Here is a 112,401-nt window from a genome sequence, read left to right as displayed (position 1 = left end):
AGTTATGTAATTCTTTGAAAGCAAAGTTATAAAACAGTAAGGAAACTAATATCATTAATGTTATGTTAAATACCACTCACCTTGTGCCTATGTAGGGATAGGCCGTCCACTTCAATACAAGTCTTCCACATGATGTTCTACACATATATTTTTGTATATATGTTGAAAAAAAATCTGTGTATGAGTAGACACGCACATTTCAAAGACATGTTATTCAAGGGTGAACTGTACTTTAAAGAAATCACTGTTGCCTTCTGGCTTGCAAATTTTCCGATGACAGGCCTGCTGTGATTCTTATATTTGTTCTTCTCTGTGTAACATTTTTATTTTCTGACTGCCTTCAAGATTTCCTCTTAACTTTCCATTTTCAACAGTTTTACTGTGATGTGTCTTGGTATGTTTATCTTTGTATTTATTCTGCTTGGGATTCTCTGAGCCTCTTGGATTTTTTGGCTGTATACCATTAATTTTAGAAAATTCTCATCCATTATACCATCGAATATTCTTGTGTCCTGTTCTCTCTCTCTCTTCTCCTTCTGGGACTCCAGTTCGATTTATGTTGGACCATTGATATTGTCCCACAGCTCTGTTGGATGCACTCTTGTGTTTTCTTCACTCTCTTTTTCTTTCATGTTTCAGTGTGCATCATTTCTATCGACCTACTTCAGGTTCACTGATTCTCTCTTGTGCTCTGTCCAGTCTACCAATAAGCCTGTCACAGTAATTCGTTGCCTCTTGGTGTGTGTTTACCCCCAGGGCTTCCTTCCATTTAACTCGTTGTATAGTTTCTGTCTCTCTGCTGAAATCCTCTGTTTTCGTGTGCTGTCCACTCATTCCACTAGACCCCTTAGCATGTTAATCACAGTTATTTCAGATGCCTGTTGGATAGTGTCAATAGCTAGGTCATCTCTGGATTTAGTTCTGTTAACTACTTTATCTCTTGACAGTGGATCATTGTCATTTTTTTCTCTTGCTTTTTAATGTGTCATAAGTTTTGATTGAATGTCAGACATTGCATGTAAAGGAACCGTAGAAACGGAGGTAAATAGTATTTATACCTACAGTGGGCACACCTCTCCTTCTCTTGGGCCATTAGTGTGAGGGTACCAAGTAACTCTCAGTAGTAGTTGATCTGGGCTTGGGTTTTATTGTTGATATGGTAACCTTGAATATACCACAGCTTTAAAATTCATCCAGTGGTGAACTGCTGCTACTTTGTGTTTAGTGAGTGGCCTAGAATGCCAGGGAGTTTCTCTCAGTGTCCCTGCTTCACCCTCTTGCTTTCAGCAGACTGCACAACTGTACTACAAGTGGAATCTCTACAAGTCCTGCCCCTCCCTTAGCTCTAGGGATCTGTTGCTTGTTTCTTTGAGCAAGTTTTGTGGTTGGGGCAGGCGGTGTTTGCCCCCCTAGCCTCAGTCTCATGCAGGCCCTGGGCTCTTGAGCTTTATAGGTGCACCTCCTTCTCCTCATGGCAGTCAGACTCTGCATTGTAATGGGGGTGGGGGACGGTTCTTAAATGAAAGTAAGTTTCCTGTCCCTCTCTCACTGGCAGCAGACCTAATGCTTTGCATTAGGGCAGGATCCTGGTCACAGGTGGGTTTCCTACCCCCCTCCAGCATCTGATGCTTTTTCCTTCAACTCCTTCTCTACCACAGCCTTTTCCTGGAACCAGGGAACAGGAAGGTTTTGTACCACTCCACTAGTGGCAAATGGCTCTTTCTTTTTATAAAAGAACATGGGTTTCATGCCTTTACCCCAGTGGCAGATGGTTGTATCTGCATGCCTGTGTCACCAAAGGGTGGCTCTTTCAGTTTTCCTGATCTGCCCCCCATTTTTCTTGTGAACACCCAGTGGAGGCCTGTGGAAAAGAGCTGGCAAGTGAGGGCAGACCCTTCTTGTATCTGTGGCTCCTGGAGATTCTAAGCTGTCACACTGGCCCATACTTTGTCTTTCAGCATTTGTTAAGATTTCGGGTTTTCTCCTCTTACTGTTTTGGCGGCTACTCTTCTTTCTGTACTCTGCCCAAAGAAAGCTAGTTTGTAGGAGCAGAGCTTCTTGTGTTTCTAGATCCTAAGTGGGACTGGAACTCATTGATTGCTTCTTTGTTGTCAAGTTTTTTCTTGACAGCAAATTGCTGTGCAATTTGTTTAATGGGTAAAGAGATGAAACAAAAGAAGCAGGCTTGATAATGATGGAAAACATAAATAGGAACTAAATCCCAAACCAAAAAATATAGTAGCTGAAATTAACTCAGTGGAAGGGTTTTATAACCAATAAGACATGGTTGAAGAGATGATTAAGAATAAATTAGAAGAGTATCTCCAGAAGGAAACCTGGAGAGAAAAAACTTTGTAAATACAAACGGGGGTGGGGTGGGTAAGAGATATAGGGGATATTGTGAGAAGATGTAATATAAGTGTATTTAGAGTCCCTGAAGCAAAGGAGAGAGAAAAATGGAACAGAAACAATTTTTGAAAAGATAATAGCTGAGAATATTCCCAAACTGGTGAAAAACATTGTCACAGTTTAAGAAGCGCAAAAAGGATTTAAAACAAACCCAGAAACCTAGTCACATTCATAGTAAATGAAAACCAAGGAGAAAATCATACATACATACAGTTAGAGAAAAAAGACATTACCTTCATGAGAGCAATAATTAAAATTATTGTTAGTTTCTCAAGAGAAATAATGAAAGCGGGAAGGTAAACGGAGTATTTTCAAAGTGCTGAAAGAAAGTAACTGACAATCTAGAATTCTATGCCCAGCAAAAATGTGTTCTTCAAAATTGAAAGGGGAATAAGGCATATCTGGGCATAAAGTCTGAGAGAATTATCACAAACAAGGCCTGCATTAAAGGGAATACTAAAGATCGTTCTTCAGGCAGAAATATAATGAACTTAGGTGGAAACCCAAAGACACAGAAGGATAAAATAGATAAATAAATCTGAATAATTATTGACTGTATACAACAATAATGCCCTGTGGGATTAACATATATATAATGAAAACACATAACAATGGCATAAAAAAATCAAAAGAGGATTCTTGGAGTTAAAATGTTTTAAGGTCGTTGTATTATGTGGAAAGAAGGTTATTTCTTTAGGCTGTTTCTGTAAGTAAAATTGATTGTCAAGTGGGTACTGGTAAAGAACTTTTTTGTTTTTAAATTGGATTGAAGGTGCATTCTGACTCAGATCCAATTCCACTCCTTTCATGACATCTTTTATGATTTTCTTCTGCTCTTGACTCTTCATATTTAAGGAAGCAGCTTGTCATAAAGGAAAAAATGAGGCCTTTAGAATTAGACCTGGGTTTAAACTCCTGCTTTTTCCCTTCCTTGGACAGGCAATTTACTTCCCCTTCCTTGGACAAATAGGAGGTAATAATACTGGCCTCACAAGATTATTGTGCAAATTATTATTATTTTTTTTTATTTTTTTATTTTTTTGGTGGTACGCGGGCCTCTCACTGCTGTGGCCTCTCCCGTTGCGGAGCACAGGCTCCGGACGCGCAGGCTCAGCGGCCATGGCTCACGGGCCCAGCCGCTCCGCGGCATGTGGGATCTTCCCAGACCGGGGCACGAACCCGTGTCCCCTGCATCGGCAGGCGGACTCTCAACCACTGCGCCACCAGGGAAGCCCTATTGTGCAAATTAAATGAGATTAGGTATATGAAGAGCCTACAGTGCAGTGCCCAGTATCTAGTACTTCATACTGCTCAATTGCACTATGCAATTTGGCACTTGATTAGACACCCTCTCACATTGTTTCCTAGGTTCCTTATGTTTGGGATTATTATCCCGCCTCTCCTGACTAGATTGTAATTCTTTCCAGTTCAGGGACTATATCTCTTTTTCCTCTTGTACCTGTAGTTCAGTGAAGGGTTTTTGGAGTCAGGGTAACACTTGTTTGAAGAAAGCACATGTAAACAAGATAAAATACATTCCTGAACTACACACTGTTTTGTAGCAGGTCCACACAGAAAGATGTTTGAGACCTTGAAGAAAAGTCCTTCAGCTGCCCTTGAAAAGCATAAATGGTGAAAACATAACTATTTAATGAAAAGAGAGAAGTGCTATCTTACCATTCAGGAACCCTCCAGTTTAAGCACTGAAGATTCCAGGCTAGAGCCAGTATCGAGTGTCATGGATTGCTGCCCTTAAAAGTAGCATCTTAAGTTGCATATAATACCTTTTCTGGGCAAGAGTCCCATCTGCTTAATCTCTGCTAAATGAGTGTATATTAGATCTGACTCTTGAAAAATACCAAGTTAAATCGGACAGTTAAAATAAAATCAACATGATAACCATAGCTGGTTTAATTTATCTTTCCTTTCAGTAATCCCACACATTACCTACTTATTTGCTGTAATGAACATGCCATTCAGCTAAAATAAGATTAACTGCTTAAACTGCAGCATTACAGGCAGAGAACGTTAATGCCACTTTGTGTTTCATTGTAAGGTTCAGCAGTTAAGCAATATGGTGTTGTCATTTCTTCCTTTGTAATCAAGATGGTTTCACTTAGGATTAGTGCTCCCCAGCCGATTCTCCTGACGGAACATTTGAAGCAGTAAGTACATTTATATGTCTAGGTTATAGCCTGGCAGCAATAACAATCTTCAGAATCAAACCTGTTGGCCTCATCAGCACTCAAATTACACTGCTCTTTGTGAAGCCCCCCTCTGCTCTAACGGTGATGAAAATCTCGCCTGCCATGCAGACTGTGGAAGGGAAGTTGGAAGGGGACTTGACTATGCATCTGGAAAATAGCACTGTGACTCAGGTGGAATCAGAGTCCAGAAAATTAACCCAAGTTTTCCCCAAGTGAATGCACATTTGTCTGTTCTCTGCATCAAGGTCAAATCCCACTTCAATGGATCTTTCTAGACTGTTTGAGCCCCACTCATCTCTTTTCTTTGGACTCTAATTGCAATTATAGTTCTCCCTACATTACTTAAGACTGATTATTTAGTGATTTATATGATTCATATCATTGTTCTATATATGGGCTAAGACTGTCTCTTCAGTTAGACTGCAAGGTCTCAGAAGTCAGGGACTAACGTCTATATGGTCCTGAACCCAAAAGAAGGGCCCAGTAATTGCTCCTTGACTGAAGGAAATAACCTCTGTGTGATGTGACCCATTATGACTCTGCCTGGATAGTCTGGAGAGGGGACCATTAGCCTCAGCTGAGCCTGCAAGGAGCCCCATCCTCATCATGCCTTCTCTTCCGTGGAGCATATTCCATTTTTGTGGTTCGTCAAAGAGAGTCAGTATGGTGACCAACAGATTTTTTCATCCATTCACTGATTTATTCATTCAATAAAGATTTATTAAGCACCTGCTGTGTGCTAAGTCTTACTTGTCAGCACTCTAAGAACTGAGAAACTTCTTGCTGGCTATTTTAGCTGAAATGGGGGAAATGGTTTAAAAGAGCTAGAAGAAAACTCCTTTCTTCTCAGACACTACCCTTCCACCCCAACTTTTTTTTTTTTTTTTTTTTTTTTTGCGGTACGCGGGCCTCTCACTGTTGTGGCCTCTCCCGTTGCGGAGCACAGGCTCCGGACGCGCCGGCTCAGTGGCCATGGCTCACGGGCCTAGCCGCTCCGCGGCATGTGGGATCTTCCCGGATCGGGGCACAAACCCGTGTCCCCTGCACCGGCAGGCGGACTCTCAACCACTACGCCACCAGAGAAGCCCAACAACCCCAACTTTTGAGCAGGAGCACACTTCTGTAGAGCTTTCTTTCCCCGTGTTTATTCATCACTTCTTCCCATTCTCATCTCTCCTCCTCCTTAAATTGCTGTGATGGATAGGAGTGCTCCTCCCCTGCCTCCCTGGCTGTGACAATAGCAGGCAATTGAATTTTCCTGTGTGAAACTGGTTTGCTCAGGTCTCTGCTGGGCAGGCTGCGCTTGCTATGTTGGATGAGTTCCAGCATGCTCCTCTGTATAGGATCTAATATGGATCAGGATTTCTCAGTGGGCAGGAAGAGGGTGGGGAGGGAAGAAGGCAATTAGGTGGGTTCTGCCCTCTCTGCCCAGGGCGTCTGATGAATTCCTTAATGAATTATAAACAAGGAGCTCAGTCTTGGATATACCTCTACCCCCAGTCTAATAATTGTTGACCAAGTTTTGACCCTTCCAGGGAAAAGCCAGAGCCTCAATTGCCTGGGATGATCTGAGGCTGGTTTGGGGGTATTGGAACAGCTGCCTTCTGAGCTAGACCTCTTGGGAAACCTGAGGTCATGCTCTTGACAGCAGTGAATCCAATAGTGATGCACCCTACTCCCTTGCGTCCTTCATTTTCCTGCTAGAAATAAGAATATACTAGAAGGATCGGCTATTAGAGCCAAGATGGACCTTAATCACCTCTATTCCAGGCCTCCTTATTTTTCAGGTGTAGAAATTACAACTAGTCAAAGTGGTCCACCCAAGCAGATAGAGCCGTAATGGCAGAGCCAGGGCTGTGACCCAGGTCCCCTGACTCCCAGGCTGGAGCGCTGATACTCGGTGTCATCTCTCACTATTCCCTTCTCCATCACTCTGTTCCCATACCTCCTTTTACTGCCTCTCTATCTATTCCTTCTCTCTTGACTGACTCACTGTTTTTCTTCTTACAATTTCAAAAGCAAAAACTACCAGTGTAAGAAGGAAGACAGCAAAAATGAGCAAAACTGACTTCCTCAACATTCTCCTATAACACTTTTGATTTGTCCATAGTATGCTAACGAATATTTCTTAGATACCAACCTGCTTAAGCATTCATCTCGCTGAATTTACTGTGGACTCATAGAAGTTTATTAAGTGTATCTCTAATAGAAAGAGCATGTTGTTTAACTTTTTTTTACTTTTTTTTTTTTTAGTTCAGACTTGTACAAGTGACAGAAATCCACTCAGACTAGCTTAAGCATTAAAGGAGATTTATTGGATTACCTAACTGGGAAGTCCAGAAATTGATCTAGCCTCGGGTTTGACTGGACTGAGGAACTGCAGGGAGGTTGCCACCTGTGCCCTCTACCCATTTGTCTATATTGTCTTCATTCTTTCCTACTGCAGACAGGTGTTCTTCATGTAGTGAAAAAAAATATGGCTGCCGGCAGTCCCCATTGACATACTTCCAAAAAGCAAGACCCCTTCTCCTCCAGCTCCAACCTGGTCTCAGAAAAGGGCTCTAATTGGCCCAGACTGGGGCACATGCCCTCCCCTGGACCAATCACTGTGCCCAGGAGAATGAGGTGCTATGATTGGCTGGACCATCTCTGGTTGGGGAGCTAAGGTCCTGCATGTCGTGTGGCAGGCTGTCTCCACGTCTCAGATATGAAATGTATTCTGTAATTCCAGTTACAGTCAATGCTATATTTATCCAGATTTGTGCTCTGACTGCTTGGTATGTTTGGGCAGTGGCAACAGTCTAAGACAAAGTCTACTGATTGCTCATGTTTGGAAACCAGGCTCTGAGCAGAGTTCAAGGTGGGGCAGAATGAGACGGTACAGCTTTCTGGTTTGTTTTTGTTGTTTTTTCTGGCCTCACCACAGCAGCATGCAGGATCTTAGTTCCTCAACCAGGAATCAAACCCGTGGCCCCTGCAGTTGAAGCGTGGAGTCTTAACCACTGGACCACCAGGGAAATCCCTCTGGTTTTCTTTGAGTTTCACACCATACCTCTTCTGAGAAGCTGAAAACCACTATAAAATGCCCTCTTCTACTGTCAAGATGGCACCGGTTTTTAAAAAAAAAATCTCCTTGCCTTCTTTTCCTATTGACTGTGGTGAGGAAGGAGAGCGGTAGAGAGGAAGACGTCTTTACAGAAGTTGCTTGTTGCCCCCAGTGGTTGCTCTTCATTTCTTCCATAGCTACAGAAGTTTGCACTGGACGCCTGACTTCTCAGGATAAAGATGACATTTCCCAGCCTCCCTGAAGTGGGGGAGAGGAGCGGCATCCAACTGAGGTTAGTGGCCCACGGGCTCACAGCAGGGGTGTTGAATGGCAACTTCTAGGACGCTTGTTTTAAGAGAGAACTGGTGTAGGTGAGTTTCCACGTTCCTCCTTTACTCTCACACTACTACTACACTTCACTTCTAATGCCAGGTGTGTGGGGTTTGACACATCGATCAACTCTCTGGCACCGGCTGGGTGTCCTACAATCTAACTCCACTCTGACACGACCTGGAGGTAGCCTCAGATCCCACCCCCACTTCAGATGTCAATCACAAGTTTCAGCTTGTCACCTACACTTCTGACTGACTGGCTATAATTGGGATTCCCATGACACTCTCCTTGTGAATGGCTCAAAGAACTCAGGGAAACACAGTTACCAGTTTATTATATAATTAAGGATATGGTAGAGGATACGGATGAACAGCCAGATGAAGAGGAGAGGTCCAGAAGGGTCCTGAGTTCAGGAGCTTCTGTCTCTGTGGATTTGGGGTACATCGCCCTCCCCACACGTGGATGTGTTTACCAACCTGGAAATTCTTCAAACCCCCGATACTTTGGGGATTTTTATAAAGGCTTTGTATGATCAATTATTAACTCAATCATCAGCCCCTTTCCAGACCTTCCCGGAGGATAGGGGTGGGATTGAAGTTCCAAGCTTCTAATCATGGATTGGTCTTTCTGGTTACCAGCCCCCATCCTGAAGCTATTCAAGAGCCCACCAAGAGTTGCCTCATTAGAATAACAAAATTCCTATCATCCAAAATTCCAAGGGCTTTAGGAGCTCTGTGTCAGGAACTGGGGTCAAAGGCCAAATATCAGAACAAAAGATGCTCCTAGTGCCCTTATCACTTAGGAAATTACAAGGGTTTTAAGATCTCTGTGCCCAGACCTGGGAGGCAGTGACCAATATATATTTTCTATTATTTCGCAAGGCCCTTTATCTTTCTCCCCTTTCTCCATCCTGCTGCTTAGAAAGTGGCTGTGATGGCTGGAGCTCCATCTTGAAAGAAAAGGACAAGGGCCATGCATAGCAGAGTAACAAGCCTGAGTCCTTGACACCATGGAGCACCCTACCAACTCAGGCCTGCCCACTCAGATTTTATGTGAAGGAGGAATAAACTTCCATGTTGCTTAAGCTACTTTTTTTTTTTTTTTTGTACGCGGGCCTCTCACCTTTGTGGCCTCTCCTGCGGAGCACAGGCTCCGGACGCACAGGCTCAGTGGCCATGGCTCACGGGCCCAGCTGCTCCGCGGCATGTGGGATCCTCCCGGACCGGGGCACGAACCCGTGTCCCCTGCACCGGCAGGCGGACTCTCAACCACTGCGCCACCAGGGAAGCCCCTAGGCCAAGGCCTAGGCCAAGGCCAAGGCTTTTGAACTCCCTTCTTTCTCTGCTATTGGTCCTTAACCTTAAACCAGTGCAAATCCCTTGAGCATTCAACGTCCATATTGGTAAACTAATAATAATGTTTTATAATGTGTTTGGCTTTTAGTTTCACAAGTAAGAAACACTGAACAATTAATAGAGAGAAATTGCAGTATCACAGTTTGAAAATTGAAATATACTTAAATAGTAATAAGAAAGAAGCACTCCAACTTATCGACAGTCTTCTCTTTTTTTTTTTTTGCGGTACGCGGGCCTCTCACTGTTGTGGCCTCTCTCGTTGCGGAGCACAGGCTCCGGACGCGCAGGCTCAGTGGCCATGGCTCACGGGCCCAGCCGCTCCGCGGCATGTGGGATCTTCCCAGACCGGGGCACGAACCCATATCCCCTGCAACGGCAGGCGGACTCCCAACCACTGCGCCACTAGGGAAGCCCAGGCAGTCTTCTCTTTAAAGCGCTGTGCTAGGCTAAGTAATTTATAAACATTATCTCATTTAATCCTAACAACAATTTTATGTGCTAACTGAATTAAATACTGTTTTTAGCTCCATTTTCTGGATGAGATACCTAGAGATACTTAACTGACACTTGGAGAGAAGGATTAAGCATACCTAGAATCACACAGTTAATAACAGATCTGCAAGACCCCAACACCCATACTTCTAAGCAATACTCTGAAGTTGTGAAGAAATATATTCTACAAAAGCGAGATCTCTTTTAACAATTTCATGTTAAAATGAGCGCCAGTTGGTGTAACAGCCAGGTTCCCACAGGAAACAGAATTTATCCCAACAGGTAAGACTGTTAGTGCAATGGGGAGACTGTAATAAAGGGACTGCCTCCAGAGGTGTGGGCGGGGTTAAGGAAATGAACGAAGGATTTTGAGGCACCCAGAGTCTGGCACCCAGAATCTGGCACCAGCAGGAAGCCATTCATTCCCCTAGGGCTGAAGGGGAAGAAAAAGTGGTCTTGGAGCCTGGTGAGAGCTGGAGCTCCCTGAGGGGAGCCATAGGTGTGGAACATCACAGCTATCAACAGAGACACAGCTACTAAGGTGGGAGGGCAAAGAATAAAGCCTGACCGCTCTCTCCTCTTGCCCTCTCATCAGAAGGGGTCCGTCTCCTTGGGCACAGAGCAGGGCTGGGAAGGATGGAGAATGGGTCAGGAAGGCAAGCAGAGGAATTACAGCCAGCACCGTCCATCTCTGAGCTACAACAGCTCTGTAATCCAGCCATCATTCAGACTTTTCTAGAAAACAGACTCTTTGGGCAATTCTTTGAGGGAAAAATCCCACAGGACTGAGAGCAGCTCTCAGAGCTCAGGATCCACTCCCTTTCTTACCCTGCTTTGTAAGGATAACCCTGCTGCAGGGAATCTTCAGGGCAGCATAGGCAGTTCAGCCCTGCAATCCCAGGGTTCTCTTTTCCTCCATGTAGCCTCTCCAGCCATCCTTTAGGACAGTCTCAGCCTTTAGTGCTGTATTCCTTCATGCCACAGGAGGAGAGGCAGCTGTCAGAGTAAAGAAGTGAGTAGATGATGGTCAGACAAAAAGCTGCTTCAATGATTAAGACATATTTTTTACTTGGGCCCAGTCTAGTCATTTATTTTTGGAAAATCCATGGAGATTATATCCACAGGAACCAAAAATTAGTTTCCAACTGCAGTAGACACCTCTTAAATGGTAAGCAATGATGGGCCAAGGCCCGTACCACTATCAGTTGTGTTTACTTCATATTATTTATGAATTTTTTGTTAAAAGGAAGTAAGAGCGGTGCAGGGAATCTGTGAGAAAATATTTGGTGGGAAATGAAGGAGAAATAAATTGATAATCTATTGTCTTTTGACTTCTGAAAAAGGAAAAATTCTAAACTCTGTAGCTTCTCCTCAGAGGATATTTTACACCCATTAACTATGAAACAAAATTGGTATTGCGAAGAAAAGGAAAAGGTAATTTCTGACCACTTAAGCCTCTGGGAAGCATGAGTGAGAAAGTGACACTGCCAGACTACCGTACAATCTTGTTTCAATGAGAAAAAGTCTGAAAAAACTTCAGCAGCCTACACAGTCCAAATCAAGTCTTTTATAAGCAGATGTTGCCACTTTTGGGGCCACTAGAAAATCAAATCAAATCCTTGGGCAAATTATAAAATTGTACCCTTAGGAATTACAGAAATAATGAGTCACTCTACTTTTCAAATACTTGGTAATAAAACCACATTACATCTCTGTTTTTATGGTTGTTTTATTTTTAAAGTATTTTTTAAAGTTATATTTTGGTAAATCATTTTTCTAACTGTGTTCTTTCACAAAGCAGTTTTGTCATATTTTTCTGTTTGTCATGATCACTAAACGGCTATTATATTTATATAAAGTACTAATACCAGTTCTGGCTTCAATAGGCAAAAAAACAAAATTTAGGAGAAAAGAATATTTCTTTCTTGCTGAAAAATATATACTTCTGGTCTTTACATTTTCATTTGGGCTTTTCCATGCCACAAAAAAAGAAAATGAAGCCCTCTGAAAAGTGTTGACATACATGGGGAATTTCTTTTAGCAAAGAGTACTTAAGAGGAAGGTGGAATTACTCACTAAGTCAATATTTTCCCCCCAAAAAAGGCTCTGCAGAATTATAGTCTTCAGAGATGCCTCTCTCTCTCTCTCTCTCTCTCTCTCTCTCTCTCTCTCAGACTCACAATGTACATTAACATATTAAAGGCTCTGAGAATTACTGCAAGAAAGTAATCTGCTTAACATTTGTTTTACTCACCATTATTTTTCCTTCAACAAAACCCTATAATTCCCCATTGAAATTATTAAGAAAAGACAAAAAAATATACTTTGGGGAATGTGGCCTTGAACTGAAGTTCCCCTAACTACAGTATAACTCACTGGAAAGATTTTTGTTGTCAAATTGTTTTGAAATTTTTAAGCCATCCCAGGAAGAGTCTGATTTCAATGAACCAAATCGAATCTTTAAGTAGAACTGGCCTTTAGGTCACATGCCCAAGCACCAGCAAGAATGACATCCAAGACCCTTGCTTTGTTCTTTGCCCTATTCACACCTGAGTTCCTGAGAAGTTCCTGACGTCCTCTGCCTGAACTTTCCCCTTATCTCTTACTTTTGGCCTCATAAAAATCCCCTAGGGAGGGCTTGGGGAGACAAAAACCAAAACACATTTGATAATCCTTTGGTCTTGGCTTCCTTCCTCTGCTCTGATTCACATTTACCCCTTAAATTCTATCTGTCTCCTTCCAGACACTCCAGAAATAATCCAACCATATTCAGCTTATTCTAAAGCCCTGGTGCTGGATTGTGTCCACTCACTCAGTCTTTGAAGGGATATTTCTGGCCCCCTAAGGCGAGGCAGGCAGTATGCCAGGCCCTGGGGCTCCTGCAGTGACCCAGACAGACATGGGCCTGAGCTCACAGAGTTCTTGATCTAATGAGAATGCCAATGTCAGGAATCAGGCAGGCCCTAGGTAAGAAAACCAGGGATTACTAACTATTAAACAGCAGGGAGACTGGAATTTAGTTATAGTAGGCAATTATATTTTATTTAAAATTTAAAATTGTATATCCTTTTCAATAAGTGGTTTTTGTTTCTTTGGCTGTTTTAATTTTATATGAAAAGCAAAGTTGGCTATAAACACATGATGATTTCCCTCTAGATTAACCGATCTTATGGATAATATAAGGATAACCAAGTTTACTTGGTGGCTGCATATTCTAATTTCAGTAAAAGAAGTAGAGACCAGTTAAAATCTTCTTCAGGACTGGTGTTGTAACTCAAAACTTTTAAATGCTAAGTGAATGGTAGGTGTTCACATATGTAGAGACAAAAAATTTTTATGAAGAACATTTTTAGGTACAAATTCTTTTGAACTGATGGTTGTGATTTTTTTAAAGGTGCTCCTCAGGATGGGTTTGGAAGGAACTGCTGGGCTTGGATATTTGGAGAAGAGTGAGGTTTCTGGGAATCGGATCAGAAAACCTGGCTTCAGGCAGACAGTGGTCTCTTTCTCTTCCTTGCTCTCTGTGAATATGAAATTCTACCTATCCCAACTTCTCCTTTTCCAGACACAGAGACTGGCAGCTTTTTGGAAGCTTCAGCTGTTCCCTCCCTCAAGGGTGGTGGGCTTAGGGGCTGGAGGTGAGGTGCTGCTTTTGCGGAGAGGGAATGGTGGTCACTTCCACAACCCATTTCGTGTGAGAGAGATTTTATACAGGCTTTTAGGTCAAGACATAGTCAGGAGCAACTCAGGGAAAATTCTCCACCAAACCTCAGGTTCCTAGCACCAGAACAAAATCTTTTTTTTTTTTTTTTTTTAAAGGAGGGTGTGTGTCTAGACTAGAGGAGGTAGAGGAGGAAGTGCTCACCTCCATAAAATATGGTCATTATGCCCCAAGTACCCTTACCCATAGGCAGAGCAGGTAATCCTTGGTTCAAAAATGACAGCCCATGAATAAGTTCTGGGATGTAATGTACAGCACAGTGACTATAGATAATAGTACTGTATTGCATATTTGACACTTGCTAAGAAAGTAGATCTCAAAAGTGCTCATCAGGGCTTCCCTGGTGGCTCAGTGGTTGAGAGTCCGCCTGCCGATGCAGGGGACACGGGTTCGTGCCCCGGTCCGGGAGGATCCCACATGCCGCGGAATGGCTGGGCCCGTGAGCCATGGCCGCCGAGCCTGCGCATCTGTAGCCTGTGCTCCGCAACGGGAGAGGCCACAACAGTGAGAGGCCCGCGTACTGAAAAAAAAAAAACTTAGAGTAGAAGTTTATTATTAGAGCTCTGATTTGTTTCTCCAGTTCACTAGTTAGCTGCCCAGTAGTTCTTAAGTTCAAAACTCTGATAATGTCCTTCTAATCATACTCTATTGAGCCACGGGGACTCTTAGCCCTAGACTAATGCAAGAGGCTTAGAACTCTCTCACAAGCCTTACATGTTTCTTTACTTTCTTTTCATGGATTTTGTTGACTACTTCCCGGATGTTTGAAAGGTATCTATTCAATGTCTCTTTATTCAGGTGCACCATTAAAAATTCAAGTTGAAACAAAAATAAAATATCAAATAGATTATCCTTAATAAAAATATTCCTAGGGAGGGCTGCTCCCAATTCATTAGGATCTGTGGCTCATGGGGTAGACAAAGACTGACTTAATAATGTTTATAGTATACTGGGGTTTATAGAGATCCAGACTGCCCTCTTGGTAGCCTGCAGAGGAGCCAGTGTACACAAATGGAAAGCATCCTCCAAACAGTCTATGAGAGAATCATGCAGTCAACCCAAACCCCTCACTTTGTTTAGCCTGCATTGTCCTCATGCACTGACCCCACCTGCTTCACCCAGGCACATTGCTGACCACTCTCCCCTTGTTCACCATGCTCCAGCCCAGCTGTTTTCTATTGTGTTCCTCAAATTCCAGCTGCTGTTCCAGAATTCCAGGCCCTGCCCCTGTCCTCACCTGATACCTTGACCTAGAACGCTTTTCCTTCCTAGGACTGGCTCCTCATCCCAAGGGAAGCCTTTCTGAGGCACTGTACCTGAAGCAGGAACCACCTCTATCCACTCAGTCTCCAGGCCATGATCCTATTTATTTCCTTCATAGACCTGCCGTAATCTGAAATTGAGTTAATTTTTTTACCGTTTGTCCTCCTCTCCCCTCCGCCCAGAAAGTAAGTTCTGTAAGAATTTTCTTGTCTTGTTCACCGTACATAGCCCCAGCATCTCTACCTGGCACAGTGTAGATGCTTGGTAAGTATTTGTTGAATATCCGAAGTAACAAAACAAGCTGGAGGATAGTAGATTATGTTCAACTAGCGATGAGCTGTGCAATTATGATGTCAACTGGATTCAGAATTGCCTGCCGGGAATGAAGTCTCCAAGAATATCGCTGTGGACGGGAAAACACAGACTCATCAGCCCAAGGCAATTTCTTTCTTTCTTTTTTTTTTTTTTGGCATTCTTCTATCCAGCCTCATTTATTTATTTTATTAATTTTTATTGGAGTATAGTTGCTTTACAATGTTGTGTTAGTTTCTGCCGTACAGCAAAGTGAATCAGCTATATGTATACATATATCTCCTCTTTTTTGGATTTCCTTCCCATTTAGGTCACCACAGATCACTGAGTAGAGTTCCCTGGGCTATACAGCAGGTTCTCATTAGTTAGCTATTTATGCATAGTAGTGTGTATATGTCAATCCCAATCCGCCAATTCATCCTGCCCCCCACCCCTAAGGCAATTTCTTCTAATTGGAATTTTCCTAAAACTAGGCTGCATTCTAACAGTCCCTTGTAATGTTTCCCAAGACATATCAGTCTGAATTCCTCAATAAGAGAATATCCAAGCAGTATTGGGAGGTTCTAGAGACACAGATATGAGAAAGCCTCCATCCCTTTCCTGAGAGATCTTATACTCTAAGGGGGTAAAGACATAAGGGGCTTTGTCTTTTGTAAATTGCCCAGACCACAGAATTTTCATTAGTACATGAAGCAGTCTCAGGAGTGTTGTTCTACAATATGAGATTTTGAAATAGTTCCTGAATCCTTCACCTTTCAAAGCCTAGGATCCTTTGGACTCCACAAAAATGCCCAGTGTTTCAAAACAAATAATGATTTTTTGAAAAAAAAATGCTACCCATTACTGAGCTCCTGTTATGTGCTAGACCCTACCCTGGGCATTTTTTACATTGTTTTTCTCCCAAGGTAGTTCCAATTATATGAAACTCATTTTTACATATGATGAGACCGAGACTCAGGAAAATTCAGTAACTGGTTCGAGGTTACACAACTAGTAAGTGAAAGCCATGAATCAGATCCCAGTGTTTCTAGTGCCAGAGCCCATGTTCCTTGCACTATACCACAGGCTCTTGTTTCAAACATTCCAGGACCCAGTTCCTCCATTTTTCACCTACAGTGGATCTCTTCCTAACTTCCCTTCTCTATACGTGTTAGAGAACATCTTATACACACCAGGTAAAAGCCCTGTAGATCCAGGCAGTCTTCCTTACAAAGAGGGTGCAGTCCAATGGCACACTGTACTAATGGAACCATTGAATAAGGCTGCAGGAGCTCTAAGGATACGTAGAAGACACGGGGCAAAAATAACACTAAACTATCAATTACAGATGTGACTGATACAAGACCCTTAATCGGCTCAGCTTCTGTTCCCACTTTGGTAACTGCAGAGCCCTTCTGGGTAACAGCATTTATCCCCTAGGTCCATTCAGGTTTCTCTCATGTCTTGTCTTAGCATAGGTATTTTCAGTTCCTAATGGTCACCTAAATAGTATTCATTGATGAAAAGCAGATGTGTCTTCCAACGGGTGTGACTTCCCCAACGATTGGCAACAGCGAGTGCTGTTTTCCCACTGGAGCCAAACTCTTCCTCCATCTCAGGGAAGCAGTTCCATTCCTCCTAGCCCCTGCAGATATGGTTTTTATTTTTTTCTTTCAGATGTTACTACTTGAAAATTGCGGTTTTATTCCAGCTCATTAAGTCTTATAAATATTATGATTTGACATGTCACATCCCCCAGTCAACTTCACCTTCGTAAACTCTGGGTTGTTTGGACAATTGCAGAAATTAGACAGGGAGGGCATAGTTGGCAGGAATGGAGACAATCACCCCCTCCCTTCCTGCACACACTATCCAGCCCATGGCAAGGCACTGCTGGAAAAGTAGACTATGAGGGAGAAAACGCTGTAAAAGTAATTATTACTCTGCTGAGGAAATAACATTGACTTTCCTTCAAACCACTTCTTTGGAGTATCAGGCAAATATCAAATATCTTTCAACCTCTTGAGTTTGAAATGGTTTTGTAGGTACATGTGACAATTGACTTCGAAACAAAGGCTTTTGGAACTAGCTACTCTCCGCTCTAAATATGTTTCATAAGAAGGCATATGCCTATGGGAGGAGTGGGATGAGGAGCTAGGGAACTCATAGAAAATAAAAAGAGGGGGCATGGGGGAAGGGCAGGAGAGAGGAAGAGTCAGAAACAAAGGACACATAGGGTTTAAGTGTTGTGCTTCCTTTTCCTTTTCATTAGCTCAAATGATGGGGCTACCCATGGATTTCAAATCCACTTAAGCTCTTCTTAGGGCCTGAGGCACAGGCCGGCTCTCAGAGGAGAGCTTGGCAGTAACAGAGGCAGAAGTCAGACAGAAAGGCTCTGACATGTGAGCTGTCGGGTGATGTCAACAACAGCTGACCTATCATAAGACCTTAGGAAGTAAACCAATGGGAATCTTGTTTCAGAGCATCCAGTGCCGGCTAGCTCCCCGCTAGGTGCTTGGAAACAGATTGACTAGCATAATGGAGTGATTTTGTAATCTGTCATAATACCATAAGCCACAAATCCACAGACTTTGACCCCTCGCAGGTATAATAAGCTCCTTTGAATAAAGCTGCACATGTTCTCCCTATGGGGAGTGTGGGAGGGGGCCTTTCCTCTAATTACATATCCAAAGCAGATGTTTTGCCTGAGAACAAAGCATTATATTCATTAGCAGCAATCTTATAAACCAGGTTCTTTTTACTAGCGAGTTAACTAATTGACAGTTAAGAATTTGTATTAATAATATACTGCAGCCAGGCATTGCTTAATCTGACAGTTTTTTAAAAAATGTAGGCAAGCTCTGCAAGCCAGCGTGACTGCCAGCCTTTATGTAGGAATCCTGCTTATCCAGGATCTTCAAATCCCAGGTCGAAGTCCAGGAGTCAGCAGAGTTACTCGCCTGGATGATTTTTGTTGTTGTTCCCTTTGTGACACATCTGAACAAGGAGGCGATTTTGTCCCTGTTTTCTTAAAATCTTATTGGCATGATTCACTTGTTCTCCAAATTATCCAGATAGTGAATTATCCTGACTCTTCCTTTCTGCTTTTCTGTGTCCCACACTCTCTTTTCAAAAATTTTATTTTACAGTATAGAAAGAACTACTTCTCAAGTCATTAGCAACTCCATCAAAAGTTGTGTAAGTGGGCTTCCCTGGTGGTGCAGTGGTTGAGAGTCCGCCTGCCGATGCAGGGGACACGGGTTCGTGCCCTGGTCCGGGAGGATCCCACATGCTGCGGAGCGGCTGGGCCCGTAGGCCATGGCTGCTGAGCCTGCGCGTCCGGAGCCTGTGCTCCACAGCAGGAGAGGCCACAACAGTGAGAGGCCCGTGTGCCTCAAAAAAAAAAAAAAAAAAAAAAGTTGTGTAAGTGTTGGTAGAGATGGTGAAATTGAAAATCTATCATCTCACTGCCCTTTCCAGTCTTTGCCTTCAAAATTCTACCCATTTTTTTGAGACCCAGCTTAAAGACTTCCTCTTGCACAACATCTCTAACTTCCTCACTCATGAAAATCAAATATTTCCCTCTTCCACTTTCCCAGCATTTGCACCAAACCTCTCTTGTGCCCATGACTCACCTGATTGTAACCCCCTTGGGACAGAATCTGTCCTATCTATGCCCTCATTCTCCCTCCCAAGATCCCTTGCCTATAGTTAATACTTACGAAATACCTGCTAGGTCACATTGAAATTAGTCTTTATTGTAGCTCTAATCTCAGTCAGTCTGTAAACACACATTTGATCTCTGTTTTTTAATAACTATGTCTAGAATCTAGTCCTCTGTGGCAGGACCTTTAATACCTCTTGTCCATCTCCCCGCTTAAGTCTCAGCCTCCTTGAGAGGGATCTTTCTAAGACACAAATATGGTCACAAGACTCCTCTGCTTAAAATCCTTCCACAGTTCTTCATTCATTTATTCATTCATTCATTCCCCAGATATTTACAGAGCGTGAGCTGTGTGCCTTGCATTGTGTTGGGAGCTGGGAATTCAGCAGTGAACCAAACACTCCAAAATCCTGCACTTGTGGAACTGATATCTATGGGGGAAACAAACAATACATAAACAAGTAAGTATATAGTATGTCAGATGGTGATAAGTACTACAGGGAAAAGAAAACAAGTGAGGGGGATCTGGAGCGAGTGAAGGGAAGGCCAGTGCTATCCTGGCTTGGTCAGGAAAGGCTTCTGGGCGAAAGCCACTGAAGAGGGACTAGGGGAAGTGAGGGAGTGAACCAAGTGGAAACCGGGGCAAGGAAAGCTCCCCAGGTAGAGGGAACACAGAGGAAGGAAGGCACTGCGGTGGAGAGGAGCACACCAGTGTGCTTGGAATCGGAGGCAGAGGTCTGGAGAGATCACGCTGGATTTTCGGGGCATTGTAAGGACTTTGGATTTTACTCTGAGTGAGATGAGCTTTGAATGATTCTCAGCAGAGGAGGGTTTTGATGTAACCTCAGCTTTGAAAAGATGACTCTGGCTATCCTATGTTGAGCAGAATGCTGGGAGGGCCGCATCAGGACGGAAGTAGGGGAACCTGCTCAGAGGCTATTGCCACAGTCCAACACAGATGACAGTCAGCTGGGCCTGGTGGGTCATACAGCTGGTGAAAAGTGGCTGGACTCGCTGTCTTATAGAGGTAGAGCCACCAGGAGGACTTGTTATTAGAATGGATGTAAGGGGGTGGGGGGAAGAGAGAGAGAGAGAGGGGCCTATGGACTTTCCATCGCAGGCTTCTATTCGGCCCGCCGTCCAGTGCTGCCAGCTCCCGCTCGCTTTCCATATTCTATACTCTGTTCACACCCATCTCTTCCAGGTCCCACGCGCACATGCCTTCACCTGCCTGGGTCTTTGCTGATAACAACCCTTCTTACCGGGTGCCAAAATGTGGTCATTTGTTCACCAAGCAAACTCCTCTTCCTTCTTCAAGAGTTCTGGACTGAAACATCCTCTGTGAGGTCTGCTTTCTTTTTTTTTTCTTTTCTTTTTTTTTTTTGCGGTACGCGGGCCTCTCGCTGCCGTGGCCTCTCCCACTGCGGAGCACAGGCTCCGGACGCGCAGTCCCAGCGGCCATGGCTCACGGGCCCAGCCGCTCCGCGGCACGTGGGATCTTCCCGGACCGGGGCACGAACCCGTGTCCCCTGCATGGGCAGGCGGACTCTCAACCACTGTGCCACCAGGGAAGCCCAGGTCTGCTTTCTTTTACACACACACACACACACACACACACACACACACCTGAGCAGGTGCATCCACAACCACCTCTCTTTCCTATAGACTTTTACAAATGCCTCTCCTGCACAAAGCTCACTTATTTGTTCATGTTTCAGGCTTTTGGGGCCTCCTGGAGAAAGTGTGCTCCCTGAGGGTGGGACTATCTTCTTTATCACTCTCGCCCTCCCACAATAAGTGGAACATAGTGGAGCTTCGTTAAGTGTTTATTGAATCAGTGAATGAATGAGAGTCATGGAGGGATGTGCCTCTTCCTCTAACTCCCTCTTCCTCCTCTCCTTTCCCTGCAGAAAAAAGTTTTGTTTTTTTCCCCCTCTCTGTAACCACATAAGCACTCATGCTACCTGGCAGGGCATGTGACAAAAGGACTTGATTGGATAAACACTGACTTAGCTTGGAAACTCAGGAATAAAATTTTATTTGCATCTTAAATATGTTTAAAAATATCAAATGAATTTAAGACTGCTTTAACTATCCACCAAATCAGGCTGTGTTGTAAGGAATAACAGCCTCCAACTTCACTCCCAGCAAAGCTTTCTTAGAGGTCATGGAATAGAAAGGCTCATGGACCAAATTAAATTTCTCAAATAACATTATTTATTGAATCTATTTCAAACACAGAATGGGAAACAGGGGGACATAGATGGGGTGGTGGTGGTTAACATCCTTAGAATGAGGGCAAGCAGCATGGAAGGAAGATCAGTCTTCTCTCTCTGCTTGTGTTGTAGCTAGAAGGACCAGAGTTGAGTTTGGACAAGGTAGGGAGTTCAGTAGAAAGAACGCACCTAGAGCTACCCCATGCTTGCTTTATTGGAAAGACACAGGGCAAGTACACCCGCACAGAGTCAAAGCGTGCCAATTAGTTTACTAAAGCTATGAGTTTCAGCTGCATTTCTGGGGAAGAGCACACATGAGGCCATAAAGGATGATACTGAGATCACTGAAAGGTTACTGATTTAGGGATGACATAACTACCAGCCTAGAGGTAGCATAATCCATAACGTATGACATGTCTTTCTATCCCTTTTTGTCTATGAGTAACACTCTTGTTAATCTTTTTTTTAGCATATAACATATTTTACGAGTTACCAATTACTACCTAATACTTAGCACATCTTATGAATTCTGTGTTTCATAGGCTATTTGCTCACTCATGTATACTTATCAGATCCTGAGTTTTATTTCCCATAAACTACTCATTTACTTTCTATCTATGCTGAATCCTTCTTATGAGTTTTATCCACCTTACGTGTTTTTCTTTCTTCTATAATAGAATTGGATATTCTCAAATAACGCAGCAAGCACAGACACTATAGGCTGGAAAAGAGAGATTCTAAAATGCCAGTTTAAGTGTATCTGTGCCCTAATGCAATGTCTAAGGGAGATAATTACACCCAGCAATTTATGCCTCTCACCACCTGCAGTGCATCCCCATGATTGGCTTATTGAAGAACACGTTTAAAGGCAAAAGAAAGTCATAAAACCTCTGGGATAGTTAATTACATAAACCCATGCTGGCTGGTTAATAATCATAATAGTTCATTGGAAATTTTTGTTTTCACTCATCTTAGTAACTCAGAATCTTTTTATTTTCTTGCTTACTCTCAAGAAGTCCTAATCTATTTCCAAAATGGTATTGCTCAGCTGAAAGAAAGGAATTCCAGGGGCAGTTATTTATTTGTTTATTTGTTTGTTTATTTTGGATTCACTCTCATTTTTTATTGTGCAAATTGCTTTTTAAAAGTAAAGTTTTTTGAGAGGTATATTTTGTATCCAATAAAACACACCCATTTTAAGTGTGCAATTCGATGGGTTTTGACAAATATTTGCACCCATATAAATACCACCACAATCAAGACATAATAGAGCATGTCCATTATTCTCCCAAATTTCTTCATTCCCTAACAGCAGTTTGACACAAAAAGGAAATCTCCGACGTGCCCATTTTTTTTTTTTTTTTTCTGTATGCGGGCCTCTCGCTGTTGTGGCCTCTCCTGTTGCGGAGCACAGGCTCCAGACGTGCAGGCTCAGCGGCCATGGCTCACGGGCCCAGCCGCTCCGCGGCATGTGGGATCCTCCCGGACCGGGGCACGAACCCACGTCCCCTGCATCGGCAGGCGGACTCTCAACCACTGCACCACCAGGGAAGCCTGATGTGCCCATTTTTAAAGGATTTCACTTTGCTTAAAGCCCAATTCGTGCCTTTGTGGGCAAATTGAGATAACTTTGTAAAACATCATTTAGCAATTTGTTTCCAATAGGCGCTGAATAGTGCTTATCCAACACGTTGTTTTTAATTATTGGTGTCAATTAGGAGAACAGGTACTTCTGATAATTGGTGTCAGCCTTGCCTTCTGCCCCTATCTTTTTTTTTTTCTGCCTCTATCTTGAGAAATGTTCCAACCACCTTTCCAGCATTACTTCTTCCCACTTCTGGACCCACAGCCACGGTCAGACAGTATGTGTGATTGCCCTTTACATGTACCACATTCAACATGCAACACAATACAACCTCTGTGCACTTGCTCATGTGACGTTCCAGCCCAGAAAGCCCTTCTCCAGGGACCAGCTCAAGCCCTGCCTCTCTGAGAAGCCTTTCACAACCCACCCAAACTGTTGATCACCTTCTCTCCAGCATGTCCACACTATACACACTCAGCACACATAGTTAGCATCGCCAGTTTAGTGTCTTTTGTGTACCTATCTCCTCCACAACTGGATAGTAGACTCCTCAAGGGCAGGGACCTCCCTTTACCCCAGGGGTGTCCAATGCCCAGTGAATAGTCACTGAATGGGAGTATGAGCCCATGAGACTTTCCCTGACAGGATATATGACATTTGAATAGGTACCCAAACACTGCTTGACTCACAACAGATAATTGGATGTCTAGCCCATGCTCTAGCCAACAATCTCAGAGGGACACAATGGGAGTGTTGGGTCCTGCACTCTAATATAGAAGCCATTCTGCCTTAAGGAAACCTGATATATGACAATCCAAACTTACAGAGTATATAAATCATGTATATTTTTTGGAGAGCAGGAAAGGGGTTGCACAAAGGGGAAGAAAGAGGAGGAAAGAGAGAATATCCATAATGACTTTCCTTACAGATTGTTATTTTACTGTACAGACAGCAGTCATCACAGGGTTCCTGGAGTGCTTGATTCTGTCCTCCTATGTGCTTCTGTATGACTTGCCCCATCATGCATCTTCTCTCTCTCCAATTCCAAACTTCTCCTTTCTACTGGGTCTTAGCCCCCATGCCACGAACAACTCCAGTTTTCTTTCGTTAAAAAGAAAAAAAATGTATCCTACTGAGGTCCTTGATCTCCTCCAGCTGTGCCTGTATCTCCCTCCTTCCCTTCTCATCCAATTTTCTGAGTCCCCTCCATTCATTGTCTTCACTTGCTCTCTGTCTTTTCACTCCTAAACCTGTTCCGGCCTGGCTTCATTCCAGACCACCTAACTGACTTTGCTCTTGCAAAGACCACTGAACTCATAACTACCAAGGCAAATGGTCAATTTTCAGTACTATCTTTGTTTCATTCACAGAGCTGATCATTCTTTTCTCTTCCAGGTTTTCTTCCAATTCTCCCAAAGCTCTTTCTCAGTCTCTTTTTTGTACACCTCTCTCTTTATCTGTTATCCTCCAAAATGTCATTACTCAAGATTCTGCCCTTGACCTACTTTTCTTTTCCTTTATATTTCTCTTCCTAATTACATTTATTCCCAAGCTTGAATGGTCACCTGTACAATGATAACACTGGAATCAGTTTTTCCAGCCCAGCCTGGATCTCTTTTCCCAAGATTGAAGTTATCATCTATCAAAACTTCAATGTCAACATGCCCAGATTCTACTCATGCTATTTTAATAACACGACTACCCCCTCAACACCCAAGTCAGAGACCTGGACATCTTCCTGACTTCTTTCTCTGCTTTCTCTCTGCCCCTCATTCATTCAGGTCCCCCTCCAGGTAAACATTCTCCCCACCCACCCCAGATTTCCCCTGTAATCTGGGCTGGAGTTGCATTTTACTTGGCAGAGTTTGAATCCCAAAGACAGTGAGCACAGTGACAATTGGAAGAGTTAAAATTAACCTGAAAGATTTTTGTTTCAGTCTATGAAGGATTAAATACTACAGGAATTTCCTTTTACCATCAACAGCTGGAAAACCAGACAAGATATTTGAAACAGTTTCCTGACATTGGACAACGGGTTATGAATTGTAATCCCTAAGACAACGGAACGAAACAAGGAATGCCTTATCAGCACTCTAGCTCATTGTCTGGATGCAAGAAGAAGGAATCTAAACAACCTGATAATCTTGCCAAGTTGAAAGACAGAGATCAGAGTTTGGGAATTTGTGGCGTACAGTACCAGAGTGGAGGGAGGTAAACAGAAAGAGAGCTCCAGAGAGCTGCAGGGGAGCCCTTTTGAGTCTTTGGCTGATCTGAACATGTGTAAGAGGAAACCCCCCAAGGCCTGGGAATAACAGCCTTGCAAAAACGGTAGGGATGATCAATGCTCAAAGCCCACACAGGGTTAGGAGTAGTTGTATTTCATCCAGTCAGAATAGAGACCTCAGATAGAGTGCTTGCTCTTGTAGAGGGGCTAAATTAACTCTACAACAATGAGTCCTATGTAGTGCAGTTCTGCTGGTAATGAATTTTTCCAGCTTTTGTCTGTCTGAAAACATTTTTTTTGTGGTTTGCTCAAAGATATTTTTGCTGCATGTAGAATTCTAGGCTGACAGTTTGTTGGGTTTTTTTTTTTTTCGGTACTTTAGTGTTGTTCCATTGTTTAACTGCCAATGAAAAACCTGCTGTCATTTTAATTGTTCCTTTGTATATAATGTATATATTTTTTCCTCTCCTGCTTCTACGATTTTCTCTTTATCACTGATTTTCAGTAATTTGATTATGATATGCCTTGGAGTAGTTTTCTTTATGTTTTTCATGCTTGGGTTTTTTGTTTTTGTTTTGTTTTGCTTTTAGAGCTCCTTGGATCTGTGAGCTTGTAGTTTTCATCAAATTTTGGAAATTATTTCTCCAGATATCTTTCTGTACCCATTCCCTTTCTTTGGAGGCTTTAATTATGTGCATATTAGTCTGCTTGAAGTTGTGCCACAGATCACTGATGCTCTGTTCATTTTTTTTTTTTTTTTTTTTTGCGGTACGCGGGCCTCTCACTGCTGTGGCCTCTCCCGCCGTGGAGCACAGGCTCTGGACACGCAGGCTCCGCGGCCATGGCTCACGGGCCCAGCCGCTCCACGGCATGTGGGATCCTCCCAGACCAGGGCACGAACCCGTGTCCCCTGCATCGGCAGGCGGACTCTCAACCACTGCGCCACCAGGGAAGCCCTCTGTTCATTTTTTAATTTCTTTTTTCTCTCTATATTTCATTTTGAATATTTTCTTCAATCTCACTAATTTGTGATGTCTAATCTGCTACTAATCTCATCCAGTGTATAATTTATCTCAGGTTTAATCTCTAGATTTGGGTCTTTTAAAATACCTTCCATGTCTCTACGTAACTTTTTGAACATACAGAAAATACAGTTTTAATATTTTCTGTTAATTCTAACATTTCCTCTAGTTCTGGATTGGTTTCAATTAATTAATTTTTTTTCTCATCATAATAGAGCATATTTTCTTGTTTCTTTACATACCTGGTAATCTTTGATTGGATGACCAGCATTGGAAATTTTACCTTGTTGGGTGATGGGTATTTTTGAATTTTTATCAATATTCTTCAACATTGTTCTGAAATGCAGTTAAGTTACTTAGAAATCATTTGCTCTTTTGGGGCCTCGCATTTATGATATTTTAGAGTAAACTAGAGCAGTGTTTAGTCCAGGACTAATAATCATTCCCCATTATTGAGGCAAGACCTTCTGAGGACTCTACCAATGCTCCGTGAATTATGAGGTTTTCTGTGCTGGCTGGTGGGAACAGACATTATCCTTAGCCTTGAGCAAGTGCCAGGTAGTATTCTCTCTGATCCTGTTTGATCGTTCTTTCTTCAGCCTTGGATCATTTTTCCACATGCTTGTGCTGATAAATACTCTTTTTTTTTTTTTTTTTGCGGTACGTGGGCCTCTCACTGTTGTGGCCTCTCCCCTTGTGGAGCACAGGCTCCAGACGCGCAGGCTCAGCGGCCATGGCTCACGGGCCTAGCCGCATGTGGGATCTTCCCGGACCGGGGCACGAACCCGTGTCCCCTGCATCGGCAGGTGGACTCTCAACCACTGCGCCACCAGGGAAGCCCTGATAAATACTCTTGAATATTTGAAGGTGATTTTCTGAAAATCTCTGGAGTTCTCTCTTTGTTCAGCTCTCTCTTCTCTGGCACTCTGTCCTGTGAACTTTAGCTGCCTTTATCTCCCCAGACTCTCGGCTCCATCTCCTCAATTCACGAGTCCAACAGGATCCACAGGAGTTTGACTTTTCTATGCTGTGGCCTGGGAACCTTTCAAGGCAGAAAGCTGGGGCAATCATAGGACTCACCTCATTTGTTTCCTATCTCTCAGGGATCACTGTCCTTCATTGCCTGATGACCAATGTTTCATACATTGAATCTGGTTCATTATTGTTGTTTCAAGTGGGAGAGTAAATCCAGTCCCTGTTACTCCATCATGGCTGAAAGCTGAAGTCCTAAAGCCTCCTCTAAATTTGCCCTAAAGAATCTTAAAAGAAAACACTGACAGGATCAAACTCAAATAACTTACCTGCACGTCAGAACAAAGTCCCAAACTCTTTAAGAATACAACAAAATCTAGTGTCCAACAATGTAAAATGCACAATGTCTGGCATCTGATAAAAATTACCAGCCATACAAAGAAGCAGGAAAATATGACCCACACCAAGGAGAAAAATCAACCAGTAGAGACAGATCCAGAAATGACAGAGGTAATGGAATTAGCAGACAAAGAGCTTAAAACATCCATTGTAACTCATACAGGTATATTTGACAATGTAAAGGAAAACATGAGCATGATGAGGAGACATATGAAAGATACTTATTTTAAAAAGAATCAGGTGGGAATTCCCTGGCAGTCCAGTGGTTAGGACTCCATGCTTCCACTGCAGGGGGCCCAGGGTTTGATCCCTGGTGGGGGAACTAAGATCCCACAAGCCTTGCAGTGTGGCCAAAAAACAAACAAACAAACAAAAAACATAAAAAGAATGGGAGACTTGGATTCTAACATTGATGCTTCCACAGGTTGGCTGTATGACCCTAGAGAATGACCTCCCCTCTCTGGGCTAATGACATCCTGCTAATACTCTCTTCCTCTCAATCTCTTTCTTATCCCATAAATTCTCTATCCTAAATATCTACATGTCTCCGTCTCTATTTCCCAATCATCTCTGCCTAGACTATGCAAGTCTCCTATCCTAATCATCACCAATCCTTTTCTCCCACAATTGCTGGAGAGATTTTTCTAAGATGAAAAATGAACCATGTCTCTCTCCTGGCCTTTCACTGCCCTGAGGATAAAGTCCACAGTTCATATTGCAGACTCAAGGCTCTTCCTGGTCTGGTCCCACCCTTCTTGCTCCTTTGAGCCTTTCTAGAAACCATTCTTTCCTTTCCTCCATGGCTCCACTCCTACCCTTTCATCTTGAGGCTTCCTGCCTAGAACATTTCCCCCAGTGATTTTTCAGTCAGTTAATTTCCGATCCTTCACTAAATTGCCAGGGTAAATTCTACTTCCTCAGGGAAGGCTTCCCTGACCACCTGTATCCCTCCCCATGACTCTGTTAAGTGCTGCTCCTGCTATGCACTCTTACATGTCTCTGGTTCAATGGTCACAGCACTTTTCTCACCATATTATAATTGTCTAATTGTCTCTCCCCATCCCAGCCTCTGTGCCTGTTCCCCATATTATCACAGCACCTAACCCAGTGTCTGGTTCTAAAAAGAATGAATGAATGTTTACCCTCCATAATATATTTCAGTTCTGCTCCTTCCATCCCACGCCCAGAGCCCTGCTCTAGGCCATGCGCCTGTAACCCTGCATTCCTGGAATAACCTCAGATCAGCCTCCCGCCTGAGAGCCTCCTTCATCTAATCCACCCTGCTCACAGCGGCAAGAACCATTGTCCTCAAGCATCGTTTTGATCATATCACTCCCCTTCTTAGAAGCCTACAATAGCTCCAGTTGCCTCTTGAATTAAATTAAAACTCCTAATCATGGGTTTCAAGGGTCTCTACCAGTTAGCTGCCTGCCTTCCACCACACAGAACTGCTCTCATCGTTTCACAGGCTCTCCAGTCTGGCTTCTCCTGCTGCCCCGCAAATCGGCTCCATGTCCACCTCCTTCCTCAGCCCGCCCCTATGGCACTCTAGCCTCCTTTCTTAGCTTTTTCCCCTCCTCTTTCTTTGTCTCAAATTATATCCCTTCCCCTACTTTAAAAATATTGCTCAATAATTATTTTCTTCGTGACAGTTTCCTAAATCAACTCCACATGGCTTTGTCCTTTCGATCACAACTTGTTTTCATGTGTGTAGAATATTGGTGCTTATATGTGTGTTGTTAGCATTCCATGCCCTGTGGCTTCTGCTAACTAATTTTTGGTACTGTCTGCCCTATTAGGGTCTGACAACTCCAAGGAGAGGGATGACATCTTTTCATCCCTTGTGACTTCTTGTTAGCCTCAGGCATGTTCTGTGCCTGAGGTCCTTGCTTACCTTTACAATAGTGATGGAGGGGAGACTGGAAAGTGGGAATTCCTAAGGAAACATGATTTCCTTCAGGCTGATAGGTGAAGCCCTGGCTGAGCAGTAGATAGTGTGAGCTCAGCATTCCTGTCATGGGGGATATCTTAGTGTGGTGGTGAGCAAGAGGGACAAAAACAAACATTTCTGAGTGGCTACTCTGTGCCAGACACTGTGCCAGGAGCTTTACATATGCTATTTCATTTCTGCCTCCCAGTAACCTGATGAATTAGGAATGATGATTCTTGATTTACAAGTACATTCAGTGTCAGAGAGGTGCGTATAATCTGCGTTGTCACTGATAAAAGTCTTCCTGATCCAAAATACATGCTTCTGTTCTCATACCAAGGAAAACATGTTTCTGGAAAAGTGGACCTTCTGGTAGAGTGGTGAAGAAGGGCACCAAAATCAGGACACGTGCTCTGACAATGCTGTGTCCATACTTCATATACAATCTTGACTATTGCATTATGTTTGAAGAAGGTGCTCACCAAGCCCATACCACATGGCTCTGTCATCCTGTTTGCTTGTCTTGGTCTTGTGAGACAAGATGCCTCCTACAAATGATTACATTTTAAATTTTAATTAAAGATTCCTTTAAGAATTTGATGAGAGCCATGGACTCTTTCCCCAGAAAAGACAGTAAACATATGACATTTATGTACAAATCAGGGTGTTTGCAGACACTTCCCCTCTTACTTCTAGCTACATAGGTTTATCAAGACCCCAGTCCTACACAGAGAGCTACATGTTCTCCTTATGCTTTTCCTATTTTACAGAATCCAGAACCTATTAATGGTAAAAATTTTTGAGGACTCTGTGTCAATGTCTTTTATGTACATGTTTCAAAAGATATGCTGCATAAGTCTTTAGTTGCTTAATGATGCAAAAGCTTGCTTTAAGGTGGAGACCTAAGAGAAAACCTAGAGATTGAAAAGAAGTTAGAGAAGGGGCTTTTGGGAAAGTAAAGTTCATGATCCTTCATTCTGGTTGTGCCCATATTAATCTGTGGTTCCTACTGTTGGTTTTAATCACACCACCTTAATTTCCAGATCAGCTTTCATTGTGATTGTAGAAAATATTATCATTTGTTTCAACTTAATTTTTTGAAGCACCAAACCAGAGTCTGCTCTATTTACAGGGGAAGCTCCTTTACAAACAGTAAACTCATTTTCCTGGGAAACTCTTCCCTTTGTAGTTGAGGAGAAAGGAAAAAAAATAAAAACACTGGCATCTTTTGGGGTGGCTTTTTGAGGCTGTTTGAGGCTGAAGAGTGACATCTTTCGGTGGAGAGATGGAAGGGGCTTCTTATTAGGCTACTTTTAATTGGGACATGTAGGAGACCAAGTGTCCATGGCTTCAGAGTATCTGTGAACTCCCTAAAGTTGTATGCAAAGTTTTGGGTGTAAAATGCGCATTTTTATGAAAAAATCGTCCAGGGCTTTCATCAGGTCCTCAGAGGGTTCTTTGATCATGAAAAGTTGGTCCACTGAGTTGGGCCTGTGTTTTCTTCAATTGTTTGAGGTCAGAAGGTTACCTGCTGCAGAACCACTGCAGGAGGGCAGGGGGAGTGTGTTAAAAACTCAGATTCCTGGGCCCCATCTGCAATCTTCTGAATTAGAATCTCTGTGGGAATGACCTGGGACTCTGATTCTTTCACAGTTACCCAGCTGATTGGGTTAAATTTCTGAATTAGCTAGGTTTCAAATGCTTAACATCACCTGTCAGAATAAGATAAAAAATTACAATGTAGGGAAGTACTTACATTTACCTAAACAGGCCTGGCTTCAAATGCCAGCTCAGCTACTTACTAGCTATGTAACTTTGGCAAATTATGAATCTCTTTGAACCTTAGTTCCATAATCTGTAAATATGTGACTAAATAATTTATCTGTCTTGAGATAATATTGCCTAATACATAGTAGGAGTCCAAAAAATATTATTTACTCTTCATTGCTTCTCTTAAACATTGAATATTCCCCAAACTCTCCAGGTCTATTTTTTTCAAGTGCTTTACGAGGCTTTTTTCATAAAGATATTGTCAATAAACAAAACAAAACAGATTAATCATTTTCTGCGATGATCCACATGCCATGTATAACGGGGTTCTCTTATGCCATCAAATATGCCCAAACTGTAACCTATAAACCGAAATTTTCTTTGTCTCAATAGACAAATTAACAATATTCATATTCTGTAGGCTCTGCTATACTGCAACTCTCTCTGTGGACTCATGGTGAGTTTAGCAAATGGAAAGCATAAATACCAGAATTTACCCAACAGGGACAAAGTCTTCCATGCTTGATAGACACATTATTGAGAATGCTTGATTTAATTGAGAATCTACTTACTAGTACATCTCCAGAAGCAAAAGGAGGAAAGAAGAAATTCCTATTTTTGTAAAATCGGTTGTAAAATCCTAAGTTTGGTAAGAACACCCTCAGGAACCCTTCTCACTCCCATTCCCACGCACACACACTGGACTGTTTTGAGCAAATTCCTTCCCTCTGGTGATTTTGCAGCTCCATTCTACTACAGCTGTCTATTTTCTATCATTAGGAACTCATTTACACAAATGTTCAGTTTTATACCAAAGAACATTTACCCTGTCTCACAATGTAAGCAGAAAATCTAAAGGAAATACAATGCCTAAATAAAAACAACAAGCTCTTCTAATTCATTTTCACGTAGAGTCCCCATTTGATTAACTAAAAAAAATCTAGGAGTTTGTCCCTGGTGTCTCTTCTGTGGCTAGACATTTATTTCAATTCCTGGTGGAAGAAGACCTGTTTGTTTGGAGCATAAGAAACTGTGGCTCTATGGAGAACAGGTATTCAAGAGGTCGAATACAGTGGTCTGCCCAGCTTCAGTCTATCATCTTACCATTCTTCAACCAGTTGTCAAATATCTTGAATAGGATAAACTCAGGTTTCATATTCTTTGATTGCCATCTGCTGGTAATCCTCTGTACTAAAAAATAAAAATTCCCAGGAAGATTGCAACAATCTGGTTATTGCTTGGTTTAAGTAGTTCTCGAAACCCCAAAGAGAACGGTATTTTTCATGCCCACGGTGATACCAGAGAGTCATGCCAAAGTTCCAGAGAACATATCTCTCAAAAAAATATATTTGTACGTTGTGTTGTTGTTTCCTGGGAAGATGGTTGCACAGCTACCGGGCATCACTCTACAGGGCCAGGTGCTTGTTTAAAAAACAAAAAAGACTTTATTGTTTAGAGTAATTTTAGGTTCACAGCAAAACTGAGAGATCGAGTGGAGTTTACAGAGAGTTCCTATGTGCTTCCTGCCCTCACACGCGCACAGCTTCCCCCGCTGCCAACATCTGGCACCAGAGTAGTATGTTTGTTACAATCAATGAACTTATATTGACGCATCTTTATCACCCAAAGAGATAAATAGTTTACATTCGGGTTCACTCTTTGTGTTGTAAGATCTATGGATTCTGGCAAATGTATAATGACATGTGTTCGCCACTGTAGTATCATACAGAATAGCCTCACTGCCCTAAAAATCCCCTGTGCTCCATCTGTTCATCCCTCCCTAACCCCTGGCAACCACTGATTGTTTTACTGTCTCCATAGTTTTGCCTTTTCCAGAATGTCATTTAGTTGGAATCACACAGTATGTAACCTTTCCAGGTTAGCTTCTTTCACTTAGTAGTATGCATCTGGGTTCCCTCTTTGTCTTTTCATGGCTTGATAGCTCATTTCTTTTTAGCATTGGATAATATTCCATGGTGTGGATGTAGCACAGTTTATTTATCCATTCATCTAGTAAATCTTGGTTGCTTCCAAGTTTTGACAATTAAGAATAAAGCTGCTTGGGCTTCCCTGGTGGCGCAGTGGTTGAGAGTCCGCCTGCCGATGCAGGGGACACGGGTTCGTGCCCCGGTCCGGGAAGATCCCACATGCCTCGGAGCGGCTGGGCCTGTGAGCCATGGCCGCTGAGCCTGCGTGTCTGGAGCCTGTGCTCCGCAGCGGGAGAGGCCGCAACAGTGAGAGGCCCGCATACTGCAAAAAAAAAGAAAAAAAAAAAAAAAAAAAAAAGAATAAAGCTGCTCTAAATATTCGTGTTCAGGTTTTTGTGTAGATATAAGTTTTCAACTTATTTGTGTAAATACCAAGGAGTGCCATTGTTGGATGGTATGGTAAAAGTTGCTCAGTTTTAAGAGGACTAAGTGGGCAGCACTGGCTGTAAATATCTGTTAAAATCTACTTAACCTTTAGTCCCTGGACCCAGGATGGGCTTCAGGCATTCAGAAATCCCACCAAAATAATACACAAACTATTGCGTAACGTGCATTTTCTGGGGGTATGGTTCATTGTTTTCATCAGATGCTCCAAGATGCATCAGGAAACAGCTCCCTGGAAACTTTGAAAGGAGTGTAGCTGAGGTGCCCACACAGGAGATATGACAGGTCTATAATGGTTCTCTTTGCCACCAGACATCCATTATTGGAGCTGGAATTAGAAAATAAGAAAACTAACATTTCTTGAGAACTTACCATGTGCCTGATACTGTTAGCTCCCACATTAAAAAGAAATAATAATAATAATGCTGAAAACAATAGCTGGGACTTATTAAGAATCCACCAAGGGCTTCCCTGGTGGCGCAGTGGTTGAGAGTCCGCCTGGTGATGCAGGGGAAACGGGTTCGTGCCCCGATCCTGGAAGATCCCATGTGCTGTGGAGCGGCTGGGCCCGTGAACCATGGCCGCTGAGCCTGCGCGTCTGGAGCCTGTGCTCCACAACAGGAGAGGCCACAGCAGTGACAGGCCCGCGTACCGCAAAAAAAAAAAAAAAAATTAGAATCCACCAAGCTAAATAGTTTAACTTTATTACTATATCTATAATCTTACAATTATCCTATGTTTAGAAATTATTTTCATTTTGTAAAAATGACCAAGGGTCAGAAATATTGCATTGCCCAGATTTATACAGCTAATTATGGGGCTGAAATTCAAATGCAGACCTGTTTAGACTCCACTCCCGAATAACAAAGCCAATAAACCCAAATTCCTGCCTTTGATGACTTCTATGAGGGAAGACAGAGCTGCACACCATCTGCAGTGAGGAATGGGACGTGGCTCCCTCTGCTGAAGTGGGGGGGACCGGGGATCCCCAAACAGGAGGAGAAAATGTCTGAGCTAAGTCTTCAAGGGCAATAAAGACCTGGCTAGGCAGAGAAGATGGAGGCAGAGATGGAATTTCAAGTAGGGAAGCAGCACATTTCATGGCACAGAACACGAGAAAGAGGCTGAATATATAGTCATACTGCCTATATCACAGCAGCTCCTGACAAGAATGACATGCCAGCTCTTGGGGCAATAGGACAAAGATCAATCATCTTTGGCCTTAAAGAGAAGAAATTTCAAAAGTGAATTCAAAATAGATAAACCAGACTTCATCAAAGCTATAAACCTTTGTGTTTCAAAGGACACCATCAAAAAAGTGAAAAGACAACCCACAGAAAGGGAGAAAATATTTGTAAGTCCTATATCTAATATAGGACTTGTACCAGAGTAAAGACATTTTACAACTTAACAATAATAAGACAAATAACTCCATTTTAAAAAGGGCAAAAGATCTGGATCAACTTGTCTCTAAAGAGGACATACAAATGGCCTATAAGCATATGACAAGATGATCGACATGATTAGTCATCGGGAACATGCAAATCAAAACCGCAATTAGTAGGGGGCTTCCCTGGTGGCTCAGTGGTTAAGGATCCGCCTGCCAATGCAGGGGACACGGGTTCGAGCCCTGGTCCGGGAAGATCCCACATGCCACAGAGCAACTAAGCCCATGCGCCACAACTACTGAGCCTACGCTCTAGAGCCCACGAGCCACGACTACTGAGCCCGCAGTGCTGAAACTACTGAAGCCCACGTGCCTAGAGCCCATGCTCTGCAGCGAGAGAAGCCACTGCAATGAGAAGCCTGTGCACCACAATGAAGAGTAGCCCCAGCTCACCACAACTAGAGAAAGCCCGTGTGCAGCAATGAAGACCCAACACAGCCAAAAAAACCAAAAACAAACCCCCCCACCACAATTAGTTATCATTTCATGCCCACTGGGATGACTAAAATAAAAAAAAAGACTATAACAAGTGTTCATGAAGATGTGAGGAAATTGTAACCCTTACACATTGCTGTGGGATTGTTACCAGTCCAAGCTTAAAGTGCTTGTCACACAACAGGCTAATAAATTGAGAGACGGGGGTTGGGACAAGGAATAGTGATCTTATTTGGAAAACCAGGAGACCAAGAAGATCGTGGACTACTGTCCCCAAAACCCATCTCACTGGAGTTAGCGTTCAGACTTCTTTTATACTAAAAAGGGAGGGGTTGTGGCTGGTTGTTGCCAACTTCTTAGTGCTGGCCAGACCCTGGGAAGGATGTGATGATCCTTTGTTCTTATAGCTATCTATATAGGTCTGCTAGCAAAGTTCCTGAAAACCTCCAACAAGACAAATGTTCCCTTTCCACAACAGTTTATCTCTGTATGAATGAAAAGTGTTATACCTTTAAAGGCCTGGGAGGAAGAGCCTTGAGTATGGGCTATTATGTATATTTCAGGCTATAATAGGAAGCATTCCTTTACGAGAAAGCCACCAAGCTTTGGGGTAGTTCCTGATCTAGTCCAGAGCTTTCAAAAGCTAATAGGCTGCTGGCGTCAGCAGAACAAGAGCACTCAAGATCACCTGATAATACTTCACCTGCCCCAATACTTAAGTCCCCAATATTTAAACAGGATGTAGTTTTTCATGATGATGGAAAGCAACTGCAATAGGAAGAGACTGTGAAAAGTGCTTCAGTATGAAGAGGGGTTTAACTTACATAAATGATTGTACTGGTTCTAAAATTTGGCTGCCAATTGGACTCACGAGGGAGATAGGAAGGAAAATTCTGATATAATTGATATAGGGAATGACCTAGGCGTTGGAAATTCCCCAAGTGGTTCTTACATGCAGCGAAGTTTGAGGACCACTTACCTACTGTGAATACCTTCTTCTTTCAGTTAATATAATTCTAGGGTCTATATTGTATTCAAAGATAGTTTTATTTTATTTTTTAAAAATTTGTATTGGAGTATCGCTGATTTACAATGTTGTGTGAGTTTCTGCGGCACAGCAAAGTGAATCAGTTATACATATACATATATCCACTCTTTTTTAGATTCTTTTCCCATATAGGTCATCACAGAGTATTGAGTAGAGTTCCCTGTGTTATTAGTTATCTATTTTATACGTAATAGTGTGTTTTAAAATGAGGTTTCCCATACTTCTTTGATTTTAAGACTCACCTGGAGTAATTGCTAAAAATATAACAACCATGCTTCCTCCCCAGCCAACTGTGTCAGAATCGCCAAGGACCTGGGAGCTATAATTTTAACTAGCACCTGGGTTCTCTGCTCCTCCTCAGAGAGGAGGTTTGGAAAACACTGCCTTCAAAAACCAGTGAATCAGGAGCTCTAAAACTTGCAACAGCTGCCTGATTTTGTCATCTTCCTCTTTCTGGAAGGGCACCTGATCCTCACCCATCAGGAACAAAATGGTTATAAAAGAACAGAAAAAGGGACTCACATCATTCCACAGCTTTTATTTTTTTATTTTTAAATTTAAAAGTTGTTTTTTATTTTTGGCTGCATCGGGTCTTCGTTGCTGTGCGCAGGCTTTCTCTCGTTGCAGCAAGCGGGGTCGAGCGGGGTCTACTCTTCGTTGAGGTGCGTGGGCTTCTCATTGCGGTGGCTTCTCTTGTTGCAGAACACAGGCTCCAGGCACGTGGGCTTCAGTAGTTGTGGCTTGCGGGCTCTAGAGCGCAGGCTCAGTAGTTGTGGTGCATGGGCTTAGTGGCTCCGTGGCATGTGGGATCTTCCCGGACCAGGGATCGAACATGTGTCCCCTGCACTGGCAGGCGGATTCTTAACCACTGTGCCACTAGGGAAGTCCCCATTCTACAGCTTTCTGAAAGGAACTGTTTTCTTATAAAATGCTCAGGTGGATGGTAATCTAAAGCCTAGCACAGATCTTGGCACAGGGTCACAAATATTTGTGAAATAAATGAATGAGTGGTTAAATAACTCTGGAGAGGGCTGGAGGAAGGAATCGGCAAGCAGATGGTCTCCCTTAATTCCTGGCTTTTGACCTTCTGCTCAGACACAAATTATAGTCACACACATCCAACCACTACAACATATGTTGCTTCAGTAAACTCAATATATGACGAACAGACAAATTGGGAAGTGGTTATTCATTGTGCAAAAGGATGATTTGATATATAAAAATGATTCACTAGAACAGTGTGGTTTCCAGACTAGCAGCATCAGCATCACCTTGGAACTTGTGAGAAATGCAAATTTTCAGGCTGCACTTTATCACAGCCTGATTCAGAAACTCTGGGGGTGAGGCCCAGCATTCTGAGCTTTAATGAGCCTTCTGTGTGATTCTCCTGCAACTAAAGTTTGAGAACTACTGTGCTAGAGCATTTCTTTAAATGAGAAGCTCCCCACCTGATAAAAGAATGTTCAAGAACATACTGTCAAAGGAGACCTTATCTGTATTCTATGATTGAGCTTTTCTATGCATCTTCAGAAATCTTCCAGACCGCAGTTCAGTGTTTCTTTCTTTTTTTTTTTTTTTTGGCGTTACGCTGGCCTCGCACTGTTGTGGCCTCTCCCGTTGCGGAGCACAGGCTCACGGGCCCAGCCGCTCCATGGCACGTGGCATCTTCCTGGACCAGGGCACGAACCCGTGTCCCCTGCATCGGCAGGCGGGCTCTTAACCACTGCGCCACCAGGGAAGCCCCAGTGTTTCTTTAATAAAGCATTTCACACATAAGTATAGTTTATTACATGTACATTTAATATGAATAAATGTATAGTATACGATAGAAAAATATCACACCACATTGCACATGGTGAGGGTTAAGTATTCTTTTATGACATTTGTAATGTACTGAGCCATAATGTAAAATATATCTCTTGCTACAAATAATGGTCAAAAACAATTTTAAAAGCACAACTGTATATGGCACAAAGTTTGGTAGTTCTTATCCGTACGAACAGGTAATGACACGTGAATAGGCATACAGAAGGGCTAATTATAAGGATCAAATTGGTAATCCCTGCTAAGGAAGAGTTTGATTTCATAGGTTGGTTGGTTGGTTGTTTTTTCCTCAGTGTCTAGGTTTTTGTGGGAGTAGAGGTAGGCACTTGGCAAATCATGAAGACGTCTATGCTAGACTACTACTATGTGTGTAATACTATGTATACCTAACAACTGTTAAAAGCAATTCATTTAGTATTTACATAATATAGAAATAAGTGAAGATCTTCCAAATGAAAACAAACCAAGGCTATTTATTCAGACCTTGCTATAGCAAGAGATTCTGCCACCATTGCTTGGGTTTGGCAGAGACTCAAAGCCAGACAGGGGAGTGGGGAAGCTTTACGGTGAAAAAAGTGAAGGCTTCAGTGTGCTTTGATGGAGAAGCTAGAGACAGGCTGACTAGGAGTTGGGTATCCTGCATGACTGATTAAGGCAGCATATTTGGCTTGTTGATCCTAATTAGCAAATGGGGGCAAAAAATTGGGAAGCTAGTCCTGATGCTCTGGGCCAATTGCTGAAGAGGTTGTGTTTTGGCTTCCTGGATTGCTTGCTGTAAGGGTTGTGCGTTAGAGTTCTATTGTCAGATTGGTCTGGCCATTGTCTCACTACCCATAAAGCAAAGCAACTACTGAACCTGGAAGGCAAGTTTATTCATGTATTTGATATTTATGGTCTCTAGCCAACCTGTCCAGTGAATCAGAGGTTAAAATGAGGGTTGAGTCTAGTCAGCCTGTAGGTCAAAGTTTCCCTTCCTTGATCTGATTATTTAACATTGGCAGGGAGGGCACACACCAAACTTTTGGTGAACTGGAAATGCTTGCTGATGCTGACACCTCCTCACTGGCTATCAGTCAGCTCTAGGATGGCTATTCTGAGTCCGTGCTAATCTGACTGAGCCATGAGAGCTTAGGACCCCACAGTGACCATAACCACTCAGCCCTCTGCAGGCCAGCAGTGAAGGGTAAATGGGTCTTGTCTCTACTGTTTTTGCAGCTTCTTGTGAATCTATAATTATTTCAGAATAGAAAGTTAAAAGAAGAAAAGGATCCCTGGCTGCTGCGTAGAGAACAGATGTGAGGCAGGAGAGAGGTGGGAAAGCAGGATTGGAAGTAGAGAGTGAACAGGATGTGAAATATAGGAGCCAGCAGAGTGAGGTAAGGTATGTCAAAGAAATCGTTTTGGGAACATAACTATTGTATTAGATGTTAAGATTTGATTGATATCAAAGAGTGGAAACTATATGCTAGGTAAAGGAGGAAGAAGAAAATAGTAGAAATCACGACCTAGTTCACCCTCTTGTTTTCTGCAGGCCCTTACTTAAACCATGCTAGTTAAAACCATTTGTTTTTTTCTCTCTATTTTTTTTTAAGGTATCTAAAGGAGACTGCAACATCTCCCACTTATGGACTCCTTTAACAAAGCTCCTTAAATGGCAATATTGCTAACATGTTGCCTGTAACCTGGAAGCTGGACTTAAAAAGTATTTTCCCACTTCTGTGATTGCCATTTACAACCAGACTGGACTTCATGCTATTCTTCAAATGTTCTCTGAGCTGATTCCACCTGGATTTTTTCCTTCAATTTCTATTTAAGTTCCAAGGCCTAGCTCAATTGCCACCTCGTCCTTGAAGCCTTCTGATTCTCTCTGCCAAAAGAAAGGACTCTTTCCTATGAACCTGGAAATAATTTTATTTGTATATTCCTTACAGCATTTATCAATTCCTTCCTCTGGTTTTTGTTACTTATTGAAAAAAGTATGCCCTTCTCATTAGACTGTAGGCAAGTTTCCAGAGGTCAGAGACCCTGTCTTAAACATTCCTGTGCGCCCCACTCTTGCTAATGGTATATGTGATTTCAATGAATGTTAAATGTTGAATGACTGATTTTCTTCCTTATAATAATCTGTATATTTGAAAGTAAGGGGATGCATTCATTTTGGAGCTAGGGTGATATTTTTATGTAGTTTACAGTTACTTCTGTGTATAGTTGTTAGCACTTCCAGGAATACTTCTTCCACCTCTACCCCTGGGGCAAACTTACCGAGCATTGCAACATGAAAGAGTGATACATCTTGATTCATGATATGAATATATTCCACTAGGCCTGGTACCTGAAGTATGTAGGTAATAGAGGAGAAATATTGTTTGAAACGTACAGAGTCAGAAACTACTCTGTGGAAAATTCTTCTACTCATGAGATGTTAAAATTGTAAGCAGAGAATTTGGTTGTCATTGAGCCTTGTCAAAAAGGAAAAATTTCTCTCAGTAGAAATATATTCAATATGCAGTTTATACAATTGTAAATGTTACCATATTAAAAAGAATCCTGATGGAAATCATGCAAAAATAGAATTTATTAGAATTCTTTTGTTTGTAGAACACAAACCTATAGCAATTATGATTGTTATAAATATTAGCTGTTTTTTAGTAGACTTTCTTTAGAGCAGATTTAGGTTCACAGCAAAACAGAATGGAAGGTACAGAGATTTCTCATATATTTCCTACTCTCTCCCTCTTCTGGCCCCCAGAGCCTCCTCCATTTTCAACATCCCCCACTAGAGTGGTACATTTGTTACAAATGATGAACCTACCTTGACACATCATTATCACCAGAGTTCATAGTGAATATGAACTTTTGTACCTAATTTTATAATCATAATTTTATATTTTTTATTAATTAAGGCTCCCCAATTTTATAAACTTCAGGATCCACAAATATTTGTTTTTCAACAAGATGATTTATGTTTTCCCTTAAGTTCTAATCTCTATTGAGATAATTTTTTTCTCCTTACGCAAATATACAAACTTGAAATTGCCCATAGTGATCTCTCCTGTTTATTTATGGCCACTCTTCCAAATTATATTTCAATCTGGGCGGGGAATTTCATTAAGTGCTATTTTATGGCTCACTGTGAAATGTCAATCATTTTTTCTTTAAGCAGTTTAGATATGTTGGTAATGCATAAAATTAATTCATAAAGGAATAACCTAAGTTTGTTGATACATTGTTGGCAACTGGTTTTATTACAATAATTCTCAGCTTTGTAATCACAAAAGTAGGTATAGAACAAGAACAATATTGACAAGTCCAACATACTCATGAAAAGAGAGGAGCCCAAATGCAAACCTGATCCCAACACTAAAGAAAGCCATAGCCCTCAATTCCTCTTTTAACATTGTTTTCATGCTTTCAGAGTGGAGCATAATCCAGTTCCAATGTCTTCCTAACCCATACCTCCCTTCACATTCTCTCCAAGTGTAAGACTGGGGTTTCATTGGGTCATAAGGGCCTTAGGAAGCTAGGGAATGAAAGGATTGCAATGGGTTAGTACCTTTTACCTAGTCAAAGTTCCAACATGTGGGCCATGCTTTGAAATTTCAACTGGAATAATGCTGAGGAAGTTTTTTGTAAATAATAAATGTTGTACAAAGGTTACTTTGTTGATGTTACTGTTGTTATTATGATAGGCATAACTTTTCATCTCTGTAAGATCAAATAAAAAGAATTGTTCATTTTGTATCAGAAGAGATTTAGCTCTTAATGGAGAAAATCCTGGCACTGAAACAAAGTAATAAGAGGCATAACATTACAGATGATTTGCTAGGCTTTGACAGGGAAGGTTATTGTAGGGTAGAAAGGGGGGGAAAAGACTGGAAATAATTGCATGTACCTACTTATTTATTTGGTTCTTTCCAGTCTCTTTGAGGCTAACTACAATAAGCAGAAAATTAAATCATGTTGACCATAGCTACACAAATGTATTTTGGTATGTATAAATGTTAAGTCAACACCAGCAGTTACAAGCATGACTTGCAAGGAAGGAAAGATTCACTTTAAGGAAAAAGCAAATTACTAGGAGGAACCAAAAAATAGTCAGGTTTTCTACACTTGAGGGGAAATATCTACCTAGCAATTAAAATGAAATTGATTAAAATAATCCTTTACAGACACATATAGAGAAAATACAAAAATGCCTTTTAACATGTCCTATTAGACTAAACAAAATGTGTTCGTAGCTCTGTTTCTACCATATTCACTCAGTACTATTAAATATTTCACTGAAATGATATCTTAAAAGAAACAACTGTTTAAAAAGCAATTAAAAAATCAGTCAGAAAAAATTGTGATTAATTAAAGGTATGATTCAGATTTGCTTTGGGGAATATTTGGGTGATCTGAGTTTATCTATGATGAATAGCATTAAGTTCTAAAACAGACTGTGTTTATACATTTTCAAATCTTTAATCTTTTAATTTGGTTAAAAAATTCATATTCTAGATAGGTATGGAGTTTAGCAAATAAATGCGATTTGTTCAAAATTTGGTTTCATGGTTCAGTTCTGTACAAACCACTCATATGCATGACCTCAAACTGCAGTGAAAAGATTACTCCTGCAGAAAAAAAGTCAGAAGGGGAATATTTTTCATGAATAATTTATATTGACACAAGGTTATAAAACTGATGTATTATCTTTATCCAAATGCAGAGTAAAATGTATAATCAGGGTAATAAAAAACAACCAGTTCAGCACTATTAAAACAAGACTTAATAACAAATTCAACATAAACAAAAGGAACTTCAGGCGGTTGAGCCAATTTTATGACAGACTTATTTCTGAAGCAAGGCAGATTGTTTTGGGCATATCAGCCTTGGGTGATCACAGTGTTGTGCTGACTTCATTGTCCAATCCTCTCCCCCTCACCTCTCTGTTTTATTTCTTCCCCTCTAATACAGTCTTTGAAAACTTCACACAGAAAAAAGTGAGGAGGGGAATGCAGAGCAAATGATTTTCTGAAATTTCCTTTCAAAATGGGTAGTTAGGACATTTGAGAGGGAAGAGAGAATACATGTGAATATAATCTATTATCAAGGAAGTCGTCACTGATTATGATAAATACTATTTTTGAGGACATGAAATAAAAGATGACATGTGACCAGATTTCTCTTCCAACACTGGAAGGCATATTGAAAGGAACCTAGTAAATAGACCATATAGCCTTAAAATGAGTTTTTAAAAATACAGTGTAATATTTGTTTATTGCATTGGTTTTCCAGTTTTCACCATAACTCCCTTTAATCTTCACAACGACTCTGTGAGGTGACTCTGGTGGGCCTTTCCTTTTGGTCCCCTGAGGGGAGGTGGAGATGCTGGGATAGGCTCCAGCCAGGGCTGCCGCGGGACCGTGGGGGTCATTCACGGATCAGGGCACCAGCCCCCTCGGCTCCCAGCTTAGCTGACACCAGCCTCTGGGATCTCACAGCCGGCGAGGGCAGAGGCCCCGGAGAGCGACTGCTCCCCCAGCCGTCTCTCCTCGCAGTGAGGATTCCTGCCCACACTCCGCACGCGAGGGCCGGCCGCTCTCAGGGAAATGCGAGGGTCGGCGACGAGGCGGTGGTCAGGGCACTGGCTTTGTGGCGTCAGCGTGATCTGGGTTTGAATCCCCAGACGTTTCCTTACTGTGCTTCACTTTAGGCACTCTCTTTCAGCCTCCATTTCCTCATCTGGAGAGCGGGCATGCTTTGATTCATTCCAAGGGGTTCGCCGACCATTGAATGATTTAAAGCAATAAAGCAATAAATTGCCTACTGCCTGTGTCGAAGAAAATGCTATAAATATTAGCTCTGGGATAGGTAGGTCACCATCTCTACCGGCTTGGGGAATCTCCATCTGCAAAATGGGCGCAATGTAGATCGCAGTCTCTTAATAGCAAACGTTGTTTTGCCAAAAAAAACCTACAGCCAAACCCCTCACCATCCCTCCCCACCGCCCTGCTCCCGCGCCCTATTCTGACGGACCAGTGTTTCCAAACTGGAGGAGCGGATCCGGAACTTAAGGAAACATTCTTATCAATCAGGGAAATTGAAAAGTGAGAGTGCAGGACAGGGTGGGTAGGGATGGGAGACAGGGGAGGCAAGGGAGCCTCGGCGCTGCTTCGAATGGGTGAACCGCCCGCGCCCAGTGCTCGACCGGGAAGCCTCGGCTGGAACCCTGTAAACCGACCCTCAGGACCCGGACCTCGAGCCTCGGAAAAGAAACTGAGGCGGGGCGGAGGGACTTTAGGGGTAGGGGCAGGGCCTTCAGGGAGGGTCTACCAGAGCTTGAGGGGCGGAGCTGAGGCTAAGAGGGCAGGGCTAAGGGCGGGAGCTCGCAGAGTTCTTCGGCTGCGCGCGCCACGTCTCTCTCTGCGAGCTGGTTGGGGAGAGGCGGGGGGCGGAGGAGGGAAAAACCGCGCGGGGAGGGAGCTATCTCTTCTCGCGAGAGCTGGGACCGCAGCGGCGGTGGCGGCGGCGGGTCCGTGAGAGTAGCGTGGGGGCGGGGAGGAGAGGCGGCGGCGGCGTAGGAGCTACGCCACACGCGGCCGGGGCGCTGGGACCCCGAAAGCAGAGTGGGGTCGTGGCGGCGGTGGTGAGAAGAGGGAGGCGGAGGAGGGGGTGCCATGGCGGGGCAGCAGTTCCAGTACGATGACAGCGGGAACACCTTCTTTTACTTCCTCACCTCCTTCGTGGGGCTCATCGTGATCCCGGCCACATACTACCTCTGGCCCCGAGATCAGAATGCCGGTGAGTCCCGCCGGCAGCAGCCCGTGGACCCGCGCAGGCTCCGCCGGCCCCTCCGGGCCGCGCCGCTCCCACCCGCTCCGGCCCAGCCCGCCGCGCCCGGGGTGATACCGCCCGCGCGGTCGGGCCTCGAGTCCAGGCGTCCGCCGCTGGCGGGGCCCGGGCTCGGCGGTGTTTCCCTCTGTGCCTCTCCGGGTTCCTCTACACCCCCTTCATTGTCCTCCTCGGGAGTTTCGCTTTGCACCCTGTCCCCCATTGTTCTGGACGCTCCTTGCAGCCTCGTTTTGCCTCTTTGTCTTCTCTGCCTCCGGTTTTATTGGGTATTTTTCTTTATGGAGGGAGCAGGGTGGGATAGGGAGGATGGGAATTGGGAGGTGAGAGGAGTTGGCCAAGGAGGAAGCCGACCGTGCAGGCTCCACTCTGAGCCCCCAGGCCACGGTCTTCTTACCCCCACAGCTCAGTTTCCCTGTTGCAGCGGTCGTTACAGATGTTTCGGGCACCGTCGGAGCTGGGTGGCAGGTATAGCACTCCAGCTGAGCTCGCCAACCGCCCTTCCCCCCGTGCCTTTCCCCCGTTGCTTTTTCATTTGTTCACTCACACTGGGGGGGGGGGGTTGGAAGCAATGCCGTTATTCCCCTTAGGAAAAATTAGGCTTTTCTCTATTTCCGTTTCTTTGGAGCTTCCTGTTGTTTATGGCGGAAAAAGTGCAAGTATGAGGGAAGGATTAAGTCTTCTAGGTAGTCCAGTTGTGAGGTAGCTGGTCCGTTTGCTTTTAGTTCTCAATCTTTTCACATTAAACGACGTCAGATTAGAACACAGAATTATTTAGATTCTTTGCAAGGCATTTTATGTTTGGGTTTTGGATTCCGTTTGTTGCACTCTACTAGGATATATGGCAGGTGATATTCTTAAAACTGATAGAACTGCCAGGCCTTAGTAGGTTGTTTGTGGTAGCGTTAACAGTAACAAGTAGCTTTTGAGTAAGAACATTTAGGGAAGGTTTTCTGTTTCACAAGAGCTATGCTAACTTGAGTAAACAGATTCTCTCAAGTTGGGTGTGGTGGGAGTCTGGGTTGTCCAGGTGGTATACTGTACTTTGGGGACACTGTTACCAGTGAAGCATGGAATCAAATCGGAACTTGTTATGCTTTAAGACTGATTTCAGTGCCTTTAGCTACTTACAGTTTCACAGGAAAACTAAATAAGCTTCAAAAATCAAATATTAAAATATCCTGTTGTGTTATTCAAAATTACTACTACAGATCCACATGCTTTATTCAAAACGCTTGAGGACAGGTATGCTACAGAGTTTTTCAAATTTTAGAAAGATAGTACCTACCCTAACAATCCTTTAAAGGTCTAAAACAGCACCAATAATCAAATTAATATCCCAACAGCAAAATATGACTACTTTTTTAAGTGAGATGAATAAAGGTTATAAGTAGCCTTCTATCAGTCCAAGTCACCAAATTATGTTCCTGCAAACATCTAGGCATGTAATTTTGAATTTCAGAGTTCTTATGGCAATATTGACTTTTCAGGTGTATCTTCTATATGAAAGCATAAAAAGATTTACCCAGCAATTGTACAACATTAAAGTTGAGTTTAATCTTTATTTAGCTTTTTTAAAAGATGACACACTTGGGGGCTTTCAGTTTCAAGGTGACAGTTGTTTCAATGTTGCTGTTTTGGAATTGTTGGGCTCTTGAGTCCATCAGAAAGCATGGCGTCATTTCAGATTGGAAAATATAGGGTTTGACAAATAGAAATAGCTTGGTCATTGGCATATTTGACGTGTTAATTGAAGTTACTCTGTTATCCAAAACATTATCATTGGAATCCTTTTGCCTTGATTTTTGTGTAATCTGTTGGGCTAAGTGCGCTTATAATTAATACCCCTTTTAGTAGTTGAAGGGTCCTATTTATCTTACTCTCTTGGTTGTTTGCAAATTGGCTGAATAAGATGACAATACTTTTTCAGACCTTTATGGGCAGAAGCTCTGTGAAGTAATAATATGGAGGGTTTGGATTTCCTTAGAATAATGGTTCTTAAACCTAACTACTCTTTAGAATCACTTGGGGGACCTTTTAAAAACACTTAGACCCATCACCAGATATTGTGATTTAATTGGTCTGGAGTGGCTGCTATGTATTGGTTTTTTAAAAGTCCCTATGTGATTGTAAATTGTAACTAGGTTTGAGTAGTGTTGCTAAGGTAGGTAGTGGTCTTTTGTTGGAGTTGTCATTTTGGAAGGTGGTGTATTTCTTTTGATATGTGCACTTTCCTGAAAACAAAAAAACCCCTAATGTCTTAGCTTTTTTATTTTACAAAGCTAAGAAGTACTTACTGTAGAATCGGGCTGTAAAGTTCTTGTAGTTGCAAGTAGAATATTTTTGTTAAAACAACTTTAATAGGTTTATAATGATATTTGACAAGAGAAAATAACTGTTTCTAATTATTAGAAATTCAGATAATCCAGAGAGGGCTTTTATTCTTTCCATAGGTTAAGGATTATAGATCCTTTGAATTGAGATAAAATATATCACTGCTTTCCTGAGATTTTGGAGGGTTTTTTTTGACTCTTTGATCTTTTTCAAAACTGCCTAGTTTTGAAACCTGGATCTGCCAATTACTGTGTTATCTTAGGCAAGTGATTTAATTTCTGTGTTTTAGTTTACTCAGTTGTGAACTAGAGACAGTAGTTATCTGTTTTATAGAATTAAATTAATAAAATAGATATATGTAAAATGTTTAGTGTCTGGCACATATTGGGGCTCTTAGCTCCTGCTGTTTTTGCTGGTTACTTAGACTTTCTGGAACAATTTGATTTGGTACACTTAATGTACTCAGATTTTTTCCCCCATTGTTTGAAAGGATTAATGAAACTTTTTAAAAAAAGTTACATTCCTTTATTCTTCTTTGCTTGCTCCCTCTCAAATAGTGTACAAGTGATTTAGCTCTCTGACTTGGGAATGTGAGTAGGAGTTCACTTTTAGTGCTTAGTAGTAAAGTAAAAAACGCTGTATTTGAAGTTAGAAGTTTTGGTTTTAAGTTCCAGCCTAGTCCCTGTTTAGTTGTTTCTGAACTCTCATCCTCATTTTCTAGGGGTGATAATAATAACCTGCCCTACCTACCCAAGAAGTGATTATGAGAAGCAAAGAAATAAATGCATATAAACATGCTTGCTTGTAAAACTAAATGTACTGTAGAATTTTCATTTTGCAAGTATTTATAGAGCATAATACTTTGTGCTAGATGCTGCTTCTAGGTGATGGATCAGATTTTTTTTTTAAAGCTTTTTTTTATATTTATTATTTTATTTTTGGCAGCATTGGGTCTTCATTGCTGCACGTGGGCTTTCTTTAGTTGTGGCGAGCGGGCGCTACTCTTCATTGCGGTGCGTGGGCTTCTCACTGTGGTGGCCTCTCGTTGTGGAGCACAGGCTCTAGGCACACGGGCTTCAGTAGTTGCAGCACGCAGGCTCAGTAGTTGTGGCTTGTGGGCTGTAGAGCACAGGCTCGGTAGCTGTGGCACACAGGGCTTAGTTGCTCCGTGGTATGTGGGATCTTCCCGGACCAGGGATTGAACCTGTGTCCCCTGCATTGGCAGGCACATTCTCAACCACTGCGCCACGAAAGAAGGCCGATGGATCAAGTATTTAGGGGCTTATAGCTTTTTTCTTAGTAAGTTGCATATACTCAATGCAGAAAAGATCAAAGGAGCAGAACAAAAATTGCTTGTAATTCCATCACCCAAATCACCCAGAAGTGATTAAACATTTTGGTGTGTGCATCCCCTTGGGATGACTTTAGACATAGTCCCTTTTCTTATGGGGGGGAGACCCCACATCCTCCTCCAGTCTTAGACAGATAATTGTGATCCTCACCTCAGCTTTGCTGCTGTTCATTGAATGTTGACTAGCCTCAAGGATGGGTAGTGCGGAATGCACTCACTATAGCACTTTAAACTAGACTCAAGTGTTATCCCAATTTTATTAATGAGAAAATTGAGCCCTAGAGAAGGTAATCAACTTGTCTAAAGCTATATTGCTACTAGGTGGAAGATTGAGTGTTGGACCGAAATCCATCTTATGCCAAAGCTTCTCTTGTTAGCCACTACCTTATACTCTCTCCTGTAATTACTATAACACATTATAATAAGTATTAAAATGATAAGTGGAAGGTGCTGTGGGAGCACAGAGGAAGGAGAGAATAATTCTGTTTGGGGATTTGGGTGTTTAATGTAGAGGAGTTGATTTGAGATAGGTCTTAAAAGGTAAATGGGAGAAGTGCATTCCAGTTGTAGGGGAAAGCATATGCAAAAGCATGGAGATGTTCAGTAAGTGATAAAGATTTAATGTGATTGGCACTTAGGAGCAAATCAACCATTTTATACTTTATCCTATAAGTTATTGGGTAAATAATGGAGGTTTTTAAGTAGGGTAATTTACATGGTCAGTTTTGCTTTTGTGGAGCTTTGAGTGGAGAATGGTTTGGTGGGAGGTGGTGGTGTCTGAGTGGGGAAAAACTAGATGGAGAAGGAGTCCATTTCAGAGGCTTATTAGTCCTTTGAGATGTCAGCATATAGGGGAATGAGCAGGTTAGAAAGAGAATTCTAAGATAGCATGGGCTGTTTGTGGAATATAAGTACCGTGGAGGGAATGAGAGAGTGGAGTGCAGATTTTGAATTTTCACTCATTTCTGTTTTGTTTCTCTTCCTCTTAAAAGCTGTTTGGTGATTGGTCCAATAATAACATATTAACTTTTATCAGTTTTAGGGTTGAGTGCAGGGAAAAGGATGGGAGTGAACATTTTTATTTAAAATGAAATGTTGGCTTTATCTATTGATTTATCTAGATAATTTCTAATTACAGTAGAGTTATCTCAATCTCTTGTTGAGTGGATTTTTTAACAGAAAAAACTGGCTAGTTATCAGTTTTGTGTTCAAAGGAGTATATTTTATGAATGTTCATATTCCACTTAGAACATATAGTCTTCCTAAGATTTTAGATTTTGAAGGGGTATTAGAGATCTGAGAAGTTTGAGTCATTTTAAAGTAGTCATTCCCTCTGTGTTCTGTCTGGACAGAAAAGGTATCAGACGTGAGCATATACACATTTAAGTCCCACGTCATAGAGGAAACTTGGCAGTATGAATTATAGTACAACATTTAGGTTTTATAAATGCGGTGACAGACATTGGATTAGTAAATGCATTTATAAAATTGTTTTTAAAGGTCATCTTGCATTCTTGCTTGATCTTGGAGAACCTGAAAGACAAAGATAGGCTTACTTTCATATAAAGTAAAATTTTCAGATGTTCATTCCCTTAATTATACTTTACAGGTCATAACAAATATATCCATATTGTACTCAGACTTCCTTTTTAAAAAAGTCCCATTACCAGACTCTGTTGATGACAAATGTTGTTACACCATCTCACCGTCACATTGTTTGTTGAAAGGCATTATTGTTCATTCTCTTAATAAGTGAAGCCAAGTCCCCCTAAACCCTGAGTTCCTCTGCCGAGTTTATGATTAACCTCTCTATTCAAAACGTTATTCCCTTTCAGTTCCGTACCTGTTCCCCTCAAGATTGAGGAGTATCAAAGGAAAGGGGGATTGAAACCAAGCAGGACCCTGCCAGGTACAAAAGCCCCTCCGTGTCCCCCATTTCTTGTTTGTAGAAAAAGACTTGAGTCTCCTAGGCCTTCCTTGAGTTCCAAAGAGTAGGCATAGGTAGTTACTAAGTAGGGAAGTGAGGGAATGCAGAAACAAAGGGAAAGCAGTTAAACAAGAAAAGTAATGACAATAGTTCAGGGATAAAACAGAGTCCTAGTTCCTCCTCAAGGGATATACAGAACTATCTGAAGGATCCCTTGGAGTTGTTCTTCAGGAACTAAGACCTGCCCCCTGCCCCAACCCTGTGGTGACTTTGGAAGGTTGATGATTGAGATTCCTGAGACACCACCTGTTACCTCACCACCAGCCAGTCAAAAGAAAGCCATGTATCCTGCAGCCCTCACCCCCAGATGCTGCCTTTAAAAACCCTTGCCTGAAAACAGTCGGGGAGTTTGGGTCTTTTGAGCATGAGCTACCCTACTCCTTGCTTGGCACCTGCAGTAAATGCTGTACTTTCCTTCACCACAACCCAGCATCAGTAAATTGGCTTTGCTGTGGCAGGTGAGCAAACCCAAACTTGGGTTTGGTAACATAAGGTGTTCCTTACACTTTGGAATTATATTTGTCAGTATGGATGAAGGAATTTTCTTGTGTAGATTCCAGATGTTTTTCACTTTAGATTTTTGCCTGTTTCATTAAATCTAGTAGTTATTGATTGAGCATTCACTGTTTGCCTGTACTAGGAGCAGCAGATGGTACAAAGATGAATGCAGTGTAAATATAGTCTTTTGATAGAGTTTATAATCTGGCTGGGGTGGGAGAATTAGGATTAGACAGATACACAAATTATTATATCCAAAACACAACGAAGAAAGTGTAAGAGAAGTGAAAGCAAGTGCTATGGAAGTTAGTTGGGTAAAGTATTTGCATCTAGTTGGGGGTGGTAGTGGGTATCTAGAGGTGAGGAAAGGCTCTTTAGAGTAAGTTGATTTTTTTTTTTTTTTTTTTTTTTGCTGTACGCGGGCCTCTCACTGCTGTGGCCTCTCCCGTTGCGGAGCACAGGCTCCGGACACACAGGCTCCGCGGCCATGGCTCGCGGGCCCAGCCGCTGCGCGGCATGTGGGATCTTCCGGGATAGGGGCACGAACCCGTGTCCCCTGCATCGGCAGGCGGACTCTCAACCACTGCGCCACCAGGGAAGCCCGAGTAAGTTGATTTTGACTGGACTGTTAAAAGGATGAGAAGGATCTAATGCGTGGAATGGAGGGAGGAGGTGCAAAGAAGAAATCACATGAGCAAAAGTGTAGAGCCTGGAAAGCATGAAACATGTTTAAAGTACAGATCAAACCAGTTGCAGCAGAGTTCCCAGAGTGAAAAAGCGTGAGAAAAGGCCAGAAAACTTGATTAAGTCATATAGAAAACCTTATATGTTCAGCTGAAGAGTGTATGTGTGATTTGGTTGACAGTGTGTCATTATGAACATTTTAGAACACTTTTGCAACTGTGCTATATGCAAGTTAATGTAATAACATCTCGTAGGATGAGACAGTATAGAGATTGAGAAGCAGACAAGACATAATATGGGCCCAAACAATGGTGGTAGCAATAGGAAGGTAGGGGACATACTTGAGATATTACTTGATATATTACTTTTCTTTTAAAATTTGTATTGTGGTAGTATGTATAGAAAACATAAAATTTGTAGTTTTAACCATTTTAAATGTACAGTTCATTAGCATTAATTACATTCACAGTGTTGTGCAACCATCATCTTTCCAAAATTTTTCATCATCCCAAATAAAACTGTGTACCTGTTGAGCAATAACTTCTCATTCTCTCTTTCCTTCAGCCCCTGGTAAACTCTAAGCTACTTTTTGTCTCTGTAAATTTGCCTGTTCTAGATATTTCATATAAGTGGAATCATACAATATTTGTCCTTTTGTGTTTAGCTTATTTCATTTAGCATAATGTTTTCTAGATTCGTCCATGTTGTAGCATGTATCAGAACTTCATTCTTTTTATGGCTGAATAATATTCCATTGTACAGATATACCACATTTTTATTCACTCATCTGTTGATGAACATATGGGTGGTTGTTTCTGTTGTCTTTTGTGAATAATGCTGCAGTGAACATTGGCATTCAAATTTCTGAGTTCTTATTTTCAGTTCTTTGGGGTATATTCCTAGGGGTGGAAATCCACTTGTCCAAACAGTATTTGTTGAAGAGACTGTTCATTTTTCATTGAATGAACAATAGCCTTTTCAAAAATCAGTTGGCTCTAGACACGTGGGTAGTCTCTATTTTTGTGGCATAATTTATTGAGCATAGTTTACCAGTGAGGACCTCTTAATTTTAGAATACCTCAAGGCTGAGTCCTTGACTTCTTTTCCATCCACACTTATGCCTATGGTGATCTCACCTGGTCTCATGGCTTTAAATATCAGCTGTGTGACTCATAAAAACTTATATTTCCAAAACTTATATTTCCAGTCCAGAGCTCTTTCCTTGAACTCCAGGCTTCTGTATATGTAAGTTCCGAGTCCACATTTTCATTTGCATATCTAATAGACATCTTAATATGCAAAATACTGATGTGATTTCTGTCTCCCCTCTCCCCAACCTTCTTGACTCATAGTCTTCTCCATCTCAGTTAATCACATCTGTTTCTTCAGCTGTTCTGGCAAGAAGCCTTAGAGTTATTCTTGGTTCATCTCTTTGTCTCATATGCCACTTCCAGACTTTTAGTGTGTCCTGTTGGCTCTACCTTCAAAGTATTATATCTAGTGTGACCATTTCTTATTGCTCCACCACCACCACCGTCCTGTTTTATGGCCTGGATTATCATTAGCCTTCTAACTAGTCTCATCGTTTCTACCCTGACTCCTTGCAGTCTCTTCTCAAAATAGTAGCAGTGATCCTTTTAGAACCGAAGCTGCCCCTTGTCACTTCTGTTCAGAACCCTTTAAGCCTCTCCCATCTCAATCACAGTAGAAGCTAAAGTCATTAGAGTGGCCTGTGAAGTCCTTCATGAGCTTTTTGACTTCATTTCTTATACTTTCTCTCTTGTTTCTTCCATTCCAGTCATACTAGCCGCTCTGCTATTCTTAGGGCATATGGGGCACACTTCTTCTTTTGAACCTTCATAGTTGCTGCTCCCTATGCCTGGAATGCTTTTTCTCTAGTAGCCACATTACGACCTCCCCCATCTCCATCATGTCCTTGCTCAAACACCATCTTCTCAGTGTTGCCTTCTTTCAGCACCTTATTTAAAATTGTTAAGTTTTTTTCTACCTTCAAAGAAGCTCTTCCCTTTTTCTGTTTTATTTCTCTTCATAACACTTATCTTCTAATATACTATATAGTTTACTTAATTTGTTTATTGCTTTCTCCTCCGCTGGAATGTATGGTGTGTGAGAGCAGGGGTTTTTGTTTTGTTTTCTGCTGTATCCTCAGTGTCCAGAAACATCCAGGCACATAGTAGGTACCCACCAATATTTATTTAATAAAGGTGTTCTCTACATTCTATACAAATATTTATTTTGTGCTTGCTATATTCTTGGCACCTGGAAAGCACAGGGCTGATTATGTATATGACAACAATGTCTGCCTTCAAGAGTTTGAGTACAGATTAGTAAAAATTGGATTTAATACTGACTGCTGAAGAATGGTGGTGCCATTCATGCCAACTGCTGAAAAGAATGTATAGTCCTACTTCCTTTTTTAGAAGAAAGCTATAAAAATGTTAAAAATTTTAAATTTAGTAATTCCACTTCTGGGACACTGTTCTAAGGATATAGTTCTGAATACTTATAGGACCAAAGAAAGATATTGTGATATTGTGTGATATACTGTGATATTGTGACTTATAAGAATATATTTTGGTCATCTGAATGACCAGATATATGGTTCTTGTATATATTTGGCCTTTGTCCACAGTTCCTGCCCACAAATTCCAAAATCCTTGGAATTTCCTAAGTGTTAAGAGTGATACAAGTATCTTTTGTTATGTGAATGAGGTGACTTTTGGAAGCACTGAAAAGGGACTCTGCTGGTCACCAGGAGAACCAACCATGTGATTAGGGGGTTGGAACTTTCAGTCCTACCCCTGATCGCCAGGGATGGTAGAGGGGCTAGGGATTGAGCTCAAATGCCAACGGCCAGTGATTTAATCAACCGTGCCTATATGAAGCCTCTATAAAACCCCAAAAGGATAGGGTCCGGAGAGGCTTCTGGGTTGGTGAACACATGGAGATTTTGGGAGAGAGTTGCACCCAGAGAGGGCATGGAAGCTCCTCACCCTTTCCCCAAACCTTGCTCTATGCATCTGTTCCATTTAGCTTTTCCTCATTTGTAACCTTTTATAGTAAACCGGTGATATAGTAAGTGAAATGTTTCTCTGAGTTCTGTGAGCCACTTTAGCAAATTAATCAAACCAAAGGAGGAGGTGGTTGGAACCCCCCAGTCTATAACCTGGGCTTGTGACTGGCATCTAAAGTAGGGGGGCGTGGGTGTGCAGTCTTGTGGGACCGAGCCCTCAACCTGTGGAGTCTGATGCTAACTCTGGGTAGATGGTGTCAAAACTGAGTTGAATTTTCAGACACCTAGCTGGTATTTCAAGAATTACTCGTCGAAGGTGTGGGGACCTTCCCCACCCCTACGTTGGAAATTGAGTCTCAGAACACCCTATTTAAATGCCCATAATACCAAAAAATCAGGAACAATTTGTATGTCGAATTATAGGATGGTAGGTGTATTATGGTGTCAATTCATTTGGTTATTAGTAGTCATTAAATGATGTTTACATTGAGTTTCTAAACATGGGAGACATTTAGAAATTAAAAAATTAAAAATTACAGGTAACGTGATTTTAACATAAACTTTAGCTTTATGTGTTTGTGTCTGTCAGTTTGTACGCTGGTACATGATAGAGTGCTGCCCTTAAATTCGCATTTGTATGTCCTGCTTGTTCTTCTGTCTGAGAAACTATCTCTTGGGCATCTGCTGCACTGGGGAGAAGTAGTAGATGTCATCATTACTGCAGAAGTGTTCTTGAGGGCCTTGATTGAGGCAGCCCCGCAGCCCTCTGATTGAGGGAAGCACATTGCCCCTAGAAATTAGTTGCTGGAATTTCCTTGTTCGTAGAGAAGTCTTTCCTGAGTATGTACCCTCAACCTTGCCAACTTTCCTTTCTTCCTTCCTCCTTCCCAGATGTTCTCCAAAAGAGGACTACAAAGGAAACACATTAAAATGTTATTATTGATTATTATCTGGGTATCAGAATGGTGAACATTTTCTTCCTTCTGCTCTTATGTATATGCTGAGTTTACTGTATGAATTTGTATTAATGTCTAAAAGCTTATTCAAAGAATCTTTGGCTAGATTGGCTATGATGGAATGAGCCAATCATAGCCATAGAAGGAGGAAGACATTCTCTGTACCTCTTACATCTGTGGGCCCTTTCAGCTCAGTGAATTGTTTTTACTTTGGGGTATGTAGTGTTTAAGGTCCCAGTGGGACATACATCCTTGTGGGTTTTTAAAAAAATTTTATTTATTTTATTTTTTATTTTTGGCTGCATCAGGTCTTTGTTGCTGTGTGCGGGCTTTCTCTAGCTGCGGTGAGCGGGGGCCACTCTTTGTTGCAGCATGCGGGCTTCTGATTGCAGTGGCCTCTCTTGTTGCAGAGCACAGGCTGTAGGTGCACAGGCTTCAGTGGGTTCTAGAGCGCAGGCTCAGTGGTTGTGGCGCACGAGCTTAGTTGCTCTGCAGCACGTGGGATCTTCCCGGACCAGGGCTCGAACCCGTGTCCCCTGCATTGGTAGGCGGATTCTTAACCACTGCCCCACCAGGGAAGCCCCATCCTGTGTTTTAAATTGCCATTTTTTTTAAAGCTAGTATTTCTTTACTGTAACAGTATTTGAGTTTCTCTATTTCTTTTTCTCTTGTTTTGTCTTAGAAATAATTAACCTTTGACTTGGGCTGTGGATTATCACTTGGGATAAAGGTGAAAAGAAAAATAGAGTGGTAATGGTAGAGGATTGGATGAAGAGTACGGTAGTTAACAGAGTAGCTGTGTTGTCGGCTGATGAGATGGCAGGGTAGAGATGACCCTTTAGTAGGGTCTTGGGTCATGTTTGAGAGTATGCTAAGGAGACATAGCATCCTTCTCAGGGACCCACTTGCACACTATAATTCGTTTAGAATTCTCCACTATCTTGCACCTCTAGTTCAGTTTAAGAAATGTAATTTTATGGCTGAGTAATATTCCATTGTATATATGTGCCACATCTTCTTTATCCATTCATCCGATGATGGAAACTGAGCTATTTGTAATGAGATGGATAGACCTAGAGTCTGTCATACAGAGTGAAGTAAGTCAGAAAGAGAAAGACAAATACCGTATGCTAACACATATATACGGAATTAAAAAAAAAAAAGTCATGAAGAACCTAAGGGTAAAACGGGAATAAAGACACAGACCTACTTGAGAATGGACTTGAGGATATGGGGAGGGGGAAGGGTAAGCTGTGACAAAGCGAAAGAGAGGCATGGACATATATACACTACTAAACGTAAGGTAGATAGATAGTGGGAAGCAGCCGCAGAGCACAGGGAGATCAGCTCGGTGCTTTGTGACCGCTTGGAGGGGTGGGATGGGGAGGGTGGGAGGGAGGGAGATGCATGAGGGAAGGGATGTGGGAACAGATGTATATGTATGACTGATTCACTTTGTTATAAAGCAGAAACTAATAAAAAAAAAAAAGAAATGTAATTTGAGGGACTTCCTTGGTGGTCCAGTGGTAAAGAATCTCCCCTGCAATGCAGGGAACGCGGGTTTGACATCCCTGGTCGGGGAACTAAGATCCCACATGCTGCGGGGCAACAAAGCCTGCGTGCCACAACTACTGAGCCCGTGCACCTCAACTAGAGAGCCTGTGTGCCGCAAACTATATAGCCCACGAGCTGTGGAGCCCGCGCCACAACTAGAGAAGCGAAAACCTGCACGCCACAACTAGAGAGAAGCCCACGTGCCGAAGCAAAAGATCCTGCATGCTGCAACTAAGACCCGATGCAGCCAAAATAAATAAATAAATAAAATCTGTTTAAAAAAAAAAAAAAAGAAACGTAGCTTGAAATGAATCATTCCTGCAGTTGAGACTCCCCTTCTTTCCTTAGTATTATCTTCTGGCTTAGAGACAAATGGCTCACAAAAACCCCTGTGTCCTACAGATATGAGGGATGGTTTGCTTTTCTTCTGGATCTTGACACTTCTATAGCAAATTGAGCTAAAACAAACAAAAAAGAACTGGTCTCCTCCCCCTCAAATTTATGTGCTACATTGCCTTGTCTCACACTCTTTAATACTGAAGTCTTTGTGGCGGTTTTATTTGTAGTACTTTTTTAAAAATAAATTTTTATTGTTTTTGTTTGTTTGTTTTGGGCCACGCTGCATGGCTTGTGGGATCTTAGTTCCTCCACCAGGGATTGAACCCCGGCCACGGCAGTGAAAGCGCCGAGTCCTAACCACTGGACCGCCAGGGAATCCCTGGTCTGTAAACTTCTGTTTCAGAAATTTAGAGATGTCATCTAATCAGTTGTTTTTAGCTACTCCTTGTTCTTAAATATTTTGACTTGAATTTCTTCATATTACAGTTTCTGCTTCGGAGATATAGTCTGGTCTGGTTAAGTTAATGAGAATAGGGACATAATATATTTTAGCTGCTTTTGAGAATTTTCAAGGCAATCTAACTATTCTTTGATTAGGAAAGACAGTTAAAGTGATTATGTGCACAGGCCTATGAATTTAAACCTGGGCACAAGTCTCATCTGTATTCTTTAGTGGTTATTTGCAATTCCTTTGGTACCATCTGTAACTTTGGGCAACTTACTTAATCTCACTGAGCCTCAGGTTTTTTTGTTTTGTTTTGAAGTATAATCATCCATCCATACATACGTACCCCCAGGGTGGTTGGGAGGTCTAAATGAGGTAATTAAAACATTCAACAAATATTTATTAAGCACCTACTATTTGCCAGGCATTATGTTAGGCAATGGAATATGGGAGTGAACAATATAGACAGGATCCCTTCTCTCTTGAAGCTTACATCTTAGTGTGGGGGAGACGACTGACATCTAAACAAACAAACAAACAAAATCAGATAGTGATAAATACTGTGTAGAGAAGTAGAATATTCAGAGAAAATCTTCCTGAGAAAATTTCTTCAAGCTGAGTGACAAAAGGGAGCCAGCCATTCAAAGATCTGAGTTGAGTGGAAAAGCCTGTTTCAGGCTGGGGAGAAACAGTGTACAAAGTCTTCAAGGGAAGAAAGAGTTGGACATATTCCAGGAACAGAGAAGACCAAAGTGGCAAGAGTGTGGCAGGTGAGGAGATGAATCTGGGATAAAGTCAGAGAAGGAGCTGGGGTGCTGATAATGTGTGTAAGCCTGGTACGAAGCTTAGATTTTATTTTAGGTGCAGTTGGAAGCTATTGAAAGTTTCTAAGCAGAGAAGGTGACAAGGTCTCCTATTTCTTAATGAGGTGAAAAAAGGTTTTTGGCCAGCATGGATATATATCCTTTAAAGGATGAAGTCGTATCTACTTAAAATATTTAAAAATCATATACTATAAAATATAGTACTTACAAATACAGTTTTATCCCCTTACATTTCAGGAAACAATTATTTTCAAACTCCTCATGTATTCAACCTCAGTGTCTTTGTGATCACCAGAGCTATTTTATGAGTCATCTAACAGTTTTTCAGAATGTATATGTTTCATCTGCGTTTGTGATATAGCACTTTTGGGCTCTGAATATGATACCATCACTGGAAATTTTATTCCAAGCCACAAGTGCAGCATTATATAACATTAGGTGTTTGATCATCTTGTAAGTATATATTTTTAATCTCCATAATGTAGCCACTTGCTAAATTTTTCAAGTGGTCTTTACAAAGGTTGCTTACAATGACAGCTTAACACTTGTAATTGTGAGATATACCCCCAGGGATAATTATGGAATATCTGAATATTTTTGCCTTCACATGACCTCTAAGTGTGCTAAACTACTATTAATTGAGATTGTTGTGGGCTTTCTTCCTCCAGCTTTTTTTTGTTGTCTGGCTTTTTTCTTTTAAAATAATCAAGCTCCCCAACCTCCCCCTCCCTCAAGGTGTTCATAAGTACTCAAATATATAGTGATTCTCTTTGCCTGAAGCATACTTGTAGGGGAATGGAAAAAGAGAATTTGTTGCCTTATCACCTCTGTTTATTCTCCCAACCTTTCCTTTCTTCTCCGTGTCCCTGATCTTCAGGCCATATCATTCAGCTGCTTTCCATGACCCCGCTATAGCCATGTGTTTTGGTGTGTGTGTGTTTAATATCGTCTCCAGTGGGGAGGTGCTCTTGGCATCTAGTGGGTAGAGACCATAATGCTGCCAAACATACTCTAATACACAGGGCAGCTCCCCACAACTGTTACCTAGTCCAAAATGTCCATAGTGCTGAGGCTGAAAAACTGTGTTCTATGGTACCCGTTTCAGTACTCTAAAGGGAAAATAAAATTGAGGTCGGTAAGCATATCGTATAGTTGTATGCTGCTGTCCAGTGAAGCACCAGCTGAATCTATTTGAACCACTTGGTTTGTATTGGTTTGCACTTACATTGCGCTTATATAATCCTTAGGCGTTCCTGAGGATTAGGAACTTTGGTTCTGGTGGGGTGGTTCTACTCTGATCCAAACATTTTCAGCTGCTTTCTGGGTTTCCTTCTCTGTTGCCAGGGTAGGCATAGGGGGTAGGTGGCAACTGAACCCAAGTTTCTGAAATCCTTCCAATATAGGTAATCTGTGATTGTGTGCACTGGGTGGTAGTGATGGTGAGTAGTGTTTAGTCAAGTGTCTTATCTATCCCAAATCCAAACAGTTCTGACCTGGCCTTGAGAATGACACACTATGGCTAACTATTCAGATTCAGGTTAAGAGCATAACAGAAGCTTTAGTTTCTCTTAGTCTGTTTTGAGATTAGGGTGACTAGGTAAGCGATAGTTTTGGATGTCTGGAGCACTGAATTCCCAGTTTTCCATTTCCAAATTATCATTTTCATGCCTTTTCTATTTTGAAGTATTCTTGGAACCAAACTGCACTATTATAGAGAAACGTGTTTTCCTGTTTTTTTTAAATAAAAGAACAAAATTGTGCCAACAACGAACGAGTGAGCCAGTGTCATCACATTGAGGTAATATATTCTCAACTAGCTGCAGAGAGACTTTGGGTAGCTAGAAAACTGATATATAATGTCTTCTAGACTTTTTGGAATATTGAATATAACCTTTTGATTCTTGGTACTATTTTCTTGGACCCCTTAGGGATTTAGGATTACTTTTAGGGGGCCCTGAACTTTGGAAAGAAGTGTGGTACATTTTTTGCTTTTAAGTAAATTATGTTATCTCTATATCATTTTGCTTTATTAATTTTAGTAATCTATATTGCAAGGTATATTCTAAAATTTATTTCTCAGTGATTTTTATAATCCTCAAAATATCAAAATATATATTGATATATTTATTTGAACTGAAAAATGAAGTCAGACTTTTTTGGACCAAGTTTGGTTTGCCTAATTGGTTTAACAGTGAGGACTGCCTTTGTCAGTTAGGTTATGGAGCATGTTTTTTCTATAAATTGAATAACTGAAGATAATCTGCAACTTCCAAGTTTTGAAAAAATATACTTAAAGTAAAAGATAAAGCTATTTTACCTAACACTGTGCCATATTGACAGCAGTGTACTTTTTATTTTTAAAACTAAGTTTCAGTGTTTAGAGTTTCAACTCTTTGAACATATGGGATATTTACAATTTGCTTATAAATGAAAGCGTAATGGATATTTTACTCTTTTTAGTAATTTATCAATTTGTAATATTTATGTTGCCTTGATAACACACGCGCACACACACACATACGGGTAAAAGTAGCAGCAGAAATTTTAACACATAAAAAACCTTATGGATGTGTTAAACTTCACTGTGGTAAAATTACTGATGTTCTTTGGTCATACGTGCCAAAGCATTTGGAAGTGAAGTGTCTTGATGTCTGCAACTTACTCTAAAAAAAGGGGAGAGGGAGGGAAAGCAGGAACTAGAGATAAAGCCAAGAGTTGCAGAATGTTAATAGTTGGTGGATTTAGGTGAAGGGTATTGTTCATTGTAATATTCTTTCAACTTTTCTGAAGGCTTGAAAATTTTCAATATAAAAATTTGGGAAAAATAGTCACAGGGAATAAAACAAATTAATTTGAAGAAGTATGTGTCAGTATTATAAGAAATGACTTACCAGGATAAAAATATATTACATTAGGATAAAATTATGTGGGGGAAGTAGAATGAAGAGCTTGTTCATAAATTTCTGTAAATGGATGATGGTGGATATGAAATTGCTATTATGATTTTTAGATTTCATTGGTACATTTAAAAGCAATGAAACTATTTTATTTTAAAATATCAACTTATGTCAGAAACAACATCTTTTGCAACTCTTCAAACTTACGATGAAATCTATTGGTTAGATTTGTCAAATTAGAACTCTACAAGAGGGTACATGATTTTTAAAAATTCTTTTCGGGCTTCCCTGGTAGCACAGTGGTTGAGAGTCTGCCTGCCGATGTAGGGGATGCAGGTTCGTGCCCCGGTCCGGGAAGATCCCACATGCCACAGAGCGGCTGGGTTCATGAGCCAGGGCCGCTGAGCCTGCGCGTCCGGATCCTGTGCCCCTCAACGGGAGAGGCCACAACAGTGAGAGGCCGGCGTACCGCAAAAAAAAAAAAAATTCTTTTAAAAGCAGGCACACAGGTTTGAAGACCGGATCTGGCTAACATTCTTTCAGCTCTTCAGGTTCTAGGAATATGGTGCTAAGGGTTCACTCAGTTATACTACAGACTGACAGATCATTCTGCATGACAGGTGGATATGACTGTTTTAGCAAAGGCACTGTATAGCTTATGAAGCACAACCATAGTAACCTGCCCCCAAGCCTGGACTACTCCTGTGGACATAACAAACTTCATGATTGCTGAGAGCAATCATCATATGTTGCTATTTTTTTTTAAATCACAGAATTGTTTTATGACCTTGTAATTTCCCTTTTTTATAAATGTGAATGATTTCTTTTAAAACTATATTATAAGTTAATGATATTACTTAGGTAATTTTTGCTGCCCATGAAACTAGTAATTCTATAAACTAGAAGTTGATAAATGAATTTCTTTTTATTCTAAGTGTCTTTAAAAAACTCTCAAAGTACTTTTTTTTTTCTTTTCCATTATGGTTTATTACAGGATATTAAATATAGTGCCCTGTGCTACACAATAGGACCTTGTTGTTTATTCTATATATAATAGTTTGTATCTGCTATTCCCAAAGTCCCAATCCGTCCCTCCTTGTGGAAGGACTTTACTTTTGATAGTTACTTTGACTTGAGGTCATTCGTATAGAATTTTGGAATGTGTACTATGAATATTGAGTGGTGCTGGATATCACTGTGTTACTGTGTAAACTATACCCCGTAGTACTTACTGATTATTTAAATATTCTACTAAAAGGTTAAGATACAAATTTTAGATCGGAAGAGTGAGGCATACAAGGTGCATGTATACATTGTGCAAGACTTTGGGGACTGAAAACCATGTGTACTTTCTCTTGGACAGAAACATTGGGAGAATATTATTCCTTTGAATAGATCAAGCCATCTGGTTAATAAAGAGACTTCAGCATGTTCTTATAACATGTTTCCTTGGTTTCATACTTAAAGTGGGAGACTGTGGAGGCTTAATTTAATGAAATCCAGATTTAAAAATCACCAGTGGTGTTTTCAAAAGTGTCCATAATTTAACTGTGAAAATCAGAAAATTTACATTACTACCATTTCATTTTCAGACCTGTTCAAGTTTTGTCACTTGTCTCAATGATGTCCTTTATAGCAAATGATCCATTTCAGAATCACACATCATCGCATTTAGTTGACATGTTTCTTTAGTCTCCTTCAGTCTGGAACACTTCTTTAGTTAGTTTTTCCCTGACTTTAAAGATTATAGGCCAATTATTTTGTAGAATGGACCTGAATTTTGGTTGTCTAGTATTTTCTCATTATTAGTTTCAGGTTATGTATCTTAGAGAAGAATTTCACAAAACTGATTCTGTGTTCTTCTCATTGCATTCTGTTAGATGGTATATGATTGCATTTTGTCTCATTGCTGGTGATGTTCACTTATCACCTGATAAGATGTTGTCCACCAGATTTTTTGTATTAGTTTCCTATCATTGCTGTAACAAACCACAACCTTAGTGGCTTAATATTACACAAATTTATAGTTTTGGAGGCCAGACTTCCAAGGGCGGTTTTACTGGGCTAGTGATTGTGTTGGCAGGGCAGGTTCTTTCTGCAGGGTTTAGAATAGAATTCTTGCCTTTTCCAGCTTCTGGAGACAGCCTGTATTCTTTGGTTTGTGGCCTCTCCTTCCATCTTCAAAGAACATCACTCCAGCCTCTGCTCGCATTGTTACATCATCTTCTCTTTGGCCCTCCTGCTTCCTTATAAGGACCCCTGTGATTATATTGGGACCACCCAGATAATACAGGATAATCTTCCCATCTCAAATCTTTAATTTAGTCACATCTGTGAAGTCCCTTTTGCCGTGTAAGGTAATATATTCACTGGTTGTGGGTTTTAGGATGTGGTAGACATCTTGACAGGGGGCAATTATTCAGCCTATCACACTTCTCCACTGTAAAATCATTCTTTCCCTTTTGTAATATTTTGTGGGAAGATACTTGGATCTCTGGTTCCCGTTCGCGGAGAATGCTATTTAGAAATCAAGATCTGGGTGCTAGGTGTGCTCACTGCTATTGAGATGTCATTGTTCCTAGGTTCACTTAATAGAGTTAGGGAATGTGTATGTATGTGTATAGATCTACATCTATATTTCTATATTAAAAGATATTAATTAGTTCTTACTCATATCTTCAGTTGCACTCTAATACCACAGAGTTCATTCATGTTTTCTAATTTTTCACATATGTAACTCCCTTCTCTGACAGTGAAAAGCTGACTGCAGTTATCCTTAATATATTAACTTACTTGATAATTCTCCCTGCATATTACCAGTCTCCTTTTCTGCCACCACCCCTCCCCCTACATGGATCGCTCTTCACCACACATGTTCTGATACCTCCTGCCACATAGCTCTCTCATGTGGATTCTTTCCTGGAAGCATGGTGATAACAGGGTTGGTGGGCTTCTTATATGGCAGCTTTGGAACATTCTATTATATGCAAAGTTCTCTTACTTACCTGAGATCTCATTTAAGGACTTTGGTTTTGTAGTTTTTTAATATTGTGAAAAAATTTTTATTTAGTTTTAAGCAGCTGGACTCAGTTTAGATGATCTCAGTTTTGTTGGCAACATCCAAAGCATCATAGTCAGTAGCCAGTCGAACATATACCTTCTTCTCTCCATCAGCCCTGATCAGGGTGTTGACCTTGGCCATGTCAGTGTTGTAGAGCTTCATAGACCGTTTGATTTGGTGCTTGTTGGCTTTGACATTCATAATGAACCCAAGTGTATTGCTGTCTTCTGTCTTCTTCATGACCAACTCCCTGCTCAAGGGAAACTTGATGATGACATAGTGGTTAAGCTTGTCTCTCTTCCAAGGATAAACAGGCTGCCTTCGGGGTGTCTTGAGCCACCCAGAAAGTGGGTAACATGCAATCTTCTTTTTTTGTGTGTGGATATGGATGCTTTTTAGCACTGCCTTCTTGGCCTTCCAAGCTTTTGTTTTTGTCTTTGGCTTTGGAGTGGCATGGGCTTCTTACTTTGCTTTCTATATAACATCTTCATGAAAAGGTAGATTTTTATTTTAAAACTTAGCAAAATTTTTTTAAACTTGGGAGAGTTATTCAAACCAAGTGATTGTGGTGAGCTTAGTAAAACAGTATATGATATGTTGGCTTTGGTTTAATTCCTTTTTAATTGAATTGCAGATTTTTCAGGGGGACTAAAATAATACCTTTTGTTATAACTCTTATATAAACCTATTTTAACTTCTTATGGGTTTGGGTGACTTTTCTCATTTAACATAATTATTTTCATATTTGAAGACTATCATTTCTGCTTGGCTTCCTTAATAAAGTGCACATTCCAACTATTTTGCACTTTTTGTTACTTTTATAGCAGAAGGGGAAGGAGGAGAGAATTTCTCAGAAATTACTGATTATATAACTAAATATTTTGGGTTCAAGTCAGTTTTTAATTTTTTCAGTTAGAAGTCTCACATGAAAAATGATTGCCTGGTAGTCGAATAAAATTTTCCAGATAGATCATTTGTTCTAAGTGGTAGAAAATTTAGCCTATCTTGTGAATTTTTCTTAAAAGTTTAAGTAGAGAGTACTTTGATGTTCCAATATAATATTAGCATGATAATGAAGGTTAGTATGGTTTTAACTCTGGTTTTGCCTTCACTGTGGAAACCGTTGAACTATTACCTTATTTTTCTTTTTTTTGACAGAACAAAATCGATTAAAGAATATCAGAAAAGTATATGGAAGATGTATGTGGTATCGTTTACGGTTATTAAAACCTCAGCCAAATATTATTCCTACAGTAAAGTAAGTAATTGATTTCAATAAAAAACATACTTAGTGCTTACTCTTTGCTAGGTATCATATAAAATAGGGGTATAATGATGAATAAAAACATGTGTTTGTAAAGAAATTATAACCTTAGTAGGGGTAAGATGTGATTAGTAAATTTGAGAACAGTCTGAACAGAGTGGTTGAGAAGTTCAAAAGAGAGAGAGTGTACTTCTGACTTGGGGGACGAGGGGAGAAAGAAAAGTCAAATCTTGAAGGAAGATCTTGTATATCTTGTGTCAGGATTTGAATTTTGTCTTAAAGACTATGGAGGAATCTTTAAAAGGTTATCGAAAGCACGGGAGGTGACAGGGTCAAGTTTGCATTTCATGGTGATTGAACTTTTTGAGCACATACTGTGTGCCAGGTGCTGTGCTAGGATTTTACATGTTATCTCATTAGTTTTATGTTAACTTCAAGGTAGATATTTTTGCTTTTACTCAGATGAGGAAACTGAGACTAAGAAGATGAGGTAACTTGACCAAGTTCCTGCAGCAAGAAGTGGTGGAGTAGGGACCTAGTTACCCTTTATTTTTGCAGGGCCATCTGCTTAAACAGGCCATTAGCATGTTTAATTAGAGTAGGTGTCTTTGGTTTTTTGAGGCTGTGGGATATGCTGGTTAGCCTGGGCTTTGGACCTTCACCCTAAGTCATCAATTTACAGGTAACAGATGAAACTGAGGGGAAGTGAAAGAGCTGCCATTATTGGAGGACTATATCCTGTGAATTACCTACATATATCTATCCAGTAGGTAGGAGGACAAGACCTAGCAGAGGATATTAGTAAAAGTGGATCCAGTTATTTTTAAAAATTGGTTTAGGGCTTCCTTGGTGGCACAGTGGTTGAGAGTCCGCCTGCCGATGCAGGGGACATGGGTTCGTGCCCCGGTCCGGGAAGATCCCACGTGCCGCGGAGCGGCTAGGACCGTGAGCCATGGCCGCTGAGCCTGTGCGTGCGGAGCCTGTGCTCCGCAACGGGAGAGGCCACAGCAGTGAGAGGCCCGCGTACCGCAAAAAAAAAAAAAAAAAAAAAAATTGGTTTAAATGATGATGATAGTTTTCAACATATGTGCCTGGTTTAGTTCTTTTGTAGAGGGAGGGAAATCTTAGCTTTGGTGTTAGGAGTTCTTCAATGGTGTGAAACTAAAAGGCAAAATTAGTGTTTACAAGAGTAGTTTCATGTTCACTATGTATTCCTTGCTATTACTTCTCATTTTTTGTTTTTTTTTTTAAATTTATTTATTTTGGCTGCTTTGGGTCTTCGTTGCTCGCGCGGGCTTTTCTGTAGTTGCGGCAAGCAGGGGCTACTCGTTGTTGCGGTGTGTGGGCTTCTCATTCAGTGGCTTCTCTTGTTGCGAAGCACGGGCTCTAGGCACGCAGGCTTTAGTAGTTGTGGCCTGCGGGCACAGTAGTTGTGGGTCACGGGCTCTAGAGCGCAGGCTCAGTGGTTGTGGCGCATGGGCTTAGTTGCTCCGCAGCATGTGGATCTTCCCGGACCAGGGCTCGAACCCATGTCCTGTGCTTTGGCAGGTGGATTCTTAACCACTGTGCTACTAGGGAAGTCCTTGCTTCTCATTTTAAATTAAACTTTTATGAGGCAGCAAGGCAGATATTTTTGGCTTTCCAGTCTCTTCTGTTTTGGGCTTTGGTCAACACATTGTGGGTATCTGAACCTCAGTTCTCAAGAAAAAAAAACCCAACTTTGTGATGTTCTCTTTAATAATTAGTAAAGAGATTTACTTAAATAGAAGTACAGATTAATGGATGTTTAAACAAGGAAGAATTAAATAATACTGGTAGAATTTTAGATAAGGTCAGGAACCATCAAAACCGCTTTGCTACTTAATCTTGAAGCATTCTTTCAAAATTAAGTAGTCATTGTGTAATACTCTAATTTCTGGAAGTTGCTTAAAAGAAAAAACACAAGACCTCAACTTAATTACTGAAGCTGTATGTAGGGGAAATGTTTGTCTTTTAAGGGAAACCAAACATGTTTTTAAAAAATTGGGCACAGAGCATGATGTAATCTGTTATGTTTCTACTTTTGGTTTGGCTCTCAGGAAATTAGAGCGTGGTTTTATTGGTTGTGGTAGTTTTCATCAGCCTGCGGATTCTGTCATGAACCTCTTCTCTCTTCCCTTTATTCTTTGGCTCAGAGAGCTAGACGCTACATGAAGAGCATCTAACACAGGGTGTAGTGTGTTTTAGGTGTTTTGTTCCCTTTCTCTTCTACCCTTGTTTGCTTTAAAATTTTACTTTAGTGGTTTTCAATTTTACTTTTATCTTTGTTTTTTGAGCTTTGTAGCCTTTTGGGAAAGTTCACAAAACAAAATGTGGAGTTACTAAGTTTGTGTGGAAATAAAATATATTTTCAAGTGTTCTTTAGCATATTGAGGGTATTAGCAAACTTTGGGTTTGAGTCAAAAGTTACTGTTAAATTATTTTCATTATTCATAAAATAAGTAGTTATTGTGTGCTATGTATGTGTCAGGTATTATACTAGGCGCTGATATACCGTGAGTAACATACTAACAAGTAAACAAGTGGTGAAAATAGAGTTTAGTAAGGGTTGTAAGGGGCGGGGAGGGTATGCCATGAAAGAACAGAGGGAGGGCTCTTAACTGGCATGAGATAGAGAAGATTTCCTTGTAAGTGAGGTCCTAGTTGAAAGCTGAGACTTGGGTTAGAGTTACTAATAACAGCAAATAGCTACCATGAATTGGTTGTTTACTATCTGTGAGGCACCTTTTAGGGGCTTTACATACCTAATCTTATTTAATTCTCAGACCCACCCTAAAAGTTGGAAGTTGAATTGTAAAAGGCTAAGCAGCTTGCCAAGATCTCTAAGTTAATAAGTGGTAAAGTTGGGATTTGACTTCAGGTAGTTTTTGCTCCAGAGCCTGTGTTCTTAACTACCTCTCCCTAGATAGCCAGGTAAAAGTGGGAGTATTCCAGGTAGGCCTCCCTCTTCGTCTTTGGACATACAGATAGTATGGAAAGCAGCTTGCAGTATTATGCCCTTAATAAGGTTTAGAGCATTAATTTGGCCAGATAGAAAGAAATTTGCATCTGAGTGCCATCTCTGTTTGTTACTCTGACGTTAGTCAGAACTGAGTAAGATCCTGTCCACGTGCTCAAGGAGTTTGCAACGAGCCAGAGGAGGAAGGTCATGGTTTGTGCTTCTTTGTGACTGTAACCATGGTCTCCCCATTGATCATCTTAACAAGGGTTAAGGATTGCTTCTTGGAGGATAGATAATTTGAGTTGAGTCTTGAAGGATGAATATAGTTTGGATACGCAGCAATGGGGAATGGGAATTCTAGGTTGAAAGACCCAAGAGAGCAAAAGCATAATGGTGGGAAAAGCTTAGGGAACTGTGGGATATGGGGATTTATTTTGTTTGAAATACTAGGGTGATAAAAGTAAGGAAGTAAGTTGGAACTGGATCCTGGAAACTCCAAATAAACACGTTTAAGTTAGGTTCCTATCAAGAGAGCTTAAACACACGGAATGTTTTCTTTCTGTATTTGAAAATAGGTCACTTCAGTTTTGTTTGATTAGGTCTCCTATGATTCATTTATGTCTTTGTTTAACAGTTCCTACCTAATGTAACAAACTGTGATACAAAAGGTGTAAAAAAATTATTCAATTTCATCATTAAAGATAACCACCATTAAGATGATTTATCTTCTATATTTTTACTTATAATAAACTTTTATTTACAAAGAATAGGATTATATTATACATACAGCTTTGAAAGCTGTTTTTCTAATTTAACAGTACAAGGTAGATAATCTTCCACAGCAAATATTTTTAGTGTCTAGATAGTATCTCTCTATGGATGTACTGTTATTTATCTGTTCAGTACTCTATTGATGGACATTTATGTGTGTGTGTTTTCAGCTATTAATTATACCTGTAACCACCCTTTTATACTTTATAAACTTAATTTTAGTTTATTTCCTTCTAAATTTCTTGAAGTGGAATAGATGATAGTTAAAAAGGTATACACTTCTTTAGGGCTTTTGATAACCTTATTGCCAGATATTCCTTCAGAGTGTAGAATGTATGAGAGTTCCTTTTTACCTTAGCCTCTCCAACACTGGTAATATCAATCTTTTAAATATTTTTACTAAATAGAACATATTGAAGAGAAAAGAAATTAGTTTTTTTTCAAACTATATGTTCTTTTATATCTTTTTTTAACCTGTTATGCACGTCTTTCTATATCTGTTAGCTAAAAATGTTCTATTTTGTGGCTATATCTTGGTTTATTTAATTAGTCTCCTATAAATGGTTTATTTAATTAGTTTCTTATAAATGGACATTAAGGTTGTTTCCAAATTTTTACTGTTATAAACAAGGCTACTTATTCATCTTTGCACAATTGACCCATTATTTTTCATAGTTTATCTTACTAAAAGTGTAATTACAAGGTCAAGAGCAATTCTTTTTTACATTAAATGGTTAACTAAATACTAAGTATTAATATATTTTGATGTAATGGAATGGGTCCAATAAATTAATGAATACATTAATTTCTTACTTAAAATTCTGCAAATAGTAACTGAGAGAATATTATATGCCAGGCACTGCTAGATTCTAGAGAATTCAAAGGTGACAAAAGATGCTGTCCTTATTGTGTCTTACAACCCAGTGGTTATAGAATTTGAGTCAATAGCACAGTGACATGAGACTACTTAAGATCGTTTTATGCCTTGCCATAGTGTCTTTTAGAATCTTAAAGGAAAACCATATAGTTGTATTTATTTATACTTCATTTATCTTTTTTCTAAACAGGAAAATAGTTCTGCTTGCAGGATGGGCATTGTTGTTATTCCTTACATACAAAGTTTCCAAAACAGACCGAGAATATCAAGAATACAATCCTTATGAAGTATTAAATTTGGATCCCGTAAGTAGTATTTTATATAGTCCCTTGAAAATACTCTGGGCCCACAGCCTAAAAGAAATTGAGCTGTGCCTAAGGAAATCAGACTCTGGTCAGTTAAAAAAGGTACCTAATCCATTATTATTCTAATGCATATATATTTTTAAAGCCACAGATGTTTATTGCCATCCTATTAAGGGTTGGTTTGTAATTGCTAAAATGTAAAAATATCTGAAGATGAGAAGTTAGTGTATTTTTAAAAGATATTTCTAAGGTTGGTTTAATGCAAAGTTAGAAGCAGGAGGTTTATTTATGTTAGTTGGATGGGACCCTGTGTTAGTTGACACTAAGGCAGTGTGTTGGTGTCTTTGTCATAGAAATTCAGGTTAATCTTGAGCGTACCTGTTAGCTGACTTTCTTGATTGAACTTGAGTGATGGGTCCCAGTAGAAAATTGGTCTTTTAAGTTAATCAGTGGAAAGTTAGAACTGAAATGAATGCTAGAGATCATCTAGCCTTTTTTCTCATGGAGAAAATGAGGCCTGGAAAATTTGTGTTTTGTCTGGGGTCCCATAACTTCTTAGTAACCAAGGTGAATCTAGTGCCCTTTCCATTTTTTCCCCCATACTACTTTTTTTTTTTTACTTCTAGTCTCTCCTCAGTAGATGGCTTGATCCAGAGATTCATATGATACACAGTAAGGAGTGTGTTAATCTTCTAGTTTTCTGCTTTGTAGAAGAAAATTTTGCATATCATCTGAGTTTTCTTATTGTGATGATCATGGTCATCAAGAGAGATTTTTTAAGATTAAAAGGTTTGGGGGCAATTTAATGCCATAAAAAATCAATGTGAAAAATTTATTCACAGAAATTGAATCTAATTAGGAAACAACTAAGGTAAACTTATTAAGTATTTACTTAATATTAAAATATTGGCAAGCAGGTGAAACCAGAAATTCTTCAGATTTTTTTCTTAGAAAGGAAGTTAACCTTTGATTTGAGCTTTTTTCAGCCAGACTTAATTTACTGTGATCATTCTTTGATATTTAAATGTCACTATCATTTTATTTTATTTAAATGGCATTATATAGTATCAGTCTCAAATCGTCGGTGCCTAAGGTACTGCGTGGCACATACTAGGTGCTCACTAAAATAAAATATATTGGACAAAATGAATATTTTTATTTAAAAAATAATGCGGGTGAAATTTATAGGACAAGGTATATATAGGATGAAAACTTCATTTTCTGTTTCTGAAAATATTGAGTAGTTCAATATTTTAAGTTCAAAGTGGGATGGATTATGTTTTTACAGCATTGTGCTTATTTTTACTAAAACAAAGCCTTTTCTTTTAGGGGGCAACAGTAGCAGAAATTAAGAAACAGTATCGTTTGCTGTCACTTAAGTATCATCCAGATAAAGGAGGTGATGAAGTTATGTTCATGAGGATAGCAAAAGCTTATGCAGCGTAAGTATTATAGGACCTGTTACACATTTTTAGGAGTGGTAAAGATAGTTTTCTATTTGAATAAAGTAGTAATAAAATAGTTGTCATACACTTTTATTAAGCGCCTCATATGTTGAGTCTGTCATTTATGGAACTACCTGGCAACCTTGAAGTGTTAATTAGCCAAACCTTAATTTTAAGTAACTTACAGTAGTGCTTTTGCCATGTAAGTTGGTTAAATTAAGTAATAAGTGATGTGTTAATTGAGCTGTTTTCAAAGCATCCTGATTAGAAGAGATATACTTGCACCTTGTTTTCATTTCTAGGCTTTTTGTTAGGCTAGATCTATTTCTTTTATTTTGGCTTGTAGCTTGTCTCATTTAAACTGTAAACTAAAGATGAGTTTAATTTTGGGGAAACAAGATAGAGTATATAAAATTTGGAGTAATTCCTTGAGTATTAATATTACAAGAGTTAAAAAGTTAGCTGGACTCTTCAGGAATCATAGATATATCCCACACAGCTCTTATGTTGAATTAAAGAGTAAAATACAGACAATATGTTATCTGTTTTTTGAGGACTCGGTGATGTATATAATTTTGTAAGCTAACTTAAAAAATATAAGTAAATAATAGGATATGCAGATATAATAGCAGGCTGTGAAAGTGGAATGTGAATGACAAAAGTTTGGGAAATATCTTGCGCATTTTTGTGCTTAATAAAAGTATATTGACCGTGTCTCCTCTCTGCCTAGCCCGCCCCCCCTTTGTGGATTGCTTGTTATCTATGTGAATATGGTTCTGTAATAAAGCAATACTTTCAGGAGCTTCTGAAGTGTACACTACATTTTCTTTTCCTCGCAGCAGACGTCCTCCAGATTGCTGTCTTTCAGTTGGTGTCTCCTTTTCGCCTTTTTTCAGTGTGTCTCCTTTAAGCATTTACCCTTGTTGCACAAGTATTGCAGTGCCTTAGTTGCTGTCTTCAGGTAATTTAAGAAGAACTGAAGATTTCCAGAGGAAGTCAGATAGCCTTGGTTTCCCTGTATAATTGTCCACCCCACCCAGAGCTTTAGCTATTGTTTCTTTCAACTTTCTGTCTCCTAATCAGATTCTTTTCCCCAAAATAATTAGTAGTTTTAATTTTAGTGCTTTTGGTACAGTTATTTTTCCCCCCCTGAGTTTTCAGGTATTGTAACACTTTCAAGTTCATGATTTTGTTCTCAGGTTACTGGAAATCTGACTCTATGATGTTTGGTCACTATTCTAAGAAGTACAGAAGAATAATGTATGGCCTTTGGTTTTAACTCAGTTACATGTTCAAGATGTAGAATGTTTTGTATGTAAAATGTCTTAAATAGTTGATGGTCTATCAGACAAATGAAGAATTAAAATGATTATGGGACCCGGAACTTTGAGTTATTGTAACTTGTACAAGTATAACTAGATTAGTTAAAAGGGTGCATTTTACTGAATATAGGTTCTGAGTGATTGAAGCTGCAATCTTATGTATAACTCTACCAGCCTAAGTTATGTAATTCAAGCAACTTGTAGAATGCAGTTATAAAAAACTCATGATCTACAAAGTTTTCCAGAATTTGCCTTGGTTATTCAGGCTGGTTTCTCTTCCCTTATTCACTCATTATAATAAACAAGCTGGGTCATTCCTATTTCTTCAGACCAGATTGTAACTTAAAGGAAAGGAGGTATGGTTATTTTTGAGGAGTTAGACCAACTATTGATATCTGATTCATTCTTCTGGATATAGTTGGGATTTTGCTTTTGGGTGTAAAATCTATGTTTAAACTACTTTATAACAAGTGGGCAGCATGATTTACATCCTTAAAGATATTTTGATTTTTAAAAAGTATGTTTTCATGTGTTCTTACAATGAATATGTAACTTAGCTCTACATAGCCAACTCAGGCCCCTCACATATAATTTAGTGAAAGCATTCTCTGGGTTAGGATTTATAAACTGAGGTCCCTGAAACTGTATACAGAACTTATGTGTGTTTGTAAATGTGCATTTTTTTCCAGGGCAGGAGGGGCATAGGTTTCATTAGATTCCTAATAGGATCTATGATATAACCTCCCTCCCCCAAGGTCAAGGGGTATAATCATGTTTAGGAAGCTTTATACTCACTGAATTTTAAAAAATTATGTTAGCACCATTGGTATTGTTTAAGCTTGTTATATATAAATTATACTGAAATCACATAGCTTTTAAGTACCTTAAGTCTTAGGAATGGATACTGAAGCACTAATAAGTAGCCAAAAATCAGTTGCTTTCTTACACTGACTTTTTAAAAAATGGATAATTCCTTTGAGTATACAGGATGGTTACACAACAGTTGTACAAATGGTTTAATGAATGAATTAATGGAATTTTAATCAGGTGTGTATGCAGGTTGAAAAATCAAGTGCTTCTCTGATGAGAGCTGTGCTTTATTTTGCAAAACCTAAGGGCATTGTATAGAGAACAGAACAGTTTATGGTGCTGCCATCATTAGAAAGTCAGGAGGGGACAGAGATAATTATTTTGGGGAAAAGACTCTGATTAGGAGACAGAAAATTGAAAGAAACAATAGCTAAAGCTCTGGGTGGGGTGGACAATTGTACAGGGAAACAAAGGCAAAAGTTTTTGAAAAACATTCCTCCCTTAGCAGAAAGGAATCTTAGCACCACTGCTTATTAACTTGCAGTCTCTCTAATAATGCCTTTCATTGGCTCCTGTATTTTACTGCAGCCTTAGGTCAAACAGTGTAAGTGGAGTTATAGTTGAATAAGGACTAAAGGCATCAAGGTTCTTGTTTTCATAAATGACCAAATTGATAAGTATAAAAATATTTTCAAATCATTGAAAAATTTTGCAATTTTATGAAGGTTCTCCTGCATTCTCTCTCTCAGTTGGAGCTTTGTTGAATAGAAAATTCATTGTATCTTAAGTGCATATGTTCTGGGAAATAGAAATATGGCTAAAATTAGATTTGGACATAAACACACTCTTTTGCCAATTGGTCTGCAAGAATGCCTTCCTTATTATGTTATTGGTCATTTTGTGTGTATGTGTCTGCCTTGTCTCCTTAGCAGCATTGTAAAGTTTTTGAAGGAATTGAAAATTTCTTTTCATTTTTTTTTTTTTTTAACATCTATACTGGGACCTGGAATAAAACTACTCTCACCCTGTGCCTTGAGCCATTGCCTAGGTCAGGGGTTGTATTTATGTTTAGGTGTTTAAAAAAATCACTGTCACTTTCATATTGCTTGGGTTAAGAAGCTGTTGCTTTAGCAGGTATTTTCTTAGTCTTGCTGGAAGTTGGCTTAGGAGAAAATTGTGATCTTAGCACAATGCAAATGACCTTTTCCAAAGCAGTGGAATTTTATAGGTGTTATTATTTTTTTTTGAGAATGTGGTGCCAGTTTTGAAGGGATTATTATTAATCATGTATTAAGTTTATATTTAAAAATAGATATATATCATTATTAAAGTAAAAACATGCCCATTGAAGAAATTTTGGGAAATATCTGAGCGTATAAGATTTTTAAAAGTAACCTATAATCCTTCCTCCCTGCCTCCTTAGAAAATGTAGTAGCCTTTAAAGTTAAATCTTCTGGCTAGAACTGGCTAAACCTGAGAACCCATGGGCCAACTAGGAATTTGTATCTGGGCTCAATAGTTAGCATTTTCTGTTAATGCTGAATTTCTTATCTTCCTCTCCCCCTTTTTTTCTGATTTCAGAGAGTTCTTTTCTTGATTCTCTGAAATTATCTTTAAGAAGTAAGTTGGTTAGTTAATGGAGTTTGTGTATATGAGTACTTATTTTTCAGATATGGCTTTCTAATTTTGCACCTTTGTTCCTTTTATGCTAGTTTAACTGATGAAGAGTCCCGGAAAAATTGGGAAGAGTTTGGAAATCCAGATGGGCCTCAAGGTGTGGTAAATGATGATTAAAAAATACTGGGGTTATGATATGTGTATATTATAAAAATGTTAACTAGATTGAAAAGAATGTTTTGATTTTCTTAGTTTGTGAATAGGAAAATTACAACCACAAGGAGTTAAACAAATATGTAAATTGAGTTCTCTTTAATTAATTTTTACTTTATTCTTCTTTCTAGAGATTGGTTTGAAAGATAGAACTTTGATTGATTTGATGAGGAAAGTAGCCACTGTCATTATTCTTCGTTTCCAGTTAGTAGTTGATAAAAATTGGATGAAAAAAATCTGTTTTTCTTTACTGACTAAACATTTTCTCATATATTCATAGTGTTTACATAAACTTAAGACATATAAAAGCATTTAAGTGTTCTGGGAAAAAGGAATTCACATACTTAGAATTTTTTTTTCTTCTGGAAAAATTTCAAATTTCAAATATAAACCATGTCCATCAACTTTTGTGTAATGGAAACACATAATAAGATAATCTTAAAGCTTTTTTGGAGGGGGTGGGGAGACGGAATTTGGGGATATAAAGAAATAAAACTGGAAATGGAGACTCTTCAAAAATATTCTTCCTATTTTAGCCACAAGCTTTGGAATTGCCCTGCCAGCTTGGATAGTTGACCAGAAAAATTCAATTTTGGTGAGTACATTTAAATAAGACACTATAATGTGTTCGATATATCTTGGTAATATAAAGAGAGCTTTACAAAGAAAATACTGTATGCTGTTTTCAATTTAACTGTGTATTGTGAAAACTTTTTGCATAATGGAGAAAAGAATCGTTTCCTATTATTAGGTTGTTGGTTTGGGGCAGTATGTTCTAGTGTAGGGTTCCCCCCCACACTGTGTAAGGAGTTCCTTACAGTTGTGGTGATTTCTTGTGGAGGTGGTTTTAGATTGGGTCCTACCCTTGGTTTAGGGAACCACTGTTTTTTTATGGTATCTACATTTATCTTAAGTAGCGCTCAAAATTTAAGTTATCTTTTATTCCACATTTACCCAGGCTAAATTAATTTTAACGTGTGCTGACATAATGATATATATTACATACGGTACTTCAGGAGACAGCAGGATATCAGACTTCAGTCCGTGATAGAGGCTGCAACTCTGAAAACGTCAGGAGTTATCCTAACCTATTGTTCAGGAATTCCCTACTTCTCCTTTCTTGAAAATAATTATCTAGGAGCTATCTTGTTTTTTTTTTTTTTGCTGTACGCAGGCCTCTCACTGTTGTGGCCTCTCCCGTTGCGGAGCACAGGCTCTGGATGCGCAGGCTCAGCGGCCATGGCTCACGGGCCCAGCCGCTCCATGGCATGTGGGATCTTCCCAGACCGGGGCACGAGCCCCTGTCCCCTGCATCGGCAGGCGGACTCTCAACCACTGCACCACCAGGGAAGCCCCTAGGAGCTATCTTTGAAGCAATAAAAAAATCCATGTTTTGTTTTGAAAATGGCTATTTAGTGTTATTTTATGGCTATTTATTTACATGTTATTTTCCAGGGTATATAGTTGCTGTATATAAGCATGTTTATCATGCTTAGGGTTATTCAGGGAATACTAGAGAAGAGAAAAGATAGTTAGCTACCAGATTTGAGATCAAGCAGTAGGACAGAAATCTAAGACCAATAGATAGAAATTACATGCAAACAGAACATTATGTGTTCTGTTTGATATTTAGGCAAAGAAACCAGCTTCTGCCATTTATTTCCAAGGCACTAACTACTTGCCAAGGTATGGATATATAATACAGTTGACACTTGGACAACAGGGGCTTGAACTGTGTGGGTCCACTTAATACGTGGATTTTTTTGATAAATACGGACTACAGTACTGCACAATCCATGGTTGGTTGAATCTGCGGATGCAGAACCACAGGTAATGGGGGCCAACTCTGAAGTTAGAGGTGGATTTTCCACTGCAAGGAGGTTGGGGAGCCAAGCCCCACATTGTTCAAGGGTCAGCTGAAGTTGGCCCTCCCTTTCGGCATGTTTTGCATCCATGGATAAAGAGGCCCTACTCTTTTATCACCACTTTATATAAAGGACTTGAGCATCCCTGAATTTTGCTATCCTTGGGGGCCTTAAAACCAGTTCCCCACGGATACCCAGGGTTGACTATATATGCTGCAGGTTCCCTATCTGCAAAAGGAAAATAATAATGGTACCTTCCTCTTAGAGTTTGAACATAAGGATTAAATGAAGTACTGCATGAGGAGTGCTTTTAATAGTGCTTCCCCCATGTAAGCCTCAAAGTAAGTGTTCGTGGATGTTGTCATAATTTACCTGATGAAGGCCATAATTTTTTCTTTGCTTTTCAATTCAAGGTTTTACTTGTCTATGGATTGGCATTCATGGTTATCCTTCCAGTTGTTGTGGTAAGTTCCAACTCTTTTTATTAACATTTTTTAGGGAACGGAATCGGTGCATGCTTTGGAGTCTCCTTATAAGATTGTAATTTGTATTAGAATATAATCCATTAATCCTTGAATTTTAAGAATCTTATATTCAGTTATACTTTAAAGGTCTTCTAAAGGTGACATACCTTTATATGTTAAAATGAATCTCCTCCTGATCCAAAAATTACACATAAATGAGATAGTACAGATGTATTTAGAATTTTAAATGAAAATCTTCCATTACCACCTCCCCCAACCCCATTTCTCTGTCAGAGATAATCACTGCTAAGTTTGCTTCCTTGTCAGGTATTTTTCTATGCATTATGTATATATACACGTGCACATTTTTTTTAAATGTGATCTTACTATATGTATTGTTCTGTGACTTTTTTGCTTCATATAGGGGTACAACATGTAGAACAACCTCATTTTTAAAAACAGTTGCATAGTACCTCAATACGGAGGTACCATAAAGTTTATGATTTTATTGTTTATTACTCTTATGACTGGTGGTGTTCTTACTGATCTTACGGTTCCAACGGGTCCCATAGTGAGGCTAACAATTAACCTGTCTTGCCTTCTTCATAGGATTGTTGTGTGAGAATCCACTTGTGTGGAATAATGTGAATGAAAGTAGTATATCAACTATAAAATTGCTCCTATGCTTATTTGTCAAATATTTATTGAAGACATGCTATGTGTGAGGAACCAGCTTGTTGCTTATAGCAGTGGGTTGTTTCATTCCTGTTTTGTCTTTAAACAATTTCTAGCTGAAACTTAAATGTTTTAATCATATATATGTAATGAGGTAGGTTGGTGTTTAGGCCTCAGGCAGCATAAATATTTACCAAATCATTTGAAATATGTAACAAAGGCATTTGTTCTAAAGAGCAGGTCTTTTTATTGGTTTATGAACATTTAGAAAATTTGACCATTCTGCATCAAAGTTAACATTTATCATAGTTTTTATGCTTTATTTCTGGTTTAATTTTGTGCTTTAGGGCTCTTGGTGGTATCGCTCAATACGCTATAGTGGAGACCAGATTCTAATACGCACAACACAGATTTATACATACTTTGTTTATAAAACCCGAAATATGGATATGAAACGTAAGTAACTGTGATATTAGATTATTTTCTGAGTCATTTATGTAGAGTTGATATATATTCAACTGGAGAAATTCCATTTAATAGTTTTAGGGATATTCAGTTCATTATAGCTAAAGCTGGAGGAAAATGCTAACACCTTTTATCATATGTCTTAATCTGTAGTTCTGTTATTCCCATTTTACTCAGCTATATGTATATATCAATACATATTTTTTTCCCTCCAGAAATTTTATGGTAAAACTTCTTGTGGGCTAATTTTGTAATAATACCAGCTAACATTTCTTGAGTATTTGTCATTGCCAGGCATTGCTAGCTACTATGCATATATTAACTCATTTAATCTTTGTATGCCCCCATAAATAAGTGCTGTTTTTAAGCACATTTTATAGATGAAGAAACTGAGCCCAAGGGTACACAGTAAGTGACAGAGCTAGGATGGAACTCAGGTAATGTGGTTCCCAAGCCCTAAACCAGTACATATATACTGTGTTAATCGTGTGAAGTATGTAGAGGTCTTGGGTGTGTTAAAAGAAAACTGCCAGAATATTTCATTCCCAGAGTCTTATTTCAAAATTCATTATGAAAAAAAAAAAGTACCATCCTAAATAACTTTCTTTGATCCCATAAAGCTAGCATTATAAATTTTATCCCTGGAATATATAGTGTTGCCTTTCAGAATCACTGCTCTGTGGAAATCATACACATTTCCCTTCCCTTCCTTTAAAAAAAAAAAAAAAAAGTAAGTTTTAAATTGTGCCTCACTGGAGGATGCATTTTTGTTCCAAAACCTGAGTGGACTTTTTCGTATTTCATATTTGCCAATTTTACCACCTTTCTTGGTAGTGAGAAAGAGATTCCTCAGGATCATATGACTGTGTGAGCTGATCTTGTGTTTCTGAAGAATGAACTGATCTTATATTTCTGAAGAATGAGCAGATCTTTTATTTCTGAGGAATGAGTGAATGTTACCTTCCCTTATGTACATGTATGACTCTTCCTTACACTGGATCGAAATATTAATATATAAACATTCTCCCTTATGAAACTGTTTCATGCTTGTAACCTGTTTTAATGTGTTTTTTGGATCAGTGATCTTGATTTCTATTTCATTTCTGAGGATGGTACTTGGCCTTTCACAATTAATTCTATCAGAAAAGCTTTGTTTAGCTGGTGGGTTTGGTTATATATCCTTGGTTTTAGCATTGGCACCATTTATATAGCTGTCTTAGTTGTTTTCATTCAAACATTTGAGGGTAGTAATAGTAATAGCTCACATACATTACTATGCTGACTGTGTGTCAGGCACATATGAAGAAACCAAGGCCCACAGAGAGGTGAAGAATATTGTTCTAGGTCATTCAGCTACGCACTTAACCTCTGTACCGTCCTGCTTTTTGTGAGGATGTTGCATGTATTTTCTGCTGTAAGGTAAGATTGATGACTATAGTGCCAGTCATTAAAGAACTTGTATAGGCCAACGAGAGTAACGCTAATATATGTGACCTCACATCATGTGTATTTCAAGGAACACTTCCTACAAAACCCTCCAGGGTTCCATAATAAAAATTTCTGCAAATTACAGTATATTGTAGTTTACTCGAGGCTCTGAGGAGTCATGAAGTGAAGAAACCTGAAACTCTTTTTAACTCTTATTTCTCAGCTTTATTTAGCCATGGAGTCCCCGCCCCCCCCCCCTTTTTTTTTTTTTTTTTTTTTTTTTTTTGTGGTACGCGGGCCTCTCAGTGTTGTGGCCTCTCCCGTTGCGGAGCACAGGCTCCAGACACGCAGGCTCAGCGGCCATGGCTCACGGCCCCAGTCGCTCCGCGGCATGTGGGATCTTCCCAGACCAGGGCACGAACCCGTGTCCCCTGCATCGGTAGGCAGATGCTCAACCACTGCACCACCAGGGAAGCCCCCCCCCCTTTTTTTTCACAAAGCAGTTAGTAACATCACATAGAATACTTCCTGCTATAAATTTCTGTGGAACACATGCTTAGGTCTAGAAACAGATGCTATTTGTAGTGATTTTAATGCACCTAGTTGCTTCTGGGCCCTTAATTTGATGTGTATTTCTATTTACTTGTGATAGGTAATATTGCACACATTTTAAAAAGTGAGACATTTCTTTTGTTCTGAGAGAGATTAATGCTTACTGATAGTGGAGTTCAGATGATTTTAGCATTGTATGTGATTGGAAAACTGCCTCACTCTAGGATTAATCAAGTATCATGGGAGGCAGATTAATGGGTGAGCAAATTTATTTTTCTTCGTATTTCTTTTGTTTTCTTAGGTCTTATCATGGTCTTGGCTGGAGCCTCTGAATTTGATCCTCAGTATAACAAGGATGCCACAAGCAGACCAACAGATAATATTCTAATACCTCAGGTTAGGCCTGTCTCCCAAATGCCTTGATAAACATTTAAATATATAAAGTTAATGCTTTTTTAAGTATACATTTTAAAATAATGATTTTATTTACTCTAGCTAATCAGAGAAATTGGCAGCATTAATTTAAAGAAGAATGAGCCGCCACTTACCTGCCCATATAGCCTGAAGGCCAGAGTTCTTTTACTGTCTCATCTTGCTAGAATGAAAATTCCTGAGACCCTTGAAGAAGGTATTTGTGATTCTAATATCTGTAGGGTTTTAGTGGTACAGAAGAGGTGGATTTCATTAGACCTCGTGGTGCAGTGTTTTTTTTGTCACTGTTCTTTTTTGCTCAATCAGATAATTACTCAAGGACCTTTTAAAAACAAATCTATAAGCTACATACATAATTACTTCACAAATTCTTTGAAGGTATTAGTAAGTCAGATGTTTTGGCAAATGTTAACATGTTGTATTTCAAGGTGAGAGAATACTCTCTATGAAAAATGTTAAGTCAGTTGCAGATTATACAATAATTCCTGGTGACTTTTAAAAAAGGATTTTGTAAGCCTTTTGGGGCAAGAAAAAAAATGGATTTTGACAACAGATGTGTCAGTCACCGCCACCAGTACCACCATCATACTCCAGCAGTAGTTACCAATGAAATGTCTGTTTAATCTTTATTTAAAGCTTCATGAGTACTTGAAGCCATCTATTCTACTTAAAAGAAAAGCAGTGGATTGGGACAGTGGTGTTTCCAGGGATGTCATGAATTTGAGTGTCATCTCTTTTCACTTGCATTATTTCAATTGGAAGTTTTAAAAGAAAGTTATTATCCTTAGGCAATTTTCTTTCTGAATGAACCACCACCCCTCCCCCCCCACTTTAAGCTGATAATGCAATCAAATGCCTTTGAAAACAAGGTCAGTTGATGCTCAGTGATTAATGATAGGATAGGCTGCTTATGATGGAATCAAGGAGTGCTATTTAGGCATTGTTTATTGAAGTTGCAAGTTAACTAGTAATTCTGTTCCTAATGTTCTGTACAGATATGAAACCATCTCAATTTTTACCAATTATCTAAGAAACAGGGAACAGATTTTTTTTTAGGTTGAGTACCAACCCCAATGGATGATCTTAATGGTTAACTATTATATGCAGTATAAATGAAAGTGTCTGTCTCCCTCCTCCTCCTCTCTCCATTTAGTTGACATTTATTCTCAGTCTTAGTCTTTGGACTTATCCATAATTATACTTATAGGAATTTAGGTACACAAGAAGAAGAATTTTGAAGTTCTTAAATTAGTAAGATTATAATTAAATTTAAGATCAAGGCTATTTCCAAAAAAAAAGGTAGGGAGTAATTTATAAAGCCCAAGACCACAATATTAAGTTTGCCTTTGAAACATCTAATTTGAGGTAGGGTTTTCTGATTGATTTTTGACATAGTGCTGCCGACGAGGAACTATTGTGTTCAACCTGTAATATTCTGAGGTCATGTGAAAAATTTGTGTGACAAATTTAGCATTCGTCTTGGATTACAGGTGATAAAGATGTTTTAATCATAAAAGAAGAATGATTTGTTTCAGGTGTTTTATTGTTTTGTAGATCAGCAATTTATGCTGAAAAAATGCCCTGCCCTACTTCAAGAAATGGTTAATGTAATCTGCCAACTAATAATAATGGCCCGGAGCCGTGAAGGTGAGGAGGAAGCATAATTATGTTGTACTTTTTCTTGCAAGCACATACAGATTACACTTCATAGTTTTAAGATTTTTGGGTGCTTAGTATAATTCTGTGAGATGAATCAGTTTTCCCAGTTTTGTTCATGGTTTTTCTTATTTCTTTCCTGTATTTTTCATATGTAAAGTATGGTGACTTATGTTTTTTGAATTTAATTTTTCATTGTTTTATTGTTATTAATTGTTATTTATTGTTTGCAAAGATTTAAAATACCCTTTTCCTTCCTCTTAGTAGTTTTAGAATTAGGTTAACAATGAGTTTGAAGTAATTCTTTAAGTGATATGATGATGATGCATCTGACATGTAGTGTTTTTTACATAATGGAAAAAAGAACGAGAGAGTTTATTTATGGTCAGTAATGGAAAGAGAGACCCTTAAAAAAGAGATACTGGTTGTGTTTTGTTGTTATGGATGATGTCAGTTTTTGGCATGACATCAGTATGTGCATTTGACCAAGTTTGTGTATTTTCGGTGTCTTACCCAGTAACTTTTAAAGGAAATTCGACACTGTGATCATAAAATTTGAGATGTTAAGGATGTTCACATGAATTTGTTTTTGTGATGAATTGTGTACTCCTGAACATATAAAAAGTCCAGACCTGTGTTTGCTTTTCTTCTGTTCTTTCTAAGAAAGGGAGTTTCGTGCTCCAACTTTGGCATCCCTGGAAAACTGCATGAAGCTTTCCCAGATGGCTGTGCAAGGCCTTCAGCAGTTTAAGTCTCCCCTTCTGCAGCTCCCTCACATTGAAGAAGACAATCTTAGAAGGGTTTCTAATCATAAAAAGGTAATTTGCTACTTTAAAATTAGTTTTAAGCAGTTTGTCCTGTCACTTAAAGGTAACATGAATGAAAATTTTTCTAGAAATGGTTACTATGAACTTAGATTTACAGTGTTTTAAACTCTAAAACTATCCCTCAAGTGATTCTGTTAATACTTTCTTGATTAAGTAGCTGTTATAATATTTTACTACTGTAGTGGTTTACTTTGGGGGTCAGTGCATTTTAGCAGTCAACACTTTCTTTGTTCTTTATGTTGCCAAAAATAAACGTACTAAGTAAAAATGCACTGTATACGTTCCATTTATTTCATTCGTGGCTTAAAGTTTGGGTAATAGTTTATTGGTTGAGTCTGAGCAAAAAAAATGAAGCATTCAAAAAATAAGTAGATCAAATACAGATAATTCTTATTTAGAAAATACAATCTGTATATAGATTATGATAATAAATCTTAAGATATTTCAGAAATGTAATATAAATGAAAACTTGAGGAAATATAAGAAAAAGTGGAATGAAATTGTAATTTTGGTAGGAGATTTTAAACATTACTTAGTATATATTGATATTAGACAAAGTAGGCAGAAGATAGACATTGGATTTGATAGTGTTAAGGTAGAACTAATAAATATATATTAGAAATTTGCATCAGAGTTCTCTCCTTTCGAGTGTGTTACTCTTATAAATTTGATCACATTTTAAGTCATAATTGTAAACTTGAGAATTCAAAAGCAGGCATTTCACATGCCTCATGAGCTAATCCCTATCGGTGAAAGTAAAAATTAATAACTGGCACCAAATACTCAGAAATTAAAAAACCCTCTCCTGAGTATCCATTTAGCCAGGCTGGGCTTTACTGCAATAACAGATAGCTGCATTTAGAAAATAACAAAAATGAGAGTATTGCATAGTAAAACTTAAGGGTGCATGCAGCTGTTACATGGACATAAATTCATACTCTTCAAGGTTTTTATCATTAAAATTAAAAATAAAGGTCTGCAAACTGAACAAATCAAATGACAGTCGTTCTTGCTTGGGTCAAGAGTTTATATGAATGTTATTATTTTTTTCCTCTAACTTTATTTTTTTCTAATTAAAAAAAGTAGCTGTGTATTAACTTTGTAATAAAAAAAATTCTTAAATTTAAATTTCCTTGGAGAAAAAGGCCGTGAAATGCAGTGAAGTTGTATTTTCTGCTTTGAAATGTATATAATCTTAACATTTTTCTAAAAGTCTTTGGATTTTGTTTTGGTAACCATGCTAATAATTTTCCTTTTATGTAAAGTTATATGACTTCGGGATTTATTTTCTTTCCCTCTCTTTTTAAATTTAGTACAAAATTAAGACTATCCAGGATTTGGTGAGTTTAAAAGAATCAGATCGTCACAATCTATTGCACTTCCTTGAAGATGAAAAGTATGAAGAGGTTATGGCTGTCCTTGGGAGTTTCCCATTTGTGACCATGGACATAAAATCACAGGGTAAGTGGGAGGTTTCCCATTGCTTCCCTTTTGATAGATTGGCTTTTGTTTATTTGGCTCAAGGTCCTCAAAACACTTTATTTAATAACTTTTAATTAGACGTTGCAGAACTGTAGTTTACCTGTCAGATTTGCTGTGATGGAAGATGTTGTATACTTATTAGTTTTGAGAACCCTACTTTTATTATCCTCCTAATGGGCTTAGGTTTGAGGATGCTTCTGTTCTGTAGTTCAGCTTTCAAGAAGATCTTAACTTTTCAAAGAATGAAAGAGATTTCTAGATGTAATGAAGGATATTTGAAATATATCTATTGTTAGTATAAGATACCTGCTTAGTTCTAAAATTAATTTTTAAAAAACCTAACTTGTGGGCTTCCCTGGTGGTGCAGTGGTTGAGAGTCTGCCTGCCGATGCAGGGGACGCGGGTTCGTGCCCCGATCCGGGAAGATCCCATGTGCCGCGGAGCAGCTGGGCCTGTGAGCCATGGCCGCTGAGCCTGCGTGTCCGGATTCTCCACAACGGGAGAGGCCACAGCAGTGAGAGGCCCGCGTACCGCAAAAAAAAAAAACCTAACTTGTTTATATTAATTAAATCTTGAAAATCACCATGCTCTGTGCCACACTTACGTGTTTTTCTTGACTTACTTCTGTCTTTGTCTGCTTGGAGTAAAAAAAATAGAGATTATTTTTCTACCTACATAATTGTCCTGTGAGTTCCCATTTTAGAGCTGAATATAGTATCTTAGAATGGTGACAGAATTAGAGATTATTCTGCTCCATTCCTTCATTGTGACATTGTTCTGAGCTTTGACATTTACTAAGTTGCCATTGTGAAAACATTCTTGGGGGACCAAGAATACAAGGATGTGTTAGGAATTGTTTCTGTTTTTAAAGGGCTTGTAGTTAAGTTTATTTTATTATTAGACTTTTGGGGATGTGTGTGGCAAATGTGGTTTTAAAAAATTAAACAATTGCAAAAAACATTGCAAAAAATGTTTTTAAAGTGTTTTTCAATATAAACAATATTTTCAAGTTCTTGCCTTAAAATATCTTTACTGTTGCTCAGAATACTAGTTTTAATTATTTTATTCTTACAGGCACACATTTGTTCATATAGGTAAGATTTTGTGAGTATAAAGTTTGTACAATTTAATAGAGTGACAGAATCCTATTTTTATATCACTGTGAGAGAAAGCTGTTGTAGTCCTAACATACTCTGTTTTAAAAGACTTGGGTTTGAAACTTAGCAGTGTCGATATAGCCATTTTGTGACCTTGGGCATTTTACTTTATTTCTGAACCTCAGTATCTTCTTTAAAGAAATAATAATAATGCTTCATAGAGCTGATTTAAGGATTAAATGAGTACATTGTTGAAGGCATCTACTAGAGAGCTTTTTACGAGTAGATAGTCAATAAATTATTTTTTATTTAGTAGGTTTAAAACTCTGTATGTTTGAAATACTGAAATACCAGATTGATTTGAATAAGTTAGGTTTTGCTGTTTGCCTTGACATAGAGCTTGATTTTTATTTATTTATTTTTATTTTATCTTATAGTATTGGATGATGAAGATAGCAACAACATCACAGTAGGATCCTTAGTTACAGTGTTGGTTAAATTGACAAGGCAAACAATGGCAGTAAGTAGTCTGTATTTTTATGCTTTAAGAGTTATGTGTTAGGGGCTTCCCTGGTGGCACAGTGGTTGAGAGTCCGCCTGCCGATGCAGGGGACACGGGTTCGTGCCCCGGTCCGGGAGGATCCCGCATGCCGTGGAGCGGCTGGGCCCGTGAGCCATGGCCGCTGGGCCTGCGCGTCCGGAGCCTGTGCTCCGCAACGGGAGAGGCCACAACAGTGAGAGGCCCGCGTACCGCAAAAAAAAAAAAAAAAAAAAAAAAAAAAGAGTTATGTGTTAATATGGGGAGGGGGAAGGGTAAGCTGTGACCAAGCAAGAGAGAGGCATGGACATATATACACTACCAAACATAAGGTAGATAGCTAGTGGGAAGCAGCCACATAGCACAGGGAGATCAGCTCAGTGCTTTGTGACCGCCTGGAGGGGTGGGATAGGGAGGGTGGGAGGGAGGGAGACGCAAGAGGGAAGGGATATGGGAACATATGTATATGTATAACTGATTCACTTTGTTATAAAGCAAGAACTAACACACCATTGTGAATCAATTATACTCCAATAAAGTTGTAAAAAAAAAAGTTATGTGTTAAGGCTTTTATATTCTCTCACTCTAAGTTATACATTCTCAAAGTCAAAACTGTTGTAGATTTGCAAATGTTAATTTTGCAGGTTCTGTTAGTTGTTTTGTAATTTTAAATTAATTTTTATAGTTTTCACATTAGTTTTTCACACACACACACAAAGTTGAAAAATACATTAATTCTTCCTGTGATGATTTGTTAATTCCTTATAAAACATTATAATTACAAGGTAGTGTGGGTATCATTCTTAAACTGTAAAGTGTTATACAGAGATTAATTATTGATTATTGTTGAGAATTTCATTACCTACTTTTTTTTGAATTTTTGAATTTTATTTTTTTATACAGCAGGTGCTTATTAGTTATCTGTTTTATGCATATTAGTGTATATATGTGAATCCCGATCTCCCAATTCATCCCACCACCACCAGCACACCCCCCGCCACTTTCTCCGCCTTGGTGTCCATACGTTTGTTCTCTACATCTGTGTCTCTATTTCTGCCCTGCAAACCAGTTCATCTGTACCATTTTTCTAGGTTCCACATATATGCGTTAATATACGATATTTGTTTCTCTCTTTCTGACTTACTTCACCCTGTATGACATTCTCTAGATCCATCCACGTCTCAACAAATGACCCAATTTCGTTCCTTTTTATGGCTGAGTAATATTCCATTGTATATATGTCCCACATCTTCTTTATCCATTTGTCTGTTGATGCGCATTTAGGTTGCTTCCATGTAGCTATGTAAATAGTGCTGCAATGAACATTGGGGTGGATGTGTCTTTTTCAATTATGGTTTTCTCTGGGTATATGCCCAGTAGTGGGATTGCTGGGTCATATGGTGATTCTATTTTTAGTTTTTTAAGGAACCTTCATACTGTTCTCCATAGTGGCTGTATCAATTTACACTCCCACCAAGAGTGCAAGAGGGTACCCTTTTCTCCACACCCTCTCCAGCATTTGTTGTTTGTAGATTTTCTGATAATGCCCATTCTTACTGGTGTGAGGTGATACCTCACTGTAGTTTTGATTTGCATTTCTCTAATGATGTTGAGCATCTTTTAATGTGCTTCTTGGCCATCTGTATGTCTTCTTTGGAGAAATGTCTATTTAGGTCTTCTGCCCATTTTTGATTGGGTTGTTTTTTAGTATTGAGCTGCATGAGCTGTTTATATATTTTGGAGATTAATCCTTTGTCCATTGATTCATTTCAAATATTTTCTCCCATTCTGAGGGTTGTCTTTTCGTCTTGTTTGTAGTTTCCTTTGCTTTGCAAAAGCTTTTACGTTTCATTAGGTCCCATTTGTTTATTTTTGTTTTTATTTCCATTACTCTAGGAGGTGGGTCAAAAAAGATCTTGCTGTGATTTATGTCAAAGAGTGTTCTTCCTATGTTTTCCTTTAAGAGTTTTATAGTGTCCGGTCTTACATTTAGGTCTCAAATCGATTTTGAGTTTATTTTTGTGTATGGTGTTAGGGAGTGTTCTAATTTCATTCTTTTACATGTAGCTGTCCAGTTTTCCCAGCACCACTTATTGAAGAGACTGTCTTTTCTCCATTGTATATCCTTGCCTCCTTTGTCATAGATTAGTTGACTATAGGTGCGTGGGTTTATCTCTGGGCTTTCTATCCTGTTCCATTGATCTATGTTTCTGTTTTTGTGCCAGTACCATATTGTCTTGATTACTGTAGCTTTGTAGTACAGTCTGAAGTCAGGGAGTCTGATTCCTCCAGCTCCGTTTTTTTCCCTCAAGACTGCTCTGGCTATTTGGGGTCTTTTGTGTCTGCATACAAATTTTAAGATTTTTTGTTCTAGTTCTGTAAAAAATGCCACTGGTAATTTAATAGGGATTACATTGAATCTGTAGATTGCTTTGGGTAGTATAGTCATTTTCACAATATTGATTCTTCCAATCCAAGTACATGGTATCTCTCTCCATCTGATTTTGTCATCTTTGATTTCTTTCATCAGTGTCTTATAGTTTTCTGAGTACAAGTACAGGTCTTTTGTCTCCCTAGGTAGGTTTATTCCTAGGTATTTTATTCTTTTTGTTACAGTGGTGAATGGGATTGTTTCCTTAATTTCTCTTTCTGATCTTTTGTTGTTAGTGTATAGGAATGCAAGAGATTTCTGTGCATTAATTTTGTATCCTGCAACTTTACCAAATTCATTGATTAGCTCTAGCAGTTTTCTGGTGGCATCTTTAGGATTCTCTATGTATAGTATCATGTCATCTGCAAATAGTGACAGTTTTACTTCTTCTTTTCCAATTTGTATTTCTTTTTCTTCTCTGATTGCCGTGGCTAGGACTTCCAAAACTATGTTGAATAATAGTGGCGAGAGTGGACATCCTTGTCTCGTTCCTGATCTTAGAGGAAATGCTTTCAGTTTTTCACCATTGAGAATGATGTTTGCTGTGGGTTTGTCGTATATGACCTTTATTATGTTGAGGTAGGTTCCCTCTCTGACCACTTTCTGGAGAGTTTTTATCATAAATGGGTGTTGAATTTTGTCAAAAGCTTTTTCTGCATCTATTGAGATGATCATATGGTTTTTATTCTTCAGTTTGTTAATATGATGTATCACATTGATTGATTTGGGTATATTGAAGAATCCTTGCATCCCTGGGATAAATCCCACTTGATCATGGTGTATGATCCTTTTAATGTGTTGTTGGATTCTGTTTGCCAGTATTTTGTTGAGGATTTTTGCATCTATATTCATCACTCATACTGGTCTGTAATTTTCTTTTTTTGTAATATCTTTGTCTGGTGTCGGTATCAGAGTGATGGTGGCCCCATAGAATGAGTTTGGGAGTGTTCCTTCCTCTGCAATTTTTTGGAAGAGTTTGAGAAGGATGGGTGTTTAGCTCTTCTCTAAATGTTTGATAGAATTCACCTGTGAAGCCATCCGGTCCTGGACTTTTGTTTGTTGGAAGACTTTTAATCACATTTTCAATTTCATTACTTGTGATTGGTCTGTTCATATTTTCTGTTTATTCCTGGTTCAGTCTTGGGAGATTATACCTTTCTAAGAATTTGTCCATTTCTTCCAGGTTGTCCATTTTATTGGCATAGAGTTGCTTGTAGTAGTCTCTTAGGATGCTTTGTATTTCTGTGGTGTCCGTTGTAACTTCTCCTTTTTCATTTGTAATTTTACTGATTTGAGTCCTCTCCCTCTTTTTCTTGATGAGTCTGGCTAAAGGTTTATCGGTTTTGTTTATCTTTTCAAAGAACCAGCTTTTAGTTTTATTGATCTTTGCTATTGTTTTCTTTGTTTCTATTTCAGTTATTTCTGCTCTGATCTTTATGATTTCTTTCCTTCTACTAACTTTGGGTTTTGTTTGTTCTTCTTTCTCTAGTTCCTTTAGGTGTAAGGTTAGACTGTTTATTTGAGATTTTTCTTGTTTCTTGAGGTAGGCTTGTCTTGCTATAAACTTTCCTCTTAGAACTGCTTTTGCTGTATCCCATAGGTTTTGGATCATCGTGTTTTCACTGTCATTTGTCTCTAGGTATTTTTTGATTTCCTCTTTGATTTCTTCAGTGATCTCTTGGTTATTTAGTAACGTATTGTTTAACCTCCACGTGTTTGTGTTTTTTATGTTTTTTTCCCCTGTAATTGATACCTAGTCTCAGTGTTGTGGTCAGAAAAGATGCTTGATATGATTTCAATTTTCTTAAATTTACTGAGGCTTGATTTGTGACCCAAGGTGTGATCTATCCTGGAGAATGTTCCGTGCGCACATGAGAAGAAAGTGTAATCTGCTGTTTTTGGATGGAATGTCCTATAAATATCAATTAAATCTGTCTGGTGTATTGTGTCATTTAAAGCTTGTGTTTCCTTATTAATTTTCTGTTTGGATGATCTGTCCATTGGTATAAGTGAGGTGTTAAAGTCCCCCACTGTTACTGTGTTACTGTCGATTTCCTCTTTTATAGCTGTTAGCAGTTGCCTTATGTATTGAGGTGCTCCTATGTTGGGTGCATATATAATTATAATTGTTCTGTCTTCTTGGATTGATCCCTTGATCATTATGTAGTGTCCTTCCTTATCTCTCGTAACATTCTTTACTTTAAAGTTTATTTTATCTGATATGAGTATTGCTACTCCAGCTTTCTTTTGATTTCCATTTTCATATCTTTTTCCATCCCCTCAGTTTCAGTCTGTATGCGTCCCTAGGTCTGAAGTGGGTCTCTTGTAGACAGCACATATATGAGTCCTGTTTTTGTATCCATTCAGCGAGCCTATGTCTTTTGGTTGGAGCATTTAATCCATTCACGTTTAAGGTAATTATCGATGTGTATGTTCCTCTGACCATTTTCTTAATTGTTTTAGGTTTGTTTTTGTGGGTCCTTTTCTTCTCTTGTGTTTCCCACTTAGAGAAGTTCCTTTAACATTTGTTGTAGAGCTGGTTTGGTGGTGCTGAATTCTCTTAGCTTTTGCTTGTCTGTAAAGCTTTTTTTTTTTTTTTTTTTTTTTTTTTTTTCTTTTTTGCGGTATGTGGGCCTCTCACTGCTGTGGCCTCTCCCGTTGCGGAGCACAGGCTCTAGACGCGCAGGCCCAGCGGCCACGGCTCACGGGCCCAGCCGCTCCGCGGCACGTGGGATCCTCCCAGACCGGGGCACGAACCCGTATCCCCTGCATCGGCAGGCGGACTCTCAACCACTGCGCCACCAGGGAGGCCCTGTCTGTAAAGCTTTTGATTTCTCTGTCGAATCTGAATGAGATCCTTACTGGGTAGAGTCATCTTGGTTGTAAGTTCTTCCCATTTATCACTTTAAATATATCATGGCACTCCCTTCTGGCTTGTAGAGTTTCTGCTGAGAAATCAGCTGTTAACCTTATGGGAGTTCCATTGTATGTTATTTATCATTTTTCCCTTGTTGCTTTCAGTAATTTTTCTTTGTCTTTCATTTTTGTCAATTTGATTACTTTGTGTCTCAGCGTGTTTCTCCTTGGGTTCATCCTGCCTGAGACTCTCTGTGCTTCCTGGACTTGGGTGGCTATTTCCTTTCCCATGTTAGGGAAGTTTTCAACTATAATCTCTTCGGATATTTTCTCGAGTCCTTTCTCTCTCTCTTCTCCTTCTGGGACCCCTGTAATGTGAATGTTGTCGCATTTAATGTTGTCTCAGAGGTCTCTTAGGCTGTCTTCATTCCTTTTCACTCTTTTTTCTTTATTCTGTTCTGTGGCAGTGCATTCCACCATTCTGTCTTCCAGGTCACTTATCCGTTCTTCTGCCTCAGTTATTCTGCTATAGATTCCTTCAAGTGTATTCTTCATTTCAGTTATTGTATTGTTCATCTCTGTTTGTTCTTTAATTCTTCTAGGTGTTTGTTCTTTAGTTCTTCTAGGTCTTTGTTAAACATTTCTTGCATCTGCTCAATCTTTGCCTCCATTCTTTGTCCGAGGTCCTGGATCGTCTTCACTATCATTATTCTGAATTCTTTTTCTGGAAGGTTGCCTGTCTCCACTTTATTTAGTTGTTTTTCTGGGGTTTAATCTTGTTCCTTCATGTGGTACAAAGTCCTCTGCCTTTTCATTTTGTCTGTCTTACTGTGAATGTGGTTTTCCTTCCACAAGCTGCAGAATTGTAGTTCTTCTTGCTTCCGCTGTCTGCCCTCTATCTGCTTCTTTTTAGTCAATTCTTGAGAATTTACCCCCTTTTATTTTTATCTTTAAAAGTGCAGTAAAATTAGCTTTTTTCACCCTAATTATGTGAAAAATTCATGCTCTGTGGGGGAGAAAATTTAGGCAATGCAGAAAAGTATAGGAAGAAATTAAAATCACCTAAAATTCTACCTCTCTGAGATCATCAGTTTTTTTTGTTTTTTGAGGTTTATTTTGCGGTACGTGGGCCTCTCACTGTTGTGGCCTCTCCTGTTGTGGAGCACAGGCTCCGGATGCGCAGGCCCAGCAGCCATGGCTCACGGGCCCAGCCGCTCCGCGGTATGTGGGATCCTCCCGGACTGGGGCACGAGCCCGTGTCCCCTGCATCGGCAGGCAGACTCTCAACCACTGCGCCACCAGGGAAGCCCTGAGATCATCAGTTTTGATGGTCATCCCTTTAGCTAGCCTAAAGCATGAATACCCACAGAGTTAAATGATATTTTTATCATGGATCCCTTATCTTACCCCTGCTCCCTCAGGAAACCTCCTTGTCATACCCAGATGACCAGAATTCAGTCTTGTGTAAATCTTTTTGTATCTTTCTCCATGCTCATGTTTACTATCTGGACCTTTTCAGTGCCTATATGTACATGCATGTATATGTATCCTTGTGCTTTTCTCATTCTTTTTCATTAAATCCAGTCATAATGTATATGTTTCCTGCATCTTGTTTTTCTCAGTTTCTGTTACATATTTATATTACCTCCCAAGCCAAGTATAACTCCCATGTTTCAACTATAGTCGTAACTCATTTTTAATAGACTGTAATATTTAAGCTCAGTTTTATTCAGCCAGTGGTAGATTTTAGCCTATTCTACTCTGAGATCTATTGGCATCTGTAGGAAACCTATGCTACGTTTAAAACCCATGTCTAAAACCTCTGGTAGGAAAAGCATATTTTGTAGTAGGACATATCAAATCAAAGATACTGATTTTATGGTAGCAAGTGGTAAGGAAGCATTTGTATCATGGACTCTGGATGAGAGGTGCCTCCTGGGAGAAGAGGAAGCTCTAAGCCAGTGGCCCGGATTGGGTTTAGAATCTAGACTTACACTGCCCACAGGCTTTGAAATTCCCAGCCTGAGAAATGAGCACAAAATTGGCCTTGGGCTGTTGACACTTCTCAGGTAATTAGTAAAAGAAAAAGAAAAAGTGCCCTGGAGTAAGGGAAAGAATCAAGTATTTATCTTTCAGTTCTTGCATCAGTTGTATCTCGGCATAATTAAGCATTAGAACCCAACTAATAAGTGAAGAAATGAAGTAGAGATGATAGAATTAGGTTAGAGGCTGGCAGACTTTTTCTATAAAGGTCCAGTTATTAAATAATATGTTCAGCACATCCCTGGTGGCGCAGTGGTTAAGAATCCACCTGGTAATGCAGGGGAAATGGGTTCGAGCCCTGGTTCAGGAAGATCCCACATGCCGCGAAGCAAATAAACCCGTGAGCCACGACTACTGAGCCTGCACTCTAGAGCCCGCGAGCCACAACTACTGAAGCCCGTGCGCCTAGAGCCCATGGTCCACAACAAAAGAAGCCATAGCAATGGGAAGCCCGCGCACCAAAACAAAGAGTAGCCCCCACCCACCGCATCTAGAGAAAGCCTGCGCTCAGCAACGAAGACCCAATGCAGCCAAAAAGAAATTAATTAATTAATTTAAAAAAATATTGATATGTCCAGTTTTTACAGGCCATACAGTCTCTGTAGCAACTGCTGAACTCACAAATGGGCATAGTTGTGTTCTAATAAAACTTTGTTTAAAAAGCAGACAGTGAGCCATAGTTTGCTGACCGATGCATTAGGCCAACAGCTTGAGCCCAACAGTTATTGTTTTCACTTGTTAGTTTTAATAATTCTAGGGAGTTTATGAAATACAACCCATATCACTTGTCATCTTCTAGTATAGATTCTTGCTAAATTCTTACTGGATTTCAAATCCTGAATTTATAGCTTCTGCACTGATTCTAAATGGATTATTTGGTGAGTGGGTATGTCTTTAGGATATGTAGATTTGGTGTTCCACTTCTTAGTTATATCTAAGTTATATCAGTTATATCAGCAATATCACTTAAAATCATAAATAAACTAATATTGGTCTCATGAAGTTTTAATGTTAGAGAATAATGTAATATATTCAAATTCTCATAACTTTAAAATAGTCATGTCTGATTACTATTAGAATAAAAGTAAAAATTTAAATTATGAAATATGACTGACTTATGAGTTTACATATTTTAAGGCATTGCATTTATAAATTTAAGTAGAATGTACTTCTCAAAATATATTCAAGACAGATGTGAGATGTTTCAGAAGGTAACTTCTAAAGCGTCATTTAGGGCTTCCCTGGTGGCGCAGTGGTTGAGAGTCTGCCTGCTGATGCAGGGGACACGGGTTTGTGCCCCAGTCTGGGAAGATCCCACATGCCGCGGAGCGGCTGGGCCCGTGAGCCATGGCCGCTGAGCCTGCGCATCCGGAGCCTGTGCTCCGCAACGGGAGAGGCCACAACACTGAGAGGCCTGCGTACTGCAAAAAAAAAAAAACAAAAACGTCATTTAGTGATTGCTAAATTTGCACACATACATCATTTAGTAATTGCTTCAAGTCTCCTGTCTATCCATGGTTTTGTCCCCACCCCCTGCAACTGTCAGCAGTTAAAAAACTTACTGATAATATATATTGAAAGATTGCTTTATCGGAAAGATAAATATAGGTTGACAGGCTTTATATTTTTCTTCTCGCTACCTGTAGGAAGTATTTGAAAAGGAGCAGTCCATCTGTGCTGCAGAGGAACAGCCAGCAGAAGATGGGGTAAAAACTTCAGTTTTCCTATCTATCTTTCATGGTGAAAGAACTGTTTTGTTTAGTTCTCTGATTGATTTATATTGCTGTGGGAGGGTAATTCACTTTACTACAACATTTATTAGTTTAGCCATTTCCATCTAAAACTTACTATGACTTCCAAATGAAACTAGTGCTACAACTTCTGAGTGTGCATGTGTGTTGTGATTTACAGCAGGGTGATACTAACAAGAACAGAACAAAAGGAGGATGGCAACAGAAGAGTAAAGGACCCAAGAAAACTGCTAAGTCAAAAAAAAAGAAACCTTTAAAAAAAAAACCTACACCTGTGCCCTTATCACAACCAAAGCAACAGAAACAAAAGCAGGCTAATGGAGTCGTTGGGAGTGTAAGTTTATTATCTTATGTAAAGATTATTGCTATTATCATCTTTATTGAGGTCTAACATACACTAAAATGTTCAAATCTTACGTGTACATCTCCTGAAGTTTTACAATTGTGCGTACCCATGATACCCAGATCAAGATATAAAACCTTACCAGCACCCTAAAAGGCTCTCTTGTACCCTTCTCAGTCAGTGACCCCTCCATCCACCCCCACGGCCTTCCCCACTATTCTGACTGTTAGGACCATAGATCAGTTTTGCCTGTTCTTAAAATTCCTGTAAGTGGAATTGTTTGGCTGCTTTCGTTCAGCGTAGTGTCTTTGACATTCATCTGTACAGTGTGTAGCAGCAGCTGTGTGTGTGTGTGTGAGAGAGAGAGATTCCATTATACGAATATACCACAATTTATCTGTTCTGTGATTGGTGGACATGATGGGTTTTTCTAGTTTTTGCCTATTCTGAATAAAGATGTTCTGCTTTTGTACATGTCATTTTGTGGACATTCATTTTTCTTGGGTATGTACCTAGCAGTGGAATTGCTGGGTCATAAAATAGGTGTATGTTTAACTTGTTGAAAGAGCCCATTTTCTAAAGTTGTACCATTTTTTGGTCCTACCAGCAAAATATGAGTCCCGTTCCACCCTCACCAATACTTGGTTTTACCATTCTTTTTTATTTTAGCCACTGTGATGGATCATGGTGGTATCTCTGTGTGTGTGTGTGTGTGTGTGTGTGTGTGTGTATGTGTATGTGTTTTTCCTGTATGTGGTTTTATTTACCTGATGACTAATGATATTGAGCACCTTTTCATGTACATACTGGCCATTTGGATATCCTCTTTTATTTTGGGGTTGTTTTTCTTCTTATGGATTTGTAGGATTCCTTTATGTATTCTGGATATGAGTCCCTTTTAGCTCTGTTAATGGAGCTTTTGATGGTTCTTAATTTTAATAAAGTCTGTTTCATCAGTCTTTATGGTTAGTGCTTTTGTGTCCTGTTAGAGACATCTTTGCCTATCCCAAGGACACAAGGAACGGAAGATATTTTTGTTTTCTCCTATGAGTATTATTATTTTACTTGTTAAATTTAGCTCTGTATTATATCTTAGATTTTTGTGAATAATGTGAGATTGGGATTATGGACCACTTACTTTAGCACCATTTATTGGAAAGATCATTCTTTCCTCTCTGAATTGCAATAGTGATTTGTTGTAAAAAAAAAAATTGCCATTAAGTGTATATGTGCAAATCTGTTTATGGACTTTCTAGTCCATTCCATTGATTATTTGTCTCTTCTTGTGCCAGTACCACACTGTCTTAATTATTGTGGCTTTATTTTAAGTATTAAAATATGGTCATGTAAGTCCTCGAACTCTTATTTTACTTCTTCAAAATTGTCTTGACTATTTTAGGTCCTTTGCATTTCCAGCTAAAATTTTAGAATAAGCTTGAGAATTTCCACCCAAAAAAAGCTGCTGGAATTTAGATTGGTATTGTGTTTACTCTGTGGTTCAGTATGGGAAGAATTCACAGGTTAACAGTATTGACTCTTTTTATTCATAATTATGCTTTATCTTTTTTAACTGGCTCTTCCTTAATTTTTCTCGGCAGTGTTCTGTGATTTCCATTGGCAGAGGATATGACACATCTTTCATTAGATTTACTCCTGTGTGTTTGATCCTTTCTAGTGCTATTGCAAATAACATTAAAAAAATTTCATTCTTCAGTGTTTATTGCTGGTGTATAGAAGTGTAGTTGCCTTCTAAATATTTACCTTATATCAAGGATTCTTGATGAATTGACAGTAATTCTAACTATTTGTAGATATTTCAAGAAAAAGATTTTCTACATACACAATCATGCCATCTGGGAATAAAGACAGCTTTACTTTAATCTTTATGTGGTTTCTTCCTTTCTGCCTTACTGTACTGGCTAGAACTTTCAGTGTAATGTTGATTAGAAGTAGAAGTGAAGATGGCAGTCACCCTTTTCTTATTGTTGATCTCATGGAGAAAGCAAACATTATTTCACCACTAAGTATGACGTTAGGTATAGGGTTTTTGTAGATATTCTTTATCAGGTTAAGGAGGTGTTCCCTCTATTCCCAGTTTGGTTTTTTTATCATCAGATGATTGTATGATTTTTCTCCTTTCTGTTAATGTGACTAATTATACTGATGAATTAAAAAATTTTAAACTATCCTTGTATTCCTGGAACAAATCTCATTTGCTCATAACATAGTATTTTTAAAATATTTATCTGGATTTAGTACTATTTTGTTTAGGATTCCTGCATATATTTTTATGAGAGAATATTGGTTTGTCATTCTTCTTTCTTGTAATATTCTTGTGAGGTTTTGGATCACATTTATGCTGGCCTCATTAAACAAGTTAGGGATTATTCTCTCTTTCCTTTTCCTGGAAGGGTGTATAAGATTAGGTTGTTTCTTATTTGGAAGAATTACCTAGAGAAGCCATATGGGCTTGGAGTTTGAAAAGGGATTTAATCGTAGAGTCCATTCATTTAACATATTCCACTTTTTTTCTTATATCAGTTTTAGTAAATTGTGTTTTTCAAGGACTTTGTCCATTTCCTCTAAGTTGTCAAATTTATTGACAAAGTTATTCATAATATCCTTATTTTTAATGTCTTTTGGATCTGTAGTTATGTCTCTTTTATTCCTAATATTGGTAATCTGTATTGTCTCTTTTTTTCTTCGATCAGTCTTGCCTAATAAAATTTATCAATTTTATTAATCTTTTTAAAGAACCAATGTTTGGTTTTGTTTGGGTTTCCCTTTTGCATATCTGCTTTCTCTTTAATTGATTTCTGATCTGTATTATTCACTCCTACTTTCTTTGCATTTAATTTGCTATTCTTTTTCTTGCTTCTTGAAATGGACTAGTAAGTATTTTGTCTGGGACAGTGACTTTCCTTAACTGCATTATACTCCTTATTGAGGATGATATTAAATTCCCAACACAGTACTATAAACTTCTCATTTCTCCTTCTCAAATAAAATATATTGTATAATTGGTGTTTGTGAAAGATGAGCCATCTTAGCCATTGTGGTAGTATATTTTGCAAATAGAAATAAAATATTTTTGTTTTACAAATTATGAAGACTGAATAAAATAACTGACAAAAAGACAAATAAGCCAAATGTTAAAAGTCTTCAATCTGACTCCCACATATTTATACATAAAAATGTTTATAATTCTCTAAAATTCTGCATGAATAGTGAAATTATAATCTTGAGCCAGTTTAATTATTATGACAGTAAATTAGTTTCAGGGACTCAGAATGGTATATTCATTGAGATATTCAGAGCTTTTGTGGTTGCTTTTTCCTTTTAGGAAGCTGCAGTAAAGGAAGATGAAGAAGAAGTTTCTGACAAAGGCAGTGACTCTGAGGAAGAAGAAACCAATAGAGACTCTCAAAGTGAAAAAGATGATGGTAGTGACAGAGACTCTGATAGAGAGCAAGATGAAAAACAAAACAAGGATGATGAAGCAGTAAGACTAATAAATTTAAATAATTGGAATTATACCTCTGATGATAGTTTTGGTTTCTGTTGTTTTTCCTTTGCTTGCTTACTTTTTTTGCTTGTCTTAAGCAATACCAGTATATTTTATAATCTTATATTACTTTTACAGAATGTTTTTGAGGGATGGTAGTTGTAATTATAAAGAAAAATTACTTCTAACAAGATTGGAAATCCTAATTTTCTTAAATCTTAAATTGTTAGATGGGGTAGGACCTGGGTCTGAGGTGAAGTCAGTTTGTTCTCTTAAAGCAATTTTCTGTGTTATCTGGAAATATGAGTAAGGAAAGGTGGATTATGAAATAGGTAGCAGTTACTTGGAAGAGGATCTCAAAAGTTCCAGGAAATGTTTAGGGTGAAGAAACATTACTGTGGGCTGTAACATCAAGAAGTTGGTTAAGGTAAAAGCTAACATTTACGGAATACCACCCCGTTTCAAGAGGTATAATTAAGGAAAGGGCTATCACTAAGGAATTAAGATTGTGAGGGTAAAGGGAATAGAAAAAAAATCTCATGGCATGGCATTAAGTTGCACATGACTTATGAGAAAGCTGTAGAAAAGAATATTTGGTGGACAAATAACGGTCCTTAGAGGCTCACTGTAAATTAACTGTAACCTGATCAGCCATTTTCTTTATGTTTGTGGTGTTCTTGACTGGACCATTGATCTAAAAGTAACCCTTATGGTTTAGGAATTTAAAAGAGATTCCCTGAATAGCCTCTGAAGCAAAAGCAGAGACCAAAAAAAGGAAAGAGGAAAAGGGCAGGATAAAGGTATACAGAAATAATGTACTTGCCCTTGGGAATGGTGGGAGAAAAATAAGGATGACTGTTTTTAGCGGTTGCTGGCCCCTGAGTGTTTTTGTACTTTGAGAATTAAGTTGATTGCCAGGAAATTAAAACCTATCAAAGAAGTTATTCCCCCACCCTTGTTTTGAGAAAGAGTTGACATATTTCTTTCTGACTGTATTAGGGTTAGTAGAGGTGACTAGGTTAGTAGGGTTTTGATAAACTAGTTTCTTCAGATAACCAGAAAATACATTCATTCAGTTGACAAATAATTATACAACTAACAAATAATTACTCATTATCTGTCACACTGCAAGCACTGTGTTAGATGATAGGAATGCAAAGCCAAATGTGCAATAGTTTCTGCCCTTGAATGATAGTAGCCTGATGGAGAAGGCAGACTTGTAAGTAAGCATTATAGTACCAAAGAGACTGCACGTTGTGCAAGGGGCAGTAATGGCACAAAGGAAGGAGTGATCAACTCAGCTCTGGGGTAGAGGATGATCTGTGGGACTCAGGAACTCATACTTTAGACTTCAGCTGCTCCTGAAAGAATAATGAGTAGGAATTTAATAGGTAGAGAAAAAAGAAAACAAAAATCTAAACAGGGTTTAGGAGGAGTGAAATGAAATAGCTGGTGAGGTCAGAGAAGGCTAGGTGGTTGGAAATGACTAGAAGAAAAAGTGCAGGGAGGAAAAGGAAAACAGTGACAGGAGACAGGTCCAGGTCAGGTCATGATTGGCTGTGTAGTTCATACTAGGCGGGTTAGAATTGATTTATGAAAAGAAGCATTGTAAGCCTGGGGCAGGGAAATGATCAGATCTGTGGGACTGAACTCAGTAGTAGTTAGCATTGTCAGGAATAACATCTGGAAGAAGACGGACACCCCTGAAAATGATTGAAAACATGCTTGATTTCAAAGATTTAATTTTCACTTTACAGGAGTGGCAAGAATTACAACAAAGTATACAGCGAAAGGAGCGAGCTCTACTGGAGACCAAATCAAAGATAACACATCCTGTTTATAGTCTTTACTTTCCTGAGGTGAGTTATACACAGCCTAGTGTTTTCCTTATTCTATTCAGATATTTCTTAGTTGCTTTTTATCTCTTTGTAGTGTGTATTGGCTCAAATGTGCTGAATGTGGTCTATTCTTGATAGGCCACATTTTTGAAGCCTATATTTCAACATAAATCATTTTTAGTGAATGTGTTGTTTAAAAGGAGGGTCGCTAACTTTTTAAGTACTTCTGTCTTTTCTGCGCCCAGATAACTGAGAGTTGTGCTTAATGATGATTTTTCATTAGCAGTTCAGGCAGTCCTAGTTGGACAAATGCATATTTTGCCTATGACTATATAGCCGTTGTGAATCTCACACTTCTGTCATGTTTTAAATAGGATGAAAATATTCTTAAGTTTTCCCCATGGGTTTTCTCTGAGGGTTCTCTACTGGCCACCTGTAGCCACTAGACTTGCTCCGATAATTGCCCTGGTCCATGGGAAGAGGCAAGCCCATGGCTGAGGGACCCACTAAGTTCAGTGGGAGCCAAGCCCCAAGCTCAGGACAGATCATTGCAGTGCTGTTTGTTTCCTTGTGCTTGTTTACTTTGTGACTGTAGCCTGTTCAACTTTTGATCTCTTTTATACGCTATGTTGTTTGTCTTTCACATGAATTTGGGATCTGCTTGATGTATTGCATTTGTGGATGATTTTGTCTGTGGCTAGAGATCAAGGACTGGTTGCCTCTTAGTTTAGCAAAGCTGTTCCGTAGACTGTCTTGCAGCTTTGCCACAGAACCTTGTGCTTACCACTCATGTTTGGCAGGTGATTTCATGTATAAATCTACTTTCTGCTCTAGAACATCAGTCTCTAGTTGCTGGGGGCTGCTGAAGGCAAATTCCTAAGTGATTTGGCTCTCCTAATAATAAGTGAGTGGCTCTGCACAGACTTTTGTTTTGAGTTGGAGAGAAGTCAGCCCAGGATTTCATCTTACTGTGTGCACTGATCTTCTGGCATGTCCTGAGCTATAGCCCATCTGTTAGGGGCATTTTGCCCATTGCAGCGTAGTCTGCCAACACCAAAGCTCCTGAAATCAAGTGAATAAATTCCACTCATTGATTGGTTTTAAAAGTACCATGGGGGCTTCCCTGGTGGCGCAGTGGTTGAGAGTCCGCCTGCCGATGCAGGGGACACAGGTTCGTGCCCCAGTCCGGGAAGATCCTACATGCCGCAGAGCAGCTGGGCCTGTGAGCCATGGCCGCTGAGCCTGTGTGTCCGGAGCCTGTGCTCCGCAACGGGAGAGGCCACAACAGTGAGAGGCCCGCGTACCGCAAAAGAAAAAAAAAAATCATGTGCAGTAAAAGGTATAAACAGGCTCTTAGAATCTGAGATGCTCTCTTATGAGTAATGTGTTTTAATATATTAATTTCTGATATTGTTTCCCAAGTCCATTCCACTCCTACTTTCTGGCTTTTGCTTATTACTGGGTAGCATTACTAAGATTATTTGCTAAATGATATTGTAATAGTTCATACTGTTTTCTTTTTTAGCTTATCTTTTGTCATTTACAATTAATCAGGGGTTTTTAATACAGAGGTTCATCAATAGCGTTTAAGGGGCCATTTGAAACACCAAAATTACATACAAAAGTGTTGTGGAGAGCGGATCTACAAATGGTTAAGAACAATTTATTCATTCAGTAAATATTTATTGACATCTGTTTTGTACCAGGCACTGAGTCTGTGCTGGGGATACGCAACAATTAAAACAAAGAAAATACAGTCGGCCCTCTGCATCTGTGGGTTTTGCATCCGTGGATTTGACCAACTGTGGATTGAAAATGTTAGGGGGGTACATTCCAGAAAGTTCCAAAAGGCAAAACTTGAATTTGCTGGATACTGGCATAGCATTTACACTGTATTAGATATTTTAAGTAATCTAGAGATGAAACAAATCATATGCAAATACGACACCAGTTTATATAAAGGATGTGAGCATTCATGGATTTTGGTGTCCACATTGTGGGTGTGGGGGGGCAAGTCTGGAACCAGTCCCCCTTAGGTACCAAGGGATAACCATACCACTAAAATGAGACAAGGCAAAATTGTATTTCTCTAACTCTTTTTGGTTATTTATACTCTTTTTTTCTTTGCAGGAAAAACAAGAATGGTGGTGGCTTTATATTGCAGATAGGAAGGAACAGACATTAATATCTATGCCATATCATGTGTGCACACTAAAAGATATGGAAGAGGTAATTATCCAACAACATTATTTAAATATAGAAAACAGTATAGAAATCAATTTATCGTATTTGGCTTATTACATTTTATTTAACACACATTTTATAACTGTTCTCTGACATCTTTTGGAGGGAGCTCATTGGAAATTTATGAAGTACTGAACTATAACCTGGTAGTCTTCTAAAACCTTGTTCTCAACTTATTTTGGGGAGTTTTCACTGTTATCTAAGAACACATGCCTTACCTTATCTCCAGAATTTAATTATGTTTTACAAAAATTTATGATTTTTATCCTCTTTGGGTTAGTGCTCAGATATATATACCTTTTGTCTTAAAAAACAAATAAAAGAACTGGTGATTCGTTTTTTAGAGTGAAATTTTTTGTTACATTGCTTAGTCCACTGTCAGTGACATCACTAATATAGCTTTGTGATGAACATATTTTGCCCTTGGATTTTCTTGATTTTTTATGTTATTTTTCTAGGAAGAAGGTTCTGTCTACCTGGACTTGGTGGACAAGAGCAAAGCTTTGAATTTCAAGATCTATGATGATGATTTTTAATCCAAAAAGTTTTTTCCCACCTTTCTAACCAAGTAGTACATGTATGAAGTAGTTTCTTGTTTATCTGACACTTAGAGTTGGTACCAACTTAAGGGTATTTTTTGACAGAGTAATTTTTACATTTTTTTTTTTTTTTTTTTTTTTTTTCTTTTTGCGGTATGCGGGCCTCTCACTCTTGTGGCCTCTCCCGTTGCGGAGCACAGGCTCCGGATGCGCAGGCCCAGCGGCCATGGCTCACGGGCCCAGCCGCTCCGCGGCATATGGGATCCTCCCAGACCGGGGCACGAACCCGTATCCCCTGCATCGGCAGGCGGACTCTCAACCACTGCGCCACCAGGGAGGCCTTTACATTTTTTTAAATTTAAATTTTACCTATTTTTGAATGGATAATACGTTCACCTAGTTAATATTTCAGAAGATATACAGAAGTGCACACACTGAAACATCTTGTATCCCTGTCTCTCAGTCACCCATTCCACTTCCTGGAGACCATCAGTGTTATCAGAATTTTATCTATTCTTCATGTGGTATTGTATATAAATTACAAGCAAATATGTAGGTGTATTCTCTCCAGTTTCGCGCTAAAGGTAGCATATACCATGTTCTGCACCTTACCTTTTTCTCTTAGTGACATAACTTGGAATTTGCACCAAGTTATGGTGCAAATTAATTTCTGTATTAATTTTTGTTAATACAGAAAAAGCTTCCTCATTTGTTTTTATAGCTGCATGATATTCTTTTGTGTGGGAGTTAATTTATTCAGCACTCAGCTGTTTGGTGGACTTACAAGATGTTTCTTTTGCTGCAATGAATAACCTCATGTCATTTTGCACATGTGCAAACATATCTATAGGATAAATTCATAGAGGTAGAATTAATGAATCAGAGGCTCTGCACATTTGTAATTTTGATAGATATTGCTAAATGTTTATTTCTCCATAGGGAGAATGAATGTTCAAGTGTGTCCATTGCCTCTCCGTGTGTGAGACATATAAAAACGTGGCATGTACATTATGCCCCCATAGACCCTTCATCTATGAGTTTTGACCTCTTTCTTTTTTATTTTTTCATGCCATTGACATTTTTTAAATTTTTTATTTGTTTGTTTGTTTGTTTGTTTATGGCTGCGTCGGGTCTTCGTTGCTGCGTACGGGCTTTCTCTAGTTGCGGGGGGGGGGCCACTCCTCGCTGCGATGCGCAGGCCTCTCATTGCGGTGCCCTCTTGTTGTGGAGCACAGGCTCCATGTGCGCGGGCCTCAGCAGCTGTGGCACGTGGTCTCAGTAGTTGTGGCTCATGGGCTCCAGAGCGCAGGCCCAGCAGCTGTGGCACACGGGCCCAGCTGCTCCATGGCATCTGGGATCTTCCCGGACCAGGGCTCAAACCCGTGTCCCCTGCATTGGCAGGCAGACTCCCAACCACTGCGCCACCAGGGAAGTCCTAGCTATTGACATTTTTGAAGAGTCCAGGCAAGGTATTTTATAGAATATCCCTTAATCTGAATTTGTCTTATTGGTTACTCACACTTACATTCTTCTCAAATATTTTTGGCAAAAATACTGCATAGATGATGTAATAATCTTCTTAGTACATCACATCAGGGGCACATTATATTAGTTTGCCTGATATTGGTAATATATTATGGTTGATCATTTAGTTAAGGCTTGTCTCTGTTTTAAAAAGTGTGTCTTCCTCCAATCTGTGAGGTGATACTTGGACACTATATGAATACCCTGTTCTCCAATAGTCTTTAACCCACTCATTTTAGCATACGTTGATGATTCCTGCCTGAATCAATTTTTACTATGCTGGCTGTATTCAGTGTAGTTTTAATTTTATATTTCTCTTAAGAGGGAAACTGTACATCTTTCAGTGTGTTTGAATCATATTTCTTTGTGTGTCTGTTTGTGACCATTGTTCATTTTTGTTGGGTTATTGGTCTTTTAAATTGGTTTTGGGACTTTATTTTTGTTTAAATATTATGAAATCAGCCCTTTGTGATGTGTGTTACAGATATTTCTCCCCAGTTTGTTTTACTATTGTGGCTGTTTTTATCAAGCAAAAATAGAAATATTTACTCATTTGTTTATCCATTGGTTTATTTGGGTGTTTGATGGTATGATTTAGTAGTCTTTTTCTTTTATGATTTGTAGGTTTGATGTTACAGTTAGAGGGGCCAAACTTTGAGATTAATTAAAAAAAAAATCTCCCATGATGTTTTCTAGCTTGTTTGTTTTAATGGCAAATTTTAATATATAATCTTGCCAACAAAATCTGGATTTTGGAAAGTGGAGGCAGACTACCAGAACATCTAAATGTCATCATAAAAATGTATTCTTCCTCTGTCCAAGTGGAATAGAAACTTCTAAGAGTTCATAAATTTTTGTATTTCAAGTTCATTAGTATATGATAGGAAATAACGTATCTTTTTGACCTTGTAAGGCATTGGACATCTGTAAAGAAAAAACGTATTTCTCCCATGTGTTTCTCCTTTACTCTAACACTACTGCCGCACTCTCAACACTTCTGATACCAGTTTGTGGGCTTTTCCCCACACCAAGCAATTCGCTGTGACACCAGCTGAGTGTCCTGTTGTTTAACTCAGTGCCGACACTGTCTACCTGGATATCTACCTCACGTTAAGGGTTCAGTCCCACAAGACTGCTGTTCCCTCACTCCTCATCTTTAGATGCTAGTCACAATACTTCTGACCAACTGGCTGTAAATCGTGGTTCGCATGATCCCCCTCCTTGGGTTCAATAATTTGCTAGAATGGCTCACAGAATTCAGGGAAACATATTTACCAGTTTATTATGAAAATAATATGATAAAGGATATAGATGAATATCCAGGTGGAAGAAATACCTAGGGCAGGGTATGTGGGAAGGGGCATGGAGCTTCCATGCTGTTTCTGAGCAATCCACTCTCCCAGCACTTGCACACGTTCACCAACTCGGAAGCTCCCTGAACCCCTACTTCGGGGATTTTTATGGAGGCCTTATCACAAAGGCATAATTGATCATTAACTCAGTTTTCAGCCCTTCTCTGGAGACTGGGGGCATGGGACTAAAAGTTCTAAGCCTCTAATCATGGTTTGGGCTTTCTGGTGACCAGTCCTCATCTAGGAGCCCACCAAGAGCCACCTCATTAGAAGAGAACTCATTCTTACCCAGGAAATTCCAAGGGATTTATAAGCTCAGTGTCAGGAACCAGAGTCAAAGACCAAATATTAGAACAAAAGATGCTTCTTGTGCTCTTATCACTTAGGAAATTACAGGGGTTTGAAGAGCTCTGTGCCTGGAACTGAGGGCAGAGACCAATATATATATTTTCTATTATCTCACAGCATTTGTCGTAGAAATAAGAAAATTGGGCAAGAACTGTTTCCTCTCTGGTGAAGTCTATTTTAGTCCATTTCATTTATTTTACTTTTATACCCAACTTCATTTCTTCAAGTTGTCAAGATGTGATGGTCAACATAGAACTTGGTCGCTTTAAATATGCTTTCTTGAATTGTGGAGATAGAAATTAACCCCATCAATTCTGCCTCTTTTTGTTTTCTTTTTGTATAGTATATATATGACATAAACATCATATATGTATATATTTGTTGTTGTTAGAACTTTTGTAACATTTATTAGGACCTCCTGTGTCATCTGAGTAAACCCTAGCTATTAAATACTCTGGTCTAAATATTTTAGGAGTGAGCTGTTGTGTCTTCCGCTCCCCAAAATACAGATTTTAAGTGCCGATTTTATATTCTAGGTAGAACTGAAGTTTCCTGCACCAGGAAAGCCTGGAAATTATCAATATACAGTGTTTCTAAGATCAGACTCCTATATGGGTTTGGATCAGATTAAACCATTGAAGGTAAGAATAATGACTATGCAGTACATATGGTTGTCTATTTGAATAAGTGCTTAATATACTGGGGAAGCTTTTCTAGTTTTGAAATGTAGAATAATAGAAAAAGAGGTCATCTCATACTTTCAGGTAATATACTTGATGGACTACTCTTTCAATAATAAACTTAAGTTGTATTAGAGTATAATGATTTAGAACCTTGAGTATAACTTACGTGATACATTTTAATGTGCTGTAATATGCTGTAACTTTACAGGGCCTCACCACACGGGTTCTGTTTTCTTTAAAAAGCACATGTGTTTTCCCACAGATTCCACTGTAGTGTTTATTGATTTCCAAAACTAATTTGTTTTTGATCATTTTAGAGTATACATTTGTGTATCATTTGAAGCACACTCCCATCAGTGTTTACCATTTCACTTGAGCTTTTTATAAGAGGCATGCTATTGCGTTAGAGAGATTGTGCTGAAGAAGTATTGTTGCACTGTATACTGGAGACCTAAGAGAAGGGAGCCAGCAAAGACATACCTTTTTTTTCCCCCACGAGAATACTGTATTTCTTTCCATTGGCCGTAGAATGTTACTTCATGAGTCTGGAGGCTGAAAATACCTCTTTGGAAGTCACACTTGAGTTTTTCTTCATCAGCAGAAGACTTATTAAGACATTACTCAGTGTTCTCGCTCAAGAATCACAGTTATTCATCTTTCATGCCACAGAATAAATAGTATAAGCTCCTAAAATCAAACTATCAAACTACATTAGAAATTTAACTATACTTACATGTTAGTAGATTCACCTTTTTATTTCTGGGATGAATATCTGTTCTAAGTATGTTAAATTCAGAGTTAAAAGCATAAAATCTATTTCTTTATAATTGCTGCAGTCAAAGAAAACCTTTTCTTTACCAGGTATTTCTCCCATTATTCCTCCCCAAGTTTCTGAAGTCTACATTTAATTCTTTTTTATAGTTGGAAGTTCATGAGGCTAAGCCTGTGCCAGAAAATCACCCACAGTGGGATACAGCAGTAGAGGGGGATGAAGACCAGGAGGACAGCGAGGGCTTTGAAGATAGCTTTGAGGAAGAGGAAGAAGAGGAGGAAGATGATGACTAAGCAGTACTATGAACGGACCACAATATTTGCACATATTTGCAGATTTTTGCTGTTTTGGAAGTGTGTAATAAACCAGAAACAGTGCAGAACTGATGTTGAAGGAGGTGTTAGTTCTTTACTAGAAATGGGTGCATAATACAACTAGGCAGTGGTGGTGCCTTGGTACAGTCTGAAAAATGCTTAAGGCTTGTGAAAGCCTTTCAAGTATGGGATGGTGCATTTATTTCATCTGCAAACGATAATAAACCCTTTGTTATAACTGTCCAGAAGTGTGGGCTATGTATTATCTGATCATTTATGGTCCCAGTGAAAGTAAAGGTACATGAAAAACAATCTACAAATGAGCGACTTTTCTTTGTTTAGCTTTAGTTTTAACAAACGTTAAAGTATGATAAACACCACAAATGTTTTAAGTAACATCTGCTCAAGTTTTAATCTCTTGGTAAGCTCTGTTCATTTATTGACATTTTGCAGTGATACAAGAGTATTTATAACAACTCCATTCATAGCTTTAAACATTTTATTTTTGCCTATCTTGGTCGTAAGTTGGCATTCTGTCACATTCCACATAATATAGAGGGCTACATTTTGGGATTTTCCTTTTTTTAATTGCCCAGAGTTATCAGATTATAAAAATGGCTTTTAATGGCTTAAAACATTTTTAAGCCTCTATTTTAGCAGATCAATACAGGATCTAATTCTTTTTATAAGCTATAGATCTAAAAATGATTGTGGGACCATATGTTCTCTGATATTGGTGACTTATGTTATTAAACCTTTTTTAAAAGGTTCATTATAAAAGCTGAAATACATTCTTAGCTTTTAATCTACCTGACTCTATCAGAAGCCTTTTAAGGAAAAATATAACATGCAAACGAGGCATTTTTTTGTATTCATTTTGGACTCCTGTCAATAAAATAGAAGTTTGACTCATTTTACGTTTGTAATGGTGTGTCTTTTTACTCCCAGAAAGGGATATGATAGGATAACTCATTCTTTTATTTTTCAACTAAAAATTTAATAGTAATGTACATGACTGCTGAAGTGATTGCTATTTCTGTATACTATAGAAAAACCCATGATTGGGAGGAATTTTCCCCTAACACTCTCACACAGTACAACCTGGAAGGGAGTGCGTGTAAAGAGCAGAAATGTGTACATGCTGAGTTATTGAGGTATTACTAGATACAGAGGAAGCATAAGTCTCTATTATAGGACTGATTGTAATAATCCTCTCCTATCAAAATCTCCACAGACCAAAGTACTCTTGGAATACTAATTTGTGACCTTGTTTACTTAGAAGGTTGCACTTTCCACGCAGAATTACCACTGGTATTTTGTTACTGCAGTAGTTGGAAATAAAAATTGAAACTTAACCAAAAACATGAATGGGGGTTTTTTTGCTTCTAAATTTAGGATGTAATATTTCCTATAATATGGTCAAAGCAATTTTTTCACTGGAACCTCCATCATCTATTTTTCTTTTAAAGGTGTTAGTGAGACCCTTCCTTGAGAAGCAGAAGCGCCACTGAGGATTTGTTTCATTTTATAATTAGGGGGTGGGTTTAATTTTCGAGTCAGGTTTTGCTGGGAAGCTGCTGGCCACCTAAGTGAGGTGGAAGGGAGTGAGCCAGCCTGTAGCATCCAGTGAGAGGAGAGGTTAGAGAAAACGCAGGTGGCATGAAGGCAAGGAAAGTGAGCAAATGAAACAATGTGTAGTCTGTGCACTCCTGGTTTTCTTGAAAGATAGTTTTCAAGAAAAGTATTTCTATTCTAGTGGCTATTTTGTCTTAAGGAGGCTTTGTAAGTTATTCAAACAACTGGCTTCTTTCTGATTTTAAGGCTAGAGGATGATTTTACAACCCAGTAACTCACCACAGTGCTTAAAAAAACAGCATCACCTCATTAGGAGACCCTACTAGCCTGTTTTCCTTTGCCATTTGTGTGATACATGTGTACTTCCTAACCAAATAA

The 112,401-nt window shown here is 39.4% G+C and overlaps 1 protein-coding gene across 1 annotated transcript; it reads left to right on the top strand.

Annotated features, from left to right (window-relative positions):
- The first annotated feature begins 44,537 nt into the window (after window positions 1–44,537).
- On the top strand, window positions 44,538–111,361 carry SEC63 (SEC63 homolog, protein translocation regulator). Its single transcript, XM_081250793.1, has 21 exons — window positions 44,538–44,808; window positions 65,979–66,078; window positions 70,903–71,017; window positions 72,347–72,459; window positions 76,307–76,368; window positions 76,961–77,019; window positions 78,703–78,753; window positions 79,776–79,884; window positions 82,175–82,269; window positions 82,369–82,501; window positions 83,860–83,952; window positions 84,625–84,779; window positions 86,102–86,249; window positions 87,805–87,887; window positions 96,882–96,941; window positions 97,147–97,320; window positions 100,673–100,831; window positions 102,592–102,693; window positions 104,803–104,901; window positions 109,216–109,320; window positions 110,284–111,361. The coding sequence occupies exons 1-21, from the start codon at window positions 44,685–44,687 to the stop codon at window positions 110,425–110,427; spliced, it is 2,283 nt and encodes a 760-aa protein (XP_081106919.1). The 5' UTR covers window positions 44,538–44,684; the 3' UTR covers window positions 110,428–111,361.
- The last annotated feature ends 1,040 nt before the right edge of the window (window positions 111,362–112,401 follow it).

The sequence above is a fragment of the Mesoplodon bidens genome, assembly GCF_964165515.1.
Source record: "Mesoplodon bidens genome assembly, chromosome: 12".
Lineage (NCBI taxonomy): Eukaryota > Metazoa > Chordata > Mammalia > Artiodactyla > Ziphiidae > Mesoplodon > Mesoplodon bidens.
The sequence above is the reverse complement of the archived record's forward strand: the minus strand, read 5'-3'. Positions and strand labels throughout refer to the sequence as shown.

What these genes read in the sequence shown, in the direction of transcription:
- SEC63 (XM_081250793.1), top strand. Translation starts at nt 44,685, where the DNA reads ATGGCGGGGCAGCAGTTCCAGTACGATGACAGCGGGAACACCTTCTTT. An exon ending in TTATCCTTCCAGTTGTTGTG is followed by an intron (nt 78,754 to 79,775) that starts GTAAGTTCCAAC and finishes TTTGTGCTTTAG; the next exon opens with GGCTCTTGGTGGTATCGCTC. An exon ending in CACTAAAAGATATGGAAGAG is followed by an intron (nt 104,902 to 109,215) that starts GTAATTATCCAA and finishes TTTATATTCTAG; the next exon opens with GTAGAACTGAAGTTTCCTGC.